The 144,179-nt window shown below is 40.0% G+C and overlaps 5 protein-coding genes across 5 annotated transcripts; 3 read left to right on the top strand and 2 right to left on the bottom strand.

Annotated features, from left to right (window-relative positions):
- Positions 1–42,605: 42,605 nt before the first annotated feature.
- On the bottom strand, positions 42,606–59,904 carry tes (testis derived transcript (3 LIM domains)). The gene is made up of 7 exons (XM_054619746.1): positions 59,726–59,904; positions 54,089–54,174; positions 50,290–50,839; positions 47,858–48,472; positions 45,730–45,945; positions 44,313–44,471; positions 42,606–43,279 (listed from the first exon to the last, which is right to left on the bottom strand). Exons 1-7 carry the CDS (start codon positions 59,750–59,752, stop codon positions 43,088–43,090), a joined length of 1,845 nt encoding a protein of 614 aa, XP_054475721.1. The 5' UTR covers positions 59,753–59,904; the 3' UTR covers positions 42,606–43,087.
- A 5,691-nt stretch (positions 59,905–65,595) lies between these two features.
- Positions 65,596–71,829, top strand: LOC129108870 (carboxypeptidase A1-like). The gene is made up of 11 exons (XM_054620793.1): positions 65,596–65,750; positions 66,089–66,170; positions 66,320–66,454; positions 66,601–66,705; positions 67,600–67,701; positions 67,894–67,995; positions 68,107–68,217; positions 68,578–68,668; positions 69,519–69,718; positions 69,925–70,009; positions 71,121–71,829. The coding sequence occupies exons 1-11, from the start codon at positions 65,686–65,688 to the stop codon at positions 71,306–71,308; spliced, it is 1,266 nt and encodes a 421-aa protein (XP_054476768.1). The 5' UTR covers positions 65,596–65,685; the 3' UTR covers positions 71,309–71,829.
- Positions 71,830–74,949: 3,120 nt separating this feature from the next.
- LOC129108871 (carboxypeptidase A1-like) lies at positions 74,950–80,004 on the top strand. The gene is made up of 11 exons (XM_054620794.1): positions 74,950–75,043; positions 75,372–75,453; positions 75,574–75,708; positions 75,855–75,959; positions 76,759–76,860; positions 77,043–77,144; positions 77,256–77,366; positions 77,675–77,765; positions 78,644–78,843; positions 79,031–79,115; positions 79,651–80,004. Exons 1-11 carry the CDS (start codon positions 74,979–74,981, stop codon positions 79,836–79,838), a joined length of 1,266 nt encoding a protein of 421 aa, XP_054476769.1. The 5' UTR covers positions 74,950–74,978; the 3' UTR covers positions 79,839–80,004.
- Positions 80,005–80,089: 85 nt separating this feature from the next.
- Positions 80,090–89,330, bottom strand: cep41 (centrosomal protein 41). Its single transcript, XM_054620795.1, has 11 exons — positions 89,226–89,330; positions 88,980–89,043; positions 88,164–88,211; positions 86,811–86,872; positions 86,401–86,470; positions 86,087–86,219; positions 83,920–84,086; positions 83,738–83,805; positions 83,389–83,503; positions 83,048–83,266; positions 80,090–81,734 (listed from the first exon to the last, which is right to left on the bottom strand). The coding sequence occupies exons 1-11, from the start codon at positions 89,256–89,258 to the stop codon at positions 81,607–81,609; spliced, it is 1,107 nt and encodes a 368-aa protein (XP_054476770.1). The 5' UTR covers positions 89,259–89,330; the 3' UTR covers positions 80,090–81,606.
- Positions 89,331–90,388: 1,058 nt separating this feature from the next.
- Positions 90,389–136,380, top strand: poc1b (POC1 centriolar protein B). Its single transcript, XM_054620440.1, has 12 exons — positions 90,389–90,573; positions 91,317–91,401; positions 91,972–92,143; positions 92,859–93,038; positions 93,284–93,391; positions 93,881–93,996; positions 94,129–94,262; positions 94,992–95,060; positions 95,172–95,324; positions 95,808–95,885; positions 134,152–134,463; positions 135,566–136,380. The coding sequence occupies exons 1-12, from the start codon at positions 90,550–90,552 to the stop codon at positions 135,722–135,724; spliced, it is 1,590 nt and encodes a 529-aa protein (XP_054476415.1). The 5' UTR covers positions 90,389–90,549; the 3' UTR covers positions 135,725–136,380.
- Positions 136,381–144,179: the final 7,799 nt, after the last annotated feature.

The following is a 144,179-nucleotide window of genomic DNA, read 5'->3' as shown; positions in this document are numbered from 1 at the left end:
GGATGTAAGTTCTTCTCACGGATGGCAGACTAAGAATCGCTCTCTCAAGTGAAGAGTGTTGGATCCAACCAGGTGTGAGACGCTGATGTTTTTTTCTCCCACGTTGGAAGGGATTTCGGATCACTTAAAGGATGACAGCACTGGAAGGTATGCAGAGCAGCTGTTGGGTCATGCACAGTACCACACTGGTACGATGTTTCTAGTGTTGCGTCAGCTCGGGCCTGACAGACCCGCCGAACAACTGGCAACCATTTTTATTTTGCCCTCTAAGAGGCAAGATGAAAGTAAAATAATAGTAGCTACGTAAAATGACTGTGAGGAACTTTTAACTGGTTATGAAACTGTCTCAATTTAGTACTGAGTACTATATGACCCAAATAAGTAAATGAGACCATCAGAGAGAAGATTGGCTATTTCTTTATAGTTTTTCTTAATGCTTGTTGTCGGTGCCACTGGGTCAAATTTCCACCGGATATCAGGCAAAATCATGCAGGTTCACCAGAAACTCTTCCAGCTCAGACATCTACGGAGCCTCCAGAAGAGACCAGTCCACCGTGGACAGACCCAGATCCAGCAGAGACCAGTCCACCGTGGACAGACCCAGATCCAGCAGAGACCAGTGGTCAGACCATGCTGCACTAAAATTTGAGGTTTTCTAAAGGGGCTCTGGTGCTCATAAACACTACCTCTTTCATCCACAGGGAGCGCCAAAATCAAGATGAAATTAGAGTTCCTCTTAGTAGCTTTAAATCAAACTACAATAATGTAAAAATACTCTCAGAAGTGCATTCAAAATTGTACTTAAGGTAAGTAAAGGTGATGAAGTATTGCCATCAACATGTAAAGGGTAACTATGTGTGAAAGACTAAATAACAAAATGTTCCTGTTGACAAATGAAAAGTTACTCAATTCTTTACAGACAGATGTTTTGCTGCTATAGTTCTGTCGAGGTTGCACATCTTTATCAGATCAAGTCTTATCAGATAATCTCATCATGCCTCCAACTCTGATCTAACTTGTTTTCTAATAGAAAAGCCATTGCATGCGGATGTCAAACTTCATGTCCAGCACAGTCAAACCTCTGTGAAAACAGAGCCAAAGGTGAAAGTGTTTCTGAAATCACTCCGAGGAGCAGCTGCTGATTTTCACCATACCAGACACTTAAATGATGCCAAGTGTCTTCACAGTTGTTCCATATCACTCATTTATTCCACTGTTGCTGAAAGACACAATGCACAAACTCTAGTGCCCTCAGTATGTCCTTGTGTTGGACAAAATGTCTGCTTAAACTCCACATTACAGAGTTGTGAATTTGTATGGGAATAATATCACATGACCTCTGTGTTGGGAGAAATATGGTAGGTAATGATGGTGGAGTCTTCACTTGAAATGATGGAAATGGCAGATTACTGGAGGTCACCAGGTAATAATAGTCCCATGTGATTATGGCTTTATGGTGCTAGATGATTACACGTTATGTCATTTGGTTGACATGTTCATTTAAGACACCGCAAAGCACGTTTTTATTTGAACCAAAACTAACAATTAAATTTAAGAGATCTAAGAGTTTGCACTCGTTAACATCACTGTTAAAAACAACAATCATAATGTATATCTTTCATTGCGTGACTTATTTATTGTTGGATCAGGTATTAGATAATGTCAAATAAAGATATTTCCACTGCCTTCCAAGTACAGTTGGTCTTGTTGGACGTGGTCCAGCAAAGTGGTTCCAAAATGCCACAGAATATTGGTACTGTAATAAAGCACAAGTGGCAAGGTAATCAGTTTTTAATCACCTGTTTAGCTACGTGAGCTGCTGTGTTTCCTTGAAATTACGTAGCTAAACGTTGTTCATCAGGGGTAATAAGCTAGGAATCATACTTTCATGACTTCCAAAGATACAGAGATCTGATAAAATGCCCAACTAATGTGTTGTTATATCCCAAAATAGTCTACCATTGGATTGTTTGATTGTGCATGACTTTAGGAAAGTCACAGCACTGTGTCCATCTCATGTAAGTACAGGGCTGAAATGATCCATGAACCATCTGGGCACAGACGAATAAAAAGGAAAAAGATCACATAGCTTTAAATCTATAATATTTATAATAGATAATAATAGAATAACGTTGATTTTTTCAGGAATAAGGATTACATGATCTCCGTCGCTCAGGAAGTTCCTGCTTCTTCTAACCATGAGACCTTACTCATAACCCTGACACAAATATGGGCTGGGTTTGACACACCCAGCTCCTCCATGAGAATCAGCACATCCTCTGCAAGACCACACACACACACACACACACACACACACACACACACACACACACACACACACACACACACACACACACACACACACACACACACACACACACACATCTGCACCAGCCCACACATATCCCAAACCACAGCAGCTCTGACTGGAAGCTCTGAATAACTGTTTAAAGATGTCTACTTTTTTTTAGCCCTGTGTGCTCCATCACCCTCCATCAGGCGGAGGAATGCGAGGGCTTGGCTTTTTACTTGGCAAAAACAAGATTTGTGAAACCATGCAACTTAACAGATAAGGCATGAGCCCATTTGTGGATGCTGACTGAGACAGGTGTATCACATACAACTGTGGGCAATTTGGAGTTTCCATTTCACTTGTCCTGCATGTTTTTTGACTGTAGGAGGAAATTTAACTACAAAAACAAACAAACAAACTAAACACTCACTAGTTTTCTTTATTTCAACTAGTGTTATCTAGTCATGCAAATGGTTTGTTTTATTTGCCTTGTTCCTGCTGGTAACTGTACTGTCTCAGCCACTAAAGGGTGTCATAAATCACAGCGCTTTCAGTCGTTGTTAAATTGTTTATGTTGACAAGTTGCACAGTTAAGTGCAGCTTGCTTAACCCTAACGCCGGCATCGATCTTGCACAATTCTTCCCAACCTCAGATTAAGTTTTTTATAAAAATTCTCCCTTGTAAGACGTTTATAACGTCTGTGAATGCAAACTACTACATGGTATCCACTGGCACAGGTAAGTGTTCATGGCAAATTAAATACAATCATATAATCACACTATGATTACAGAAACGCTAAATGCTACATGTTACAAACCCATCATCCAACCAGACATCCACAGGTCAACTTTCTACCTTGCTACATATAGGCACCCTACCTTCTCCGTTTGAATTTAAAGTCGGCATTGAATGTAAATAGTGCTGGGAACTATTGTCTATTATGGACATAATTTCAGGAGGTAGTGGACTGGCTTTCTTAAATGTTCCATTTTAAGTAAATATCAAATTATTGATCTACAATTTGGCAGCTGTGCTGGAAAATGTAAGCCGCAGTGTGCTGTGATTTTGCGGCCTCTAGTGGTAAGATTGCAGATTGCAACCAACTGAAACTTCTCGGTGTGCAAAGTATGGAGGAGAACTACGGTGACGGACACAAAAAGACCAAAATGAGAATTGCCATCTCTAGAGCGAATGCTTGGTTCCTTTGTTCTGGGCTACTGTAGAAACATGGCGGTGCAAAATGTCAGACTCAGTGGAGAGGAACTGCTCTGCATGTAGATAAAGTGACGTAACAAAGTGTCGAAAAACGATTCTTATTTTTTTCTTATTCTTACTTACAAAACATATTACATTACTGCCAATAGATCCCTATAAATGCTACACATTTAATGACCACTCTTAAATGAGGAGAAAACTGAAGATGTCTTGTTAGCTCTATGAACACCAGCAGTTTGACACCCCTCGGTTAAAAGCATAAAGCTGCAGGTAAACCTATAAAAAACGCAGACCTGCAGAGCCTTGTGAGCAAAATCCCCTTAAACACAACAAATGTATTGAGTTACTAAGTGTCTGTGTTGCTATTGTAACAAACAATGCTGCTATGGTGATAATAAAGGGAACAGAGTGCCTCACTGGGTGAATAAATCTGCAGATAAACCAATACAAACGCTGACTGTGCTGTCTTCTCTGCTGCCTCCGTAAGCAGCATCACTCATGTGCAGCTTGAAGAAGATATGAACTCAACAAATGTACTGTTTCTGTGACCGTAATGCTGATAACAAATGGAGTAACTGGGTCAATAACGCTGCAGATAAACCTTTAAAAACAATCATTATTGACTGTGTGAAAGGTTACCGACTCCCAGCGTGCTGAGGTCTTCTCATTCCTGAGCTACTTCCACACCTGACACACACATGGAGGGTGTGGCCAACTGAGAAGCCAGGAACCAATAGACACCATGGCTTACTGACACACACACACACACACACACACACATACAAACACACTCAGTGCCTCCCCGGTAGTTTTCCACAGAAATCTAAGCTTAAGGGACGTGAATGATGCTTTCACACAAAATGGCCACCGCTGGATGGCTTTCAAAAACGGCACAGAGGCTTCTTTTAACGCCGCGGGGGGAAATCTCTGGTTTTAACGATGCGACTTAGTGGTGGCAGGGTTTCCCCCGCAAGACAGAGCATGTGACCCAGTCCACCTTCACAAATACAACACTTCACTGTCCGCACACATACACACTCTGTATACTTCACTTTTTAAAGGTGGATTCATTCTGAGACTTTAGCTCAAAGTCAAAGGCCTTGAATCTGTTTGATTACTTTTCATTACTTCAGCACACGGTTTGATTTGATACGTCTCAGTTTCATCCAAATACCACACCTCATATCCTGAGATGAACACGCAGATGGAGGTCTGAGTTCATACAGCACCAATTTAAAAATGAATGAAAAAAATGTATTAGGATTTTATCAGTACAATATGGTGTTTGTCCCAAAATGGGCCATATTTAAATTGCCAAATCGCATAAAACAAGACAAGAAGTGAAATGTGCAAATATGTTCTCACTCCCAACAAGTCAAACACAGCAGCTTGGTCAGTGGCCTTATGCTTCAAACTATGACGCTCTACGTACTCCTCTAGTGTCAGTTTATGCTTTTTTACATGCAAACCCTGTCTTCACAAAACTCCCTGGTTAGGTTTAGGTAGAGATTGTAGCTTGGGTTAGAATAAGTATGCTTCTTATGTACCTCACGTAACGTGGAAATAGTTAAGTTTGTAAATTACATAACAAAAGAAAGTGAAATAAGTCAAAGTTGACTTTTGGTTTCACACAAGACAAGAATAACGTTGTCCTTCGTGAAAGTCCTGTGTTATGTAATTCACGTACATGGCCTTAGTTAGCATTATTCTAGATAATGTGGTTTGGGTTAAAATAAGTGTTTCTTACGCAGTGAAGTAACAATACTACTAAAAATTGTGTAACTATGTCAATTAAAATAAGTCAATAATAACGTTGACTTTTGGTTTCACAAGGGACACAAACAGCGGTCTCCTGGGTGAAAGTCCAATTTTACGTAATTTACGTACATAACATTAGTTAAGTTCGTAAATTACTTTACAAAAGAAATTGAAATAAGTCACCGTTTCCTTTTGGTTTCACAAAGGACACTGTTTGCATTAGTTAACGTTGTGTGGGTTAAGAAAAGAATGTTTCTTGTGTAGTGAAGTAACAGTACTACGTTGCTTACGTTGCTTACGTAACAAACGTTAACTTTTGGTTTCACACCCGACCTCTTCCCTAGGGACTTTATCGTTATACTACGTAATCTGATCTGTTACGTAGCTTTTGATGCGTCACTCCACGAACAAAGCTGCTGTTTTTTACGAGTTGGGAGTGAGAACAGCTGAATGTGCGTAAACATGAATGTAGTCTTATAGAGTTTTGCAGGAAACTGCTCGTAGCACTATAATCTAGTGTTCTACAAATCTTTCAGGTTTTGAACTTTTTGTGGATGTGAGGGACAAATATAATAAGGTCTTAAAACACACTATGAATGAGGAGCCCCCAAAGCACCAGGATTAATCCTCCTCTGACTTTTCATACTGGCATCAACACTTTGACACCAGTACTGCAATTTGACTGTACAGGTTATGCTTTGGTTAAACTCGTCTATCAGTACATCTACTGCGGTTTGTACATTTGAGCAACATGGGAGGCTCAATCTGGTTGCCATGGTTTCATGATACAGACAAGAATCTGGTTCCCATTTAATCAAATGAGACGTTGTGCTGAGGAATCTCCCTCTGTCGCACGAGTGAAAGGAGTGGTTGCTATGCTGCGAACAGGCGGTTGCCATGTTGGGAAGTCAAACAAACATCCCTTTTCTGAGTCACAGGCCACCTCCCCCCCTCCCCCTCCTCCCCCCCCTCCTCTCACCAGCCCAAAGGGGTTCCCTCGCTGAAAAATCGGCCTGACTTGCCGTTAGTCTGTAATTATGTCTGATTTCTCGCTCACTTTCAGTTCCCCTCTCTACTTTTCTCTCTCCCTCTCTCTCTCTTCCACCACACCATCCAAAGCCCAGACACTGCCCACTCTGTTACCCTCTCTCTGCCTTCTTCCCGTTCCCTCCACTCATGCACCTTCGGGCTTTGACAAAGCGGCTCCTGGATGATATTTTTAGGGGGGTATTTTCTTTCCACCTTGTTCCACAAACAAGCACTCCACTCCACTTCTGGAGGAGGAGAACTCAATTCGCTCACTCATTACGGCCTCATCAGGCATGCGTGGTTCAGCCCGCTGACCAAGGGCAGCTGTTTGCTTTTTGCCCCCTCCGTCCAGCGTTGACAAGATGAAATCCAGATCAGAGCAGTGTGGCGCCATGTTTTAAGAGAATCCGCCACCATTTGGACTGAATTTATATCTTATGGGCCTTTAAGCACCACTGCACTCTGAAACCCATTATTTCCAAAGTGTTGCCCAGCACCCCAACGTTTTTTTTGTTTTGTTGCTGTGACGACAAAGCTTCGCTGTTGAGTGCGGTGCCTAAAGTTTGGGCAAAAGTCTTGTGTAAAAGCGGTATTACTGTTAGGATGGACTTTTACTCTCTCTGAGAGCAATTTAGTAACTCATCGGCTAAGCCTTTGGGTAAAACAGACAATGTTTCTGGGTCATCAGTGTATCTATTATCCGAATATCCAGTGCCAAGACTTTCACTTCTGTGCACCGGTTATTGTGTACATTCTGCTTAGCAACTTCAGATGTGACAAATGTCTATCACCGGATGGTATTTCTGCATTAATATGCAAATATCTGTTTATAGAGATTAATAAAAAGCTAAATATTTGTCAGATGATGGCCAGTGAGTTCTGAGATTGCATTTGGCCAATGCGTTTCATCTATTTTGTTATCTATAGGGACTGTTTACCTGCATGATACCAAAGCCTGCTCAAAAGTAATTGGTCAATACTACCCGGTAGAATTATTTTTTGAAATCAGCAGAGGGAGAAATATTCAGATCCTTTGTTCAAGTTAAAGATTCAATCCCACAACGTAAAAAAAAAGCAGCCCTGCATTCAAAATCTAAATCAAGTAAATAATCATGATATTATCAGCAAAATTAAGAGTGTATACAAACTTCTTTTTGCAAGTTTTCTGCTATTGCATCTTGGCCAAAAAATGTACACTGATCATTCAGCAAAGTAGTGTGCTGGATGATCAGTGTGTAGTGTTTACATCCTGTGTTAACCCCAGTAAAAGGTCAAGGGTTAACCAGTTTGCACATTGCCGGTGTTCCACCTCGCTGCCATCTAACCTTCGTGTTGGAGGGCGTGGTTGGCCTTCTGGGTCTCATTGTTACGTAGACGAAGGAACATTCTTGGAAAAAGAGGAGTGTGATAGAAAGCAGCAGATATCACACCACACGTTTCCTCTGTTTAGGAACGCAACCTGTGGCGCTGGTGTGGGAGGATGGGTTCGGCTCAGAGGCCAAAGGACGGACCCCTGGTTTCTCCTCGCAGGAGGAAAATAAGGAGGAGAAGGAGGTGGAGGAGGAGAGGGAGCCGTTGCTGTGGAGGAACAAACAGTCAGGGGTGTGCAAGGTGTCTGGAGGCAGAAGCTGGAGATAAGAGACAAAAGACAAGGAATTGTTTGAAAGTATGGAAGTCAAGTCAAGCCAGGAAAAGAGCAAAAAAGTGAAATGTTAGGAAAAAGAAAAGACTCACAGTGAGACAGAGTTTTGAGCTATATGCCAACAGTTTGACTTATCTAATACAGCTGATATATATATATATATATATTAATATTTATTTAAGTTTAACTTTCCATATTTTTCTGTTCTTTTCCATGAGCCTTCATTATAAAGCACTGAGTAAAAATGATTGCCTCTGACTGGCCCTTTTAAGGTCGATCGGTGAGAAGTTCTGGTTTAGACACTGATTTTCTTTATATCAAAGATAAAATATCCTTATGGTTTTCAGACTCATCACACAGTTAAACCATCAATCTAGTCTGTTTTAGTAAGTTACCCATCTTTAACTTAACTATTATATAATTATTTGTGGATACTGCATTGGATATTTATTGCATTATCAGACAGTAGACCGACTTCTTATGAGTGTGAGAGTAGAATTAACTTCATCTCCTTAATCATCAACAAGAAAAAGTTAGTGGTCCAATGAGTCAGAGCTTTACAGGAAACGTTGGCACGCCGCTCTGTTGTGTCGGCACGTTCCGTAGGGATTGAATGAGAGAACGACACGACAAAGAATCATTGCCTGAGGATAAAGGTAATTTGCCGTAACTGTGCTGACAAGTTGATGTAGAAGGGCTGACAAACAGAAAGAAGAACTACAAAAGGGAGTGAACTGTAGTTGGGTGTGGTGGACAGGGTGGAGTCATTTACATAGAGCACAACCACAAGCTGATATATAGATGCCTGTGAACTGAATATGTAGAAAATTGCAGCTCTGTCAGTGAAATTCATAAGAATGTTTTATTTAAGCAGTACCTGAAATGCTATTTCTCAAGTCTAGGTCTGACTTTTTAATAACAGTTTGCTGTTGAAAAGACTTTATTGATTGTTTTGTCTTGCTGAGATTCAAGCATGTAGAGACATAGACTGTGTGTACTGTACGTAACCAATAATTGACATGTTCAAGAACAAATTAAGTTGTTTTTTTCATTGCTAAACATTATCGTTGTGTGAAATCATTCATTACAAAAGCCACAGTTATGAAAAAAACCAAAACCTGGTGTGTAAAGGCCTTAAATAAATACCAGACGGCCTTTCTTATGTAACTTTATATAACAAGCGTAAAGTCAACGTTGATTTTTGGTTTCACACAGGTAAAAGACTCCGGTCTCCTGGGTGAAAGTCCTGTGTTTGTTTGACTGACCTCACAAACACATAAAAAGAAGAAAATGGTTGTTGACGTCCTCTTCTGCACAGTGATCTGAAGAGAACCAGCTGACCTCTGCCAGGCTCTGTTTCGACGGACTGCTTTTCCTCATACAGGTCGTCCCTGTTATTTATCTTTGGACGGTGTTTCCGTTTCCTTTATGAGCGACGCAGAGCTTCCTCACTGTGTAACGTCGCTGACACCTGGAAACTGCCAAGCCGATTAGATGCAGCCATTTGTCCTGACACGAGTAGCACCTTACTGCAACTTGTGCATGCGAGCGTTGACATGGCGTGTTGACATTTTGTGTGTGTTTGTGTGCATCAAAAGACAGAATTCATCTCGGTCGGCTTTTATTAAGACATTAATCTCCTCAGATCTGCATGAAAACTTTTTAAAAACTTTAATTTGATTGTGAAATAAAAGTGCTTGAGCAAAATTTGGTTTGGCAACATAAACTCGTATTATAAACAAATGATCCCTCCACTTCTAAGATTACTGTCAGTGAGTCATTATTTAAAAAGTATGATTGCATTCTAATGAGCAGATGTAAAATGGCAGCAAACTAAAAACATTCAGCTCCTTTTATAGAAGGCATTCTTTATGCCTTCGTCACATGAAAAATTAACTCCAGCAGACGGGGTGCACATGGACTCTTGACATTCTACTTCAAATTGTGTGTGAGAGAGTTTTTTTTCGTTGAGTTTCAGTTATTTTTAGAGTAGATGTCTGCACTTGTCTCAAATTAAGTTTGACTTTTAACCCACTGGGTCACAACAGAAAGAAAGGGAGAAAATCTGGGCTCCTCCTGGGATCAGACGGAGCTGGGAGTAGAAACATAATCTGTCATTTTCTGGGCAGATGAGACAAAAGCACGCCGGCGCGCATCCAACGACTTCTAACACATTTGTCATGTGAATTGATGATTTTCCTTCATGTCTCAGGCATTTCGGACCAATGGATAATCACCTCTGGGAGTGTTTCACATTTTGAGCTTGTTGTTTTTGTGAATCAACAGACTAGACATGTAACAATGTTTATGGAGACTTTTTAGACGCAGTTACTGTTCGCCAGTTTTTTTCTTTTGCTTGAATGTGTTCTCCCACAATTACAGAACCTTTTGGGGTTTTCTTATGGCACTGCGTCAACCACCGGTTGTGTAGTGAAGCCAATGGGAAAGTTTCTTAAATTTCAGAGGAGTCATCAGCAGAGGGCTACTCCTCTGGTGTGTTGCCTTTCTTTTATATGCGTTGTTCTGTTATCTAAGTATTAGTTTGCCCTGGAGAAGGTTCGGTGTGCAGCAAAAGTTATCATGCCGATCTATCCCAGTAAGAAGGTTCATCTGGTTCTGCTGATGTGGAAGTTTCTTAAAACCTACATTCTCTGTACTGACCATCAGGGGGCGACTCCTAAAATCCAAAAATAAGTCAGATTGTATAGAAGTCTATGAGAAAATGACTCTACTTCTCTCTTGATTTATTCCCTCAGTAAACATTGTAAACATGAGTTTATGGTCTCAATCTCTAGTTTCTTCTTCAATACAGCATGATGTTAATTTAGTAAAATATGGTCCATTTAGAGTCAAACAGACCATAAAGCAGGGTATGCTTTAGGGCGGACTTACTGTGATTGACAGGTTGCTTTTGCTACCAGAGATGTATTAGGCCTCTCTGCCTCACTCCTCCGCATTCCAAATACAGTAACTTCTGTTCATTTCTTGCGAAAACAACAACATGAAGACGGCCGTAATCCAAGATGGCGACTGAAAAACCGCCCAATTTGAGGCTTCAAACTGGCAGTCCACAAACCAATGGGATATGTCACTATGACTAACACACCTCCAGAGGTGTGTTGTTGTGCAATTTTTTTGTTGTTGTTGTTTAGAGGGAGTTTAATTAATGGTTTGGTCCGTTTCAGTGAGAGTTCCTACCGCAGTTATTATCTTGCTGCTAAACTTAAAGCAGTTTGAGACTCAGTAACAGCTGCAAATCAGCCTCACCACTCTACGCAGTGAACAGCACAACGTTCATTTGCTACACTACACAAGTCAGGTAGTTTAGTTTAAAAACACGCTGAGCCTTCGATGAGGTCACTCTTAAGGAATCTCAACTCACACACACACACACACACACACACACACACACACACACACACACACACACACACACACACACACACAGACACACACACACACACAGCATATCGCTGTGCCAGGGCTGTCAACATCGTGCCAGAGCAAGACAACCCTTCCTCGACATTCCACTCAGGAAGTGGTGTTTGGAAGATAACGAGCAAATGGGAAGGTGGGGGGGGGAGCAGTGTGTAGTTGGGCGTGCATGTATTTGTATCTGTGTGCACTTCAGCCATACAACCTTGGATAAGCAACCCAAGTGGCCCAAGCTAAAGCTAATTAATGTCTACCAGGAAGCGTGAGATTTGTTTCCTTTGTGCAGCTGAACATGAAATTAGAGGCGTTATCTCGGCCCCTCAGGCCCCCGGTCGCCATGTTATGAATTGATCCTTGTAGGAAAACCCAGGCCCGAGGTCAGGCTGTGGAACAACTGAGGAGCTGGTGGAAGTTTTGACGAAGGATACTTCAGTTAGGTCGGGGAACAATAACTGTTGGGATGCCATCTACCTACTCAGCTAGCTAGCTACCTAGCCACACCCTTGAAGAATTCAGAAAAACAATGGCTGCAAAATGGTGATAGGCGTAAAAGACATTGACGCAGCTGTTGTTTTGAAGTCACACAACCTTGACATCAACTTACACCCAATTTTGGGCGCGCACTAAAATTTGAGACTAGCTGGCAGAGAAATTGGCAAAAACTTAGCATCTAAATAGCCAGATAATTCCCTCAAGAGTTGGTGGAGACCAAACCAGAGCTAAAACCAGAATATATTGGATTCAACAGGTGGGCCAAAAATATGACTCCAAATGAAGGCTAATTGTGCTCCATCATGGCCTATGGAAGATTAAGCGTCACTGTTTATGTCTGCTAACATGTTTCCTTAACTTTATAAGATATGAAAATGCCTTATAAAGGTTGTGCATCTTTCACCTCATTCTGACGTTCATCTGCCCTCTAGTGGCCAATAATGTATTAAATATTCCTGAAATTATACACATACATACTCATCCTTTTAGAAGGAAAAAATAAATGTTCATGACTTATTATGCAAGTTGTCTTATCTTATAAATGTCTTTCTAATGAACAGCAACAATGTGGGTTTAACATGATGCAGGTGGTCCTCACCGCTCTTCTCTTCGTGCTGTCACCTCTCTATTTCGATCCCTCCATCACCTCTTCACCACATTTCTCTCTTGCACACTTTTCTTTTCCCTTTTCTTCAATTTAAAAAAACCCCCCCTTAGCTCTTAAACATCAGCAAAGTGCGGTGTAGCTGCATAAAAGTGTATATATAAAGCCTCCCTCACCCCTCACCCATCCGCCCCTCCCCTCCACCTTCCTCCCCTTCTTCCCACAATCCTCTCTGCCTCTCAGCCCAACCGACCGACACAGAGTTTCCTGGCTTCGGTTCAGGAAATTACCGCTCCAAAAAAGGAGGAGGAAAAGGAGGAGGAGGAGGAGGAGGATGGAAACTTAGAGACAGCCGCTTTGCCTTGGATACAATAATAAAACACACACAAACACACACTCACGCACACATTTAGAGAGTGAAAGAGAAAAAGAGAGAGAGAGAGAGAATGCACACACTGCCTGCCTTTGCAATTAGGTAAACTGTCTGGATGTCTCTGTTATCAACACAAACTGTGGGAAATCTAGACACTCAAATAAATAACACACTCTATTGTTGCGCTTCTGTCACACGACTGGCTAAAGCTACCTGTTAAAGTAATGTTTTTTTTGGCATTACATAGTCTTCCTCTACGGACATAGATCTACAAAGCTTGTGCAATATTTGGCACCTGGTGCATGAGAAGGTGTCGTAGCAGTGCACAAGGGTGAGTTAGGATGTAAAAATATGAAAAAACAGGAGCGTTAGCAGTCCACTCACATTATCATCAGTGTATCTATGTATTAGGTATAATCATGGATGAATTGCTAAACTGTCCTACTGGGCACACGACTATGAAAAGAAGCACACAAAATGACTACAAAGGGACACAAAGAAAATACAGAGAGACTCACAACATCTATGAAAAGGGGCAAAAAATCGACAGAGACACAAAACAACTACAAAGAGACTCAAAATGACTACAATGAGACACAAAGCAACTACAAAGAGACTCAAAATGACTACAATGAGACACAAAAAACTACAAAGTGACTAAAAAATGACTAAAAAGAGACACAAAACCACAACAAAGAGACTAAAATGATTATAAAAAGGGGCTAAAACACACAGACAAAAAAAACTATAAAAAGACCAAATGAATAACAAGGAGACACAAAGCAACAAAAAAAAGAGCCTAGACAACTAAAAAGTCAATGTGTCTTGCTCCTACGTAGGATAGTTCGTGGGGCCTTTTGCAAGTCTGTGCCGTTGTCTCATAATGGTTGTAATATAGGATTCTGCTACCTGGTAATGATAACACATCATATTGGCATGACAAGTAGGTGACTAATAGGAGCTCTTTTTTTCTTTCTTGCTCCCATCCCTCTCTCCTTTCTCCCTCTTTTTGTCTACTAACTTTTTTTGTTGTGTCCTTCTCACGTCTTCTACTGTCATGTCACTTTACTCCACTTACTTACTTTGTCTTTTTTATCAGTCTCTCTATCTCTCTGTCTCTCCTCCCATCTCCTCCCCTCTCCTCCCATCTCCTCCCTCTCTTTCTTGTGATCCTGTGGTCCTCAGTGGTGAAAGAAGAATTGTGTTTTTCCTCTCTGGTGTTACTCAGTTCTGGTGACTCAGTCTTGCCTTTGAATAACAGAGTTCCCTTCTTCCTTTTGGCATAAGTATGTGTGGGTTTTTTTCTCAGTGTGGGGAATACAGAATACAGTGTTCTGCAGTATGTAAAGATTCAAGATTGGCTGTTTCTTACCATAATGATTGGTAAGAAGTTGTAAGAGTTGTACCATAGATATTTTGTCAAATTAACCTGATTCTCCCATCTTTGTACTAATGATTTGCAAAATAAATCTAGTCATCTAAATGAACATTTGCTTTCTGGATATCTGAAATAAGTCCTGCCTCTTTGCTGCTGTAACAGGTAGTAGTGTTACATTTTGTAGGCTTTTGCAACTACTAGTTCAAAACATGATAGCAAATTCCCATAGGCTCAATTTAAACTAATTCCACTTGCCTTAGTCTTATTTTCTGAATTTGAAGTTTTGATCCTGGTGGTAATTGGGAAAGGTAAAAGGGAAACACGGATAGTGCATATGCTATCAGGTAGTAAATGGATCAAGCATGCATGGGGCAAAAAGAAAAGTCTACTGACCGGAAGATTTAATTTAGTTCGTAAAGTTGCATAAAATTGCCTGTAGCTTCAAAGTTTTTTATGGGCAGGAAGTGCCTTGGTGACGCTGGTTACTGGAAGTGTCCTCCAACCAGGCGTCACGCAGCGGCCATCTTTAGTCCTTCGTCCTCATCGCTCTCCTCTCTGGTGCCAACTGGGCTTTTCTGACTCGCTATGCCAGGAAACCACGTGGCTTCTAAAAAATGTTAACACACACAAACATAACCCAAGGAAACAACCAATGTGAAGAATGTCCGTATGAGCGTGTATACACACGTTCCAATCGATATACACACAAAACTATAGCCAAAAGACAAAATTGTCTACTGACACAGAAACAAATGACGTCGCTAATCCACTCAGAAAAAAAGCATAATCACCCCCCCACACACACACACACACACACACACACACACACACACACACACACACACACACACACACACACACACACACACACACACACACACACACACACAGACACTCACGTACAACCACTGTGAAACCACAACGCAGTGAGCCGGAATATTCTGCAGATGACGTACGTCCTGCCCGGCCACAAATACCCCTCGGAGCTCCTTCTCTGTCAACACTGGTGTCTCCCCCTTTTTCCTCTAGTTGTAACTTTTGGCAGCGGGTTGCTATGACAACACCGAGCTGCCATGACAACAGCGGTGAGGAGGTTACATAACTGAGGGATGACTGCCCTGTGGTTACTGTACTGGGCTCTGGGACAACATGGCTGACTCAACGCCAGACTGGACGAGTTCTGATCCACAATAAGACATCAGAGGGAAAAGAAGGTTCCAACGGAGAAAATAAATGACAAGCTCCTTTACAAACAGAAAATGACTTTTAAGAGACACAAAACAACTATAAAGAGATTTTAAATAATAAAAAAAAGACACTTCAAAACTGATAAATATGCTTGTTGGAAAAATGGTGTTGACAGAAACAAAGAGAGACGATACTTATGAGACTTTGAAAGCGTGAGTTTGATGCCCAATAAAAAGGCACTGAATAAATATATTTAACTACAATTTGCAACCTAGGATCCAACAGACTCGACCTGCCCACCTGCATTGTAAATGTCAGTGTACAGTGTACTCTACTAGACAAGTCAAATACTAAACGTTGCTCCGATAACCAACACCTGTCCGCCCTCAACCACACCCTCAATAAGCAACACACACTAGGCAAACACACTGCACACTGCCCTATTGAGCCACAATCATATGCATCAGTGTTGAAGGGAAAATAGATCAGGAGGCGTGCAAATCTGAACAGGAACAGTGTGCAAGAGTCCAAACTGAAGCCGTTGTTGATCACTTAGGAATAGTGGGGAGTCATCAGTCAAGAATCATATAAAACAGTAAATAAAATAGGTTGTCAATTAAATATGTAAGATTCACCACAGCTGTGAGAGGTCCTTGAGCATACTGTCATAAGTGAGCCCTAAATATATAAGGCTGATAGGTGTAGCCTGCAGGATTAGCTTTGGACGGACAGACAGACACACACACACACACACACACACACACACACACACACACACACACACACACACACACACACACACACACACACACACACACACACACACACACACACACACAAGCACACAACCTGGAAGGAGATAATGAGGATCAATTATGTGTGTAAATGTAGTGGCCACTAGAATTTAACAATGGAACTAAACAAGTACTCTTTGTCATAATAACTACTTTCTGCTGCAAAAATCCCACAATGCAATGTTAAATGACATGGCAAGATCACATTATTTCCATAATTTAGTTTGCATTTCAACAAATATTTTTGTTCAACAATCAGTCCGATCCTCTGAGGGGCACTTGAGGAAAGATTTCAAGAAGCTTGTGTATCAGGAACTCAACAGGAAAAAGGCGTGTTAGACGACATGTGAGGGAATTCCGTAGGATGTAGGAGAGTTTGTCAAAAAGCCTGACAGGGAAACCCTATCATCCCATGAAATTCCTTCCAAAGCCTCTAACACACACACACACACACACACACACACACACACACACACACACACACACACACACACACACACACACACACACACACACACACACACACACACAGACCAGCTTACACACACATGCTGAAATGTACAAACATATGCATTCAGAGGGGCCTCACACACGTACGCACAATAGAAAGAGGGAAAACCCATGAAGAGGAAAAAAAAATACTGGATTAGCGAATGGAAACGTCATGATTCCTGCATGTCTGAGGACACCCCTATGGCCACGTGGTGCAGTCCAGATGGGCCGATGGAGAGTTTCATGTGTTGTTTGACACGTAGGGGTCGGGAGCAGGGATTTCCTCGGCCTGTTAGTGGAAAGCTGCACCGCTAACGGGGCTTCAGTCGATGAAAGAGTGTAAATCTTGTCCATGTCGGCACACGCCCTCATCCTCCGGCTCACATTGTCCCGTGTCGGATCATTGTGTGCCGCAATGGTAGCAGAGAGGATATGACGCCCTTGTTTTGGAGCTCTGGATGTGAAAACAATACCCCAGAGAGTGTTCTCCTGTTACCCAAATAGGCCTCAGCTGGCTGCTTCCGTGTATTGTCACCATTAACGGGGGAAAAGAGAGGGGGGGTACAGTAAGAGAGATTTGGCAGGGACTCCCACAATGGATTCTCTTCAACAACTTCATCAGGAGGGAAACATATCAAAACAAGGTGGGGGAAATGATCCCCGAGGGCGTAAACTACACTGCGTGCTTTTTTTCCTTTGAGCTGACAGGGGAAGCTGTGTCATGGATTCCTAAACGAAGCTTCGATGTGATTGGACAGGCCTTTCTTGGGTCTGAAAACAGTCATCGCAGAACAATCTGTGTCCTAATGGCTTGGCCTTGCAGGGTTTCCTCTGAACGGTTCTGCAGATAGTTACATGGAATTTTTGGTTTGGGCTTCTTACCTGCAGGTCCCCCTGGTTTATAGAGTTGTAAGTAAAGGCCTTTACACACCTAGGGTATGACGAATAAACACCACACAAATGTGAGATATTCGACTGTGAATATTATATTTCTAGGGCTTTTTTAGTGTGAAAGGTGAGAACAGAAGGAGGGTATGTGGAATGTGCTGCCTTTGTCAAGGTTAAAAGGAGTAATGATATTTGCTGTCTTTGTCGGGACCAGGGAACCTCCATTTAATATATAGACGCAACTCAACCCGTTACCCACAACTTGATTGGCTGATGCCTTTATTTACGGTGTGAAAGCTCTGAAAAATCAACCTAGTTCTGAAAAATGTGTCACGTAAAAGTTCAAATCCTGCTTGCTTTCTCACTTTCACACACATGGCCAATCGCTGCCTGAAGTGGTCGTGCTTGTTGAATTGTCAGATACGGAAACCCAGAAAGGTTTGGCAGGAAGTTGTTTAAGACGCTTTTTTTGACCATCCAACCTCTGTTGGAATATACTCACATCATAAGGTTCCTCCTACACTGAGGAGCAATCTCTAAACCTCTAAACCAATCTGGAACAGAAAGTTAGCGCACCTGAAATATTGGTTCCTCATTGCGGGGAAAAACTGTAGTATACAGTTTTTTTTTTTCTGTAGATACCCAAATACACCAAAAGGACCACAGCGATCTGCTCAATAGTCCACACTGTCAAACCACAGCTGCATCTAGTCACCACCACAGCTGTCCACCCACTGATAGAGATATGTTAGTACGTTCCCCAATCTGCCCAGATCATCACTCAACCAGGATGTTAACATACAGTACCACCTGGAGACAGGGGGAGGAGGGAGAAGGGCAACCCAATGGCAGGGTTGGGGCGTTAAAATTCCTGGTTCAACTTTTACAGCAGGTAAAAGTTGAACCAGGAGGTCACTCTGCTATAAGATGTTTAATGTTTGCCATTGTTTTCTCTTAATAATAAGTTTTCTCATGTTTTTTGCAGTGTCCCCACTTTCCAGATCTCAGCCATGAACTTATTAGCAAATGCGTTAATATTTAATGGTAATAAAGACCAAAAACTATAAGAGTAACAACATATCTACAGCTACAATCTACAGCTGTACACTAAGCAGTATCAAGGTCTAAAAGAGTGAATTAATGACTATCATGAAGGATGAAGCTTTAAGAGCCTTTGGTGCACAATGAACTTTCCCTGGAAAGACAAAGGTTAAAAACAAGAGTTGGGCTCTCCCGTGATATGGCCGCATCAGATGTGGGTTTACCAACATGTGTTCTAGGTCTCTTGTTAGTGGGGTACTGGCCTCAGACCCAGATCGGTTCTGGTTTCTAATTAATTCACTTACTGGGTTAATCTTGTTCTGCTTATGATCAAAAGTGTGGCCCGCAGTCCCCAGTCGACCTCCCCATTCCCCAAATGTTCCTCCAAAGTTTACGACCAAACCTCTGGATTTAATTTGGAAGTTTCCATTGCTGCAAAATGTCTGCTTTTTTTCTTTTGCATAAGTGCAGGGTATAGGAGATTAAAAGCATTGCCTTTCTGCTACCATAAATTAAACCATAAGCTAGGATGTGTAATTTCTGGTCCGGATCCGGATATGTGTAACTGTTACTCACAATTATGGCTAAACAGCCTCTGTAAATAATTTCATTGGGGCTTTTGAGTTGGAGCCAAGAAAACACATAAAGCATTTCGTAGTTGTTCCGCACATTGAGTGATAGTGTACATACAAGTTAGTAATACTTCTACTGCCACTGCTTGGACTTGAGTTGGAACTTGCTGGTCTTGACTGAAGATGTGACTTGAGACCTGAGACTTAGTCGAGACTTGACTGGATCTGAGTTGTTTATGAGGAGGCCAGATATGTTTTTACCAAAGACTACCGATCTGTTCAAGACTTATACATATCGTACAGACAATGAAAGAATCGCAAACAAGTGCTGTATTCAAGGAACATTAGAGACTATTAGAGAAAGAAGAGAGAGAGAACAAATCTGACTTCAGGATGGACCAACTTCAAACGTCTGCCGAATTGTCAAGTCTCTGCAAGACCCAACTCAAAGAGCCGTCTGGTCGATTTTCAAAATGAAAATAATTGTATTTCAAACTGTTTTCCCTGACTGTGTCTTTGAGTGCAGAGTAGTGCCTGGGGGTCAGTGATGCACTCAGCTGTGTTATCATTAGCAGCCCCTACCGGCCCAAGAGCAGTAAGAGCAGGCAATGCAATGTGTTTTAAAATATTATTATCTTGCAGTTTGCTGCAGCAGAATGCGAGACTAGCTGTGGACAGACACAGAGGTGCACAATCACTCACGGATGCACACACTCACGCAAACAACCACATGATCCTCCTGAGGAGTGAGGAAGGTTTCTATATTTGCAGATTATCTCTGGGAAACTTAAAAGAAACAGCTGAAAATAGTGGGAGTTTTACATCATTATATAATGGCGGAAAAATTCTAAAATCAACCCTATAAGAAGCGCTAACAGAGCAACGGAAACTTAATATAAATGAAAGCTTCAAAACAAAAAATGAACTAACTACATTAAGACTGCCATAGAAATTGAAGAAAAGTGAAATACGGTCAAATATAATACTGCGACTGATCTTTGTCATGCATTTATGATATATGGCACTTATTCATACACACACAATAGGTGTAAAGCTTTTACAGACACATGTATGCATGCATCCATACATAAACGTGAACAAAGACCAACACACCATTCTTTATCCTCAAACACAGAGTGAGTGTTTTCACAGAGAAGCATGCGTTGCCTCAGCGAAGAGCTACGAGCGCTAATTCCTTCCACGGCTCCATGGCGCTGGTCATTGTGAGCAGATAGGATTTATTAACTTGGGGGGGGCGGAGTGTATTCTCCAACAGCCCCTCAGAAACAGTGAGGCTCCTGTTCATGTGTCCTGTCAGAAGAGGAATGGTTGGGGCTTTACAGTGGAGCTAAATAACAATCCTGTCTCACACACAAGCATACATCGTGGGAAAAACTCAGGGTGAGGAGGATCGTCACACACGGAGAGGCAGCTGGTTGTGTGCAATCTTTATAAAAGATCCTCCAAAGTTGATGATGATGGTGAATTTGTCCAGTTATTTATCGAGGTTATCATTAGAAACATAATAAACACTATTAACCATTAAAATAATTTCATACAAAAAATGTGTCATAAAAAGTACATTTTGATATATGTTTATGTGTTTATTAATTGTTTTAATGTAATTTGGGGATTTTTCTTAGGCTTTTGCTTGTTTATTTTATGTGATATTTGTTTTTCACTTTCTTTTAAGTCTGTTGTTTGTTCCTTTTATGGAAAATTGGTAAAATGTTGACATTTGAGTGCATGTTTGCAGTCATTCTGCTGTTTTAAGGGCCTCCAAATAATGTTATGTGACGGTGGGTTTGCTTGATAATCCTAAAACATTTTTTATTGGATAAGACAGGTGATTTCAAACAGACTGTCTGTAGTCTTTGCAGCTTTTCTTGCTCTTTTCACCAACAATCTCTGATATGTTTGAACAAACGAGTGATAATAAACCTTTGTAGTGGAGAACAACATTGATATTCCTCTTGGGGAATTGATACTTTTAAAAGAGATGCAGGTATGACTGAATCAGGACCACGGGAAGAGTTGTCTTTGAAGATACATTTTCATAGTGGTCAAACGGTTAATGGTCCGTCAAAAACACTTTCTCCCATAGAATTGTATGGGAAAGAGATTGCTGTAAATCAAAGAATCCTTTTCTTTTTGAGGTCAATCAACTTTCCATTACAAACACTTAAATATTTAAATCATCAGGTCCTAACGTATTAAGGCTCACTGTGACAAACGCTGTTCTGGTTTTTCTACAGTGTATGGTTCAAACAAAGCGAAGCATACAACCTACAGCTACAACTAAAATGTTAAACAGGACACTATAATGTCTAATAAAATAAATGTGAATGTTACTTAAACAGTTTCATATTAAAGTTTCATGTGTTATTACCAATTTTATTGAAAATCCATCCTGTAGATACCCAAATACACCAAAAGGACCACAGCGATCTGCTCAATAGTCCACACTGTCAAACCACAGCTGCATCTAGTCACCACCACAGCTGTCCACCCACTGATAGAGATATGTTAGTACGTTCCCCAATCTGCCCAGATCATCACTCAACCAGGATGTTAACATACAGTACCACCTGGAGACAGGGGGAGGAGGGAAAAGGGCAACCCAATGGCAGGGTTGGGGCGTTAAAATTCCTGGGAACTGATGATATTCTGTGTGTGTATGGATTATGTTTGCTGTGGTTTTTAAGCCATGAGCACATCTGGGGAATACCTTTTAGAAAACAGAAAGTCAGAGGGATTGCAGAGGAATTTTCCAGTGAGCTATGTGTTGAATTAATTCAGCACGTTTGAGCCCAAAACACTATTATATCTGACTCACCAGCAGCCAGATCAGTGTAAGAAAACAACATATTTTTCCACACAATATCTCTTGGGGATGGAGCCAAAGCAAGGCTGTAATTCACCAAGAAACCTGCAAAGAGTGGAAGTTCTACAATGACTGCATTTGTCTGTGTTTGTGCTTGTGTCTCTGTGTGTAATGGCTCAACACATTATAGTACTAAAGGTGTTCCATTTCCATACTCCTGGGGCAGCGCTCCCACGCCTCAGTGGCTTTAATTGAGTCCAATCACAGAGGGAGAGCCCCACTTCGACGTGAATCAGTCCGTGACATTGTGGAAAGTGTGTTGGCCGGCTGAATAGACGCCTGTTTTTCTGGGACACCGACGGGGGTGTGGGGGGGCTGTAACGGGGCCTCAGAGCGCTGTCCGTCCGTCTAGACGGCTGGTTGGGAAACACATGACCCAGTCAGGCAGGATTCCGCCAAGGTCGCCTTAACACCGATCTGGGCTCCAGATCCGCACGTGGAGCAATCTGTCAAGTTGAGTTAGATGTATTTAGAAAGAGGAAGCATTTTTTTTTTCTTTTGCAAAGTGCTTAAGCAATCACAGACATCATTTCAAAAGGAGTGCAAACATGTTATTAAGGGAAATAAGTTTATTTGTGTAACTCTGGACTTTATTTGCATTTCATTTCCAATTATAATCCAAGCCCTTACCTTTCTAAACAAATGTCCAGTTGAACTGAATTATCTTAACCACTTATTTGGGAGGGGAAAAACACAGAGGTTGCACATGAAGCATCATTAAAACCATGTTTTGCACCGTGAAAACTGCATGAGAACACAAATGCAGCAGGGACGGTTATATATAAAGTTTTTCTTAAGTTAAGTTTTTGCTTTCAACAAATCTATCCATCTATCTATCTTACTGCTCTCGTTTTTGTCAGTAATATTTTGTCATTACCGATTGTAATAACTGGCAAAACTACAAAAACAAGCTCTTTTCTTTAAATTCCTTTCTTCAAAAATAAAATGAATAGATGTTGTTAATAATCAAGAGTAAAGTACTGGGAACCTAAGACCTATCTAACATCATTTAAAAAGCATTATATGCTCAGGGACAGTGTGTAGGATTTGGTGAAATGTAGCAGTGAAGTTGCAGATTGCAACGATATGAAACACGGCCGTGCAACATGGTGGATTCCGTGAAGAGGATCTTCTTCCTTATGTAGATAAATAGGGCTCATTCTAATTCAATTACAGCAAAATTCTCTGGAGCAAATTTGAGTTTCCTGTGGTTAACAGTAATGAAGTGTATATATCGAGGGCTTTTATTGTGAAAGGTAAGAATGGAAAGAGTGGATCTTGTCTATTTTCGGACCATGGAGCCTCCTTGTTGTTGTACACTAGTGTACTTACTGAATATCCCAGTTCCCCACAACATGATTGGTTGATGCCTTCATTCAGGGTGCAAAAGAGCAGAAAAAATCAACCTTGTTCTGAAAGCATTAAGTTGTTTTTTTCGCCACGTAATATGCATGTTCTGTGTGAAAGTGATGTTCTTATAAATCACAGGACAACAACGACCCCGGTGTGTAAAGGCATTTAGTTCAGGTGATTATACACTAATGAAAACATAGTTATGAATATTATATTGCATTTCTGCTAATAGATCCCAGAAATGCTGCACACTGGCCCTTTAAATTCTCTGCTAAAGGATTTCACAAGAGAAGATTACACTTCACCAAACTTCTGAGTAAGTATGATCAGCATGTTTACTAAATGAATAGTTAGAGCTGTTGTCTGTACAGTGCTCTCCTCAAGGCATTGAGGATGTTGTGCAGCAGAGAGAACTGAAAAGAAGAGACAAGCTCAGTTCTGCCCACCAAGCCTGAATGCGTCCTGACGATTACCTAATCTCTGCCAGGAGAAAGCTTTTTATACAGTGTGTCTCAATGTTATCAGAAAAATAACAACTCTCAAGATAATGTCAGGAAGATCATAGCTGGCCAAGTCTCAGCAGATCCTCGAGGATTAACCCTCTATTGTGTCTGAGATCTGGCCTGGGGCTTCCATACTTTGACATCAGTGTGTTTATGTTTCTGACATACTGAAACTAAAACATAATCCCCTAATGTGTCTGGCCTCCTTTTAGAAGGTCAGAGTTCAACCTAACAGGCTTCCTTCACCTCCAGAGCACGAAAGCTATGCAGGAGGAAGTCAGCGTTATGCACCTCAGCACTGACAGATGAGGAAGAGCCGGTTGGTCCAGAGTTCATCACATCACACATAAGACACCTTGTAAACATGAGAGGCATGCTGAGAATGGGAGCTGCACTTTCAGTTGTTGTTTTTTTGACTTCAGTAGTTTACTCTTCATATTTTATATTTTATGTCATTTTTGATACTTTTTTTTGTTCAAATGTTACCCTATCTGGAGGTGGTTCTTCAATAATCCTCCTTTTTCTCCTATTAAACATATGAGTTTGGTCAAACATGTTACGATTTTAGACTGTATATAAGATGTGGGCATACTCATCATGACGTCACCCATTACTTAACGGAGTGCCGTTTTAAAGCCAAGAGTTTGGCATTTTGCCGGTCACGATCTTGGCGTTTTTGCAACCAGTGAACAGAAGTGACCATATTTGGACTGTGGATGAGTGACGAAGAGATGCCAAATACGGCTCTACCTGTCAATCACAAGGTAGCCCCGCCCTAAAGCATACTACGCTTTATGGACCATAATTTACGACATGAACATCATGCTGTATTAAAGAAGACTTGAAACTAGAGATTGAGACCATAAACTCATGTTTACAATGTTTACTGAGGGAATAAATCAAGAGAGAAGTAGAGTCATTTTCTCATAGACTTCTATACAACCAGAGGAGTCGCCCCCTGATGGACAGTAGAGAGAATGCAGGTTTGAGGAACTTCAGCGTTGGCTTTACTTTCCAGAACGAAAGGTTACCGTCTTGTTGAGATAGACAAAGGAGACAAGAAATCTAATTAAAACAGCTTTGTTATAGTTTACATCTCAAAGGGTCAAGTTTTGCATTAGAAGGATATTGAAAGAGCGTTAGATTGTATTCCTAGGATCCATAAAAAAGAGAAGAGAAAAGATGAGCTACTACTTCCACGCTGCTTATTGAAGGTCAAAGTTCAAGGATCCTCGTACATTTTTTCCTGCTTCATGTCTTTGTTTTTGTGATATTCTCTATGAACGGGAAGGCCAGAGTGTGCAATAACAACATTCCCATGAATACATTCTTTCAACAAGTATCGACGGGCACACCAAAAAACACAGTCAGACCCAGACGCTGGTGTTTGAGGGACTTCCCGGAGATAACAGTGTTGAAACAAGTCGATCATCCTGATGGGATAATGTCTAAGGATTACATCCTCGAGATGTTCAGGGAGCATGTAATTATGAAAAATGAATCTCTTCCATAGACGTTAATTTAGATCCTGTACTCATGCCAAGAAACGAGCCGACCCACAGGGATCTGTGAAGTAATTACAGCTCCAAGAGTTTCCTTAGAGATAGAAAGTGAATCCATGTCTTGTTATCTGTGTCTATATTTCCAACAAATCATCGATAAGAGAGTGAAGTATTGTTTTCTTTGACTCAGTGTAATTGAATGTGAGTTTCCTGCAGCTATCCATCAAATGCAGCAACACAGGTGCTGCCGGTGGAAATGTTCCCTCAAACAGTAGAGGTGTGGATTTCGGCACCGACCAGCGGCTTGGAGGTGGGTGTGGTCAAAGGTCAGAGGTCACAAGGCTAGAACGGGGCCAGGGCTTACACCAAAATCTTGGCACTCACTCATGGAATTTGTGAGAGAGTGTGGAAGGATGAAAAAAAAGTGTTTCATCTTCCGTTTTCACTCAATCTATGCTGTCAGAAGACGATTCAGGAAGAAGGAGGGAAGGATTGATCTTTGAGTAATGACGGAAAGGAGGGTGATACGGATGCTTCCACATTTCAGTAGTTTACTTTACTCAACAGTTTCCACAACTAGCAATAAAACATTGTACATACACTCAACACTAATAAATAAACTCACCTATACATAATGAAACACAATAACATTCCTGTAACATATTTCCATTCCTTATACATACTGTACAGTAAGTGTTTCCTACTGCATTTAAACAACCTTTCATTATTGACGTCGAATTGTGTTTGGTTTAATGCCTTAAAAAAAATGTCATGCCTCCTCAGGCTCATGAAATCATAACTTGTTTGACAATACCAAAAATAGATAATATAGCTAAAATGTTAACGCTTGTCTTAGTTACGATAAAAAAACCATACATACTATGAGGCCTCCTAACACAAAAACCTGCTCATATTGTTTTAAAACAGTTGCTTAAACATGGGAGTTCTTTATTAGTGTCCTAATCAAATGTTTCCTATAAGAAGATGGAAGTCAATGGCTGACGAATGGGAGATTGAAAGGATTGAGATTGAATAAACTTAATCAATGGCATCAATGCACTTGTATAGACCCTTTTTACAGTGGTGGTCATCAAAAATATACGTGCATGTTGGCAACGAAGTGCCATTTTCCCACAACCATCCAGAGTATATAGAATAATTAAGCTTAAACCATTGAACTAAAATTGTCACCTGCATCAAAATGTCTGTTTGTTGCATGTACGGTGGTCAGAATCATATTGAAATATTGAAATCCGACAGAATTGTGACTGTTTCAGAGCAACAGGTGGTTCAGACTAACAAGTGACCGTTTTAACTGATGACTTTCAGCAGAATGTGTCCATGGTTGGTCTTTGTAACTTACGTAAAAGGTTGGCGTGGATAATAAACACAGATGAGTCAGTATATAAAACATTTTGGAAGGCTTTTACGAAGACAGCTGCGAGCAACCACAATGCATTGGGAGAGTCACCAATTAACACGGTCACTCATTAAATCAAAAACATGTTTACTACAACTGTATTGTTTGAAGTGCCCACTTTAAAACTCAATGGACTCAAACGTGTCTCTGTCCGGGTGTTTGACGCCATGTTTCGCCACTAAATGCTTGACCACCTGCTAATATCATTTGTAAAGTCCATTTTTTCAGGTTGCATTAAGCATCTTTGGTAGTTAATGTTCTCCCATAGCTTGACAAGCTATTGCACACTACTGTACTTCTGTTGCAAAACTGTGTGCACACACTAACATATGCCAGAAGTGTTTGCAAACTGTAAAAGGGTCCATACACGAAGCTACACAGAGCTATAAAAAAAAACATTCATTCATCCAGTCCGAAAGAACTCAACCAAACATGTTTACAAGATTCCCCGAAAGGCCGTAAGCTTTAGTGTGTAGCTTTTGATTCATGGTTAAAGTTAAGGTAAGGGGCAACTAAATGAGTAATAAGATGACGGTGTGTTAGCGTGTGTGGTGCAGGGAGGAGATACAGAAAGAGAGAAAGCAGAGAAGGAGGGGAGTTACAGAGCGATGATCTTGGACAGATCTGTAAACATCACACTCTCCTTACCACCCGGGCCTGCTGGACACACACACACACACACACACACACACACACACACACATACTACACATACTACACATACTCTGGGTTTAACAGCTTGGACTCAGACCAGATGCAGCAACTCACTGATCTGCGGCCGCGTTGATGAATCATGTTTTTTTACAGAGAAAAAGACTGAAAGAGCGTTTGTGTGTCTCTTGTGTTCGTTCCTACATTTGTCCAAAACCAGAGATTGACTGTCACCATTTCTCTGAAAAAACATCTGCTCGGCTTTCACGTGTGTTTACTACAGTTTCCATTCACGTTTGCTTCCTTATCAAAGTGCACGTGTTTACTACTGTTGCCAGGAAACAATTGTGGTGCCCATTCGTGGGTGGAGCCAGGTAGTGCTGCAACCCTTTTCCACTAACCTCACTGGAAAAATATATTTATCATGTTGGATCCAGTTTATGTTATTTTCTGCTCATACATCTGCGATGCGTTTTAGCTTTTGTTTTAACAAACCAGAATGCTACTAACGATGATGTCATCATATTCCTGTGGTAGTTTGGAATGCACACACTCCACGGTTCACTGCAAAAAAACGTACTAGTGAAGATTGAATCATTTTGTGTAGTTCAGTGGAAATATTCTTCAGCCTAGTCAACACTTACAAAGGTATTTTTGAAAAAAGGCTTTTTTCAAATAAAATACAAAATAACTAATGTTTAAAAAAATCTACATCTAAATGAAAAGGCAAAAATACAATTGAAGTGCTGTCAAGAGCATTCCAAACCAACGGGCAGCAATATAACCCAAAAAACTGTATGTTTTGTGTAAATACGGCAGTTTATTTTGAAAAGACACTATGCAAGTAACGAGCGGAAATGCATACAATGTCTTTTAAAAGACATTGTATGCATGTATTTACTGGCAACTGTATATTCCGTGTTAATAAAGAAGTAATATGCAGAAAAAAGAAATGTATGCGTGTAACAAGCACAAAGTGTACATTACAAGTAAACACAGAAGTGTATTTTAAAAAGACAATAGATGCATGTAACGAACAGAAAACTGCACATTATTGTAAAGTCAGAAGTTTATTTTGAAAAGACACGACGAGCAGAAACTGACCCACCGTCCCTGACAATAGAGTGGAACTCAGAGCTTCATAGGCTGAAGTGTTAGAGCCACTGAGCGGTTGGTATTTGAAGATCTGGGAGTGAGAACATGTTGGCCTCTACCCTTCTTCTGTTCTCCTCTCTGAAAGTGTATCAAAACCAGCCTGGATCCTCATAGGAAAAAAAATAAAAACGACACAAGTGCGTATAAAAAAAGAAGCAGCAGTCAAATCTTATGACCATACAAGGCAGCCTCACATTCCTTCCTCCGACATTTACAGGCTCTTAAACTCTGCCAAAGCTCTGGGGAGGAATTCTTATCTAGCTACAGTACAGGAGGCTTCTTATTTATCAGTTTTTAACTATATGGAGGGAGGTATAGGAGCAGAGGTGAGAGGTGGAAGGAGGGATTAGAGTGTGTAAAAGGCTAATGGGCACAAATAAAGTTGGAGAGAAAAGGAGGTCAAAGAGATGTATGGGGGTGGAAGTCTGGAATGAGAAGTCTCCTCCTGAATCATGACTGATTGGATTCAGTAGACACATGCTGCATGTGTAGATGAGAATATTCATCGATGGAAACAATAAGATCGTTGTGGGAATGTGGATCCAGGTCTGGATTTTGACACATAATACATTTATTTTAATGATATATTAAAGTACTATTTTGGCAATTCCCAATTCTTTCAAATCCCAAATCCCAAGAACTTTGATATCATCCACTTAATATTTATCAAAAATCAACTTCCACCTACCAGATCATAGCATCTTCATTTATCAATATTTAAAATCTGATTGCATCTTTCCACGCTTTCCCATTAAAATAACTTTTGCTTTTAATTTACAGGTTCCACACTGTTCTGGGCTTACACACTTTCTAGCTGTTGTTTTTTTTATAATGATGTCAAAAAGGTCCCCCATTTCATATGTGCGGGTCAGTAGGTTAATCCATGTTAGTTTAGAGAGAGACATCGGTATGTCAAACTCCCACACACACACACACACACACACACACACACACACACACACACACACACACACACACACACACACACACACACACACACACACACACACACACACACACCTCTTCAGTATCAGAGTGCTGTTCCATGTCAGGAGTTAAGAGTCTCTTCTGTGTGGATGGTTTTTCCATTGCTCTGTTCTGCTCTGCCTGGCACAGCAGTGGAATCCCCTCATTAAAACCAGATGTTATTAAAAAAAAAGGCATTCATACTGACACACACACACACACACACCCACACACACAGTGACACACACACACACACACACACACACACACACACATGAAAGCAAGTAAACACTTACAGTATGTTTGATAAAAGACACACTCACACCATGCAAGGGCATGCAGTCATCTTTCTTACTGCTGACCATAAATGTCTGATTGGACCTCTTTCTCAGCAGCGTGTGGCTGTGAATGACATCTCGTTTACTCTGCTGTTGCACCTGTTAAGGGACTGGCCGTACCTCACCCCCAACTCATCAAATCCCTTTGAATTGAATTATCTCTACTGACCAGCAGGGGGCGACTCCTCTGGTTGTATAGAAGTCTATGAGAAAATGACTCTACTTCTCTCTTGATTTATTCCCTCAGTAAACATTGTAAACATGAGTTTATGGTCTCAATCTCTAGTTTCAAGTCTTCTTCAATACAGCATGATGTTCATTTAGTAAATGATGCTCCATTTAGAGTCAAACAGACCATAAAGCAGGGGATGCTTTAGGGCGGGGCTACCTTGTAATTGACAGGTCGCTGTCTCTACAGGAGCCGTAAACCAAACGAAACACCAAAGTATGGTTTACATTTTGAGGTACCTTGTCATTAGCTAGAGCCTTCATCATTTCAAGTGTTGATTGTAAAAAGAAATGTTACATCACTCCTCCACATTCCAAATATGGCAACTTCTGTTTATCTGTTGGTGATGGCCATAATCCATCCAAACTCAAGGCTTCAAAACGGAAGTCCACAAACCAATGGGTGACGTCACGAAGACTACGTCCACATGTTATATACCTTGACCAGCTTGTTGACCACTGTCCAACTCTTACATCTCGAACATATGTGACTCCACTTTTATTTTGAGCCGTCTAAGCACTCGTGGAAAAAGGCGAGATTCTAAACTTAAGTTCTGCTTCTTAAATAACTCAAGTCAGAGCAAAAGTAAAAAAAATAACAATAAAAAAAGCTCAAAAAACCTTATTGTAATGTCTCATTTTGGTTCTTGGTTGTGAAAAGTAATTTTTACGTTTCCTTTTTTCCAATCCTATAGGTCACCTTAATGGTATGTAGGTGCCACAATAAATATACAGCTGTAAAGGTTAAATAGGTACTTATGAAACTAAAATAACACTTGAGAAATACCCTAAAAAGCTATGTTTTTTATCACGGTCACATATTTTAAAGTCAACTGAGTTCACTTTGAACTGAACTCAGTGTTAGAGGGTAAAGAAGGAAACTGAATTTGTAAATGGTTAGAATGAGTCATGCACATAAAGTAGTGATGCATTCAGGGCCGGATACTTCCCCCTTTGTTCTCAGAGTGCTGCTGGTGTCATCAAACAGAAAATGAAAGATTCCACATCGATATTTGATAGTGAAGAAAAAAGTAAAACCCACCTGGATGAATGTTTACTGTTGTTATGGAAAAAAATACATATATTGCTCTACAATTAAAGCTTTTAAACCATAATTGAGTTCCATGCCCTCTAATCAGGACATAGCAGAGTATCACCATCATCATGTCATCATTTCATACTTTAACCTTGAGTGGAAAACTAATTACCTCTGTGAGAATTCAGGCTGCAGCTTCTTTCCAGCTTACGGCATTGAGAAGAGGAAGAGTGTGGTTGACAATGGCAGGAAAGGGAAACCTGCACAGAAACGTTTGGCCGTAGCCATGGCGATAGCAGTGAGGACAGCACAGTGGGAGTAGGGAAATTATTTGCAAATATAGATCTTGACATCATAAAATATTTGGATGCCATCAAATCAAATCAAATCAAACTTTATTTATGTAGCGCCTTTCGTGCAAAATTGCAATACAAGGTGCTTAAGAATACAATGAAAATACAAGAATACTGTGAAAATAAACGGTAGAGAGAAATAATAATATAGAAACATGGTAAAAATAGAAAGAGCAGCAACAGAGTAACATTCTTATACATAAAATGTATAAAACCAGTATAAAACCAATAAATGTATAAAACCAGTAGTAGCACAGTAATACTGATATGACTGCTGTAAACATCTTCCTTTGATTTATGGTGTTGGACCTGCTGGTACTAGCAACACTTTTAGACGTATGTCTGATTATTCATTTATTTGAATTTAAGTTAGTTTAGATCACAATGCTATAAATTTCAAGTGAACGTCAAACTGTTGAGAAAGCAGAAAGAAGACATAACACACTGTTTTCTTAGATAAAATCGTTGAAATACTGTGTCTAATAAAATCATGACTTTTTCTTTTTAAGGGCATGCACTGTCAGCTGTGTCAACATCATCAACCTGTAAACACTGTTTCCACAGCAACCTGTTAAACTCACTCTCTCCACGATCACTTGCACCCTGCTTTACAACATGCTAAAGTCACATGACATGTACTTGACTCAATGGATGGCTGAGTGTATCTCAACATGAGATATAAGCTCAAGTTTATAGGCAACTCTGAACTCCTAGGGGTTTGATTCCGTGTGCAGTGATGAGTATAGCAAGGCAGTAGAAAAGTGTATCCATATATCAGATGACTCTAAACACAGCTGGTAGCACCGCCAGCATGTTTAACTGAAACAAATATTGCCACCCGGAAGACAGAGCCATTAACTGGTCAAAATATCATGCAATGCTAATAGTAACCAGGAGACCCAATGTCAATATGAAGGAGGTTGAGGTCAATCAAATACTGCTGAGCCCAGTGAGGATGTGTTATTGTCAACATAAGGCTCTATGTAAATATGCCTGGATGAGAATCTTTACTTCTGTCTCAAAGTCCTCTCGTGGCTGCCATGGAGCTCAGAGACAAACAACTGTGAAGCTGGAGAACTTGCAAATACTTTTTAACAATGCCCATTATGCAATAAACCAAATTGCTGATTGCATGAAAAATGGAGAGACAACTTTGCTATTTTTGAATCTTTGGGGCAAAACAAACACATTTAGAAAGGTGTACTCAGCCGAGTGCAGATCTTCATAAAAACTCAAAACTCAAAAAAAAAAGCAGCAATATATGACGGCAGTCAGCTTGAATTCAATGTATAAGACATGTCGTTCAATTTTACAAAAAACAAGTTACACTCAACAAGCTGTCTGCCTGCGTAACATCAGCTGAGTGGCAGCGATGTACTCAGCAGTGTGTGTACTAATAGTTCTATTAACTGTTAGCTGTTGACCAAACACACCGTCCAGAATACTAAAAGTGTGCAAACGTTTTTCCCTCACTGTGTCTCTGGCCGCAGAGTATCAGTGAGGGGTTGGCGATGCACTCAGCTGTGTTATTACTAGCGGCCTTCCTAGCCGGTTAAGATTAGTGCATGAGGAGAAAGCAAGCAGTAAAAGGAAGTATAAAACATGCAATAAAAGTTGTTTGAGAAAGTGTGGGTCACCACACGAGGTCCTTGATCATGCAGCCATAACTGTCCGCCCAAAATATTATGCAGTTCACTGTAGCAGAATAATAGATTAGCCGTGGATTGTAAGGCCCTATTTTGTCATATATCCGTGTGTTTCCTTGCCTTCTTAGAGAATTTGGGCCTTGCTCGGAGCCATTGTTGACATGATCCTTCCTGGCAACTGGTTTGGACTAATTGATGAATGCTAACAAACACTGACCAGTGACACATCACTATATAAAAGTTTGACACAGTGAAAACTGGAAGGAAAGATTAGCTTGCTAACATGCCTAATTTGTGAGTTTTTTAACTGTTTTTAACACATCCTCCATCTTTTAGACATGTTTTTTTTATTATTCTAAAAATGGACACAATGAAAGCCTGCAGTCAGTATGGGAAAGTACTTTGGCTCAACAGGAAGGATTACAGTCAGAGCTATAAAGATTGAAATATGTTAGACATTTGCTCAACGGCTGCTTCCACACTCTCATGCAGACGTTTTGAAACCCTCAAAAGCCCATTTAGTCCAACACCCAAGCTCTAATTTATAAAGCACATGTCCTTCTGGTTACATAAAAAAAGTCCACATTTTTTTAATATGATGGTATTTTCAGCAGATTTCACAAACTCTCTTTAACTAAGATGTTTTACTTAGAAGCACCATAGCTTTTTGCTTTCAGATGGAACATTATGTAGGTTGCTCTTAGCCATCATTCATAGCTATACCTATGAAAAAGGAATGCACAGTAATCGGTATATTTCCCAGGAGATCATTTTTATGTTATCCATGTAATCATGAACGAGGAAGTATAAAGACCATAAAAGGTAGGGGAGGTTGATTGGTCCCATAAATAGCAATTTTTCAGCCAAGAGACTGCTGTTTGTTCCTCGTGTGAAACGAGCAATCAACAATTATTTATTTGTCATACAACTTGCGTACTTCAGTAACAGCACTTCCATAGGTATTCTAACCCAAATGACGATCTTTTCCTAAACCTAACTAAGTTTTTTGGGTTCCTAAACCTGACTTAGCTGTTTCTTGTGAATGCAGAAGTTTATTTTGAAAAGACCGTATGCAGTAATGAGCGTAAATTGACACTTGTTGCTGGCTTTTGTAGGCAAACGCACAAAAATTGAGGGGTAACTTTTCATAAGATATCATACGAAAAGTTGTATATAAACTCGGCTGCAGCCACTAAAACGCATTAAAACAAAAAAGAGCTGCACAGTTTGTGCACACCCAAGGTTGACCCACTCCTCTTGAGTGTTAAAACATTCACAGTGACTGTGTTGTTGTTCTGAAATTCATTCTTTGAGTCTCCACCATCTGCTCCAGTTTCCATTTCTCTGCTGTTCAACTGCTCCGTCACATCTTGACCATTATTGGATAAACTGCCCACATATAGGAAATCTAAACTGTCGCTTCTCGCCTGATATTAAAACTCAACGATGTGACATATTAACAGCTTTTGTCCTGGCACAAAATCTTACAAGACTGAGGGCCGGTTTCCATTTTGAACAGCAGCCATAATCTCTGCTAGCACTGCCTTTATACATTACCGACGGTTTGTTAGCACAGTGAACAGGTACAGATCATAACGCCAAACCTGGGATCACTATGTTCTGTTGGCCTCTTCTCAGGATGATTTCAGCAAGAAGAAGAAGGTAAAAATCTGGATGCCATATGAGCCACACATCAACAGATATATCAATCTCTTATTTCTAAGTACCCGCCAAGCCTTTGAGCTCTGATAAAGAAAGAGAGAGAGAGATCAGGGAGGCAGAAAGTTACACATGGAAGATGAGAAAGCAACAAAGTAAAACGGGATGACGTACTGTAATTCACATCAAAGCTCTCCTGTGAGGATCACAGTGTTTTAAAAAAGAAAATGAAGATGAAGAGGACGGAGTAGAGGGAGGATCATTAATAGGTCTAGGTGGGAGGATGATGAAGGATCTAGAAGGGGAGAACGTGGAGAGTGAAGAGCAGATAAAGGATCTGGAAGAGCATCTCTGACACGGAGGAGTACGATAAGGAGTCGTCTCTTGGTATAAATGGGGGATAAAACACAGCAAAGAGGGAGTAAAATGGAGGGAGGGATGATGAAGAGGCTAACAGAGATCTAAAGGTTGGATGAAGATTACCAGAGAGATCAGAAGGGAACTTTACCAAGAACGATTTGGTGTCTCGGCTGGTGTGATCCCTTTGCAAGATGGTCTCTAGTTTAAGATATTTGTGTGTCTGAGATGTGTAGCTACCAACAATACATTGGTAATTTGACTGGAAGTTAATGGAATTTAAAAAATTTAGAGCAACATTTCTTTCCAGGATTTCTGAAGTTCAGTTGGATAGAAAGTATTTCCAATAAAGACTGTCCAAATTGAAGTCTGTCAATTACCCAGATTATCTACGATATTACCAATCTCTCAAAACCTGGAGAAAACCAAAGCTTTCTGCGTGGCATAAATTAAATCGACATTATTCAAATTTTCAATCAATAACTCACCCCAAACATCTTCGCCAAAACATTACTATTGAAAACACTTCCGCAAAAACATTTTCAAGCCTCGGTTATACCTTCCACAAGAATGGTCGCGCAAACGGGAGCTGACATGGAATCTTGAAAAGACAAGGCAAGGCAAGTTTATTAATATAGCATATTTCAGCAACGAGGAAATTCAGAGCGCTCTTTTATCCTCCCTGTGGGTTTCTCCACGAGGCAAACGGACATTCTCAAAGCTCCTGAAAATTCTCCCATTTTTCTCTGCGAGTCCAAAATTATTGAAATTTGTGAGATTGTAAGTTTTTACAAAGATGCATGTGTTTGGAAAGTAGTGAGTGTACGACTATATGAATTAGATTATTCTGCAGAAGCTGTGGGAGATTTTATTAACAGATGTTTCGATAAAGCTTTGCTGTTGTTAACAACAAGTCATCAAGAATTTCCTCTGTTTTCTGATGCTCTGTTTGCCGTGGAGGCATGCCAGAAGAACAAAGCTTTCATCAGGAATTCTAGGTAACACGCGGTGATTCATTGATAAACAATTGTACATTTTGTGGGTGGGCCAGACCCTCTCTGTGATCTGCAGTAGCACACAGCGTATCTGACTGTATCATTGAACATGATCGCTCCTGTCAGCTGGATCACTGCCTGTAACACCAGACCTCCTCTATCATGACATTCCATTAAAAAATGAATTGCTCCGGCTCACTCCCTCTCTGCAGGAATGTGTGTGGTGAGTTATCGGGTTTTTCAGAGAGCTGGCATTCATACCAGTTGTCTTAAGATGCCGTGGCTGATGCTCCTCCTCGACTTTAGTGAGGGAGAGTTTTTCAGATTCCATCGTCTGTGTTTAACCTGGGATGATGGAGCATAAACAACCAGTATGTGCCTCTTAGCTAGAAAGTACGAAACCCTTATCTTATCATGCCATTTTGCCATTTTGGAAACCATTTTGATTCAATCTAAGTAAAAACTTTTCCAAGAAGATAATGAATTTTTGCAGTTCCTCCCTAAAATAAACACTCAAAGTGCAATATAGTGTCCATGTTCTGAAAGCTGCTTTACTGTGTCATCAGGCTTTACTTCCTGATATCCTCCTCAACTTCTCTGATCTGGTCTGTTGTCATAGTGGTAATAAAAAAAAACATTCCTTTCCAATTTTCTCTTTGCATGCCTGAACTGCTCTGTTATGTTTCTAGTGTTACAGGTATGCAATCAGGGCGCTCCGACTCTTTGTACTGTTTGTTCCTTCAAGAAGCTGAGGCATATTCTTACATTAAGTTTAATGATTGTTTTTTTCAGGAACTGAAGAATGTGAGCTGAGATGATCTGCAGGTATTTGAAACTTGTTCCGAAAGGTTGCTACTGGAAACAGTGGAGTGTTGCTGCTCTATACAGAAAAAATATCCATGCTAACAACAACAGGATCCCATTGTAAGCAAATCAGATATAACTCCATGTGATCTTCGCCCTGCAGCCTCTACTCTAAAAACAAGCTCATAGAGGATTTAAAACTTCACACAAATGCCTTCGCAAAGGCTCATATTGTTTTGAAACAGACCAGATACATGAAATTAAACAACACATTGCTATTCATACTCCAATTTGCTACAGCTGCAACGGTTATTCAATAAAAGGTTCAAATAGATTTGCGCAGACAGAGGACCAACTACCGGTGACCTATTGACCCACAAACTGTGAAATAAGACAACCCTGTACATTTTATTGTGATCAGAAAACCTGTGATTCAACTAGCCAATCAGATTTGGCTCCCCTTCCTATGTCACATGCAGGCTCATTAGAATATACATTCCCCCCATCTGATTAGGTTCGTTGGAGTTGACTGCGCCTCGCCTCGAAAGTGGACGAGAGCAGGCGGCAGCAGCAGGGGGCGTTGAAAAAAAACTGCGATCAAGTCGGACAGTTTTCAGCCGCCTTCAATGAAATGTTTACATCCTGTTCGTTACATTTGTAGGCTACCTGTAGTTTCAGACTACGTTTGGGTTATATGATGTCTCCATCAGTGACAATTGTGTTCTCCTTTTAAAAGGTTTTCTGATGCTTCACATCGTTAATCTATGGATTTCACACATTCCAGTTCTCTGACTGAAAACATGGTGACATCAACATGGAATTAGGCTTTCTCAATAAATATATTTATTTACAGATACTAAATAAATAACTTTCTATATTATGATAATAATAATTATTATTATCATTATCAGCCAAATCATTGCACAACATGAGTCCACTAGCCAACAATCTAGCATCAAATCTTACATTTACATAGAAAATAAGAATTTTCTACAAAACGTGGTGTTTGTTGTCAAAACTAAGAGCCAATCAGGTCTTTGATCAGGAGACAGCCAGGCGTTTCCCATCATGCACTGGGCCATGCAGTCGGTGGAGAGCAACTGCGGCGCCTGGCTCTAGAACCTGCAGCTGCCTCACTCCCGTCAGGCTATCGTTGCCCACGTGTTCATGACGTCAGAGCAAGTCGGGATCAAGTCGGACACAAATCTAACCGGCATGCATTGCGCGGCGATCGCCGGTGATCGATTCTGCGCAGAACTGGCTTATCTCGAACGAACCCGGTATCTCCACGCACGGCTTGAGATCTACCTTTGCAAAGGTGCACCAAATTTTCCTCGCGAGCCATTCAGAGAAGACTTGGCTTTTTTTGGGAGCAGGTCTTAAAGAGACAGGCGCTAAAACGGATCATTTCAGACAGATGGTGAATGCAGGTACATTCAGACAGGAAGTATGAGAAAAATAAGGCGTTTTTTTAACATTAAAGCATTTAAACATGTTCTAGCAGAAACCCACAACACAAATAAGGACCTATAAAATAAGCATGATATGTCCCCTTTAACTTTGAATCCACATCTGGAATCTGTATCAAATACACATTATGCTAGACAAAACTCGATAGACATACTTTGGGGCTGTTGTAAAATGATTTCTGCACATTTTCAACAAAGTTCGACCTAGGCATTAGTGCAAATAAATGTTGCATGGCGAACGGATCAGTTCTACTTTGGTCTAGATTTCCAAATACCACTGAAATCTGTAACTAAGAAACAAAAAGACATAATGGAGGTCATTATTCTTGGCATTTTGTTTTTGACTATGTCAACATTTTCTAGGATTCTTTCCAAATACTTAACTAACAGAGTTACGAATGTCAAATAAAATTGACTTAGTAGCTCTAAAGGCTCCAAGGACGATACACTGAAGGCAGAGAACTCATCAGCCATCCTCTATCTCCCCAAGGAGAACCACAAACATTAATCATTATTCGGTGTTGGTGAGATAAGCCACAAGCCAATCAACACTTCGGCATCTCAGCTCAATATTTTTCCGTGAGCAAGCATGGAGCTGAAGAGCAAAACAAGTTCCACTCCATCGAGGGAGACGGTTTCAAGTACACATATTGATGAGAAATGAACCACGATGCAAATTCCTGCGTTGAACTGCAGCACAATGCAAATGCAAGCATGAAACAAATCACATGCAAATTCCAACAAGCACACAATGTTGCAGGAAGAAGACCTCAACCCTCCCTACAATGTGTTTGCACATACGTCTTCAGAAAACAAAAGCTCTAATTTTTCAATCAACACTGCAAGTCTAATGCCAAAAATGCTCCGACTTCCTGTGATGGAGAAACTGTAAAAGCAAGGAATTTCCGACACAAAAACATGAAGAGAAAGGACAGAGGAGGATGTTGGAGAGGGGTTAGGACTGGGTGATCCTGGAGCTGGCCAGGCGATTAGGTCACATCAGGTCTGGCAGAGTTGTGGTTGGCGGAGGGGAAATAGCAGCACAGCTTTGGGCCAACTGCCATTTCAGACAATGGGGCTTCTCAGAGATGGAGCTTCCTTGAATTGTGCACTGTTTCCACGCAGTGAATGCAAAATATGAGCCCCTCGGAGGTGGTTTTTCCATCATGGCCGGCCCGCTACATAGTTCCCATCAGAGTGTAAGAGCTGATACGTCAGAGAGGGCTCGCACTGAGCTGTACTGATATTTAAAAGGTGCTGTATAAAAGATTCAGAGCGTTAATAGCAGCAGACAACTTTTTGCAATGTGAAGATATAGTGGAGCAATTGCGTCCTGAGGAGAGAATTAAGTCCTACTCCCTCTTTTTGTGTTGTAATTATAGACTGTTTATAAGAAGTGGACGTAGTCGTGACGTGGACTGCCATTTTGAAGCCTCGAGTTAGCATTTTAGCCGTCGCCATCTTGGTTTTTTGCAACCATTGAACTGAATCGCCCATATTTGGACTTCAGAGGAGTGACGTAGAGTTGGCGTATACATCTCTGGTAGCAACCTTTCAATCACAAGGTAACCCCGCCCCTAAAGCATCCCCTGCTTTATGGTCTGTTTGACTCTAAATGGAGCATCATTTACTAAATGAACATCATGCTGTATTGAAGAAGACTAGAAACTAGAGATTGAGACCATAAACTCATGTTTACAATGTTTACTGAGGGAATAAATTAATTGAGAAGCAGGTTCCTTTTCTCATAGACTTCTATACAATCTGACTTGTTTTTGCAATCAGAGGAGTCGCCACCTGATGGTCAGCAGAGAGAATGCAAGTTTTAAGACACTTCCACATTGGCTTCACTTTTTTGAACCAGAGGTTGCAGCCTGGTTGTAATCCGAGCTTCTCTCTGCCACCCTTGTTTTTAACGCATTACGAGTGTTTCCCCACTCGCTAGCCGTAGTTTACGGTAGTTTGCACTGTTAGCAACGTCACCGGCTCAGTTATCGCCATTGTTAGAGCCTTTGCAAACCAATAGATACACAATTGTTAATTATAAACCTGCAAAGGTAAGCAATTGAGGTGAAACAAATGGTTTGCCTGCTTGATGCTGATTGTGTCTTTGTGTCAAGGGCTTGCAGTCATAACCAAGTGTCACTTTAAATCAGTGAAATTAGTTAAAACTTGTCAAGATTCAGTATGCATACTATATCCAATTAATTTTTGTTTTTCATGTTTGCTGTGAACCGCAATTTAATGTACAAAAAATAAAAAGAGGGGCAATTTAAAGGTGCAAAAAATAAAAACAAGCTTTGGATAACAGCTCAAACATCCTCGGGGAAAAAAACAACCTTTTTGGTTCCTTGTTATTATAAAGTCTAATTAGCATTTTAAAGTTTCAGTTTAAAGGGCACCCACTGACGCAAGCATCATTTCCTGTTATTTACTGGACTCTGGCCACAGCCAGTACACCATGACAATGACACAGCTTCTCAATGAGCAGAATCAAAGGCCGGTGTTTTCAGTTAGGCTGATTTGATCTCTGCTCAGGTTGACGCCATGATGGGAATAACATGAGGTCACCGCACTTATTATACCACGAGAGCCTTTTCACAGAGGACACGTCTTAGCAGGAAAAAGCACAGGTGTAATCACTGACATTAACAACGGCTGTGTCCAATCTTTGAAAGCCTCTTCCAGTGGCGTGCTGCGATGCACACTGTTATTGGTTTCACCTGTGCTTTCACTGCTGGGCCAAAATGTCTGTTGTGAAAAATGCCAATTAAAGGGGTCACGTTTTCCATGACTTTTTCTGCATTACTGGATGTTGTGGAGCACGTGTGATCGACCGTGCTGCTATGACACGTTAGCTGCCACATCTTCACTGGCTACAGATCAGTCCACTGCAACAGGTGCAAACAAACTTAACAGGATTGTGAGACGGATGTTTAAGACGAGCTGTCTGGAGAAGAGGGCTAATCAAGCAGAAGTGAAAACACCTGTGTGGGAGCACCACAGCTGTGAAAGTGGAAAAACTCCCTGCGTGATTTATCAGGTATCCGATATAAGTCAAATTATTTACATAAAAAAATGATTTCAAAGTGCATTTTATTGCATGAAAGGCACAAAAACATTAAGAAAAAAGTGACACATAACGGTTTTATGTGTAGCAGTTTCCAGTGTTCTTACTGAATTCATCGAGTCCTTTGGGTGCCATGCCTTTATTCCTATACAACAACCGTACAGTGTTTATATCCATCAGGAGCACAGGGGATGATCTGAGTAGATGTAAAGTGTGTTTGAGTTGTCTGCAGTGCACATCATTGGTTTGTTCAACATTTTCCCTTTTATTTATACAGAATTATACATACTTCTTATTTCTAGATGTATATCTAAATCTATGATCCAATGCTACACACCACTTTGTGGAAACTAATGAAGATCCAACCACCTGTACAGTCAAATGCGATCTAATACAGAAGCTGAATATTTTGCAGCATTTTCTTAGGATAAGCAGTATTATTGTACTGGATTAGAAAATGTATTGCACAGTGTTATCAGTTCATTAGATAAAAGCTAATGCAATCAAACATCATTGATATAATCAGCATCTTAATGCACTTGGTTTATTCACATTAACATACCCAAATATGAAATATCGATCATACACCTGCCCATTCAGTATAGCACCACTTCATTAAAGGGCTGTTGTTTGGGAAAACAACAGTTTGTACAGGTGTACCTCATGAACTGGTAACTGCTGGTGTATACTGGACAATTTTCACTTAGTTTTTCCCCTTAAAATACTATAAGAATACTACTATATACCTCTTTGGATTATGTGCAACCAAATAATTACAGCAGCCAAGTATACTTTTGTCATTATACTTGGCTGCTGTAGTTCTTTTGTCACATAATCCAAATAGTTTGTCACTGCAAGTTTGTCACTTTTATCATTATTATGATTTTCATTATGATTTTATTTCAGTCTGATCTGGAATACAGTGCACTGGAAGCAAAGCAACCCCAAACCTGGCTGATATTGCTCATCATATTGCTGCAGAGAGGAAAGTCTCAGTAGTTTTTTTTTTTTTTTTTTTTTTTTTTTTTTTTTTTTTTTTTTATAAAGTTGGCATATTAAATCAACAGTAGGTTCTAGAGGAGTAGAACAGAAGTAATACCATTAGACACAAAAAAAACTGGATTGCAACCTCTGACCAAAACAAAAATAATCTCATCAGTAAGAAAAACAGTGCAAGAAAGTGACACAAAATGTACTTGTTGAAAGAAGAGGAATGATTTGAAGGCTGATAAACTGGAAAGTAGATGTTTTTGACAGATTTATCAATACTGTGATCTGATTATGTTATGGACAGAAAGAAAAAAAGCACTCAAATTTGAATGGACTCACTATTTCTGTACATTTCTGTATCAGATGTGTCAGGCACTTTATGTCAACAACCAAAATCCATCCCTGCACCAGTGTTTGTTTTTTTCCCTGCTCTGGTTCTGCTTTCAGCTGAACCCCATCCTGGTTTCACAAGTGGTTTTGGAGAAGATGGCAGGTAGTTGTTCTGGCCCCTCTTTACGCCACGGTTTTCTTCTTGCACTCCACGGAGCAGAACAGGAAGCCCTGCACGGCCATGAAGCGCTGGCCCACCAGGCACTTGGAGCAGCCGGAGCACTTGAAGCACTCCGGCTCGGCGTGCCAGTGGTACTCGCCGTAGGAAACCCGCTGGGCCTCGGGCTCCACCGGATTCTTGCAGGCGGCGCATTTCTGGGAAGACGGAGGACATGATGATGTCAAGACAAATAGTTGGTTTTTTCAACGTTTTTCCAGTAGTTTCGTTTTTTCACGTTTCATTTTCAAGCTTTCCATTTAGGTTCTAGGCGGTTTGTCTTTCAACGTACACTGCAGAAAAACATCTTATTTAAACTCTTATTTAAACTTATTTAGCCAAACTAAAAGTCTACACATAAAAAAACCACCACAATGTGATAAAAAACATATCAAATATTGGTCCGGATTGTTCAGAAAGAAAAGTGTAATTCTTTAAAGCCAAATAAATTCTAATGGTGATTAGTTTTGGGGCAAGTTTTAATATTAAAAAACGTTTAAATATATATTTTTGCCCCCTAACGGCAACTACATAAAAAAAAAATGTTTTTAAAGTTTGCTGAATTATTCGCCATCAATTGCTTTGTGAGCCGGCTGATCTTTAAATACTTATAGGAATCACATGGTTCTTAACATTTACTTTGACATGATCGTAATGGAAAGTATAAAGTTACATAAAAAACTGAGGCTCTGTCGGGATTATGTCGGATCAATAATGTATACACATGCTGAGTGCTTCGCATTCTTGACTTTTGGGCAGCCGGTGATGATTTACAATCGTTCTATGATATCAGTTTTACAATGAGCTCTGTTGTTTGACGTGTGTCAGACCAAACAAAAAGACCCACACCCACCCTCCAGAAAATATCAGATGTACTGCATTGTTTCAAATATTGACAGTTCTTTAGTGGACAACTATATAAAAATCTGAATTACTGTAGCCTCAGTTTATTTTTTAGATATCGCCTCTAGAATATTAATGCTATTAGTTGATTGGCTGAAATGTAACATTTGATACATACAGTTTAACCTCCTATTTTCAAGAAAAATCTACATTTATTTAGGTTTTACAGGACTTTCCTAAGTACCACTAAGAGACCTAAATTGTGGTTTGGATAACAGCTTCCAACAAACAAATACTCAAATTCCAACTACTCGAAACAAAGAAAAGCACAGAGAGAGAAAGTCCTACCACAGCGTAGCTCTTCATGTAGCACGGCTGGCAGACCGGCTTGTCGTTCTCCATGACGTACGTCTCTCCGGCGAGGATGCAGTCGCACTCGAAACAGCAGAAGTGCTTCAGATGCCAGTTCTGGCCCTCAGCCTGAGTGTACTCGTTACTGAAGATCAGCTGTGGACGGACACGAACCCAAATGCAGATCGGTTAGTGCTACTGATCTGAAAACTACAGAAAAACTGATGCATCTGAAAATACACAATAATTGTATTGCATTTAAAACAACCCTACTATTATCTTACTCATACTTTTAAAGTAATTGAAATGATCATATCCTCTCTAGAGATGATCGATACCATTTTTTTCTTTCCCGATTTTGTTACGCAAGTTCAGGTATCGAATAGAGTACCGATCCGATACTAGGGCATTAAGAACAACGCACTTGATTTTTTAAAGCTGCAATGACCCACAGAAAACGCTCATTGAACGTGCAGTTCTGGAGCTAGATTTCACTCAGCAGTTGGTGGAGACCAAATCAGAGCCAAAAGAAAAGTTTATATTGGACTTAAATTCATCAGGTAGTCAGAAACATGAACCCAAATGAATGCTAATGTTGCTTTGTGTCTGCTGCCAACACATTGCCCACATCAACTAAGGATGCACCAATTGCGATTGTCTTGGCAGATTTCGATAATTGCGATTTTCTTTCTAAGAACTGTAAGACTCCAGACTAACGTTTTTTACTGACAGTGAGAACCGTCGAAAATTCGAAATATTTACCTTTCACTTTGTTATTGTCATCTAAAGTGGATATTTGCATAAGAAAATAAACACAATTCAAATAAAAATGAAATAAATGTAAATATATATTTGCTGGCATTAATAGTTTTAATTATGTATTATAAGCAGCTTGGTGTTAGGAAGTTAAACAGGTTATAATTCCCTCTCTAATATTTATAGCTAACATTTAAAAACATCATGATGGAGTTAAGAGTTTACTACTTATCATTTCCAATGACTAGACCTTGAACGTGTCATAATAAAACTGGTTGCAACCTCTGCTAATGTTAGCCGTTAGCGTCCTTATTCAGCCAGGCAGGACTGTTGTGCCCACTGGCTGCTAACGGCTAACGTTAACTAGATTTCATTACATTACAGTCATTAAATGACTGTAATGTAATGTAATGTAATGTAATTTCAACACAGATCTGTTGTTCATAATGTAGCATTATCAGGGAAGAAATAGGATGTAACAAAAGTGGTGTTGTTTTCCCAGTATAGCGTGAATAAGCCTACAAATGAAATGATAACAATATATTGGATCGGTGCATAAACTTGCATATGTGCCTACACCCAATTCAGCATTTTACTTTGTATCGGAGGCAGTTCCGATACTGTCATCATCATCAGGACACCTCTAACCCTCTCTCACCTCATCACAGCCTCCACAGCGCGGCTTCTCGCTGTCTCCGTAGTGGCGTCCACAGAAAAGCTTTCCTTTCTTCAAGAAGTAGATCATGTCCACCAGCAGCTCGTTGCAGGTGCAGCACACGAAGCACGCTGGATGCCACATCTTGTCGTAGCCGGCCCGCTCGGCGTAGACGGCTGGCTCGCCCAGACGCATCGGCTGCTGGCAGTGATGGCACGACTTGAAAAGGGGAGAAGAAAAAGAAGAGATGGTCGTCAGTATGGAGGTGGATTCGATTTGTGACTTTTTTAGGATCTATCTCAAGGACCAACATGGTGTTTCAATGGGTGGCTTAAAATTCCTAGATTCCTGTTAATAAGTGTCTTTTTGGCTTAAAATAGGGCACCAATTAAGGATTATTTTTAATTGCTTATAAATTAAACAATTTTATTTTGATTCATCAGTTAGTCTGTAAAATGTAAAAATAGAAAAAATGTAAACGGCCCATAACAAGTTCCTAAAGTATAAATTGATGACTTTAAAGTGCTTGTTTTTTTATGTCAAATTCTCACATTTGAGGAGATAATGACCTGTTGTTGATTGATGATTGATTGATAATCATTTAAATAGTAAATTGTGATTCAATTTTCCTGATTACGACACACAATGCATGTATTAGATGAGTACCAATGAATGGATATTTAAATAATACTGTGTCAGAACTGTTAGTTGCATCCTGTCCCCAAAATATTTATTTCATGTCCTTTTAATAATAACAAATAATTATTATGTACTTCCAGTCAGTCAACACAAAGGACAATATCCTTCTCTTAGAGTCCGTTTCTAAGTCAAGATTGTCTCCTTTGATCTGACAAAAACAAAAGTCTATTTTATAAGGGAATATTTTAACTTTTTGCCTGGTTACTGTATTCACTGAATGGTAAAGAATGACACATACATGGCTGAAAATGGGCAGAATTCCCCTTTATAAACTCTGGTGTAATTAATCAAGATGGTGGAGTTGTGGTGAAAAAACAAAGTTGTTTAGACGATTCCTGCCAGGAGAGAAGAGTGAACTGTGAGGAATCTAAACGGAGGATTAAGCTAAGAGAGCGTTAAGGAGAATGTTTGAACAACATGGTGGAGAAACATCTTCAATCACAAGACTCCACACAGAGAGAATTAACTGCACATGGTGAAGATGTGACTCATGACTCACTGTGAGTTACAGTGAAATCAAAGCCCATCATGCTGAAGCCTGAGTCAGAGTCGGTCTTATGGCTCCACCTAGTGGCCTGTTTACTCATTGCTGACTGTGATGCATTGTGGGAACATGAGGATAAAGCTACCTAACTAGTTATCAGGTTCTACATCAAATAAATATGAATTTGACTTAAACTATAGATTTACTCGTGCATAAAGGATAAAGCCTGGACGTATTAGTAACCTCCCGAAGGCGTCAGCAGAAAGATATTGTTCTGCTACGTACTTTTCCTTTCACTTTCTTTACTTTTTAAAGTCAGAAAATTTGAAACAATTTGGAGGGAAAGGTGGGAAAAATTCCTCTGATAGATATATACAATCGGGGAATCGAGGGTTGCAAATGGACACTGCTTCATTCTAAGGGTTCAACTTTCTTATACCTTATAAACATACTTACAATGTGTTGTAATCTGCTTATATCACTGTAGAATTACAGTTAAAAGTGATAAAGGAAGGAGATAAAATGTATTTCTTTGTTCGTCACATTTCTAAAATAATTTGCAAAACACCCTTCAGCTTATCAACTGCACTCAAACTAACTAATGATTCATTAAAACTACCGGGGACAAAGGCACACAGATATTACGACTATAAGAAGGGCGATCGTACAATATACATTTTCAACTTTCGGTGTATCAGTTAACAAATGAATGTCCAATTAATGATTTGGAACGAGCTGTGATAAAAAAAAAGCAATACGATAAATTTAAGTTTTTGTTTAACACATGTAAAAAAACACATTTGAGACTTTTGTTTTGGGTATAGCTTTGAAAATGAGTTAAATTCAGTTTCTGGAATTATCTTTGTTAATACTGAGAAAATAATTGAAACCATTTATTCTGGTCTGGATGCTGACACAGTGTGGATGTAAAGGAGAGAGAGTGCTTACGAAGGCCTGTTGTGGTAGTCCGGCTTGCTGAGCTCCAGGGACCCCCATGGCTCCAGCAGTGGCAGTGGTACCCAAGGCTCCTCCAGCTGGTCCGAAGCCAGCAGACGGTCCGGTCCCAGTCCCTGAAGCTGGTCCAGCACCACCAGCTCCAGCTCCAGCTCCTCTACCCGCTGCTCCGGGTCCGAAGCCACCAACACCTCCACCTCCAGCCCCAGCTCCAGCCATAGGCCCGACACCAGCGCCTGCAGCCCCTGGTCCAGAACCAGCACCAGCACCAGCTCCAGCCATGGCACCCCCAGCTCCCGGTCCATACCCAGCCCCTCCGGCACCAAACGCAGCTCCAGCCCCGACGCCGGCTCCTCCCGGTCCACCAGCATGAGCCAGAGCCATCTCCTCAGGCAGCATGACGTCTCCGACCCCCAGGGCCTCGTCCTTGTACTTGCGGACGAACTGCTGCATCTGCTTGACCTCGGCCGGGCTCAGCTCGTGGCACTTGGACGGGTCCTGGTCGTGCTCGGGCAGCTGGCGGGCCATCTGCTGCCGGCGGTAAGCGGCTCCCTCGGTACCGGCCACCGGTCGCTTCTCCGGTGGGAGCAGCTCGATGTAACGCACCGCCTGAAGGTCAGAGGGGGAAAACCAGAAGAAAGAGATCAGCTCAAGACGGGATAAAGAACGTTTGCATGAAGGACAGAGACGTTATGGACCAATCAGAGAGAGAGTTTAGGGGAAGAACTTTTTTGAAAGCTTGTGGTGAGAAAGACATGCAAAACAAGAGTCCTACAGATAAAGACTAGACTAAACAAACAAGACATTCTGGAAGCATCTCCAAACAGGAGATTGGTTAAATGGTGAGAGCTGGTTACTTAAAAAAAGAATTAATCATAATTGATAACTATAGTCAAATATCTCAAAATATGCCTTCTGAAAAATCTTGAATCCTGTTTCAGGATCTCTTCATGAGGAGCCCCAAAGTGCTAAAACTGTATCACGGTGCTGCTTAGATCCTGTACACTTCCGATCAGAAAAAGCCTTTGTTTCACAGACAGAAATTAAATGTATCTGTTATTAATTTCCCGTACTAAAGTAGATTTTAATCAACCATAAACTTTTTTTAACATTTAAAGTATTTTTCTGTGTTTTTCATGGTTATTTTGCAGACATTTATGGATCTCATGTAAATAGTTGTTGTCTCTCTTGTAAACATTTTATGAAAATAAGAAGACAATTGATTGTTTTAGAATAACTTAAAGCCATCGACAAGCTGGTTTTCATCAGGGTTGAGAGCTATTCTGTGTCACATGTAAAAAACCAAACAAGTGGCTTTGAATAATTGACGACAAAAGCCTTTAAATGGAACACAGAGCCACATTAGATCACTTGAAAAGTTGCAGCAGAGAGCCGTCTTGCGCTGTTTGGGACAAAGCGCTCACACAGGCTTTTAGCTAATGATGTCACTTTTTGGGTGATTAGAACGTCATCCTAGTAAAAGTCTTGGCTGTAGCTTCAACCCAAAGCTGGTGTATTTGTCTGAATACCAAATGTAGTTGTCATCTCGAGAAACTAGATTTAAAAAAAAAAATATATATATTATCCAACCAAAAGAACACAGCAAACTCTTTGAAAACTAAAGTAGCTAGCAGCGTTAGCTCCAAAAGTTCTAATTCTTGCAAGAAAGTCATCAAGTCGTCATCACTGACAGTCGTTCCTTTAGGCCTCCCTCCAAAGCCACTCCCCCAAAATTTTTTATTATGAATGTAAACAACTAACATGGCTGTCAGTAATCACAGCTGTTAAACTAGTAGCTTGTGGAAGTCTGCAGTGACGTGCAACGAGTGTACGGGAAAGATATGAGCAGGTAGAGAGGGAGGCTGATGTCCAAGCATTTCATTTATCCAGAATGAAATAATTGGACGGGCTTATTACAGTCCTGCAAAAGCCACAGATAATAGATTTTTTTTAAAGAGCATTTGATTTGTCGATTGTTGTCAGAATGTAATGAGAATTTCAACAAAACTATTAAAATATATATATAAAAGAAGATTTCCAACCCTAGCTTTAATACACAATGCTGTAAAGCAGTGGTTTCAACCTTTTTTCAGTGAACTCCCTGTGAAATATTTTTTAGTACCCCTAACCAGCGCAAAGCATTTTTGGTTGAAATAAAGATGTAATACACAGCGCTCTGCCATCAGTGTCTGATTTATTAAACTGTCAACAAGATTGCATTGTTGCATTGAATCAGTTTATGAACTTACACTTATATTTTATTGAATATTTATTAAATAACTATTTTAAAATTTTTGAATGGATGCTAATTTGAAATATATTTTTTAAAAATCTCTTACCCCCTGGAGTGGGGTACACGTACCCCATTTGAACCACTGCTGTAAAGAATGTGATTTTTAGAAACATTAATTAGTTTGATCTCTTACCAGATACTTATTGGCCACTGGTGGCGCCCACTCATAGGTGACGGACTTCATTGGCACATCTTTGGAGACTGGCACCAGATGGGCTGGTGTGGCGCCGACAGCAACCGGCCCTTTGTTAACCTTCGAAGGTGTGAGGCCGGCTGGTCCGGACTGACCCTGACCCTGAGGGTAACCCTGACCCTGACCCTGAGGGTAACCCTGACCCTGACCCTGAGGGTAACCCTGACCCTGACCCTGACGGTAACCCTGACCCTGAGGCTGAGCGCCGCTGGCTGCCGAGCCTGCAGGCTGCACAGAACCAGCGGTGGCGGCGGGAGGCACCATAGTGGAGGAAGCGGCGCTCGGCGGCACAACGTAGGCGGTGCCGGAGCTGGGCAGAGTGATGGTCACCATGTTGCCTTTGTAGCTGGGGATGCCGTCCGTCTTCAGCTTGGCGATGAGGCCGGTGTACTTGGTGTCCTCGAACAGCTTCCCCACCTTCTTGTTCTCCTCCGAGCACATCTGCACGTTGTGCTCCGTGAGGCCACATTTACAGTTTCGGCAGATTTTTCTGGCAGAGGAGAAGAAGAGGGAAATATTTATGATTTACAAAAATGTTCTTATTTTTTTCATTGTGAGCGTGAAAGATTGTTTTATGCAGTTAAGTTATCTTTAATATGTCAATTCCTAAATAATAATATATATTCCACTAATGCTTGGTTCAGTTTGGGACAATATCTATATTTTTCTAATTGTATACATTCTACGTTCTCCATGCTACATATAAACACACAAGGACTGCATCTGATATTTATTGTAACAGTCGATAAAGAATATTTTCTAGATTAATCGGTTGTTTGGTCTTTTAAATGTCAAATAAAATGTTGAAACATGTCCATCAGTATTTCATGAAGCCCAAGATGACGTCTTTAAATATATTGTTTTGTCCAAAACTCAAAACATATACAGTTTACTGTCATAGAACAGTAGATTAACCAGAAGATATTCACATTAAAGAAGATGGAATTAGGACATTTTGACTTTTTTTTTACTTAAAAAATGACTCAAACTGATAAATCGTTTATAGAAATAGTTGGCGATTAATTAATCAGTTGAGAACCAATCAATTTATCACTGCAGCTCTAATAGATACTGTTTATTATGTTGCTTTGGAGAAGTCTTGAATACGCCTTATGCTTTCTTCACGGCATTGTACATTATTTTTAAACAAACATCCTTTTCTTTCTTCTTTTTTGTCTTAAAACAACATATACATCTGCTTCAACTTAGCTGCACTGATACAAGCAGCCCTGTGTTCAACTCATATTCAAATATCTGCTCTTTTCACATGCCTCAACACAACTGGCTTCATAGTTTCAGAGGAACTATGTTATAATTTATGACTGCGAGCTGCAGGCTTCAGCATGACTAGGCCCACAGATTTCTCTCTGCAGTGTCAAGCTTTCTAAGCCCAGATTGTATCTATAATGGTGAAAACAAACAGCAATAATGGAAGCATTTATACTCAGGAGAAGAATCAAAAGATATATTTTTAAACTATGGATTACCTAGACTCTTACATTACAGTCCTTACCTTTCATTAAGGTGATGCTAAATGGGCCTGGGGAGTTTTCTTGTAAGCCAAGAAAAGTTATGTATGTGATATTATTATAATTATTTATAATTATAGTTAAGCATTGCTCACCAAAACTCAAAGTGTGTAACCTTGAGGTCTAAGAAAACTGTTGCATTTCCAACCTCAAAACATTTGCAACGTTTTTTTGAAAAATAAATTACATTTTGAAGGTATTTTATATCCAGAATTATTAGAATCCATATTTACTAGCTTGCAGTCTTCTTCTTCCCTGTCTTTGCTGACACATTGCAGCATATTTTGGCATGTTATTGCCACCTGATGATGAGTGGAATAATGTGACAGTGTGCGTTATGTCGCCCGTGTGCATCATCATGCATGTTTACGAGTTGTTCGAAGTGGGAACCCACTCAGAAAAACAGCTCAGTGGTGCTACTAGAGGTCTAAAACTCCACAGGGGAACTTTAACGGTAAAGAAATGTGATCAAATTATGAATATGCAGTATGGTTTTCATATGTTCTAAGTTTTGGAGTTAAGAAAAGCCTTAGACTTGGTGGCAAACACATGAAATGACGCTGTCTGACTGTCACAGTACAACATTCCTCAGACACACTGAAACAGCACAGACCCGCGGTGGGCCTTTGTGCTGGTTCTGCCGAGGGCATCGGAGCACCCGTTGCTGTCTTCAGGAAAACTAGCCAAGTGTGGATGATTGTCCAGACGGAGCAGTGTTTCATGAGCCACTGGTCCAAACAAATGCACATGTTGTGACAGACAGAGGAGGAAAAGCAGAGAACTCTGGGTAGTCAGACTGCCCGATCAGGGTCACATGTTGTTGTTTTTTTACACAACCCAGTTTCTACTTTTCAAGGTTTTGGGGCCCATTGTAGGTAAAAAAAAACAACAACAATTACACAGCCAGTGGGGGGTAAATTTAAGACATAAAAAAATGGAATATTCCATGAAACTAAAGTTGCTAATTTACGAGAAAAAAATCTAAAATTTGCAAGTTCAAAAACAAAAAAAAACAAATTCAAAAACTCAAATAGGGAAGAGTTCTTTCACGTTATCTCTCTCTCCTTTTTTTAACATAATAAATACAAAGGTTGGAGAAGTTACAGGAAAGCAGAGACGTACAGATTCTGTCTTTGATTACACGAAGGCGTGTCTTTTATTTCAGCACAGCTAGCTCTAAAAAACAACCGTTGAGAACCCTTTATTCCATCCACGTAACCGTAGTAACGGGGAAAGCAACACAGAAGAAGCACATAACGCGGCAGTTAAAGAACCTATTATAGTGAGTTATGTCCTTAGGGTTTGTTGTGTAGAAGGACGACTACATTACCGTGTTTAGCATACTGCCATGAGTTTGAGAGTCGCTGCAATATAATGTATTGTTTGCACTCCGTAAAGGCAATGTTTAACGGTACCATCTTTGGTGTGTTTAGGTTGATCCAACCTTGAAAAGTAAAGCGATGTGGTTACTTAATAAAAACTCCCCTCCCCCTTTTTTTCATGACCCCGGTTGTGCACTTTTATCGTAGATTATACAATAAAATATATATAAATTTATAAACTTGCAAATTTATGATTTTTTTCCTGTTAAATATAACACTTTCATGTCTGCGATTATCTGAGTTTTTCTTTAGTAAATTTAAAACTTTACCCTTCCCACGGCTCTGTAATTATATATAAATGTTTTACCTACGGTGGCCCTAATACGGCATCGTACTCTACATAATAACCGATGTGAGCATCTTTGTAGAAGCGTGGATTGAGGGCAGTTCTCAGCCTCCAATTACATTCATTTTGTTGAATCAGGACCACAAGCCCCCTTGAAGGCTCTAGCCCACATTATCTCATACTTCCACTTAGTCTATATTAACAATAAGCTGAAGGGACATGGGACGAAGACGTAATTGAAAAGCGTCTGTGCTCAAGAACAGCATGTTCGTCTTCGGCCTGACTCCTGCTGCTACTGTTCATTAAGCTAAGAGGAGAGTGATGTTATTGATCTTAAGAGGGAAAGCATTATTCTTTAATGCTCTGTTCCCACCATGCAGCTCCTCCTGAGGGCCCAGTGCTTTACTCAACAGGCTTCCTTTAACCATAGTTGATGCTCATGTACTTTAATTACACAAATGTAATTAGTAGTCTGGACGCAGGAAGTCAGGAGGACTGGTTTTAATCTTGTTTCTGTGCTTTCTGACAGAAGCTTTACAAACCTCCAGAAGTGAAGCTCGAAGCCTTCGCACTTGTCTTTGCATTTCAAACAGGCCGCTCCGGCGCCAAACTCGTGTCCGAGGGTCATCTGCAAAACAGAGAACATGAGGGAGATTATGAGTTACATCATAGTTTGGTTTTGACCACTTCCTCTCTAAAAAGGAAAAGCTGAACTTCTGTTAAGAGCAGAGAAAGTTGGGAAACAAGCTGCTCTGGTGCTGCACACTATAGACCAGAGGGGACAAACGTCTTTGGGCCATATACAGATATATATACAGATATATATATATATAGATATATATATATATACACACTGTACATACATCAAAATTATAAAAACGGCAGGCCGTAGTTTTGCCAACCCAAAAATACATTTTCAGAGGACACAGACTCTTTGAGAGGACATTTTTGATGCTCAATGTAGGGAATAATTACTCTGAAATGACGACAATTGACAACAAAAATCATGAAAAATAAACTAAATATAATTTCAGACAATATAATCTTATTTTTTGGAGGAAAATTCTGTATTAAAGTCCCTGTAAGAACTCTTATTGGAGTTCAGATGACTTGTGATCCGAGCAAAATAGATTATTTTGCATTTAGAAACGTTTATTTTTAGCCACATTTCTCTTCTATTTTCATAACTGCAATCATGAATTATGTCCTCTCCAGTTTTCCGGCTGCTGCTCTCCTCTCCTTTAACGTCTGCATCCTTTTCCCCGGCTTCAGTTTCAAACAATGCTCATGTCCACCTTAAGTCATTACCGCTGTTTACGCCCTTATACGGTCAACTATTCGGCGCTGTTGAAAGCCTGGTGGAATCTCAGCAGGCTACCGTCTTGTCAGAAACGTTTTTGACCCAAAAGACAGTCACTGCTGAGGAATGCAGACGGAGCAATGATGGCAATATTTAAACTTCCATTACGTTTAGACTTGGATTTGTTTTGTGAAGTGAAGTGTCGAACACATCGGTGGACCTCAGTGAAGTGGCTGATGCACTTTAAGATTAGTTACTTTATCTTTAGCAGGAAGCATAAACAGACTGAAGGAGTTTAGTTCAGTTTATTCTACTAAGACAGTGAAAGATGTCAAAGTAGACTTACTAGAACTTATTTATATAAGTAAATAAGCTTCTCCTCTGACTTTGACTGAACCTCGGTCGTCCATTTAGCCCCGAGACATCTATTTATTTCTCAGTTTTTACCTACTTTATGTCTTTAATATTGATTATATCCCTTTAATATAGGTTTACAACTCTTAGGATGGGTTGCAAGGATTCATTTTTAAACCCAATTAAGTCATTCTTTAACTCTACATCAAGTTGCAACAAACTTTAAATCTATCTTAAAATGAAGAGAAATTCAATTTAAATCTCTCTTGAATCTGGTATTAACTTTAAACTAACACTTGAGGAGGTTTAACTTTTAAAATTGGTCGCCTTTTTTCAATTTTCTCAAAGTTTTTCCTCAAAGGAGGAGAAATCTGAGCTTCTCATCAGCAACGTTAGGCTAACTAACTGATGTTTTAGCTAGCTAGCAAACAATGAAACAAAGAAGTTATTGGTCTGCCCCTGTTTTATAGCCAACTTACTACTTACTAACTAAATGTATTTATTTTAAACTTGGGTTTACTAAAAAGAGATTAATATTTAATATAACGAAAGAAATCAGCTAAATTCTAAATATGGATTTTCTCATTTTAAATCCAGTTTTGCTGAACTCTGATGAGAACTAATCATCTGGTTTGTGTTGGTGCAACCCAGCGATATTCTGTTTTTTGTATAATGTTTTAATGCATTATGTAAAGCACTACTGTATGGAATTTGCTATATAAATCAGCTGGACTTGCTTTATCTGCTAAAAATCAAAGCACATTGAAAAGCTGCTAAACAACATTCCTTTTTTAAATGGAATTTGTTTTGTTTGTAAAAGAAGTGAAGCATCTGATGAAACGTAAAGTCCAGGCTTTACTTTATACCTTTCCTCTTGTACTTTTCTTAACCGTTCTCCATCACGCATGGTCTACAAAGTTGTATTTCTTACATGGCAGAGGAAGCTGTAAACTACAAACTTGCACTGCATTCTTGTTTGCAAAGTTTGAGCACTTCTAGAGAATCGACTGTTCATTTTCTGGCTCTCTCAAATCACCTCAAACTCTAAAAGTAAGTGTTGAGATTTAAAAGCGAACCGAGCCGAGTGTTCAAAACTTGTGGACGTCTAAACATTGTGTGTGTGTGTGTGTGTGTGTGTGTGTGTATGTGTGTGTGTGTGTGTGTGTGTGTGTGTGTGTGTGTGTGTGTGTGTCACATGTTACTCAAACTGCATGAGCAGTTGATGTTGCTCCATGACTTTGTATCATGACTCAGCCCACAGGGTGAGTGAGTTCTGTGACAACGCTTGGCAAAGAGTATCTTCAGACATAAATATAAATGATACAGTTCAGGTCCAATGAGTCATGTTCATGAGTCATTTTCTTTGCAGCAGGTCTGAGGTGCAGACCAGAACTACGTCAGTCACTGGACAAGGAGCGGTTTTACATTTCAGCCGGCCACCTGCAAATCAGACTTCTTGTTTCTGCAACATCAATAAGAAGCCAAAAAACACTTTTTAAACTTCCGTAACTTTAACTGTAGTTATTTGAGTTGTCTTGTATGTCTTGCAGTTGAACAAAACAAGGAAGTAGCAGAGTTACAAACTGTTTTATATAAGTAAGACTTGTTAAACAGTTCATTCCACATTTCTTTTTTGTTGCTCTATTTTCTTGTGTTTCATCAGGTTCCCTCTATAAATCAGCATTAGCTAAATATCTTGCAAACAAGTTTTGTAAAAGTTTAAAAACTAAATTTATTTTTGGTTTAGAGGGTACGATTTCAATTTTCTTTGATATTTATTCTCATTATCTACCCAAGATCTTCCTCATTGCCAGTGTTTTGGATTATTTTGTAAAGAAATTAAATAAATAAGTTTAATGAGATCTTAAAAATGAGACACCAAAGTATGGTTTACATTCTGTACTACCTTGTCATTTGCAACTGCTTTCATCATTTCAAGTGACGATTGTAGAAAGAAATTATAGTTTTAACATAAGTAGCACTTTCCTACTTCACACGGTAGCAGCTGTCAGTTTGGTTTTGTTTTTACAATACTAAGTATTGTGAAATTTAACGACACAACTTCCTTTTTTCGAGTATCTAAGTATGACGAATATAGAGCCATTTTATGACTTGTTTTCTTTTTTATGTGGCACTTTTTTGTAGCTGCTTGCCAGAGAAAGTCCCACAATCCAACAGATAATTCTAATTCATCTGAATCAGTTGAATCTAACAGAACTGCAGTGATGATGATGATGATGATGATGATGATGATGATGATGATGATGATGATTTTCCAGACTACACCCAGCGCGCCCGTTGTCACAACTCATTACCTCTGCCTTCTTGTTTTGGTAGACGGCATGATCCTAATTGAACATAACATCACCCAAACACACAGGCCGCTTCTCTTTAAAAAGAGCAGCTACAGTTTGACGGTAATTACAGATGTTTTTCTCCCGCTGACTGAGGCGCCTCCAGCGACCTGCAGCCTCCAGCAGACAGAAACCCTGCAGCGGCCGAAGACTTATCTCCTCCGGGGATTAAAAGCAGATATCAGACCGGGTCTGTCTGGGTCACCCGGCTGCTCGGACCCACTTGCCAGCAGCAGCTTACTGTATATACACATATACAGCGGGTAAAATAAGCATTGAACACGTCACCATTTTTCTCAGTAAATATATTTCTAAAGGTGCTATTGACATGGAATTTTCACCAGATGTCGGTAACAACCCAAGTAATCCATACATGCAAAGAAAACCAAACAAATAAGTTCAGAAATTAAGTTATGTGTAATAAAATGGAATGACACAGGGAAAAAGTATTGGTGACGTGTTCAATACTTATTTTACCCGCTGTATATGGGTTTTAATGGAGTAGGTTACACACAGGTCACACTGAGCAACATCTGTTTGGTGATTCTACTCCAGTCAAAAAAAGAAAACAATAAATAAATCACAATAAGTCTGATTTTAATTGATAGTTTGTCTCACGTAAACTAAGACTCACTACTCTGTGAATTAGGATGAAAATGTACTTCTGTACTTTTAGCTGCCCTTCCATTGCTGCCAGCTGTCTGCAGGTCTACACAAAGGACCCCACTGCTCAGGCAAACACAGATGATTGATTACGTGTGTTAACGGCATTGATTGACAACAACATCTGGAAGGATTAACCGCCAGGATCCTCACCAGGCCAACAAAAGGAATGCTTTTAAACTTCTCAGCTACAGGTTATATGTTTTGGATTGGCTTTCAGCACAAAAAAAAAGCAGATTTCCAATTAGTTACACTGCGATTACCCATGGGTCTTCAGTAGACTAAGCAGAAGGGAATGTATGCAAAAAAAATCCAAAGAATGCAACATATGATAACCATCTAAAATGAACTATCTGGACTTAAATGAATGAACATACAGTACCAGTCAAAAGTTTGGACACACCTTCTCATTCAACTACTTTGAAGAATCTAAAATATAAAACATATTCTGGTTTGTTGAGCATTTGTTTGTTTACCACATAATTCCATATGTGTTCCTTCATAGTTTGGATGTCTTCAATATTAATGTACAATGTAGAAAAAAATAAAAATAAAGAAAAACCATTGAATGAGAAGGTGTGTCCAAACTTTTGACTGGTACTGTAAATGAATGAACACACACAGGACAAACACTGCAGCCAATTCTTAACACAATCCAAGTCCTCACACTTTCAGAGAACCTACATAACATTTGTAAATCACCTCAATTTTCATCACCAAATTCCATTAAAAAACTCCATTAAATGTATTTCCACTTTCACCTTTCCCAGTTTGATCAACCTGCACACCTTGTCTGTCCGGCACTGATACATAAACATCCCTGTAGTATGTGGTATGTGTGTGTGTTTTGCACAATATTCATGTGAACTTTGCAACAGAATGTATGTTGTGATAAATAATTGCAAAACATGCATAAGAGCTTGTGAGTTTTGTTGAAATGCATTTTTTTATCAATGAACATAAAATATATGCCGAAATCACCAAATTCCATTGTGCAAGTGTATGTCACTTTCCCATTCACCTGCACACCTTGTCAGGGCGTTCCCCAAGTGTGTGTGTGATGTGTGTGTGTGTGTGTGTGGTGTGTGTGTGTGTGTGTGTGTGTGTGTGTGTGTGTGTGTGTGTGTGTGTGTGTGTGTGTGTGTGTGTGTGTGTGTGTGTGTGTGTGTGTGTGTGTGTGTGTGTGTGTGTGTGTGTGTGTGTGTGTGTGTGTGTGTGTGTGTGTGTGTATGTGTGTGTGTGTGTGTGTGTGTGTGTGTGTGTGTGTGTGTGTGTGTGTATGTGTGTGTGTATGTGTGTGTGTGTGTATGTGTGTGTGTGTATGTGTGTGTGTGTGTGTGTGTGTGTGTGTGTGTATGTGTGTGTGTGTGTATGTGTGTGTGTGTGTGTGTGTGTGTGTGTGTGTGTGTGTGTGTGTGTGTGTGTGTGTGTGTGTGTGTGTGTGTGTGTGTGTGTGTGTGTGTGTGTGTGTGTGTGTGTGTGTGTGTGTGTGTGTGTGTGAAGCCTACCTTCTTTACTTCCTTCTCTATCTCCATGTTTGAGTCCCTCTGTGAAAAGTCTGTCTGAAGTGAAGAGATGAGAAGCTTTTAAGAGAACTGCCAAACCCGGAAAAAGTGTGAGAAAGGGGGCCGGAGAAACAACAGCACAGCCCGGATCACTCTCCGTCTGCTCCTCGGAGGTCCTGGTAAACCACGTGGTCAAGTTAAAGAAAACAACACAATGGTTTCTGGTCATCACCTTCAAAATAAAACAACTTATTATTATATTATTATATTCCTTTATTGATCCCCATGGGGAAATTCAAGTTGCAGCAGCTTACACAGCAGCTCAACTACACAGACACAGACAATAAATACACATACTATACAACTACACAGACAATAAATACACATACTATACAACTACACAGACAATAAATACACATACTATACAACTACACAGACAATAAATACACATACTATACAACTCACAGACAATAAATACACATACTATACAACTACACAGACAATAAATACACATACTATACAACTACACAGACAATAAATACACATACTATACAACTACACAGACAATAAATACACATACTATACAACCAAATAAAGATAGAACAGGAATAAAAAGGAATAAAAACTTGTTAGAAAGGTTTACTCTCTCTCTCTCTCTCTCTCTCTCTCTGAATCTATATATATATATATATATATATATATATATATATATATAGTCTGTACTGTAACTAATCATCTAACAAACTAATTTAATTGAGAATAAAAAATATTAAAATTCAACATTTTCACCATGGAATCTTGTGTCAAAAAGTCAAATGTATAAGAGATAGAAAGATAATTAAAATATATATATGTTGATATTTTAAATAATAATAAGTAAAATGTTTTAGAAGAGAAGGGAGCACTTATGTAAATTAACATCATGTAGTCTCATGAAAGGTGCAAAATATGCTCCGTAATAATAAAATAATAATTAGTCCCTCCAATGGGGAAATTATTTCTCTGCATTAGTATTTGCAAGAATTTTATACTTTTGTAAAATATATTCAATGTAGATAGGTGTGAATAAAGCAATATTGCATAATTTTCTTAAATGTACAGTACCAGTCAAAAGTTTGGACACACCTTCTCATTCAACTACTTTGAAGAATGTAAAATATAAAACATATTCTGGTTTGTTGAGCATTTGTTTGTTTACCACATAATTCCATATGTGTTCCTTCATAGTTTGGATGTCTTCAATATTAATCTACAATGTAGAAAAAAATAAAATAAAAATAAATAAAAACCATTGAATGAGAAGGTGTGTCCAAACTTTTGACTGCTACTGTATGTCCCTTAATTTGCAAAAATATATATATTTCCCTGCACTGCAGATGTTAAAAAAAAACTTCAGCTCGTATGTAAAATAAAAGCAAACGTGTTTTTATACATCCTGAATTGCTTTAATAAAGGACTATTAAATGACTAATAAAGGATTATCTTATCTTTATATTGTTCACGCTTCTTTATTAAAAATGTGACTATTATTTGAAGAACAGAATCACTAATGTTGTGCTAAATAATAATGTATTTAATGCCTTTATGTCTCTTAATTTGCAAAAATACATATATATATTATAATATATTATATATAACATAAATCTAAATACTTCTGAATATTAAGGCGTTTTTCTGTCTTTTATTTTGAAGATACAGTGTCCTTACTTCCGGAAATACGCCTACGTCATCTCTGGAGCTTGACGCTGCTCTCACTCTGAGGTCCCGTTCACTTTTCATTGATTTTAAAGGGTGGGGAACTTCCGCTATATCGACCAATAGGAATAGAGAAAGTGGGCAGTAGAGCGCAGGACGACCAATCAGAGAGCAGAAGGGGCGTGGTCTTGTCACACAAAGGATATGATATGTTTTGACCTTTCTGACAGATTCAACCTGTTTTAGGAGGCTTCTGATTCAAGATTTGCTGTTTTTTCTACCAACATTTTTACTTTTTAATGTACTTATCATAATGTTGTCAGTTTTTTAAGTGCATATTGTTAGAAAAAATAAAAAGAGAGAGTAAGAGAGAGAGAGAGAGAGAGAAATATGGAAATAAATGTGGTGAAATGTGTCTTTGTTCCAATTTTTTGTATGCAGTATACACGTTTGAATTGGAATTCGACCCACTTGTGATCTGATGTTTCGTGGTTCTTAATGAAACTCCTGTCAAACATCTGCGGTGTCGCCTCGGTGACAGGAAACAGTGTGGTGAGCAACTTCCTCTGTGAAGTGCTGCTGGCCTTCTCTAAAGGAAACAACGCTGTCACGCCCTGACAGATCAGATGGTGTTATCTGTCAAGGCCACCGGGTTTGATGAGTGTTGATGCTGGTTTTTTTCCCCAGCAACAAGCCTCACTTTGATGTCTGATCCATGCACTCTGGTATTAACATCTGTAATACAGATGCTTTTTTAAATGTTTCAGCATCTATAAACCCTCAGACAGCTGTTTCCACCCATCTCCAAGGATGTCGTCATTTCTTCTGCCGTATCCAAACCTCAATTGAACCTCTTTGCGATGCTGTGACCTGCGGCCTTTAATGTGTAGAAGAAGGTATTTGAAAATGGACACATGAATCAAAAGGCTTTTATAGTTACACTTAATAACAATGGATATGGTGTCTAAATATAAACCCATCATATCAGCCTTAGTGTGGCTGCAACAATATGCAGGACTGCAGACACATTTGACCTTCAGTCTGCATTAACAAAGTCCTTTCCACAAATTAGAAATGTAAAAGTGAAATACGTACTTTTAAAGTGAATGATCACATTGTATTTGTATGGCTGGTTTGGTGGCCTCTTGGTCTCCATGTGCTGATTTGGAAAAGTTGACTAGATTTTCTCACACCTTGAGTCTGGACTGTAGGTAGCACCGTAGACCAGATCAGAAAAATCCCCTTAACGTAAAACATTTTATTGTAGTTTTGCAGCAAAACTGTTGCAATGTAAGTTACTGCACTTACATGTTTAAAATACCTTTAATGTAAATATGTTTTACTGTAAAACAGCTTTACAATATAACTGCTCTACTGTTGCTCTGCTGATTGTAAAGTCTTCTGAGGCAAATTTGTAATTTGTGCTAAACAAATAAATTGAATTGAATTGAATGAAAGAAGTGGACGTAGTCACCGTGACGTCACCGATTGGTTTGTCAACTATGTCTTTGAAGCCACGAGTTTGTCTTTTTGGCCGTCGCCATATTGGTTTTTTGGAACCAGAAGTGACAAGAGAGGGTAGAGCTAAGTACAACCCAAAGCTGAGTAAGACATTTGTAGGGGACCAAAAATATGAAAACACAGACAACTCCTTGGTAGCGGCCTGTCAATCACAATCACATGTTAGCCCCGCCCTAAAGCATACCCTGCTTTATGGTCTGTTTGACTCTAAATGGAGCATCATTTACTAAATGAACATCATGCTGTATTGAAGAAGACTTGAAACTAGAGATTGAGACCATAAACTCATGTTTACAATGTTTACTGAGGGAATAAATCAAGAGAGAAGTAGAGTCATTTTCTCATAGACTTCTATACAACCAGAGGAGTCGCCCCCTGATGGACAGTAGAGAGAAAGCAGGTTAAAGACATGAAGCATGGGCTTCACTTTCAGAGCTGAAAGGTTGCCAACCGGTTGGGATGATGATGGGATTCATCTTGTGGTAGCTAAACTGTAAAGAAATAAAGAGACATTGTTAGAGGTAATGAGAAGGTCAGCGGAGGTCATCTACGTTTTAAAATCGAAAGCTAGGCTTACAAATTATAGTGAAGTGACAATTGTCCAGACATAAAAAATCAGTGGAGCTTCAAACATCCAGTTCCAGCTTTGTGTAGCACAGATACTAAACTGCCCCGCCCCTTCAATGCAACCTATATTTCTAGACCACATGTTTCAGCAGAAAAAAGGTTACATCTAATAAGGAAGTTAAATATTCTCAAAATGCTGTCTCACTGTGACGAAAACAGACTTCAGACACACTGAGCCGGTTCCCTCAGTGATGCCTAAACCCAGCAGGTAGCTGGGTAGGACGCTTTAAGGACTCTTCAGCGGACACATGGATGTGGACGAACACGCTGTCTACTTTACTGTAAGTCTGTGTGAATCAGAAACCCTACCGCAGGTGTTTTCCACACCTGATTCTTGTCTCGGCGTCTGTCTGTTTACTTTTCTTCTGCCATGTCCTAATCAGCTGGGTTGCATAACACAAACTTGCAGATTATTGGACGTGTAGTTACAGTGGAGGGACGTTGAATTAGTGAGAAATGACAAGAGTCTTTTACTTTGCCATCATGTGAACTGGGTTTAAATGACTGCATGCTAATGTGCGTGATAAATATTTTGTGATAAGGACATAAGAAGGAAGCCATATACAAGGAAATAATCATTTTTTTCAGTCATTTTAAAATGTTACCTTATGTCCATTGCCTAAGGTTTAAACATTCTCGATGACTTTATCTGCTTAAAAGTTACTCTTTGAGAAGTAGAAGGCAAAAGCATAGTTTTACTTTTCTGTTTTTTTCTGCTGGTTTCACATTTTTTTGGACTCAATGTCTCATTTTGAAACGAAACCATGTGAACGCACCAGATGTGAATTTTTTTTGCACTCTGACATCTCAAGTTGTCTCATATCTGTGTATGTTCTGTTGACATTTGAAGTTCACAGTACACATATCCCAACAGCTGGTTTCAATTTAGCTGCTTGCTGATTAAGGTCTCGCCCCCGACAGAGAACAAAAAGGAGGCTGAAACACCCGGTGGACGTCGGCGGCTTCCCCTTGAACAGTGAGACTCCATCTTGAGCTGTCAAAAGAATTAAGACCCATTTCATTGTGGGTTTTTTTTCTTTTCATTTTCTTAGAAACTGTAGATACTCTCACAACATTTACAGCGAAAAGTGACTAGTACACAGTGACAAAAATAGTGGTGAGATAAAGACGTATTGTGAAGGTCAGATGGCATGAAACACACAATAAGGAATCAATAAAACCATACCATATTGGGTAAAATGAAAGTAAGGCTCTACTATTCTTGCAACAACAAATAATAGTCACATTTATTTGGGATGGTTTTTCTTTAAAACATTGTTCAAAAGCAACTATTACAGCAAAAAGAAGGTGTTTTGTTGTCACATATAATGCCCAAAGTTTTATAAAGAAACTTTTTATCACAAAAATCCTACATGATGACGTGGTTTTTATTTGTGCTGAAATAGTTAGTAGATTAACTGATGGAAGAATCTCTATCAGACTTAAAGGAGATATTTCTAGATTTGGTGCTCTGTACTACCACAAGAGATAAACTCAACAAAGGTGAAACGCTTATGACGACTCTGTGGCTGCACGTTTGTTTCTGTCAGCTTATTTGTTTCTTCATAAACTCTAGATTTTATTGTGATGTATATTTGGCAAAACATGTGTAAGTTAAAGTATTGGTAATTGACTTCTGTAAATCCTCTGGTTGCCAATAAAGGGAAAAAAAGATTACTTTATATATTAAATACATGAATTATTCGCTGGTTCCAGCTTCTTAAATGTTAAGTTTTGCCGCTTTCTCTGTGTTGTGTAATCATAAACTGAACACATTTTGAGTTTAAGAAAAAGCAAGCAGTTTGATTTTGAATCTTTTGAACTTTTGAAGATTTAAACAGCTCATCACAAAAATAATTAAACTTAATGGATTCTAAACACAGACAGAGCCAAACACCTAAACTGAACACAACTCCAGATATGTCATAAACATGCACGGTGCAACAACCATGGTGCAGCTTTGGTTCTGATATCTCCAGGCTGCTGTGGGAAAGGGAGCAGCCGTTGAAACACACCTCCATCACCTTAAGCAAGATTTTGGTTTTGGACACGTGACCTGGAACGCTCAGCCATAAAAGCCTTGAGTTTCGGCCCTGCCAGGTTCACACTGTTAGGTCAGGATGAGGGGGCTGCTCGCATTCGCCGCGCTGTTTGTGGCCGTTCTCGGCAAGGACACATTTAACGGGTAAGTGGGCCTGCCAGAGACATTCACTGCTGTATAACGTGTAAGTGATCTGAATGTGTGCAGAAATATGAAATAATAATGACTCAATACGTAATACCAATGATATATATTTTTAAACTAAAGGCAATGGTTGATGTCTGCCAATAATAACTACTTCAGATACTTAAAAAACGTTGCATTTTACAATAAATGCAACATTTTTTCTTTTTTCTTTGGAAGTTAACAAGATCAGTAAAGAGTGTCAGTCTTACTTCACCCCATGTTTGCCAACTTCTCTCTTGGTCTGGGCGCTTGAATTGAGTCAAAGGATGTGAAACATTGTGGTTCTCTTTCTTCAGTCATCAGGTGCTTCGCATCGTTGCAAAGAATGAAGCCCAGCTGTCTCTTATCAAGGAGCTGGATGACATGGTCCAGTTCGAGGTCAGTCATCATCCATTAACAATAATTCTCAATAAGCTTTAAAATAAAAATGGAAAGTAAAAAATGAAGCGCAAACCATCAAAGAAGTAACTCTTAAACTTTTTTTCCAAGGACTTAATATGTTGTATGATATCTGTGTTTTCCTTCAGCTGGACTTCTGGAGGGGGGTGACTGATGTGGCGACTCCCGTGGATGTCAGAGTTCCCTTCCACAGCCTGCAGTCCATCAAAATTCACCTGGAGAGTCTGGACATCGAGTACTCCATCATGATCCAAGACCTCCAGGTACGAGACCTGCAAAACAAAACTAAATCCGCTGTGCTTGGGTTTGAGTGTTTCAGGAGTTTGAAGGGGCCAATGATTTTGGGCCAAAGCTTTAAATAAATGTCTTGACTGCTAACTCAAATGTGAACAATGTTATTGTCCTGCAGGCAATGCTGGATGAGGAGCAGGAGGAGATGGAGTCCGCTGCTCGTCTTGCTGAGCCCAGAAACACTGACAGCTTCGACTACTCTAGGTACCACACCATCAGCGAGGTCAGTAGGCATACTCACTCTGCTATCCAGTAAAAGTATTGATACGACAGACAACTTTTATCAAGTAGTTTTGACTCGAAAGCAAGAGAACCACTGCCTCAGACTTGGAGGTGCTGACTCTCATCCCAACTGCTTCACATTTGACTGCATACCGCCCCAGTGCGTGTTGAAGGTCCAGATCTGATGAAGCCAACAGAAACACATCATCTGCAAAGAGTTGTAATTCTTAGGTTCACAAACTGGACACTCTGCTCACCCAGGATGCTCCTTCCTGTTTACATGACAGACACAGGTCTTACTCTGGTTAAATAAGGACCTTATGGCTCGTAGATATGGGTGAAATATGTCACAATGGGCCCCTGGGCACAGACATTCAAAAGGCCCCACCACCTCTCCTTCACACTACACTACACTTATGGTTGTTTATCCTATTTTTGAGTCTCTTTGCAGTTATTTTGAGTCTCTTTGAGGTCATTTGATGTCTCTTTGTAGTTTTTCTTGGTAGTTTGAGTCTCTTTGTAGTTGTTTTGTGTCTCTTTGTATATGTTTTGCCCCTTGATATAGTTGTTGCGATTCTCTTTGCAGCTGTTTTGCATCTCTTCGTAGTTTTTTGGTGTCTTTGCAGCCTTTTTATTTCTGTTTCTATGTGGTAAGGAATCTCTTCCTGGTTGGTATCTCTTTGAGCGACATTTTGTCGGTGAAGCTAGGGGGGCCTGTTCTTTCATCTGTCCACGCTCATAGCAAAGGCCACTGAGTACAGCACTCCAACTAGATAATTATGTTGCACCCTAAAATGTTAGTGCTTCAACAACAGATATCAACTCACTAAGGACCAAACAGTGCAATACATAATTATGTCACAACCCAAAACCTACTATTTTGTCTTTGGTTTAGATCTACAGTTTCCAGGACATGCTGGTGGCTGAGAATCCCAAACTGGTCAGCAAGGTTGTGATCGGTCAGAGCTACGAGGGTCGTCCCCTGAATCTGCTCAAGGTATATAAAACAAACTGTAGTTACAAAATGGATTAAACAATTAGGAAACCTGCTCTTACAAAATAAATGAATTACCACTAATAAAACAAACCATTGTTCTTCATAACGTTTAGTAGCTAAGTCGAACACATATTTCTTCTTATGAGATGTTAAAAGTTACTCTTTGTTTGACTGCTACTTTACTTCCCGTAGTTCAGCACTGGTGGAACCAACCGTCCCGCCATCTGGATCGACACTGGAATCCATTCCAGAGAGTGGGTCACTCAGGCCAGCGGCACCTGGTTCGCCAAGAAGGTGTTTTGACAATTCTTCCATTGTTTTAGATTTGTCATCACTGTCTCTGCGTACTTTTGCCACTAACCGGCGTCACACTGAATACCGTGTTCTTGACATTTCTGTGTGTAGATTGTGACTGATTATGGAACTGACCCCGTTCTCACCGCCATCCTCAACAAGATGGACATCTTCATTGAGATTGTGACCAACCCTGATGGCTTCTACTACACTCACAACTCAGTGAGTCTTTCAGTGCTAGATCTTTTTTAACTGACTGATTTTTCCTGCCACATTGAGATTTTGGATTGACAATAATCATTCATGGTACTTTTTTTAAAGATATCCAAAGGGTGGATGGATGGATGGATGGATGGATGGATGGATGGATGGATGGATGGATGGATGGATGGATGGATGGATGGATGGATGATAAGTTCATGAGTTATACAGGTGATACTAGAACCCTTCAGGTTTATATGTTATATCTACTCAGTAAAGACGAGAACTGGTGATGCTAATTAGCATAAGCACGCAGGATGATATAACACATGTATTAATTTAAAAGTAACAAATTGTGATGAGTTGCTCTGATGTTTCCAGAACCGTATGTGGCGTAAGACCAGGAAGCCCAACTCCGGCTCCAGCTGTGTGGGAGTCGATCCCAACAGGAACTGGGATGCTGGTTTTGGAGGTAAAATATTTGCCTTGAAGCTGAAATGTACCAAGGAGCCACATGTCTTTTTCAAAACGTATCATTGAAACTCCAAACTTACCATCCAAAGTAATTATCAAGGCGGTTTTTGTGTTGTAATGTTTTGGTTTTTTTAACTTTCAATGATGAGGGTGACTTTAAAATCAACATTTCAAATGTGAGTCTTTGCTTGGTTAACAAAAAAATCACACCATTTTTCATTACCAAATTTGCACTGCACAAATTTTTCAAGATTTCTATAATAAATTGATGGGTTTTTTTGTATAATGGCAACTCTTATGTCATAAAATATCACGTTTTTCTTTCTCTTATAACTTTACAAGTTTTTTCTCTCAATATTACCCCCTTCCACTGGCTCCATAATCACTATTATTTTATTTTTTTGTGTACAATGGTCTTAATATGTCATAATGATCAAAATGTTTGTTACAAATATTTTATTACTCGTTTCATTTAAAATTACTTTTTTAGTGTCACGCATTGCCGTCTGCCAATGCCATGCTAAATACTCCCACTAGATGATCCCAAAGTAACAAATGTTTAATTCCTTCACACAGCTTTAAACATAATAGTCATTTTTTTAAGAGAGCCCTGGCCAAAATGGCGGCAAACTTGTCAAAAATTGCTCATCAACATGCAGATGACACAATTCAAAATACATCAAACATATAACAAATATATTTTGATGATCACTACATGCCATGTTTTTCCCCTTTGCACTTTATGAAGACATTTTTATCATGAGTGTTAGTATCTAAGGAACAATGTGTTCAGAGGGTATTAATAGATAGATGGTGGTTTCTCTGACTCTGTTGTCATCTCTGTGTAGGAGCTGGTGCCAGCGGCAACCCCTGCTCAGAGACCTTCCGTGGACCCAGGGCTAACTCTGAGTCTGAGGTCAAGTCCATTGTGGACTTTGTGAAGTCCCATGGTAACTTCAAGGCCTTCGTCTCCATCCATGCCTACTCCCAGATGCTCCTGTACCCCTACGGCTACACCAGGACTCCAGCCAGGGACCAGACCGAGCTGGTAACAATCACTCTCTTTGCCTTTTATGACTTCTTTACCCAGAACATTTTATTATTTTTCTTGATCAAACTAGGAAAACAGATTTATCTGGGTTCATTAGTTTGTTGTGGATTTTTCCTGTTATGTCAGAAATGTAAGAATATGAAACAGCAATATGAAAAACTATAAATACATGTTCATGTGATTGTTGTAATCTCTTCCCACAGCACAATCTGGCTAAGAAGGCCATCACAGACCTGGCCTCTCTGTACGGTACTAGCTACAGATTCGGCAGCATCATCCGCACCATCTGTAAGTCGGAAGTACTTCAATTACATGACTTGTTTAAAACGTTTCTTCATACAACTGTTCGTATGATATCTTAGGAAAAGTTACTCCTCATTTTTTGGTTGTTTTCCTATGAAAGCCAGCAACACGCTCTTACATGCATACAGTCTTTTCAAAACAAACTTCCTTCTTCACAGGAAACAACTTAGTTAGGTGTAGGCCACATCTAGGCCACAAACCTACTTAGTTATGTTTTGGAAGATCTTCATTTTGGTAATAATGGCCACAGGAGTGCTGTACCTACATTACGCAAGTTACGTGACCAAGAAATCAACATTGGCTTCTCGTTTCACATGATGACCAAAATTCGGTCTTCTGGCTAAAAGATTGATGGTTCTTGGACCCAACCACCTCATCTCTCTATACTTTCTTGTTCATGATAACGTGGATAACATACAAAATATAGATATTTAAGAATTACAGCACACAAAAAATTTTCACAGGTTTTGCTACGAGCCTGAATTGTGACATAAAACATATCTATTTTAAACCAATGATGTTCAGTAGAGAATGACAAGTTGTACATTAAGAAATCAAATGTTCACAGCTAATACTGCCCAACAGCTGACAACCACCATATAGTGCTAAAGCAATGAGTCCTAAAACCCTTAATTGAGTCAGCATTTTTGCACTTCCCGTTCCCTCGTCTTAAAGTAAATGTTTTTAAATGTTGTTTTGGTTAGATGCATCAAATAAGGCCTGTGGTTAACACAAGCTTCACGCCGAACACCAATCTGTCTTTAGCTTTGTTGTGGTGATGTGAAGTCAAGTGACCGTGGTGTAGTTTGTTCATAGCCTAACGTTAACTTTTTACATTTGGCAATTGTATTTATGCTTAAAAAATCATAAAGGTGGTATTCGTTAGTGAAGATTATCTTGTTGAGTATTATATACATTGTTTGCCAAAGACTTAATTTTCTGCAATAATCTAAAACCCAATGGAAATATCCCCTTGGCTTTTTGTCAAGGGAACCAATGCAAGGCTAACTTCCTGGTTGGCCTGCAAAAAATACATAATATTATGGCTGCCATTTCTATATAGAAATACCCTAAAAAGTACCCGTTTCAATTGTAGACCAAGCTAGCGGTGGCACCATCGACTGGACCTACAACCAGGGCATCAAGTACTCCTACACCTTCGAGCTGAGGGACACCGGCCGTTACGGCTTCATCCTGCCAGCCAATCAGATCATCCCAACCGCCAAGGAGACCTGGCTGGCTCTGATGGCTATCATGGACCACACCTTCAAGAACCCCTACTAATCTGTGTGTGTGTACTTTAACCTGTGGAGAGGTTAAACCATGATCAGTAAAATGTCATCTACAAGATTAACATCACATCATCAGCATACATCATGACTCTTGAGACAAATAAATAAGCATTCTTGAAAACTTTGTTCATGTTTATGCACATAACAAATGTCACATTTAAGACCTGTCTGCATTATTACCACATCCTTTAAACCTCTTTTTACTCATACTTGGTGAAACTTAAAAAGCATAATTAACCTTAAATAACAAAAAAATGTTTGATCTAAATTGATTTCCCTCACTCTTATCATGATCATGTCACTTTTTGTGCCAATCTTATCTTATGCTTACGGATAACAATTTGAGTTTTTGTTGTCTTATTTACATTGTTCTGTTTTAACCCAAATGTGACTGGATTAAGAGGTTGTTACATTTTTCATCCAGTAAACTACTGAATTAGATGAGCCTCTCTCTTAAAGGTAGATATAATTAAAAGCCATTGAACAAAATAAACCACTTAGTCGCATTTGTGATTTGCTCTGTCAACATTTCTGACTCATTAAGACAAGGAACCGTACAGCAAACAATTACACACTTTATTTGGCATTCATTTACAAACAAAATCATGTTAAGACTGACTGTAGTTCATATTTTCAATTAATGCACTTATGTACGACTGTGTGAGTGTATCCAGAGAAAACTGACCAATGCAATAAGTCACTAACATGTCAACAAAACAAAAAGGCCACACATTAGCAATACTGGTTATCAAATGCACCCGTGGGAACTGAAGTGCTGCTGGTGCTTATTTACAGCCATCACAAAATGCCTGTTTCCTTCTTTCAGTGATGCTGCGATAATTATAGTCCATCTGTGCAAAGGCCTCAGCTCTAATCAGTTATTGTGTTCGCAAATTACTTTAATCTACACACACACACACACACACACACACACACACACACACACACACACACACACACACACACACACACACACACACACACACACACACACACACACACACACACACACACACACAGACTACCACCGTCAAGTAACTACATAAGCGGAAGAAAAGGTTGTACATGAAGGCCGTCAGTTTAGGAATCACAACAATGACAATCTTGGGTAGTGTTCATTTATTTCCCAAGGTGTGTGTAGTTTTTCAAAATCCATATTCAATATCTTTGTGCTAGAGGGGCATCAGAACAACAAGAACGTATTTATACATACAAGTTGCTGTAAGAGATATGAAGGATTATTTCGTAGACTGGGACCAGAAGTTTGTTTCTTTACAGTTATGGAGCGTGGAAAACAATCTATCCTATCTGTAAATGTCCCGAAATGAGTCTCAATGAGCGTTGAAATAAAGATCAAATGACAATTGAGTGTCTTTGTTGTATTTTATTCTTGCAAGAAGAGGCACAGGTTTACAGAGTCACACAGAGTCTGCAAAGAATGCACTAAAAAGGAAGATGCACTCTGCTATATAAGGGGTAACCATGTTTTGTTACATCTGCTGGCGCCTAAGATAAGAAGTTGATGATCAGGGAGCCGTGAAGGTCAAAGAGAGAAAAACAAGACCTTATATAGAGTTGTTTTTCCTCAGTACATGTCCACTGTTGCACATGAAAGCTTACACACAATACATTTCCATTACATTTACCCCCTTTTGATCACTTAATTGATCAAAAATGTATATACAAGTGCTGTAGCTGAACAAGCTCAGGTCAAACATAACTATTCAAGAGGATTCAAGTTACATCATCATAATGCTACAGTCAGGAAGTGCAGGTTTAGCTGTTTTTGTGTATTGTTAGCGATACTGTACTTAGAGCAAGCTAGGGGAAAACAAATTATTTATGCACAGGTTTCTTCATCCGAGTCACTAGCATCAGTGTCACTTGGATGGTCGGGTGGAGAAAGAGGATCTGGGTCTTTGTTCAGGGCCGTATACTGTGTCATAGTTCGCGAGACCATACTAAAGACCATAGATCTGATACAGGGAATGACACAAGTCAACAATATGGAAAATAACACCATTTCCATTACAGAGATGCAACCTGAAATAAACAGACTTTGTGTTGGAGGTACGTTTGTTGGTGTATATTTGTGTGGTTAGTGTGTGTGTGTGTGTGTGTGGGTGGTGGTGTTATTTCCAGGGTCTGCTGCTCTGAACCCTGGCGCTGTCCCTCACAGATGTAGAGGAACTCTGTCGACTCAGAGCGCTGGACGCTTGAGACTGGGAGCTGCTGGTTGACAGCCGGCTGGACATGCGACCTGAGGTGAACACACATGCAAACACTTAAGGGCAGTGAAGTGAAGAGAAATGACAAACATGACAAACATAGAAGATTTTGATTCATGACTTCATGGATCAAAGTTATCAGGAGAGATGGTCCATTCTGAACTAACACTGCAACATTTTGTGATCTTGAGTGATAAGACTGGTCTGTAATGTTTATTTTACAGATTCCTTAATTTCCAAGACAGGACTTCAAATTTGTCCAAGAGATCCTCAAAGCGCTACCAAGTCATCTGGTATTAAATAAAGGAAAAAGAAAATAGAGAAAGGGTTCAATTGATACACTTCCATAACTTCTTTGTGCACAGCAGGTCAAGCATACAATTAATCACATAGAGAATAATGGTTCCAATAAAATGAGAATAATAAATTCACTTTGGTTTCAAAGGAGCACTTTTTTTAAAGAAAATTCTTCTGGAAATCAATAACCGCTTATAAACTCAACACAACTAACTTAACCCAGATACGTAGAGAACAACTGTTGCAGAACTTTGGCTCTATTTTCCAAACTTCAGGAAAACGCCTAAACGATGCTCTAATTACAGTTTATTGAAACTAGGGCCTTCTTTGTTGTAAAAAACGAAACAAATACAACTAATATCTTACATCTCTGTGTAAAAGCAAACACTTTTCACTTTTCACATTCAAAACTATATAAACTCTTCTAAAGTAAAACATTTTAATCCCGACTTTGCACACAAACGCCAAATAAGATTAAGATGAATAAGATTTTAGAAAGAAAGGGGAGTTTTGATATTGGCATTTAGTTCAAGGGCAAAGCTGGATCTAGGTTTGTTTTCTTTAAAACAGGCTGGATAGTTGCATGCTTAAAAGAGCAGGGGACGCTTCTGGTAGACAATGATAAATTAACAATTGATGTTACAGCAGGGTCAATAATTGGCAGAACTTTCAAAAACAGAGAGGATGGTAAAACATCTAGAGGGCAAGATGATTGCTTGGTTTTCTTACTTAAGGCCACCAGGTCTTGTAGGCTGATAGGCTGGAAAGACTCCAGAACAGTAGGAGAATAAGAGGAGCTAGAGTTTCTTGAGCAAGTCCCAGGCTGAATACTGGATACTAAAACAGCTCAAATCACATCACATCACAAAAATAATTAAACTTAATGGATTCTAAACACAGACAGAACCAAACACCTAAACTGAACACAACTCCAGATATGTCATGAACATGCACGGTGCAACAACCATGGTGCAGCTTTGGTTCTGCTATCTCCAGGCTGCTGTGGGAAAGGGACCACCCGTTGAAACACACCTCCGTGACCTTAAGCAACCTTAAGGTTTTGGACACGTGACCCGGAACGCTCGGCCATAAAAGCCTTGAGTTTCGGCCCTGCCAGGTTCACACTGTTAGGTCAGGATGAGGGGGCTGCTCGCATTCGCCGCGCTGTTTGTGGCCGTTCTCGGCAAGGACACATTTAACGGGTAAGTGGGCCTGCCAGAGACATTCACTGCTCAGTAGCGCGTAAGTGATCTGAATTTGTGCAGAAATGTGATATAATAATGACACAATATGGAGTGCCTATAAAATATATTTTCAAACAAGGAAAAAGTTGATTCCTGCCAATATAAACTTGCTTCAGATACCTAAAGTGATAACTCCAATTTTACAATAAATGCAATGTTTTTTTCTTTTTTCTTTGGAAGTTAAGGTTGTCAGTCTTACTTCACCCCATGTTTGCCAACTTCTCTCTTGGTCTGGGCGCTTGAATTGAGTCAAAGGATGTGAAACATTGTGGTTCTCTTTCTTCAGTCATCAGGTGCTTCGCATCGTTGCAAAGGATGAAGCCCAGCTGTCTCTTATCAAGGAGCTGGAGGACATGGTCCAGTTCGAGGTCAGTCATCCACTGACAATAATTCTCAATAAGTTTTAAGCGCAAACCGTCAAAGAAGTAACTCTTAAACTTTTTTTCCAAGGACTTAATATGTTGTATGATATCTGTGTTTTCCTTCAGCTGGACTTCTGGAGGGGGGTGACTGATGTGGCGACTCCCGTGGATGTCAGAGTTCCCTTCCACAGCCTGCAGTCCATCAAAATTCACCTGGAGAGTCTGGACATCGAGTACTCCATCATGATCCAAGACCTCCAGGTACGAGACCTGCAAAACAAAACTAAATCCGCTGTGCTTGGGTTTGAGTGTTTCAGGAGTTTGAAGGGGCCAATGATTTTGGGCCAAAGCTTTAAATAAATGTCTTGACTGCTAACTCAAATGTGAACAATGTTATTGTCCTGCAGGCGATGCTGGATGAGGAGCAGGAGGAGATGGAGTCCACTGCTCGTCTTGCTGAGCCCAGAAACACTGACAGCTTCGACTACTCTAGGTACCACACCATCAGCGAGGTCAGTAGGCATACTCACTCTGCTATCCAGTAAAAGTATTTATCAAACAGGCAACTTTTATTTAGTAGTTTTTGAGTCCAAAGCAAGTCTCTACTTTACCCTCACTTGCAAACAAGACCCCGTGTAGCGGCATTCTTCTCTCTGTCTGGTGATCCACATTACCACTACTGTAACAGTCTGCGTATTTGCAATGAGCTTGACGCGAAATGATTCTTCAGAGGCAGTAACTCCATATTAAAAGTTTACTCAACAAAAAACAAAGTTACAAGATTCATTCTGTGCTCAACTTGGCACTACGGTCAAAAAACTGTCTTGCTCCGCAGACTGATTAACCTCAACTGAGGGCTATTGGCTATGACGTCGTCAGTAGCGTAACTAAAGGAGCATTTCAACATTTTTCGTTACTATATAACTGAACACATCTTATGAAGTCTAATATGGCTCTTACACCCCGCAATACCCCTTACATAGGGGAAAGTAAATCACTGCTTCACGTTTGACTGCAAACCGCCCAAGTGCGTGATAAAGGCCCGGGTCTGATTAAACAGAAACACATCATCTGCAAAGAACAGAGTTGTAATTGTTAGGTTCCCAAACTGGACACCCTGCTAGGGGGGCCTGTTCTTTCATCTGTCCACACTCATAGCAAAGGCCACTGAGTACAGCACTCCAACTAGATAATTATGGTGCACCCTAAAATGTGAGTGCTTCAACAACAGATATCAACTCACTAAGGACCAAACAGTGCAATACATAATTATGTCAAAACCCTAAACCTACTATTTTGTCTTTGGTTTAGATCTACAGTTTCCAGGACATGCTGGTGGCTGAGAATCCCAAACTGGTCAGCAAGATTGTGATCGGTCAGAGCTACGAGGGTCGTCCCCTGAATCTGCTCAAGGTAAATAAAACAAACTGTAGTTACAAAATGGATTAAACAATTAGGAAACCTGCTCTTAATAAAACCACTAATAAAACAAACCATTGTTCTTCATAACATTCAGTAGCTAAGTCGAGCACATATTTCTTCTTATGAGATGTTAAAAGTTACTCTTTGTTTGACTGCTACTTTACTTCCCGTAGTTCAGCACTGGTGGAACCAACCGTCCCGCCATCTGGATCGACACTGGAATCCATTCCAGAGAGTGGGTCACTCAGGCCAGCGGCACCTGGTTCGCCAAGAAGGTGTTTTGACAATTCTTCCATTGTTTTAGATTTGTCATCACTGTCTCTGCGTACTTTTGCCACTAACCGGCGTCACACTGAATACCGTGTTCTTGACATTTCTGTGTGTAGATTGTGACTGATTATGGAACTGACCCCGTTCTCACCGCCATCCTCAACAAGATGGACATCTTCATTGAGATTGTGACCAACCCTGATGGCTTCTACTACACTCACAACTCAGTGAGTCTTTCAGTGCTAGATCTTTTTTTACTGACTGATTTTTCCTGCCACATTGAGATTTTGGATTGACAATAATCATTCATGGTACTTTTTTGAAAGATATCCAAAGGGTGGATGGATGGATGGATGGATGGATGATAAGTTCATGAGTTATACAGGTGATACTAGAACCCTTCAGGTTTATATGTTATATCTACTCAGTAAAGACGAGAACTGGTGATGCTAATTAGCATAAGCACGCAGGATGATATAAGACATGTATTATTTTAAAAGTAACAAATTGTGATGAGTTGCTCTGATGTTTCCAGAACCGTATGTGGCGTAAGACCAGGAAGCCCAACTCCGGCTCCAGCTGTGTGGGAGTCGATCCCAACAGGAACTGGGATGCTGGTTTTGGAGGTAAAATATTTGCCTTGAAGCTGAAATGTACCAAGGAGCCACATGTCTTTTTCAAAACGTATCATTGAAACTCCAAACTTACCATCCAAAGTAATTATCAAGGCGGTTTTTGTGTTGTAATGTTTTGGTTTTTTTAACTTTCAATGATGAGGGTGAGTTTAAAATCAACATTTCAAATGTGAGTCTTTGCTTGGTTAACAAAAAAATCACACCATTTTTTATTACCAAATTTGCACTGCACAAATTTTTCAAGATTTCTATAATAAATTGATGTTTTTTTTTTTGTATAATGGCAACTCTTATGTCATAAAATATCACGTTTTTCTTTCTCTTATAACTTTACAATTTTTTTCTCTCAATATTACCCCCTTCCACTGGCTCCATAATCACTATTATTTTATTTTTTTGTGTACAATGGTCTTAATATGTGTGATAAAAATGTGTGATAAAAATGTTTGTTACAAATATTTTATTACTCGTTAAAAAAAAAATTGGAGCTGTATTTAAAATTACTTTTTCAGTGTCACGCATTGCCGTCTGCCAATGCCATGCTAAATACTCCCACTAGATGATCCCAAAGTAACAAATGTTTAATTTCTTCACACAGCTTTAAACATAATAGTCATTTTTTTAAGAGAGCCCTGGCCAAAATGGCGGCAAACTTGTCAAAAATTGCTCATCAACATGCAGATGACACAATTCAAAATACATCAAACATATAACAAATATATTTTGATGATCACTACATGCCATGTTTTTCCCCTTTGCACATTATGAAGACATTGCATCATGAGTGTTAGTATCTAAGGAACAACGTGTTCAGAGGGTATTAATAGATAGATGGTGGTTTCTCTGACTCTGTTGTCATCTCTGTGTAGGAGCTGGTGCCAGCGGCAACCCCTGCTCAGAGACCTTCCGTGGACCCAGGGCTAACTCTGAGTCTGAGGTCAAGTCCATTGTGGACTTTGTGAAGTCCCACGGTAACTTAAAGGCCTTCGTCTCCATCCATTCCTACTCCCAGATGCTCCTGTACCCCTACGGCTACACCAATACTCCAGCCAAGGACCAGGTCGAGCTGGTAACAATCACTCTCTTTGCCTTTTATGACTTTATTACCCAGAACATTTTATTATTTTTCTTGATCAAACTAGGAAAACAGATTTATCTGGGTTCATTAGTTTGTTGTGGATTTTTCCTGTTATGTCAGAAATGTAAGAATATGAAACAGCAATATGAAAAACTATAAATACATGTTCATCCCACAGCACAATCTGGCTAAGAAGGCCATCACTGACCTGGCCTCTCTGTACGGTACTAGCTACAGATTCGGCAGCATCATCCACACCATCTGTAAGTCGGAAGTACTTCAATTACATGACTTGTTTAAAACGTTTCTTCATACAACTGTTCGTATGATATCTTAGGAAAAGTTACTCCTCATTTTTTGGTTGTTTTCCTATGAAAGCCAGCAACACGCTCTTACATGCATACAGTCTTTTCAAAACAAACTTCCTTCTTCACAGGAAACAACTTAGTTAGGTTTCGGCAACAAATCAACTTAGTTAAGTTTAGGCAACAAACCTACTTAGTTATGTATGGAAAAGATCTTCATTTGGGTTACAGTGCCGTACCTACATTAAGCAAGTTACGTGACCAAGAAATCAACATTGGCTTCTTGTTTCACATGGTGAACAAAATTCGCTCTCCTGTCTTATTTTCTGCAATAATCTGAAATCCAATGGAAAAATCCCCTTGGCTTTTTGTCAAGAGAAGCAATGGGAGGCTAACTTCCTGGTTGGCAAAAAATAGGTCATCCCTGCTGCACTGTGTTATTGCTGCCATCTCTATATAGAAATACCCTAAACCGAACCTGTTTCAATTGTAGACAAAGCGAGCGGTTGCACCAGTGACTGGACCTACAACCAGGGCATCAAGTACTCCTACACCTTCGAGCTGAGGGACACCGGCCGTTACGGCTTCATCCTGCCAGCCGATCAGATCATCCCAACCGCCAAGGAGACCTGGCTGGCTCTGATGGCTATCATGGACCACACCTTCAAGAACCCCTACTAATCTGTGTGTGTGTGTGTGCAAATGGAAATCCCTGTGGAGAGGACATTGTTGGCAAATATCCCCTGTAAAATGTGATCTTTAAGTCTAACATCACATCATCAGCATACATCATGACTCTTTAGACAGTGAAAATCAGACAAATAAATAAGCATACTTGAAAACTTAATGATTTTAAAGTTTTTTAATTGGGTACACTTTGGTCATGTTTATGCATATAAAATATCTCCACATTTAAGACCTGTCTGCATTATTTCCACATCCTTTAAACCTCTCTTTACTCAGACTTGGTGAAACTTAAAAAGCATAATTAACCTTAAATAACTAAACAACGTTTGAACTAAATTTATTTCCCCCTAACTTATCATGATCATGTCACTTTTTGTGCCAATCTCATGCTTACGGGTAACAATTTACATTTTTCAGTTTTTACCCAAAAGTTGACTGGAATAAGAGGTTGTTACATTTTTCATTCAGTAAACTAATCAATTAAATCAGCCTCTCTCTAATCAGCAGATTCAATTAAAAGTCATTGAACAAAACAAATCCATTAGTAATATTTTTTAATTGCTCTGTCAAAATTTCTGACTCATTAAGACAAGGAACCGTACAGCAAACAATTATACACTTTATTTGACATTAAATTACAAACAAAATCATGTGATCTGATCGTTATTGTGAGTTAAGACTGACTGGAGTACTCTGTATTTTCAATTAATGCACTTAAAGGGGACTGTGAGAGTGTATCCAGAGAAAACTGACCAAATCAATAAGTCACTTACATGCCAACAAAACAAAAAGGCCACACATTAGCAATACTGGTTATCAAATGCACCCGTGGGAACTGAAGTGCTGCTGGTGCTTATTTACAGCCATCACAAAATGCCTGTTTTCTTTCTTAATTATAGTCCGTCTGTGCAAAGGCCTCAGCTAATCAGTTATTGTGTTCGCAAATTACTTTAATCCACACACACACACACACACGCACACGGTTGTACATGAAGGCCGTCAGTTTAGGAATCACAACAATGACAATGTGGAGGAAAAATTACAAAAATACAGCACAGCTTTTCCTAATTTTACAAAATGGATCAAGGTCTGTGACATAATATAAATGACATCTCACAGTAAAACATACTGTAGTTTCCCAGCATATCCTCCATATCATGAATGCCATTTATTTGTTGGCTGGTGAGTTAAGCTGACTTTTTGGACCTTTTTGGACATAATAATGATACCATAGAATTAATTGATTATCTGTACACGTTCATCAGCTGGTGAAAGAAAAAGAGAATAGTGCTAAAAGAAAAATTAATTTGAGTGCAAAAAACAATCCATCAGTTCTTAGGTTCACAGATGAGGCACTGTGCAAACATTACACCATTTATTAAATATATAAGTAAAAAGAAGAAAGGGGGAAATACTTCAGTCTGACATTTTATCTCCGGAGGCGATAAAGAGAACAATATGACACTGGTTAATGTAACAAAATGTCTTTGATGTCTGTTCCTATAGATTTTGAATTATTATTTTGTACTGTTTTCCAGTCTTAATAAGAATTCTAACTATTTTGGTCTTTGATGTTGTGTAGTGTTCATTTATTTCCCAAGGTGTGTGTCATTTCCAAAATCCATATTAAGCATCTGTGTGGTAGAGGGGCGTCAGAACAACATGAATGTGTTACTGTAATAGTTGTGGAGGTGTGTGTGTGTGTGTGTGTGTGTGTGTGTGTGTGTGTGTGTGTGTGTGTGTGTGTGTGTGTGGGGGGGTGTTATTTCCAGGGTCTGCTGCTCTGAACCCTGGCGCTGTCCCTCACAGATGTAGAGGAACTCTGTCGACTCAGAGCGCTGGACGCTTGAGACTGGGAGCTGCTGGTTGACAGGCGGCTGGACATGCGGCCTGCGGTGAACACACATGCAGTGAGACATGACAAATATAACAATTGTGACACCAACTTTCTCAAGCTCATGTTCTCAAATTTTGATTCATGACTTCATGGATCAAAGATATCAGGAGAGATGGTCCATTCTGAACTAACACTGCAACATTTTGTGATCTTGAGTGATAAGACTGGTCTGTAACGTTTATTTTACAGATTCCTTAATTTCCAAGACAGGACTTCAAATTTGTCCGAAAGTTCCTGGAAGCACCACCAAGTCATTTGGTATTAAATAAAAGAAGAAAAAAATTGAGAAAGTTGATACACTTCCATAACTTCTTTGTGCACAGCAGGTGTATGGTAACAGCATACAATCCATCACATAGAGAATAAAGGTTCCAATAAAACGAGAATAATAAATTCACTTTGGTTTCAATGGAGCACTTTTTTCAAGCAAATTCTTCTGGAAATCAATACCTGCTTATAAACTCAACTAACTAAACCCAGATCCGTAGAGAACAACTGTTACAGGACGTTTGCTCTATTTGCCTCACACTAAGTACAAAGTTCAGGGAAACGCCCAAACGACGCTCTAGTTACAGTTTTTTATTTATTTATTGCTAAAACACAATTTCTGTAACTAGGGCCTTCTTTGTTGGAAAAAACAAAACAAATACAAATATCTTACATCTCTCTGCGAAAGCAAACATTTCATTCAACACTATATATACACACACTCTTCTAAAAGTGGTGTTTTAAATCCCAACTTTACACACACAAACGCAAAATAAACAAATGTCGCCATGCCAACTGCACACCAAAATGAACATTGTGCAATGTGTTTATTCCCCCTACTCATATACTCATAAGAGTATCAGACACAATTACTTTAACTGAAGGTGACATGAACATAAGTACTGTACTGTGCTGTAAACTGAATACAGTATATCGCAATCACTTCCTCTAACTGTCTCTACAGAACTGTCCTCCATCTTTCTTCCATATTTAGTGTTCATGCTCTGAATTCTAAGTGATCTAATTGTTCACAGGTGTTGTCAAATGTGCGCTGTAGCTGCAGGGTGAGCAATAATTGATTGTGGTATTTCAATAGCAGTATTTAGCAAACAACAAACACATGCTTTTAGTTTTGAATGATGTGTCTAACGTGTGTGGTCATTTACAAAAAAATGTAATTTAGTTTAAAGCAGAAAATGTTCTTATGGTTCTTCATACATGATCAATAGATACTTGAGTTGGTGGTTTCAATGATTGTGCAACAAATACCAGTTTCTGTGTCTTGGCAGTTGTAAAAAACAACAAACATTGGTCTTACTGTTGGAGTTACTGGGGATGAGAGTCTCCTCCAGCTGCTCCTGGATCTTGTTGAGCTCGTCTGACGTGAACCTCCACCTCTTCTCTGCCACTTTCGACGGCTGTCGCGGCGGCACAGAGCTCTTCTTCGCCCTCAGCGATGTGGGGGAGGACAGGCACGAGGTCGGGATGGAGCCCGTCGTCAAACCTTCTGGAAATCTCTGAGCGATAACCTTTAAACCTGGGAGACGACAGAAGAGTGGGACGATCAGAATTTTTCATACATTTGACCTCCAAATGAGATGAAATCTGTACTACGAATTCGATTACTTTTAAAAAGGAAGCAAAAACTTGATGCTTTACCTCCAGACAGCAGGAAGAGATTCTCAAACCCTCGCTCACACATGACGGTGGCTGCCTGGACGGCTATTCTCTCATCCTCATCGTACACGATGATGATCTTCCCGGCTGTATTTTTCTACACAGTTTCTGAGTCAAGTTCAGACACGTTTCAAAAAAGGCTCAACACTGTTATTGCTACATAAAATAATGAAGAGAAAAAAAAAGCAGGACGGGTAAATGTTTAGTGTTAAAGGATACATATTCCATCACGTCTTTGGTGTACTTTTGGGGTTCATTGTTCGAGACAGCATGATAAAAGCGTCTGCTAAATGACTGTAATGTAATGTAAATGTTTAGTGTTGAAGGATACATATTCCATCACGTCTTTGGTGTAGGGGTTCATTGTTCGAGACAGCATGGCGATAGGGAAATGTTGTGCTGCAGGAAATGAAGTAAGTAAAGTTTAGTGTTGAAGGATTCAAAACTCGAGACAAGAGATATTTCTTGATGATTTAGCTTTATGATTTTTTTTTTTTTTTTTAAATCTCCTACCGCTGATAATGTGGCAACAGTCGTATAGTTCGCGGTCCCGCACGTCCAGCAGCAGGTAGGGGCAGTCTGGGTAGGGCCGGTCTGTGAGCTCGGGGACGGGAACCAACACGTTCTCCGTCTTCTGATTGTTCCTGTCCAAGTTCAGCTCTCCCACGCCACTGATGACACTGTAAGCGGCATAAAAGATAGATACTGTGATACCTCGTCAGGAATATAGAAGTGTGTTGTTCAAAGCTACGAGGAGGAACTTTCATTTTGTGTTTGTTTTGGCAGTTTCTTGTTAACAAAAAGGAGTAGCTTTCCGAGCACCAGAGTCGCTTTAGAAAACCTCTTATTTTACTGCTAAATCCTGGTTCTGGTTCTCTTTGTATCTCCCTTCCCTCCAACGGGCCCAGTAATACGGCCTGGGTCTCCAGTAGCCTTTAAATTTGAGCTTTTATAGACATTTCTTTTGCTCCGGCAATAATGCACAAATAGGTATCCAATATGAGAAAATAACAAACAAGGTGAAGTCAGCCATTGTTTATGACCTTAGAGTGCCCCTTAACCAAAAACAGTGGCAACTTGGCAAAGAAAACAAAAAGTAAAAAGAAAAGACATTTGTTTATTTACAATTATTTTACGTTCCTTACATTTCAGTTAGTTAACAGTTTGTGTTTAACCATTAATATAGCGTTAAATATGAGTAAAAATGAAATACAAGTATACTAATTGTAGTTTTACTCAAATGCAAGTCAGACAACCATTAATAATGATTTATTGTGTTGATTGAGCTCTCGACCGATCCCAATCTGTTGGCTAGTTAGACACATATTTTCCACGGCACCAATAGAGGACCCACCGCTTCTACATCCTCAGGTTTCATTCTAATGTCTGTAACAGGCGACGATAATTCAGGACAGTACTGATTTCGTTTCTTAAAGTCGGGAGGAGTTGATCCCCAAAGTGATGAAACCAGTGAACGTGAAACCAGAACCTTCAGTAGAAAGACTCACTGCAGCAAATGTGAGCTTGGAGCCGAGCCAAAACACTGTAGAACCACTTTCCCCTCATGCAGGTTAACCCCAGCGCTGCCCTACTTTCTCTCTCCATCTGTCCTCCCCACAAGGTGAATGTGACCTAAACGCTCTGCCATTACAGAGAGCACAGATTGAGTTACACTCCGAGGGGGGGGAAGAGGACGCAGGTGAGAGGAGGGGACGCCGAGAACATATTGAGCATGTTATTGTGGTGCAATAAACAGATGGGTGGAGATGAGGGGCAGGCAGATGGTGCGGGCAAAAAGTGGATGAGAGTAGACACAGATATGGGGGGTGTAGGGTTACAGGTGTGCTTGTGGTTTGAGGTTGTGATTGTCGGATGCTGGGTGTGAATGAGTGCGATGGTTTAAATGTATGCAACACATTCTGCTTTTGCTTTTGAAGGATTGGAACAGTGAATAAAGAGCTACTCTGTGGGCTTTAGCTTCCATCTATATTCATCTGTTTAACATGTTTTTAACCATATTCTAGACCCTTCTGTCTGCTTCTCTCTGAAATCACTTTCTTTTATTCAGGGAGTGAAGTTAGTGACAGTGTGGGCTCCAGGGTAGCTCTGACAGCTTGACGGAGTAGTGGCTAATTGTGCAGTTTAGCAAAAGGTAAATTACTACAAACAACAATATACATTTATTGTAATATTTGTGAATTACTGCATGATATTTATAAGTAACAATATTTCAGTGGGCTGACCATTTAAAACCGATCCAGTGCTGAGAGATGTATATAGATCACACCAACGAGCTACTGACACAACAGAAACCACTATCAGGAGTTTGTATATTGTTGCCAATATAAAGCTGGCCTGTGTTATTGGAGAAATGACAAGTGAATCTCATATCCCCCTACTAGTTTGTGGCACTTATTGTATTAGTTTGTTGCACTTATTGTCTTCGTATTAGTTTGTTTCTGTACTTTTGCTCTGGTTTATGCTTTTAGATGCTTGTTTAAGAAAGGAGATGCACTTATGACTTCTGGTGACTAGTAGTTCTCTTGAATACCTATGTTGAATACACTTATTGTAAGTCGCTTTGGATAAAAGCGTCTGCTAAATGACTGTAATGTAATGTAATGTAATGTACTATGAGGACCTCAGTAAGGCTTTAAAGGGTGCAGATGCTGTTCAGTACCTCAGCAGTGTCGACCTTGCGGAGTAGCAGACTTCCCCGCTGTCTCCTGCGTCCTGGCGATCTGAACGTGGCGAGCCGTCGGCGTGTTCAGACAGAGACTCTAGGTCGGCTTCAGACACCACGGACAGACCGTCTGTCAAACCAACAGGGAGCGGGAAATATGACAGAGCTTATAGACAACTATCATACCGTACATTTACAGGATATCCAGTACAAATGACGTTAGTGGCCCAAGTTAAAAATGAGTTTTATTATGTTAATGACCCATTTGTTATGAAGCAGGAGAAGAATAAAGTTGTAGTTTTTCTAGTTACCTTCTGGGCATTGTGATATGCTGTCAATCTCACTTTCATTCAGGTCCGATACAGAAGCTACCTGAAGTACCTGGTGTGGAAAACAAGTTCAGAAATGTAAGATGCATGTATTGGGAAGAAAAAAAATGTAAAAAAGCAAAGAGAATGTGGTATCCTGGAGTCTGTAAATGAAGGTCATAAACTCAGCTAACTGAAGAGACGTCTGTCCAAAACTGTTCACACAAGGTAGTAAATCAATTATTAAGCACCGTAAACCGATCAGGGTTTTCTCTCTGCATTCTTTCTGTCATCTCCAAAGTACAGGTTACAGAAAAATAACTATCTGCTGGATTTTCTGCTGAGTACGACACATACATTTCACAGGACGCTATAATACTGCAAAAAAACAAAAAAAAAACAGCAATACTTACCAACTGTGCAAACGTTGTCACCTTTAACCGCTTGAAGATTTCATCTTTTCGATACCTGTAATCTGGAAAAAAAAACGGGAAAAGTATTTTTTAGAATGGCCGATGTAGCTGAAGATCCCAACTTTGCACCTTCAGTCTCAAAGTCTGACCCCTGGAGTAATCACTATATTTAATAATTGCATGATCTAGTGAAACTACTGTAATAATTACTTTATCTATCCCTTTCAGCCGTACTGCACACAACTCACCCGGGTCTTGCAGATCTTCCTTTTTTCCTCACCCCCCATCTAAAGCTTCACTAAAGCTCGGCTCCGTTTGTTCTCATGCTACCTTCCAGCCAAAGCTCCCACTACTACATCCCAAATCAATCTGCTCAGACAGTTTTATCTGCAGCGTGACCTCACTGGCTGAAATACCCCTGCTGGCACCCGACCAGAATGCCCCCCATAATCACACAGAGGAATACTTATGGTAGCAGGGCAATCCATCATTGGATGGTGAAGGAATTAGTGTCACTTATCCCTGAGAATTCAGGGGGTGGGTCAAGCCAAACTGACCAACAAAGAAGTTCTTTAACTGGGAAATGTCAGTGGTTTAGGGCTCCTCCAGTTCACCTCTTGAAGTACACGATCAGACAGGGAGGAGAAACCCACACATCCTTTGGAAAATGAAGCTCCAAGTTGGCGAATCTTAGAGTAAATAGTTCTCATTAACACTGCCTTAAGAAAGAGACTCTAAGGGGAGCTTATTTAGCTGTAAATGCATCATGTGTGAGTTTTACACAATTCTGCCAAACAGGAGAATTTGATCCACCTGTTCCGCATTTTGGCAGAATAGAAAGTGTTTTAAAGGCGCGAACGGACTCCACTAATGTCACGAGGTCAACAGTCTACGACAGCAAAGTCGTGTCCTGTTGGACAGGAGGAGAATTCTGTTCCTACTGGGTTCATGTCTCTGTGTGAAGTGTCCTTTGGGAGGACATTGAAGCTGTTCATATCTATAGGGGGCCTCTCAAATTGAAAAACGTGAGGTGGTTTTGTATTGTAAAAAAAAGAAAAATCAAGCTATCTTTATGCACCTCTCAAAGATATCCAATAATCAACCTCAGACTTCAAGTTTTCAGTCTTACTCTGACTATGAAAAAACACACACAGGGTGTAAGGACAGAGGATGTGAGGGTCTAAGGACAGAGGATGTGAGGACAGAGGATGTAAGGACAGAGGATGTAAGGACAGAGGATGTGAGTGACTAAGGACAGAGGACAGAGGATGTGAGTGTCTAAGGACAGAGTGTCTAAGGACAGAGGATGTAAGGACACAGGGTGTGAGTGTCCTTGTCAGATGAGTTACTCACTTCTCTTAATGTCCTCCAGTCTGTCCAGGTACTTGGTGAGGCTGCATCCTGTTGATTAAACCACATTAACTCATTGATAACTGATGATAAATGATGATAAATGATGATAAATGATGATAAATGATGATAACTGATGATAAATGATATAAATGATGATAACTGATGATAAATGATGATATAAATGATGATACATGATGATAAATGATGATATAAATGATATAAATGATGATACATGATATAAATGATAATAAATGATGATATAAATGATGATAACTGATGATATAAATGATGATAAATGATGATGAATGATGATGATATAAATGATATAAATGATGATAACTGATGATATAAATGATGATAAATGATGATAAATGATGATATAAATGATGATAACTGATGATATAAATGATGATAATGATGATAAATGATGATAACTGATGATAAATGATGATAACTGATGATAAATGATGATATAAATGATGATAAATGATGATAATGATGATAAATGATGATAAATGATGATAACTGATGATATAAATGATAACTGATGATAACTGATGATAAATGATGATATAAATGATGATAAATGATGATAATGATGATAAATGATGATAAATGATGATAACTGATGATAAATGATGATATAAATGATGATAAATGATGATAAATTATGATGATAAATGATGATAAATGATGATAAATGATGATAAATGATGATATAAATGATGATAAATGATGATAACTGATGATGAAATGATGATAATTATGATTATGATAAATGATAAATGATGATGATGATATATGAGGACAGAGTACCTGTGTCCAGCCTGGTCTTCACGTGCTGGTACCTGTCGTTCTTTGGAACCCTCTTCTTCATGTACTAGAACAGAAAACAAACATGTGTTCATGTTGTGATGCTAGCAGCGTTAGCATTGAGCTAACCGGCTAGCTGCGTTGGGCCCACGCTGCATGCTAACACCGCTAGCACAATGCTAGCAGCTAGTTTAAACAAAACAATCAATGCTGTCATTTAATTAAAATAAAATAAAATAAAAACATCACCTGCACACTGCCGATGCACTTATTCAGCGACATCTCTTCAAACTACAGTAAACCAAACATCAGTTTCCACGGGTTAGCGATCTGGCTGCTGATTGGTCCGCTCTGTTTCACGGGCCAATCAGAGAAGCCGATACTCCGCTACCGGAGCGTCATGTGATATGGCTGGCTTGTTGCTAAGCAGCGATAGACGCTCCGCCTTTCATGACGTGCTGCGTTCACGTCCAAAGGAAAATAAACTGTTTTTTTGGGTGATTTTAGTTTTTAAGCTCACAAAACAGAGTTCCTGGCTCGTTTCCAGCAACCTGGATGTGTTCACAGTCACATAATCTACATTAAATAGCTATCAGTCACTAAATACTAACATAAAATCCATGTTTTGTTTTGTTTATTTTTTGTTTTGATTTGAATTCCACTTTATTTGACTGCTGGCCTGTCTGTTGGAGTCCGTATGCAGATTCCTAATTAATTACATGTTTTTACACATTAAATTACACATTACACATTACCCAAAATTCCCAGTATCGTTAAGTTACTTTTCTTACAACTTGAATGCTGCATTAACAAGTTGTGAATGAAACGCACACATTGGATTCTCGCATATACACGTTTTTTCATGAGCTCCCTGAACGCAGCACCACTCTCTTCGGTGGCTCCGCCTTTAATGACATGCTGCGTTCACGTCCAAAGAAAAAAAACTGTTTTTTTGGGTGATTTTAGTTTTTAAGCTCACAAAACAGAGTTCCTGGCTCGTTTCCAGCAACCTGGATGCGTCCACAGTCACATAATCTACATTAAATAGCTTCCAGTCACTAAATACTAACATAAAATCCATGTTTTCTTTTGTTTATTTTTTGTTTTGATTTGAATTCCGATTTATTTGACTGCCAGCCTGTCTCTTGCAGATTCCTAATTAATCACATGTGCTGCCAAACTCCCAACATTCCCAGTACAGTTAGATGACTTTTCATACAACTTGAATGCAGTCTCGAATTGTATTTACAAGTTGTGAATGAAACGCCCACATTGGATTCTCGCATATACACGTTTTTTCACGAGCTCCCTGAACGCAGCACCACTCTCTCAGCTTTTCTGCAGGAATCAAGCAGGTATCCAGGTATTCAATGCAAGCTGTGGATATACAGCAGGTGTTATTTAGCTGCTCATGCAAACACAGTTTAGTTTGCATTCTAAGTTAATACAAAACAAAGTCAACCAGGGTTGTTAAAGCATTGCAGAGCAGAAACACTGTGTTATCTGGGCTCCACAGGTCAGGTCTGCAGAAGACTGTCATGGAAGTGTCGCTTCCTCTCTGACTAACTCTCACATGCACACTATGGCGTCTGTTATGGTAAGTGCATTTGACAATACTTGCATAAAGTATTGTTGTTTTACTCCTATGACGTGCACTTGTGCTCATTGTAGCTGAGTAAGCGACTTTGCAAGCTTTGCTGCAGCCTCTCTGCTAAGAGGATTTACTGAGTGGAGCTGTTGCATTGTTACAACATAGGATACTTTTACAACTTTTTGTTTCATTGCAATGTCTCTTTAATGCCTTTTCATAAACGCCACAATGCATTGCATGTTATTCCATAGGGAGTTATTGCCCCACCCTCCTCTACTAACAACAAGTCTTTGCAGCTTATTCCCAGACACAATGCATATTATTTTAGATAAAGTGAAGTGAGTAGAACATAAAACAAATACACGCACACACAGACCTAGTCCTTTCATCACTTTCCTCCCTCTCACCACTCATTTTTTCCAAACTTCCCTGTTAAATAACCTTTTTTTGCAAACCTTTCCTCATCTAAAACTGCAGAATAAATGTGGATTTTCCCCTGACGTACTTTGCACTTATTGTATTCGTATTAGTTTGTTGCACTTATTGTATTCGTATTAGTTTGTTTCTGTACTTTTGCTCTGGTTTATGCTCTTAGATGCTTGTTTAAGAAAGGAGATGCACTTATGACTTCTGGTGACTAGTAGTTCTCTTGAATACCTATGTTGAATACACTTATTGTAAGTCGCTTTGGATGAAAGCGTCTGCTAAATGACTGTAATGTAATGTAATGTAATGCATTGTCGTTGCAGGAGGACCCAGCCCTAGAGAGACACTTCAAGGGCCACAAAGATGCTGTCACCTGTGCAGACTTCAATCCAAACTGCAAACAGCTGGGTAATTTATGCTTCCAACACCACACTCACAGATGCTACTAAGATACTATTTGGAAGTAGATAGTTATAGTCATATATATCACACTTTGGGGCAACAAAAATCAACTTATTTGTTTAACATCCCTGTGAACATCATCTGAAACAGCTAAATGCATGTACACTTGTGTAATAGACGGATGTATTTAGTAAAATAAACACTACCAGATCTTCAGTGATAACATGGCAATTTGACTTCTTACCCCAAACTGAGCTCTTAGTCAAAAACGTGCTTTTTTACGACGATGTGCATCTTGGTTTCTGTCACAGTGATGTATTTTGATGGTGCATATTGTGCTCACATTGAGAAAACATTATCCTTTTGTTGAAATTGAACCAGTGACTATTTTAGAATAGCCTCTCCAGACAAAGCACACCTACCAGAATGTTTGTGGTCAGTTTTGGGCTCTTCTTTTTATATGAGACACAATTAAAATACTAACAGTACGAACTGAACCTTTATTCCCTGTTACAGCTTCTTTACATACTAGTTATTAAAGTTTATTGTGTAAGTCTATCCTTTGTTTCCCTCTAGCTTCGGGTTCAGCTGATAAGAGCCTGATGATCTGGAATCTGGCTCCAAAGGCGAGGGTATACCGCTACGTTGGCCACCAAGACGTCATCACCGGGGTGCAGTTCTCCCCCTCCGGTAACCTGGTGGCCACTTCCTCCAAGGACAGAACGGTGCGACTGTGGACCCCTTCCATGTAGGCTCAAGTCACCTTTTTTCTGCTTTAAATCAGGAACTCTCTGTTGACTAAGATAACTGGGCCGCACAAGCTGAGGCTGCACGGTTTGTTTGACTGGTTGAAGCAATGTTTTAAATCAGTTGTATTTAAAATGTTGTAATATAAGACAGAACTTTATAAAGTTCAAGTAGTCAATCAAAAAAAGGGAAATTCTTGTGCAAGAGTTGTAAATAAAAATAAGATTACAAGAGAAGAAGAAAAAACAATAGAATACAAATAAAAACATATATGAACAAAAGAGTAATCATTATTAGGTGTAAAGCTGTAATACTGACACCAGAGCAAAATACAATAGCAATAACAGTGAGGTAAATATAAAAAAAATTCAACTAAAATTGAAAAAGTAAATCACAACAGCTTAAGATTAAAAAAACAAGAGTAAAAATATAGAATATAAAATAAGTAATACCAATACTATATGGCTTATAGAAACTCAAATAGAAAAGTTATATTGTGCATGATTTTGAGAGTAATTATATTGAAAATAAGTTACATTGCACATAATATATTAAAAGTAATTTTGCACGATGTAAAAAAATATATATTTTTCCCAGTGTCCAATGTTTCAGCTGTCCTTCCAGTATAAGTTGGAGGAGTTATAAAGTGTGTTCACCACTGGTAGAAAAGACTCCCCGTGTCGCTCTATGTGTTATCATGTGTCTGTGTTTTATAGGAAAGGAGAGTCAACAGTGTTCAAGTGCCACACGGCCGCCGTGCGCAGCGTCGCCTTCTCCCACGACGGGCAGAGGCTGGTGACGGCGTCCGACGACAAGTCCGTCAAAGTGTGGAGCGTTCACCGCCAGTGCTTCATCTACTCCCTCAACCAGCACACCAACTGGGTGCGCTGTGCCAGGTACACCAAGACGCCGAGGATTGTCAAAGGATAATCAACCGTACACATCATAGTTATGTTTTACAAACCATGATAATTGTGATAAACTCTTAAAATGTGGCACTTGACCTGGGTCAAGACCTTTTATTTCTCCCACTCCAACCAGTTTGAGTCGACTGATGGAAACAGAGTGTAATGAGCTGACAATTCTGCCTGATATCTATATCTATATAAGTGAAACATCTGTTGTGTTTTCGTTCCTGCAGGTTTTCTCCAGACGGGCGGCTGATAGCGTCCTGTGGAGACGACCGCACCGTCCGGCTGTGGGACACGTCCACCAAACACTGCATCAACTGTTTCACCGACTATGGAGGGTAAGTCCTCAACGTGTCCCGTTATTCCTCTTAGTTTTGATTTTTTTCTTCAGGTCATTGTCGTTTTATTTATTTATTGGATTTGGTCCCTTCAAATTGTATTTTTCTGTGTAAGTAATTGTACTTGGCACAGCCATTTGACATTATATTTTTTCCTTTTTTGTATTTAAACAACCAAAACATTTCAAAAGAGGAGGTGGATAATGTAGCTTCTGGTTTCAGAAGGCCAAAACATCACTGAATATGATTAAAAGTAAGAAAATTGATATAAAACTTTAACAATTTAGTGGAGTCATTTATTTATTTGTTGTTGTATTAGTTTTTTCTATTTCGTATGGACCTGAAATATAATATAATATATATCTGAAATAATAAAATAAAATAAAAGTTGTCATTACTTTGTCTCTCCCCTAGATGTCACTGTTGTCTGTTGTTAACACACCAGCCTGTCAAACTGCTGCAGGTCACTGACTGGTTTTGTTTTTCCAGATCAGCAACGTTTGTCGATTTCAACTCAAGCGGTACCTGCATCGCGTCCTCCGGAGCCGACAGCACCCTGAAAATCTGGGATCTACGGACCAACAAGCTGATTCAGCATTACCAAGGTCTGTCATAACGTTAGAGCTGTAATAATGCTACATATACAAATTGGAAAATAAAGTAACCACCTGAAACATCCTTGCCAATATCTGTGTACCAAGACTGTAACTTCTGTTAATGTGTCCGTCTGGGATCAGTCCACTGTGCAGGAATCAACAGCTTTTCCTTCCACCCGTCCAACAACTACCTGATCAGTGGCTCCAGTGACGGCACTGTTAAGATCCTGGACCTGCTGGAGGGCCGCCTCATCTACACCCTGCATGGACACAAGGTGAAGCTACAGCTCAGCTCAGTTCACACACAGACGCCATCAGACGCTCTATGCAGTCTGATGGTGTTATACTAATAACCCTTTTACAGTCTGTAAAGAATGATGTCGTACATAAATGAGCGCTTGCAGTATTGCAGTGGAAGTACACAGAGTACAATAGCACTTTCGACTGGTAGTCAATGTGTATAATAGCTTGCAGCCATACATGCCGACAGTGTTTTGTTTTAACAAGTGGCCGTGTTAACTGATGACTCTCAGAAGAAAGGGATGGCAGCTGTTGAAAACACCAACATAACAAGAACATGCCCTTGAAAAAGCCTTTAATCAATTTGTAGATACATTCTCATCAGTGTATATTATCTACGCCAAACATTTACATAAGTTACTGCGAGAAACCACGGACGCATTTGGCCGAGAGTCACCAGTTAACACGGTCACACGTTAATCTGAAACCCCTGCTGCTCTTAAACGGTTGTGATCCTGTCTCAATTCTGTAGAACTTCATCAGTCCGCTGTTGGAATAACGATTCTGACAATTGAACACAAAAAAAGACTGTTTTTATTCAGTGTTGCTAACTTGAGCAAAACGACACTTCCGTTGCCAACACGCTCACACATATTTATGATGATGTTGGCTGTGAAAGGGTTTATATTTCCCTGGATTACTCACGGATGGTGTTTGTTTGGTACGTTGTTTTTGTCACTAACATTGATTACTTTGTATTTCAGGGCGCTGTTATCACAGTAGCCTTTTCCAGGGCAGGAGAGCTCTTTGCCTCGGGGGGAGCGGATGGTCAGGTTGGTGTTTCACAACGTTTACCAATACTTTTACTAACTCCAAGATTACATTTTCCACTTTCTGTATTAAAGCATCTGCACGGAAGTTGATACTTTCCCTTGATTCCCTAGGTGCTGATGTGGAGGACAAACTTTGACACCAAATCCTACCAGGACGTCCTGCAACAACACGGCCGGAGGTCCACCCCGGACCCCCCACCCCACCTCACTGACATCCACCCCAGAGGACCCCACCTCCACCTCCCAAAGCCCACAGCCATTCGGGTCAGTTCAGTTTGACACTAAACTTCATATATCTAGTCATCCAAGTCTGAGTTCTACTTTAGAGGATTAGATGATGGCTCAACATCTCTGAAAACATAGTAATATAGAAGCTTAACTGGTGTGTTCCTACTATCATCTACCATACAAACCAACATGAAGAAGTTAGGACTCGACAAAACCAGGAATAAAATCCCCCAAATCATAGCAAAAAAGTCACCACATTATGCTACCAAACATCATCTGTTCAGACAGCAGTTCCCCTGCCTATAAACCGTCAGAAACCAGTGTTCAGCCATAAAATATTCACTTCTTTTACTGCACAGACAAGAAGCATATAGTGAAAACGACCTAGTCCACAGTCCAAAAAACATTCCACACATAACATCTGTGTGTTCAGTAAATCGTACAGGTGAGAAATCAAGAGATATGTTGTAAAGTTCAAAAAGAAAAGCGGCTTTAAGTGACTTTTCTTTCTTCACACAGATCAGTCAGACGGTGGCAGACACTCAGTCCTCTGATCCTCACGTCGTAGAGTTGGGCCATTCCGTTCACAGAACCACGGTAAGCCATCGTAGTAAAGCCACAGTCGCCATCATGTCGCGTTACTGGAAAACTCGATCGCTCAAAAGTTCTTGAGTAATGGTAAAATGATGACTCTCTCCTCTCGAGGAGGAAATCCAGAGGGGTCTGGACGGTCACAAAATACTGGAAACAGCATTTATTTGAATTTATTGATTTGTTGATTTTATTGTCCCGCCTTCCACGGCTCTGTATGCCGACAGTGAAACCGGAAATCTCAAAGGGAAACTGACGGCCTTGATCCACCATCATAGATGTGTTTAATAGGTTCACATAGTTTGAACAGTGGCAGATTTGTGTGATACATTTAAAAAAAATATATATATATATATATATATATATATATATATACATATAACATAAAATGGAAGTGGATAATTTCTGTGAGATCAGGGATTTATGTGACACACATATAACATAAAATGGAAGTGGATATTTCCGTGTATATTTCCCTCCAAGACAAAATATTTTAAAAAATGTACTTATTTATTAAAATAGCGAAGCTGTAATATCCAGCTGCTACTCGTCATATCAAAAGTATGACGTATTTGCTCTTTACAGGCTGTAATTAAAAGTTTTGTGCTTAAAAATGTAACTTGTAATCGATAATGGGACTGAACGACAGATTTAAGGTTGTGTGTATTTGAAAGGGGCTGGTTTTTCCCGTGACCACCAGGTGGCAGTGCAGACCAGTCTTTAGTTTGGCCGTCCTGCTGCAGCACTGACACCTGTTCATTCAGTTCAAACAGTTCATTCACTGGATCATTTCAGCAGAAAGTGACACAAAGTGAGTCTTTGCTCTTTAATTAATAATAAAAAAACAAAAAAACTCTCAAATAATACAATTCTGCACCTTTGCACAACTACAATTCAGTTTATCCATTGATAACATGTTGGATTTATTTATAAAAATGTGAGTGAAGCTTAAATCTTTAAAGCTGCAATAAAACGAGTTTAAATGTCCCTGTTCAACGATTGTCCTGGAATAAGCCTTGTATATCTTTTTTAATTTTCCGGATCATTCCTCTCTGTAGTTTGTTTTTGTTGCAGAGGGCCCATCTTGGCCCTGATCTTGAGTAGTTGACATTATGTTATAGGGCCTCAAATCCTGGATTGTGAATTAGTGTTATCCGCTTACTCCACAAAACGCTGATCCTGGATCAACGGGCAGAAACATGAGATTGATGGAGGTGGGACTCAATGTACAGGTTTAATGAGTATTAGGAACAACAATATGTTTTCACAGAAGTGAGGATGACTGACTGAATGTAAGGTTTGTGGGAATATAACTTATCCACTGCAATGATAAAGACCATTCATTTAGAGTTGTATGTGTGTTTCTACTAGAATAGTTAATTCTGACGTTTTGTTTCTTGCCTGGCATGTAAGAAAATGTCTTATCCAGAATCAACTGAACTAAAAGAGTAGCGGAGGTTAGATCCTTTACACAGCATCCCAGAGAAACTACAGGTAACTACTGCCCCCTACTGTTGTAAAAAAGATTTACAGGGAATTAAATAAAAAAAGTCTGGTAGTCACCAAATTTCTGGTGCTTTATGTAGATATTTAGACATAAATATTATAGTGGTAATGTAGCTCTAACTGTGCTTCACTAAGGAAGCCATCAGTCAGTGTGCTTTCTAATCAGTGTATCATTACAAATTATTATTGCAAACTGAATATGAACATGGCATTTTGATGATTCATAGCAATATTTTTATTGTTTTTCCCCTGAAAATGAGCGCATGTTTTTCATGTATAGTCATAACTGATGAGTGAGTTTTGCAGATGTTTTCTTTGTGGATATGGCAGCTCTGTCTCCTAAAAATGACGTACTGAAACTGCATTGTGCACAAAAATAAGGACGCTTCTGCTCGTGTCCTGTGTGGTTTTGTTGCCTCAACCTAACAAAGTACTTTTGTTGATTTTGATCATTATGTTTTTTACTAAACATAACCAAGTAGTTTTGTAGCGTGCTTTGTTTAAGTTGACAACGTTCCCACGTGTTACAAACTGTTTCAATCTGCAACTGTATCCGGGAGAAAATACGCTTACCTGAAAATGTTATTGAGAGTGCACTTAGTTGGAGTGAACATAACTTTGTAGGACACAGGGTTGGATATGGATATAGTTTTGAAAGTGCAGTGGTGCACATAGTTTTCCTTTAGGGCTGTGAACTTAAAGTGAAGCAGTGTGAGTGTCTTTTGAGTTCTCTGCACACTCATTAAGGGAAGATATTGCTTCTATTGCATGCATTGTTATGCTATTAGAAAAAAAGCCACTTATTCTACGACCGAATAGCAAAAAAGATTATTTCAGTAATCTAGCTCCTTCTTGCTCAGTTCCTAAAAAGAAACCCTATATGAATAATGCCCCCTATTGCAGCGATAGTTCATTTTTCTTATCGTGCTTGCATTATTCATTAATTTAGAACCTCAAGATTGTTGTTTTTGTCGCAACTCTTTCACCAAAGACTGCTGTGTAGCAAACATCAGATTTGCTTCCTTGCCTCCTCCTCCTCCTCCTCCTCCTCCTCCTCTTTTCTCTCTGCGTAGCTGGAAGAAGCTTCACTCCCTGTATGAACCGCCCAAACGTGCCTGAATGAAAACACCCGCGAGAGATCACACACAGAGAGAGAGAGAGGAGAGAGAGAGGAGAGAGTGATGTAGAGATCAGAGACATGAGGAGAGAGAGAGAGAGAGAGAGAGAGAGAGAGAGAGAGAGAGAGAGAGAGAGAGAGAGAGAGAGAGAGAGAGAGAGAGAGAGAGAGAGAGAGAGAGAGAGAGAGAGAGAGAGAGAGAGAGAGAGAGCAGGAATCCACGTGCCGATGCAGAGGGAATCCACGCACTCGGGAACCTCAACAGCAGCTCTAATAATAGACCAGATGGAGTTCCGGCTGCCTGTTTAACTCACTGACTAACTCACATGTCACACACACACACACACACACACACACACACACACACACACACACACACACACACACACACACACACACACACACACACACAGAGAGTCATCCCTGGTTAAAGCGGGTCGAGGAGGGAGCCCCCAGTGCTACTCCTCCTGTCAGCTCAGATGTCCATCTCCTCCTCCTCCTCCTCCTCCTCCTCCTTCCACTGTTTTTCGGTGTCTTCAGAGTGCTTTCCCTTCCTTCCGCCCTCCGTGCCCCCCCCACCGCCTTAACGCTCTAATGGGTCCGAGCGTGGGCGGAAGAGAGGAAAATGGGCCGATGGAGAGAGAGAGAGGGCGAGAAGGGACGGGAGATGTAAATGTCCTGAGGTGGGTGCGTGGGTGGATGAGGAGGTTTCCTCCACTCGCAGTTCCCCGCTGCTGTTGGTGACCTTCGTGTCCTTAAGTTAGAGCCATCTCCTCCTTCTTTTACTTTTTCCTTTGACTTCAGTGACTCTAAACTCTTGTTTATTAAGTTGCGAATGTGTTTTAATTTGGTCTGCATGGATTATAGTCAAAATGATTAACTACGATTACTTTAATCATTATTAACGATTATTATTTACTTTTCGGGACAAATTTTCACTGCAATTTTCACTTCTTTTTTCCTGCTGATGTGGAAGTCTTTGCATCAAAGTTAGACTGGTCCGTATTCACAGAGCATCCTTTAGAAACAAAATAAAATTGTGCCAAAACCTTTGACCCGAAAATAAAACACAGCACCCCTTTCCCTTTCAATTTCCTGCTAATTAACAAGTCTTTGCATCAAAATAAGACTTAAAATAAGGTTGTTCTTCACCTGAATTTGGTGCATTATCATTTCTACCCTCAGCTCTCCAAAAAGAGTAATATACAGTATATCTGCTTTCTCCCCTGGATGCAGTCGCAACATTCAGGAACGTTTTTTTCACTGAACATTGCTGTAGGTGTGACAGCTTTCCCAAAAAGTGAATCCAAAACATCTGGATCGCCCCCTTGTGGCCAGATGTTAGCTTGGGAAGCGCTTGATTTGACATGAACGCTGTTAAGCCCTTACTTTACATGAAGCCTCTAGGCTGTCCTCATGTTTGAATTGTCTGCATCCAGTAAGGCTTGTATGGACAGTGATGTGATGTCAGTGATGACACTGATCTGGCATCAGCCGTGTTTTTGTCCCCCCTTCCTCCCCCCCTTCTCTCTCACTCTGCATTAGCCATTAAGCTCTGCAGTGAGCCGTCGGCACTAGCAGGGCTCGGTGCTTCTGAATGGAGCGCTAACAGCAAACGCTACGTCATCACGGAGCAGCTACTAGCCCAGGGTGGTGCCCCTCACTCTGTGTTGACATTACAGCGCTTTGACATACTCGCCAGTAGCCAACACGTGGCGGATCTCAGCCACGCCGGCGGCCATAGTGTCCATCAGCTGCTCTCTGTGTGTCCTTGAGCACTGAACACTTTCATACTTTCTCCTTGGAAACTATGTAGGATAACAGATCAATGCACGAACATATTATATATATATATATACATACATATCTTATATTTTTTAATGGTAGCAATTTGACATTCAGTCTTTATATGTGGTTTCAGAGAGCCCCAGATGATCTGATCTTCAATGTAGACCTTCTGTGCTTCTTCATTGACATTGACAATAAAATGGAAAGGCCCCTAAATCTACCATATTGAAATAAGTTTATCTGGGTTAAAATGTATCCTTAGCAAAAGTAGTTTATGGTGCATACTTAAAAACAAAAAAAAACATGAAATATACATTATTTTGGGAGATAGTTTTAGCACGTATGCCGAGGTGGGGCGTCTCTCAACATGTAGCAGAGTCCAGCGGCTGCTGGAGTCTCCAGTTGCGTGGCGGCGGAGAGTGTCAAACCACACCGAACAGATATCAAGTCAGCTGTGAAACACATGAAGAATGGCAAGCGTGAAATGAGGCCAAGGCTAACAACAGTGTTATAGTGTGTGTGTGTGTGTGTGTGTGTGTGTGTGTGTGTGTGTGTGTGTGTGTGTGTGTGTGTGTGTGTGTGTGTGTGTGTGTGTGTGTGTGTGTACCTGTCTCATAAGGACTTAAATGTCCACATGGGCAAGTTCTCCAAAAAGGAGAGCAGGTTGCCACAGTTTGCGATAGTTAGGTTTTGTATGCTCGAGTTTAGAGTCAGAAGTTCAGATCAGGTTGAGGTTAAGCATCTGTTTATTTAAAGTTAGCTTCACAGCGATGACGCTAAATGTTTTCAATGATGCAGCTGATAAGCGTTCAAAGCTCGAGCGGACTGAATGTGTGTTTTAAGAGGCGATTAGATAGCAGGAGGTTAGATTCGGTTACTTGCGTCGTCTCCCGTGTCCCTGCGGACGTGACGCCAGTGACGCCAGTCTGACCAGACAAGGTGTCCTCTACGGCGACGGGCCTCCTGTGTGTGTGTGCGTGTGTGTGTGTGTGTGTGTGTGTGTGTGTGTGTGTTTTTGTGATTCTATGTCCCTCTAACCTACCACGTGTGAAGTACTTTTCCCGTGCTCTACTTTCAGTTGTGGTGAATCTTTTCAGGTGCATCCTCCAATCATAAATATGTCAACCCGAGCATGTTTGTGTAATTGCAGTGTGTACTGTATGTGTCTACATTTACACCCACCACCTCACCCTCAACCCCCACCCTCTAGCTTCCTGTGCAGTGGAAGTACAGGATATTGGATGGCCCGGAGGTTTAGATACCAGATTTAAGTGCTGTAGAGGAGAACACGAGTGACAAGACACGACGGAAACGAGCTAAAGATAGCAACACTGCTCCGAGGTGGTAGGGGGGGGGGGGGGGAGGACAAGGTCTCCCACAGGCTGCATAACACACTCACACACACACACACACACACACACACACACACACACACACACACACACACACACACACACACGACCACACACACAAACACAGACTGGTTTTACTCAGTCAAAGCACAATCAAACACGTTCATTCATACTATATCTCCTCACACTGACTCACTCACTCTCTTATGCAAACCGAACATGTATAAGCCTGATACTGCAATGTGCTTAAACTTGCTTGAAGTGAATTGTTTGATAAGGCTGAAACCTTGTGGTATGCGAGGGGCATCAGCTTTTAAGAAACGTGAACACTGCTCGGTGCTTTATAAATCTTTAAGACGGGATTTCACACTTTTAGGAAGTTCATGGCGTCAATCTTTTCATCTTTAGTCTTGACAAATGGCATCATAGTTGACATGATGCAAAATAATCTACCAGCAATGTGCATCAGGCAGCAACCTCCGGTTCTGACGAGTGAAGCCAACGCGGAAGTGTCCTGAACCTGCATTCTCTCTAGTGTCCATCAGGGGGCGACTCCTCTGGTTGTATAGAAGTCTATGAGAAAATGACTCTACTTCTCTCTTGATTTATTCCCTCAGTAAACATTGTAAACATGAGTTTATGGTCTCAATCTCTAGTTTCAAGTCTTCTTCAATACAGCATGATGTTCATTTAGTAAATGATGCTCCATTTAGAGTCAAACAGACCATAAAGCAGGGGATGCTTTAGGGCGGGGCTACCTTTTAATGACAGGTCGCTACCAGAGCTGTATACAGCGTCTCTACGTCACTCCTCCACAGTCCAAATATGGCAACTTCCGTTCACTGGTTGCAAAAAGCCAAGATGGCGACGGCCAAAACGCTGAACTCAAGGCTTCAAAACAGCATCTCACAAACCAATGGGTGACGTCAGAATGACTACGTCCAGTTCTTATACACAGTCAGTGGTTGCCACATGATGTTGCATTGCATTGTTGCAAAAGATGAGGCAGCAAAACTGTTTTTGGTTCAACTCATTGCCAGATCTTAGATATGATTTTTCCAGTTAACCTGTTTATTTTTTCATGATCCCCACTGTAATTTGCATTTTGCTTAAACTTTAATATTTTCACTTTACCCACTTTGTATTGCAATTAACCTCTGGATAAATAAAGTTTATAATCTTATCATCCTTCCAGTGGCCAGAAAGCCCCGTTACTGCAGCAGTAAGTATTTGGTGAGACCTTGTGTAACTTGAATATCACATGACACGTCCAGACCAGTAAATCGCCCCAGCGACAGCGGAGTCAAAACGTAAACCCGTCTCCGGACACCGCCCACTTGCTCTAATGCTGCGTTTTGCTGCGAGACTCCCTGTGACGTCTCCGGTCTCCTTGCCGCTGGCGTGCAAGTGTCCAAAATACCTGATCTACCTCATCAAAAATACAAGAGGAGGGCAAGCCTTATGACTAATTCAAGAGGGTTCTCTCTTCGGATTCCCATCCGTCCTTTTCCTCCACCTCACCTCTCTCACCCCTCTTTTCTAAACCTTATGCAACTCTCACTTACAGGAAGCGGGTGGTTACTTTCAGGCTATGTCGTCCCACTTTTGGGTCTTTTGAGTTTTTCCTCACTCTTGGATTGTTAGGTAAAAAAAAAATCATATTTTTTTCGGTTTTGCAGGTCAAATTTAATGCAAAAACCACCACTTTGGACAGTATTTAGATTACAGTTTATTCATCTCTAGGAAAGAACAAATGCATGTATTTTCTAGTGCTGAAATTACAAATGAAATCCATTCCATTATTGTTGTAACCATGGAAGGACAGAATTAATAATTTGAAAATATCATCTTGACCTCTGGAGAATTCTGAAAGGAAAACATTTAAAAAATATATATATATTGGTTGAATGGGAAAAGTAATTTACAAAATGATTAACTGATGAAAATAGAATAATTTGTTGCAGATCTGCTCCAAAACAAACCCTTAAGACTAAAATACAGTACTTTCAAGGACATTGAGTCCCTGAAGACCTTTTCTGAAGAGATTTTGCACATTACTTAGTTCTGAATTTGTAGAATATGTAGTTTGAGGGTGAGACACGTGGAAGCATGTGACAGGATAACGATGTGGCCCTGGTTTGATCTTGATCGGATTTAGCTTTTCAAAGTTAAATACCAACAAGGACAGATGTCATTATTGGTCCTATTCAAACACTTTAAGGTGATTTGGTATACAATTTGGTGTTAAATTGGCACCTTTTGACTATTTCCAATCTGTTTCCCTCCATTGTCGCTACTCTAAAGGCTTCCTATCATCCACGACACCTCCACCATCCTTCCACATCCGACCGATCCCCAGCCCTTTGAATGCTCTCTCTCTCTCTCTCTCTCTCGCTCTCTCAAGGGTACAGCTCGTATCCTCAGGGGCCTCCACTTTGGGAACGTGCTGACAGTCGTTCCGTGCTTGAGGCTAAAAATAGCGCGGCAGGTCTATTACAGGTACCAGGGACACCTGAAAGGCAAATGATGATGTGTTGTGTTTCCTTCGCTGCTTGGTGTTATCCCCGCCTGGAGAAATGGCAGGAGGCTGGGATGAGAGATGAAAATAGAACTGGATGGAAAAACAAAACCAAAAAAAAAGCAGACACGAGATTTGATTTTGTATAATCTTGCCTGACAGACCCTGGTAAGAAGAGAAGGCAAAAACAAAAGCAAACCAAGACAATTTTTTTGTCTTCCTTCCTCTTGTTCCTCCTGAATCTGTTTTTTTTTCTGGGAATTTGAGTTTGCAGATTTGCTTTTTATTTTCTCTCGTGTGTACAATAAATCCCAGTGAACATTGTTTAAACTGACGTAGTTATTGTTAATATTCATTTAATAAAAATAAGAAACTTGAATTATATTTTCATAGATTATTATTTTATTATTATTTTGTTATTTTTATTATTATATTACTTGTACGATACAGAGAGGGATTCATCCTCTGCTCAGGTAGACTTTACTCCACTACATCTTTAAATAGCAAATAGTTATGCATACTTCTGCTATATTAATGCTCTATTTATCGTATAGAGAACCTTTAACAAAAAAAAACACACCATGCTGAATTGTCTTCGCTATCTACCACAACTTCAAGTGTGCCGAAAGAGAAAAAACATCTCATTCTGGGATCTCTATATCTGCCATTAGGGCAACATTATATTAAAAGATGTTTGGCATTTTTTAATACTGCTCTGTCCTTTTGGCAATAGTCATGATTTGCTTATTGATTGCAATTCCCAACATGTGCATCAAAAGCGAGTTACGGCTGTTTTGTTTTTGAGAATACATTTTGAGTCGCAGCTCCAGCAGGTGCTCTGTTTACTGATTATGTTTATTTGGATATATATAGCTGTAGCTTGACTGAAAATGTATAAAAAAACGCGGCTCTGCCAACATTTCAAGGCCAGCTAATTGTATCCACTGTATAATGTTTGTGTAACCGTGCTGGACGACTGCAGCCGGGCCGGCATAAAACACTCGTGTTCATGTGTGTGGGAATAACAGGCTACCTTTTTATCTGGCAGTGTTTTGCTCGCTGATGCTATTTTCTCCCTGAGTGGAGGCAGAGAGGATGTGGCCCGGTGAACCGCGTAGGCAGATCAGACGCTTCATGGCTCCGTTGCCGGCCAGGTTTATTTCTCTACAGCTCATCCCAGTTGTTGATATTCCTGAAAACATATATATATATATATATATATATATATATTTTTTTTTTTTTGTGTGATTTCTCTTTTTCTCTCTTTTGGGAGGCATCTACCTGCACATCTTTAGAGATTAAATGCGAAGAATAGCTAAAACAGATCTATACTTTTGGTTGACTTTCAGTACATTTAGGAAAGGATTTTGTTTTAAGGCTATTTTTAGTTGAGTGGCGGGTTGAAAATATTCATAACTCTCATGTTTTTGCTGGATGTAGAAGCATTTTCTCATTTCTTTTTGAGCTGTTTGTTGACCAGTCCTTCTATAGATTAAACTGCCAGGGCTAGTAATATGAATGTTTGAGCATTTTAGTCTTTGTTCCTCCAATATTGTCTGTTCTTTGCACACGTGTGTGTGTATATATATATATATATATATGTATATGTATATGTATGTGTATATATCACTCTTGCATGTGTGTCAGTGAATGGAGGATTACTGGGAAAAGGGCTGGGAAAACAAATCCATTTCCTGTGCGCTGAGAAAGCCGCGGGGTCACGGTCGCTCTCCGGAGGTGCAGCCGTAACTCAACACTGGCGGCTCTGTCCCAGGTTAAACCCACCCCCCCCTCTCCTGTTAAGCTCATAGTCCACCTGTTAGGAAGTCATTCATCTCTCCGATCCCCGGAGAGGGATAACTGGATCCCCCACTTCGACCACAGCTGCACTGATGGATGGCTTTAATGGGCTTTTATTGTTTGATGCATCCTCTCTCTTTCCCAAATCTAATCGGCTCCTCTTTGTATCTCTTTACTGCTCATAACCTACCCTTTTATTTAATTTTCCTCTTTCGTGTTTCTTCCATTTCCTCTTCACATATGCAGCGTTTCAATGAGACGCGGTTCTGTTGCAGCAATAAACAGGTTCGAGGATGGTCTGTGACCTGCAGGCCATTGAGTTTTCCATCCCCTCCATGCATATATTTCCATTTTTCTGACTGCTATCCAATCCCTAAAAGTCAAAGAGCAAAAAAGCATTGATAACCTCACAATACAAAGAGGTGCCCTGAATATAACCCAGAGACCACAGAATGAACCAGTAATGGGAAGCGAATAACAATGACTTAACTAGTGAGTGATTCTCCGAGGAGCATTAGAGTTTGGAGAGGACAAAGGATGGTATTTTTGTGAAATCGAGGGAGGCTTATTTAGGTTTTCAGCTGTGTGCAAGTACGAAGTTAGCAGTAATATTATAGCAGTACAATGTGTGTACAGTTTAGGCTATTTGTATCGCTGAACAAATTCTGCAACTCCTCAAGACCTGAGCAAAGATCCCGTCAGATTTATGCAAGCACACATTCTCGATTGCCCTCCATGTTTCTACAGTAGCCCAGAAAGGACAACTGAACACTGGCTCTCGATCGGGCCATTCTTGTTTTCGTATCAGTTGGTTGCAATCTGCAACTTCACCGCTGACCCTTCTACACACAAACCCCACAACACACATCTATTTCCATCTAATTGAAACCTCTAAAACATGAATTTACAACAAGTAGTTCAGCTTATGCATAATTTATTTTCATACAATTCCAGAGGATTTTATACTTAGCCAATGAACACAAAAGCTTGCCTCTTTGTTTTCTGGGCTACGCGGATACATTTTGGATCTTTTGAGGAAGTCCGGTCTTCAAGGACTGGTCAACAAATCAAATAGACTTATAGACCGAAGAAATGCATTTTTTTTTATCTGGGGGATTGTGGTCTCCACACAAAAGGATGTTGTTAGATTCAGAGTACTAATAGCATTTTGTTGCATTAATATTGTTTTTTTTTGTTTGATTGTTCGGACGTAATCTTCTTGTTTAAAGACGCTTAGGTGTTTTGCGTTGGCCGTGAGCCCGGTATGTGTGGGAACATTGGAAAACGTTAGCTCGCTAGCGTAGTCTGAGAGGGGGATTAGGGGCTAGCCCTGAGCTGGCATTGTTTTACAGTGGGACAATTAGAAATTAGCAGCGGGGTTATTCTGAATGGCAAATGAGTTTCCCACAGGTGCTTTGCAGTCCTTCTGGTATTAGCTTAAGTGCTGAAGCAGATTAGCAGGCATTTGTGTGGCAATGCAGCTCAATCCAATCTCCCCTCTGGGCAACCGCCTTTTCAAATGAAAGGTGGAATATGTGTGTGAAAAACCTTTTTGGCTATATTGCATTCAGAGCTTCTTTATTGACATATGAGGAGCCACTTATGTTTTTGTGCAATTCGCAGCAGATGAGTTTCAAAGTACTTTGCAGGATTGTTTTGCTGTTCATCCATCCTCTCTGTCTCTTTTTATTCTCTCCGAGTTGTTTACCTGTCCGCTAATCTCCAGGTTGGCTTTCTCGGGGATAGAAAGATGTGAGTCATGCTTATGGTTGGTTATGTGCCTAGATTACCCAGGGAGATAAACCTCCTGCTGTCCTACATACACCTAAGCCCTCCATATGGCACCACATTTATTTATCTAATACAAGATAAGTGAGTGTCTTTTAGTTCCGTTTTAGTATGAATGGAAAAAAGTTATTAATTGCAAAGTGTAGAGGAAACAAGTAAGTTTGAGAGCACCAAAATTCCCCTTTTTTTCAGGTATTTCTCTGTATTCTGGTACACAGTCTTCCAGCCATGTTTATTGTTCTTGGTGGCACAGCAGCTTAAGTATTAACTGCCATTCAGAAGAACTGAACAACCTGTGAATGGTCCTTGTCACAGTTGGCTGATTGTTACTACAGAATTGCTCGAAAGTTCACACATTAATGATTTTTTCTGGGAATAGATTGTTACACATTAATGAAAGATGCTTAAGGTGTCAGTTAGCAGACTTTGTAGAATGAATGAACGAATGACTTTTGTTGTTTTGTCCCATTTGAGTGGCATTTAATTCACCAGAAATAGAAGGGCATCAGTGCTGGGGTTGGCCATTCAACTCAATGTATTGATTAATGAAAGTTAAAGTTTGGTCTTACTGCAGGAGGAAATGGGTCTTACATGACAAAGCATTTCGTGCAGCATGGGATGATACAGCAGTTTTGATGTTGTGGTGGAAAAAAACACCCACCATTCTTGTGCAAGGCAACATGGGGAATACTCATGTTCGCTTAACCAAAAATCTCTAAATCAATTTTTATTTATGACAAATTACCGTTTGTGGTAGCTTAGTGGTGGAACAGATTTCACAGATTTCAGCTGATTGGGAACAAGCCTGAAACCAGTTTCCAACCACATAGTGACTTCACAATGACAAAAATGCCTCCTTTATAATGATAATGAAAAATGAAAACGTATAAACAGGGTTTAAGTTGGAATAAAATAAAAAATAAATAAAGCCTAAGGGCATTAGGTTACCATAATTGCTATTTGTGCAAGATTTTTCACCAATGCAGGCTCTTTAATATTCACTCCAGCTAGATTTTAAAATGTTCAAAACACCCTCAAGCAAAAGATTTGGGACAGCAAAGAAATCTCCAAAGGGCCTAAATTCCAGTGTTTCTGGATGAACATATCTGTTGAAATGATGTTTGCTTTAAGTCGAGGAAGTATCAGAATGCCCTGGGTTTGAATTCTTGGTCACTAAAGACAGTGGTTGTCACTCCCTGATTGGCCAAGCAAGGAAGTGCACCAAGCTGTTCTCAATTCTTAATTAGAAGCCGGTCCTTACACCCTGCACAACAGGTGATCTGAATAACCCTCCAATCAGCACAGAGGGAATTGTGTCATTCAGCTAAAAGAGTTGGGAAAAGGGAACTGACAGCAAGTACCAAAGAATAAGGGGCCGCTGCAGTTTAAATCAATAAATGTGTTTTACATTTAAACTCATTTTGGTTTCTCTTCTTGCAAAATGTTACTTTGTGTTCAAGAATCTGTGTCAGGATTCCATAAAAGAATAGACCGAGTTGACCAAGTTAAAATCAGATTCTATAAAAGAGTCATTTCTGACATTTCATAAAGACAATTAACAATGAACATTTGTATCATCTTTATAGCAAAGATATCAAATGAAAGGATTAATATTTGATCTCAACGTGCATATATGACATCCTCAAATGTATTCATCTAGTTTCTCATCAATAACATTAAACCATGAATAAACTGACAGAATGTTGTTTTAAAGAGCCAACTGCATGGAGATTAACGTATAAATGAAGCACAAGAGTCCTCCAGCTGACCCGCTCTGACAGTTCTTTTCCTTTATATGTCCACATGGCACCTTTGTGCAGCAACTGCCCTTGTGACTGGCTATATTTAAGCACTTAAGTGAGCCTAATGAAAGGAAGTCACCCATTTCATTCCCCGCTCTACAGTTAGTTATTCTTAGAAAGTCCCTTTGTTGCTCTGATGAATCGGTCTGAACTGACGCCCGTGGTCATCCTTGTCAAGAAACATCCGGTAATCTTATGTCACACACCAGAGTCTATGTTTGGAATGGCTCATGTGAGGGCATTCGACAAGAAGTCTGGTCAACAAGTGACACATTGATGTCCCTGAATTTGACATGGATTGATTGGATTAGGTCTCAGGAATCCAATTACTCTAAATGTTCCCCTTGAATTTAAATGGTGTCTTACTGGATGTTCTCATTAGCAGTCAAAATTGCATGAAGAAAGCGAGCGATACGAGAGATACCTGCATGCTTTCCACAAACATTTTTGAGCATTTTAATTGTTGGCCTGTATCCAAAATCTACAACTAGAATGAAATAAGCAGGTAGGGATTCTGATGTCTTTCTGAAGAATTATTTGCCGCAACCACCTAAATGCTAAAGCCAGTGACCTCCCTGTTACAATATGGTTTCCCAATCCAGTTATCTTCCTGCTGCCGCTCCTACTCCATTTATTCATCTTTGTTCTTCTATCCACACCTCCCAAACTCTCTCCCAATGTAAATGTTCTGAGGCAGTAAGACTTGATGATGGACCACAATTTCTGTTTTCCCACCACTCAATGTAGAACACAAAAGCCTTGGTGTTTAGAGGTGCCCAGGAGGAAACACTTGTCAGTCTGTTGACCCACCTGTTTCAGGACAGAGTGGGCTTGTAGGGTTTGGCCTGTTTGGCCCCTGGACCTTGTGGAGGTGGTACCATCAAAATGACAAGAAGGGCTCCACTGTTTGAGATGTTTTCCTCTGGTTCTCAGAGGTTTCCCCAGTAGGACCTCTCCTACCTCTGGAGTATTTTCCCTCCTCTGCAAAGTCTTCTATAAAGCTGCGGTATGCATTTCTCCCTCCCTAAAATAACACATGAATACAATATACCATAGAATACTGGTCTGTAACACCAACACAAAACTCCAACGCACCTGAACGCAGCAGGAATTGTTTTTTCAACTTGAAACCGTCTTAGTCCCGCAGTTTCTGTTGAAAGGGAAATGTGTATGATATGGCCAGGATTTTATTTTGAAACACCAGAAATTAACTCACATTATCAACAGATTTTTGAAGAGGTTACAGAGTTAACATCATGTCAAAGAACTCTATGTATGTTAACCAGCTATCCCATGTCTTGTAATTCCACTTGTAACTCGAGAGGCGATGGTAAGTCACTGTAGCGTCCAGTTTGGCCCTCAGTCCAACATGAGAGGACGAAGAAGTAGAGCTGCCTAGAGGGCTTGTCAATCGCGTTGACTGTACAGGGTTCGTGTACGATTTGATAGTTTGTTTATTGGATTGGTTAAGACCTTCAGTTTGCAATTCGTGTTAGTTTGCAATCAGCCATCACAAACCCCAGTGCTAGGAGTCATGGCGAGCTAGTGCTGGTGTCAGGGAGGACAAAACAAAAAATAATGCGAGTCGTCTTCTTGCTCCTGCCTCTTTGGTTTTGGTCCGAAAAACAAACTATTAAATCGTACACGGACATTGTGGTAGCACAGTAAACTCAAAGGTGACTAACGTAAACTATAGTACAACGCCACACGTGAAGATTATAAGATAGAAGTGTTATTTTGACAGGCTCAAAATTTCGCGTATTCTTGCCCTGCTGTTGGCTAATGTTTTTTAAATAACTGATAATTGTAAATTAAGACTGTGTGGACTCATTGGTGGAGGTGAAATGCTGCATCATATTTGTTTGGAGGAATGTGGCCACACAAATCACATTTCCTAAATTACTACTCCTCTAAAAGCATTTCTGGACCTGCTGAGAACTATAAGCATTCTTAAGACTCTTCAAAGGAGCAATTTAGCCTACAAACAATGTCAGTCTGAGAGTGCTGAGGCTGAGATATGCACAAAAAACATCCTCTTGTTCAACAAGATATTTCAGCAAAACACTCAGAATCTGATATAACCATCCCTTGTGGTATTTAGACTGAACGCCTACATAAAAACCTGGTTTTGACGTTAGAGGAGGTGGGTGAGCGCAGGAATGTCATAGGGGTTACCAAAAAAAAAGCATCTCCTCTGCCAGCTTATCTCATCACAAAAAACATGAAGCACCCACCTACACCACCCACTTCCAGCTCTGTTCCACTCTGAGCTCACCTTTATAATCGTCTACACAACCCTGACACTGCATCTACTGACTGAGTCGTACATAACTCACTTCATGGTACGTTTAAAGTGATCTTTACAATGTATTGTAATCAACTCCTGAGTCCCAGTCTGGGTGGTGACAACGTTCTGAACAAATGTGGGCTGAACATGGCTTTTGCCATTTGGATTAATCAGTTTTGCACACTCAAAGGCTCAAAGGCTAATCTTTTGTTTGGACACATAGTATGCAGACTTCCCCGCTTGCAGCTTTTGTTAAACCTGCAGACAAATTCATCAGGACCAAATCCTTAAATGTTGTTAAAAGTAATAGGAGTTTTGTTGAAACTAAGATCTGCAGCTTTAAGGTTTGCATAAATGTGTTGTGTGTCACATTGTGTCTGATTTATCACAAATGTAGTACACATATTAGCATAACTCCTTTAAAAACAGACCCCAATATGTTTTTTAACATTTTCTAACCCTATCACCAGAATAATGCATTTAAGGTTTTTTCATGGACAGAGGAATTGCTATTCTCTACATAACAATATATTTTAATGTATTTTATGCATTTATAGCTGGAACGCAGCAGTGCCTGAAGTACAAGTGCCGTTTCATTGATTCTTTAACAGTAGTTTAGACTATTATCAGAAGTTAATCCCATGCACCTGCAGATTTTCAGCAAAAGTTGCCCTCATTATGTGTGTGGAGCCGCTGCCAAGTTCGGCGGTTGACGATAGTTAGCAAAACATCCTATTGACCTCTAGTGCTGCACTTCTGTTTGTATTTTCAGTGTGTCCATTGTCGACTGCAGTTTCCTTTAAAACTAGCTCGCACACAAACACACTCTCTCTACATGGAACCTCTTGTTCTCAGGAAATCTATCATGGTCCTCATGCATCCCATCGTTTGATGCGTAAGGTCGTAGCAGCGGATGTCAGCCTAATTTAGCTCTTTCAGCCCAGGTCTAATGTGACCCCTCAGTGCCACCAAATCAGAATGTTAAAGAGGATGAGACTCAAAATGAGGAGAACAAACAAACTATCAAGACTTTATTTATATTAAAACTAAAAGAAACCTTTCTGAAGACCTGACAATGAGCAAACGAACTCTGAAAACTAAACTTAAATTAAAAATGAAGCTAACGTGCTAGTTTTTCAGAAGTTATAATCATCATTATCATAAAGTCATAATTCTCTCTTTAATATATTTTATATTGCTGTGAAAACATCTACTTTAAACAACTGTATTTATCCAAGTTTCTCGCATTTGAACACATCATGATAACGTTATAATTAACCTTCGCCATATAGTCATCTGTACTGAACAGAGCTTGAACGTATCATAGTTTAACCTCTGTTAACGTTAGCCGTTAGCTCCATGCAGGACTGGGCTGCCGCTAGTTCTCCTCCCCAATTTCAACAACAGATTTCCTGTTCAATTCAATCAGAGCACTGTTGATTAGTCGCACTGCAAGCATGAAGATTGTGCGGAAATGGGGAGGTTTAACGAACTTTTCATCGGTGATCAGTAATTGAGTTCCTCAACTTTCTTGAGCAATCGTTTCAGACCTATAAAAAACAAAAACTTTTGGTAATATTGACAGGAGAAAAGCTGTGAAGATGCACACATATATGGAAATATGTGGACACCCACATGGACAGATAAGCCTGCTTGTTGTTTGTCCCTCTGGTAGAAGAATGAGAGGCAGCTTGGTGCTACAGGACCCATGATGACAGCCCACAAAGCCCACCTGTGGCTGTCGGGGCCCTGGTTAGCTCTGTCAGCTCCCTCCTGCCTGTACTGTGAAGGGCAGAGACGCAGCATGACCTCTAACCCCCCCCGCCGCTTCAGCTGCCAATCAGGCAGTCCCCAAAGCCCTGAAGCCCCCCCCAACCATTCCAGGGCTCCTGTGATGCTATTCAATGGTGGCAGAGCTAGCTGCTTCCTCTCTGAAGGTCTCCCTAGCCCAATCAGCTGGCGTCCCTTTTCATTCATTTAGCCACCTGCCACAGTGTGAGGTCTCCCACAGGTTGGCATTATGGAGTGGGGCTGTAGAGCGTTTGAGTTGTCTGTGGATCGTTGTTGACCTTTCCGTTTGCCAGTCCGATGTCAGGCCGTCATTTACAGCCATGATGGACACAGATAGCGTTCAGTTAATTGCCACTTGTTGTTATTTTTCTCTCATCTAGTGCTGCTTCTGCTTTAGTGAAGTGGAACTGACTGTTAATTAGATCAAGGATACTTCCTCAACATAGCGTTTACACAAATGCTTGTGTGGGCAGGGTGGCTAATTTTATTTGTCTAAATGATTGCAGAGCAGTGCGTCCACTAGGTCGGCTGCTTTGCCCGGGCAGACACAGTTACAACACACCAAATATCTGGTGTCCAAATATCTATCAATTTTCTGCACCGGACTCTGTTTAAAGAAAATAGCCTTTTAAGTGCTTTTAACGTGTGTGCTCTAATTTGGCATTCGGTTAATGCACAAGTCATAGTTTTGTTCTTATGAAAGCTCAACTCCTGGCATTTGCTCTTCACCACTGTTTTGGAAGAAGGAAATAATGGGAGTTACAAGGGAACCGGATTAAAGGTGACATATTTTATTTTAAATATTTATATAAGTGTACATATAAGTGCTGTGGATTTAATTTATGGCGATGTGAAGAGTGGTTACCGACAATGTCATCCCCACCTCACGCAGTTTGGGTAAAAGACACTCTCCTGCTTTTATCTCACAAATGTAAACCAACATTTGTCTCATTCATGGATTCACGGCATTGCTACACTGAAGAGTGAATATAGGGGAAAGACCTGGCATTATTGGCTTAGAAATATATATTTTTTGTCCGTCCACCATGTTTCTACAGAATCCCAGAATGTAGATAGTTCCATTTGTGATATTTCATTTGCAACCGTGGTTCTCTTACACACTAGGCACATGGAAAAAGTTTCAACACTAAATGCCGCCAGATCCAACTCACCAGACCTTTAATAGTTTTAATACAGCACAGAAAAAGCCTGTCAAGGTTGCATATGGGCCTAGAACACATAGAACATATTTCTTCTTAATTTTGTTCGTGCCCACACTTTGTTCTTATTTTGTTGGTACACATTATTTCTGGGATTCACCAATGTTTAGTTATTATTTCTCCTTTCTTTGGTAAGAGATAATTCTACAAGTGTCCGAGATCACTCTTACCAAGACAATCTTTTTTTTACAGTCCACAGATTTTTTTGGCCAATGCAAGAAAATATATGTTTTTAATTTGAGTAACATAAACAACGCAATAAATAAAATAATCAAATTTGGATTATTATATGTTTTAGAATAATTATAATGATGGAGTATGGGGCAACTAAAATCTATTGCTCCACTGATCCCAGTTAAGACTGTAGAAACCCCTGGATGATGTTTCTAAATGGCTTTCATACTGTTCTTTTTGATGAACCAGATTTGCATGGTTACCAACATGTGGTGCATCTGGAGTTGACTTCTCGTTTTCTTTTGTTTAACAGAAACGGAAAAAAACAGAAATTTTAAGCGAATGTTGCTACATTGGTTCAATAACATTACACTGACTGAAATATGTCTATTATTGTTGAAAGCTATCAGTATGACCATGCAGCGCCGTGCTATTGCACCTCCATGTTTTGGCTGTTCGCTTCTATGAACCCTCTTCCCCTGAATGAATCGTGTTAGCCTTTAAGAGTCACACTTGCTTGTCATATACTTTTTGTTTGTCCATGCTCACTCATCCAAACGGGTACAAATCCATATGTGTTTTTCCCCATTTCAATAATGTCAATACTCCTCATTGTATTCGCACAATGCTCACACTTGAGTGAGGTCAATGAACCTTGAAATTTCTTCCGAGGCATTAAGCCTGCTGCCGCATTATTTCATTGCCACGGATTTTGATTTTAGCCAGCATCTGTGGGTGGGAATGTCCATTAAAATGTGAATAATGTGGGTAAATCTTACTAAGGGGCTTTAAAATGGGCTAATCCCGTGCAAAGCCACAATGACGCTCATTCACTTCCTCGCTGTGAAAGGACTCGCCTCCACTTGAGACTTTGGTGGGAAAGAAACCGAAGGAAAAAAAACCCTAGTTGGGATATGAGTTACTGAATTTCTCAGCGAAAGCCTAATTTCCTCGCTAACACGAGACTTTTCTCAGAAGCCTCTGCTGTGGGATGCCAATCCATTCAAAGCTCATTTAAAAGAATGTTATCCTAAAGCTGTAGGCGTAAATCATCAACACTAACACTGTTCAGATCTGTTAAATACATAGTGATTTTACTGTGTTTGACCTTTACTTTTGGCTAATTCCTCACGTAGAATTTGAGTAATCCTGCCTTGCTAACCCAACATGAGGAAGAGACGAGACTCAAAACATAACTTTAACATCATGAATCATAGCACCCAAGGATTTTGCAACTTTCTAAAGATGTTTGTCTTTGTTACCAAGACGATGACCAAACAAGGGGCATTAATCACAAACACTGTCTTCCCTATTTGTGTCTGGGTTTAGTCAGACGTCCTATGTGGATGATTAGCATCAGTGACTGTGGGGCGTACCCATAGATACAGGGAATCCGATAACATAAGGAGCCACTGCCACTTGGCACGTAACAGAGCGAAAAGTGGAAGTAAAAAGAGGAAGGGTAGTAGAATAGAGAGAGAAAACAAGAGGGAGTGATGAAACAAGAGGAACTGTAGTTGCTGACTGACTCATAGGATGGACAGAGAAAAAAAAAGCGCCAAAGAAAGAAAGAACTGAAAGTTCCAGCGAAGAGAAACAAAATAACCCCGTTCTCCGGTGTCTGGGTTGATGCCCTAAATTGTCGGTCTGCATTTACTTTTGTTTTAATGTGTGCGCCTGAAGCCAATCCCTTGCTCTGTGTAAGGTTGTTAGTTAAATCTTATCCACATGTGCAACGTTGATTAAACCTATCCTCCAACAAGTGAGCTTGAACAGCCATGTTTCATGTTCTAGTCCCCATGACAGTAAACATCCTGCAGATGTGCCCTTGAAAAAAAACACTGATTATTTCTGGGGTACGGTTCTGCTGCTGACCCTAGCCTCTGACCTCCCTGGGGAGCAGTTACAAGAAAAAAAAAAAGGGGATTTTCTCTTTCAAAATCGTAACGTAACTACCGAATATTACAACAGTAGGGAGCTTTATTATTTACTGAGCTTTTGTAAAAGACTGGTGGACATAAAGGCCCTGACACACCAGGACAGTTCATGGATGCTGGGCTGTCATTGACAATCTGTGGCTTTGTATTCAACTGAGCATGTTAAATCCATAGACTGTATTTAAGAAGTCGCTGTAGTCACCCTGACGTCACCCTGATGTCACCCATTGGTTTATGGACTGCGTTTTGGAAGCCTTTTTTTTTTTTTTAAAATTTCTTCCCCTCTTTTTTTGTTTATGCAACTAGAAACGACACGAGAGGGTGGATCGAAGTGCAACTGAAAGCTTTTAAGGCAACCAAAAGGTTACAATTAACTTACATGAACTGAAAACACACTGTGAAAGGGTGGAAGTTGTAAGACAAAAATCGACAACGCCGTGGGAGAGACTTGTCAATCACAGTAGCCCCGCCCAAAATCATACGCTGCTTCATGGTCTATTTGACTCTCAATGGGAACATCATTTACTAAATGAACATCATGCTGTATTGAAGAAGACTTGAAACTAGAGATTGAGACCATAAACTCATGTTTACAATGTTTACTGAGGGAATAAATCAAGAGAGAAGTAGAGTCATTTTCTCATAGACTTCTATACAACCAGAGTCGCCACACCCTGCTAGTCAGTAGAGAGAATGCAGGTTCAGGACACTTCCGCGTTGGCTTCACTCGTCAGAACCGGAGGTTGCTGCCTGATGCACATTGCTGGTAGATTATTTTGCATCATGTCAACTATGATGCCATTTGTCAAGACTAAAGATGAAAAGATTGACGCCATGAATTTCATAAAAGTGTGAAATCCCGTCTTAAAGATTTATAAAGCACCGAGCAGTGTTCACGTTTCTTAAAAGCTGATGCCCCTCGCATACCACAAGGTCTATGATTCAGCCTTATCAAAAAAATTCACTTTCAATTCACACAACAAGGGTTAGTACTTTCCGATTGCCCAGGTTTATTGTTCATTGTTCAGAACATCGCTGACTGGTCAAACACAGGCTTCAGGCAGTTAATACTTGGGTGGTGCTCCATTCACACCTTAAGCAAGCACTGGGTGCGAATTATATCACGAAATGTTTATTGAGATTATAAAGATTGTGTGGGAAAATTGCTTGTCAAACAATGCCAGTGCATTTGTTATTTGTCTAATATATTCAATTTCCACGGTGCTTCAGATACAGTGAAAACGCAAACAGGAAAGTATACACAAGACTTACTTCTTGATTAAGGTCCTGAGTTTAGCTCCTGTGGCCCCTAAATTGGAACCTGGAACATTTTTTTTACTTATTTCACTTGATGCCAGTGCAAATTTCAATGCTTACGTATCCAAGAATGTAATAAGGCTGGTTCATCAGATACACTTTGGATAAAAAAAAAGTTAGTCTTTGTTTGCGGCAGTGGCCCTTTTAGTTTTTATGTGTAGCTTACAAACACAGACTATGAACTTGTTATTTCGTGTCATTCAGGGACACAACATTCAGTGTGTGCCTGTCAGCTGAATGATGGTCGTAGTCTTTGCAGCGTGGTTCGTGTACAAATTTTAGATGAAGATGGAACGTGATGTTATTGGTCAACCTATGCAGTGATACTTCCTTGAGGGTAGTTTTGGATGTCAGTGTCCTAATATAAGAGGATATGGGTTATAATCAAGGTTGCCTGGTACTAAATTTACAGCCGAGATTAAATTAGCTGGTTTCACGGAGCATCCAGACTACCAGAGGCTAAACAGGACTCCAGACTCCCAAATAAAGACCTACTGAGCTCAGACGCAATTCCTCTTGGCCATGGCAACAGCTCAAAGGTTACAGGTGAGGAGGGGGGGGCGACGACACCTGGCTTAGGTTCAACACATTAAACAGTGGCTCTATTCTTCATGGTAAACACAATTAAAAGCAATCGGGACAAAGGGGAGAATTGTGTGTGGGTGTATTTGCTTTTGGTGTGATAATGTACGAGTCTGTACAGCTATTGTCCCAGGTGTGAATGTGTGTGTGTGAGGGTGTATGGGTTAAGGCCTCCAAAGCACACGTTCACGTTAGGACGAGTATATTTGCTCTGTGGGTGTTTGAAGAGGGAAATACTGCCTAGTCAGGACAAACATGTTCCTGCCACCTCAGCCATACTCCTGTTAAATGTCAGGCTTCCTTTTCCTCCGTCTCTCCCCTTCGCCTTTTGCTTTTTGTCTCACTCTCTTCCATCCATCTGTCTCTGATGGTAAAGGGGAACCTACTAACTCGTGGTGAAGTAACAGTTGTCATCTGGATGCCAGATCAAAAAAGAGTTTTCCTTGCATCCCGAACTGACCTGCTGTATTTGTTCCGCTACGACCTCGACTCGGTACATTTAATCTTACGTAAACTCAACACCTTGTTTGGTGTAGAAATTGGAGTGCCCTTTCGCTTAGTCCTAATCCCGGTGAATGAAGGTTATGTTTGCTTTGTGCTCTTATCTTTGAAAGTCCTGGCAGGACCCGAGTGGTGTTTAACGTCAATGATCTACAAGATTTGTGTCAGGAAGGGTTTAATGTCAGTAAGGGGGAACTTCTGTGACACCTTGTTTGGTGTACAAATTCTGTATGTCTCACCTTTGCTGGAGCTACGTGGCTTGACAAATGTTTAGAGTGATCATTATCATGTATTTTAGTCCTAATGATTTCAGGAGCAAAGTTACTTTACTGCTACTCAGATGTGTATTATATATTCAGCATGTTCCATTTTTGCACAATATGCAAAGTGCTACACACGTTTACAATATTGCGACTATCAAATTTGAATTATACGCAGATATAAATCTAAATGTATTCATATAGCCTAATGATATCACCATTGATTTAAATTGGATATAGGATAACGCTAAAATACCACAAGAACATCCTAAATGATTTCTGCCCCTTCTGTTGCAGTCATCGATCGCATTAATGTAATGTATTTCATATAGAACCATCTCTCCCCTATTTTAGGTGAAACAGCATTATCATCACTTGTTATTTCCCCCATTGGTGTAATTTTTTTTTTGCCCCAATAGACAAATCCCTAGACTTTATTGATCTCCGTAAGCAGGGCTTCAATATAGGACATATTGGGCAGGATGCGTGGCCTTATATGGTATTGTTGGGGCGTTGATTATGCTAATTTACAATCAAAAGACAATCGAAAGCATGCATATGAATTTCTTGTCATCGGTCTTCCATCTGTACTTTTGCTGGCACATTGAAGCGTTTCTCTGCATTTTACCACCGCCGTCATTTCGACTTGTAAAAACTCCACCAACAAGTGTTAAGCCTTAAATTACAATTTGTGGCTTTCAATAGAAGCCGGAAACGTGACGATCTGATAAAAAATACAAAGGTGAAGCTGGAATTTTTATCCTTTTTAAGCTCTTAAAACCATTTAAGAAGGAAGGCTTTCCATTTTAAAGGTTAAAAAGACCCTCTTTGCTGAATCTGATGTGGCCCACCGTACAAAAAATAAAAATAAGAGAATGTTTAGATAAGAATACCAAAATGTTCTTGCATGAGGTCAAATGTCTTTTTTTTTTTTGTCACCATTCAGAAGAAAAACATGGTGAAAGCCACACTTGTCCAACGCTCTAACTTAGATTACATTTGACACCAATTGTCACCATGTTTCTAACTGTTCTTGGGGGTAAACAACCAAAAACACTCGTCTCACTGAATGGCCCATTCACAGAGTGCATATCCTGGTCAGCCAAGCATGCTAAGACTTAGAAACAATTTCATATCCATATAGAGAAAAAAAAAATCAACCAGCCCTCAAAGCTGATGATGAAAATGTAGAAAAACATGGAAAATATATTAAGGAGCACAGGAGCTGTGGAAAGCCACAATAATCAATTACCCACTACGAGCGAGGGCTGGGACATAAACTCCTCAAAGGCAGCCAAATTTAATTTCCTGCCCCTTGTTGTTCTGGTAATGCCATGTTAATAGCTTCCTGCTCTCATGCATTACAGCCACACTGCCACACGTGCTTGTTTATTTCCACCACAGCCCGCCTGCCTAACCTCACTGTAACACGCATGACCTGGTCTCAGCGCAGAAATGTACACAAACACACACGCACACAATTAATATGATTCCGTTGTAATCAGTGACGAGATCACGCTAAACTGCTAAATCAGTTGTGGAGTTCACACTTATCCAGCCTTAAGGTGAATTTAGTGTTAGAAATAAGGCTGAACACCAAAAATGCATTTTGAAAATCTACTTTGTAGTTCTGGTTTGACCCTCTGTGACTTTCTCTGCTTGCAGTTTTGCAGTGCAAAGAATGATTACAGTAAAAATATTCTTGGTTCTTCATTTTTTGTTGTCACTGTCAAAAAAGTGGTGTAGGAAATATGGTTTAACTGTGTTTCTGCACTTTTCAGTGTTTATTGTATTGTGCATAGTTGAGACCTAGTAAATGTGAGGAATGCATTTTCTTTCTCATAAAACATTTCCAAAGCCAAAAAAAAAAGAAAAGTACATATAAATACATATTCATACACATTGCAGCGTTTCTCTGCATGTTACCACTAACGTCATTTTGACCAATCACACGTTTCAACTTATGGCTTCCAATATGAGCCCATTTCATTTTTACATTCAAGTAGATATAGAAATGCCAAGTCTAGTAATTTGATCCCAAGTCATGTCATATGTCTTCCCTTCCTGATAAACATGCTCATTCTTTGAGGTAAGTACTAGTTTCGTTTACCTTTCCAGAAGAGGATTAGACTACTTGGACAACTAATTCAATCTGTTGAAATCTACTATAGAAATAATTGGCAACAAATGCTATCACTAATTAGTCTTTGTTATGATGAACGGCACACACTGTGGCAAAGTCTCCTAAGACAGCTAGTGCCAACGTCTTGTGTGGCTCACGTCATGAATTACAGGAAATCATGTCTTTTGTTTCTGGAATAGGCTTTAGAAAAATACAGAAGGTGCGGAGGAAAACACACAATTATAGGATCAAATATAAAAACAAACTTAACACACAGAAATACCGTCTCTCTGTTTTTGTAATAGACCCCTGGTTAACTTATTTTGATGCTTCTTATCTGACATCTTCATTAGCATTTCCTACGTTTGTGTGTTTATCTGTTCTGTTGTGTCTCCGTCGGTGGTTCTGTGTTCTTGTACCTGCCTATGTTCTCTGTTACGTCCCTAACATGAAAGCATCGCTGCATTCAAAGGAGCTGCAGGAAGCTTAACCTCTGGATCCCATGACAATGACTCATCTTTGGCATGATGCTATTAGATAAGCGGGTCTAGTGTCCTCTTAAAAGCGGGCGCAGGGACACCAGATCATAGGCAGATAACTGGTCTGAGTGGTTAAAAACCTGGTTGGCTGCAACTGAGATGTGTAGATTAACTAAATCCCCTGCACATATATCGGTGTGTCAGTTCAGTTACAACCTGCACTACATATAATACGATACCAGTTGTTTTTTACATCATGCCTTTGCCTCCCATTAGTGTATGATTTACACACATTTGCAGCCATTGTAAAACTCTCAGCCCAACCTTTACCTGTAGATCGTGTCTTGAATTGAACTAATTAGGGTTTGTAGTCCAATCATCATGGCCATTAGTCTTTTGTCAACGAACTGGTGATAATGGGGCGGCTGTGGCATAGTGGAGAGCAAGGTAGTTCTCCAATCAGAGGGTCGGTGGTTCGATACCCGGCTTCGGCAGTCGATGTGTCCTTGGGCAAGACACTTAACCCCAAGTTGCTCCTGAAGGCTTGCCATCGGTGTGGACTGGATGTTGCATGAATGTTAGTTAGAGTCTGATGGTGGCACCTTGCATGGTAGCCTGTCATCAGTGTGTGAATGGGTGAATGATATGTAATATACTACTGACTGTAAGTCGCTTTGGATAAAAGCGTCTGCTAAATGACTGTAATAATAATAATGAGGGTTTTTCTTTCACCAGGCAGCAGTCCAGATCACAACTTATGCTCCGGTGTGACTCAGTCATCTTAAAGCGGAGTGGGTAAATTGAAGGCGTCCTCAGACCCGGGGACGGGGTAATGAAGAGAGGGTGGGATAGCTGTCGCTGTCTCTTGGTCCCCAAACAAACCACTTCACGGCCAACAAAGCTTGTTTCCACACCAACGCAGTGTGTTTGTCCGCATCTAATGAACACCGAGCAACCTTTTTGGAGGATGCTTTCAACCAGAGCCCTCCACTGGGTCCATTTTTAGCATGAGTGGGAACATGTAACCCCATCAATGTAAGTGCTGTGATCTAGAGCCACTGGGGACAAAGGATTAAAAACATTCAAAACCTTTACACCTATTATATAAAAACTGTGGATTCATTATCTACATCTTCTAAACGGCAACAGGTTTGCAGTATTTATTATTTGTGTGCTTCTTTCAAGGCTTTGGCTGAAAGCAGCTTTATTGGCCAACATCAGATCCACTCGGAATCAGAAACGGTTTGTCGCCAAATATGATTGGTGAAATGAACACAGCGCAATAGCACAGTGTTGTGCTGGGATGTGTAAATGATCGTCCTGGCGATGTAAGAGACAGATTCCCACTGCAGTCAGGAAGATGTGAGGTTTTGTTCCCGATAGACCTCATCCTGTGACTAAAGTAGTGATAAGAAATCCAACATGAAAGTATTTCATACAATATGGACCTTCTGGTGTCTACTTGTCATCACAAACCTTTACAAATACTTTCTCCTCCTGTAGTTTGGCTTCATAGAGAGCAGCTGTTTGTACAACACATCTCCTGTTTTTGTTTAGCAGATTGGCTTCAACTGCGTTTGGATGTGCAACCCTGTGTTAAATTATTGCAAAACATTTTCCTACAACCTTGAAATCTGTCTCCAAAGCTGCGAGTTCGATGACAGTTCTCTGTGTGTCAGTGATTCACGCTGTTCTAACAAAAACAATGTGTCTGGTCAGAGCAGTTTTGGCTCATACTGGTTCTGGTAGGTGTTTAGTCATGAGTGAGATGACTGCTGTTTGAATAGAAGTATAGTCAATGCACTTCTTCTTCTTTATGGAGAGCATTCTTTGCTGATTAGTGTTTTCAGATCCTTCAGAGGGTCCCACCTATCCACATCCTGCTCTTAGTTACGATCGGTAAGATTGATTAGAGGGGAAATGTTGCACTCTCTCTCTCTCTCTCTCCGTCTCTTCATTACCTCTCTCCACCCCGTTCTCTCAGCGAGCTAAGCAGCGCCTGCCGATGAGTCATCTTTGTTCTTGGTGGGATTCGGCAACAGTTTCTCGTGGGTCAGAGTGCCGAGTTCGTCTTCACACCAATATACAGCTTCACATTTCTGCTTCTCTGTCATTTTCTGTATATCTCACTTTCTGGACCCAGTATCTTACATCCCCATAGTTTACCAATAATGAACGGGAGATGGATTACAGGTCAATTCTGCATCTCTGTAAGTGTTGAAAATTTAAGAAACTTTGGGGAAAGCTCTTTCGCACAGAAGTCAATGGGAAGTGTGTTTGCTTAATTTGCATCAGAATCAGTTGCGGTGATAAAAGAGTGAAATGTTAGAATATCAGTCCCACACTTTGTACACTGGCACACAAGGTGTTCTGGTCTAGAAACACAGATTTTCTTGCAACTGGTTGAAAACTACGGATTTACTCTTTGGCCTCTAACTCCTCATATTTTGCTGTATATGGCCAACAATCAAAATATTTGGTTTTTAAATACGCGTTTTTCATAATTTTCCATCCATTACATAATAAAACTCTGTCCCCTCTTCAGCAACTCTCACTTTTTCTGTCTCCATCTGCCGTTCTTCGCACATTTTCAGAGATGCGTCTTCTCTGCCATCAGGGATCAAATCCACATTTTACGCTCAGAAGTGGCATTTATGCATAAGGTATTATATAAACGCTGAGCTCGCGTTACAATTGCAGTGGTCAAGAGTTTGTTGTGAATGAATCGCTGCATTCATTCAATAGAATTATGGAGGGTTTATTGTTTGCCTGTGTGTTTTGGCTCGGACACGGATGTTTCTCATGATGTGAAAATTGCGTGTGTCCTTGTAATGTGTGTGTTCATGTGCGAAACGTACTGAATTCTTGTGTTGATGCGTGTGTGTGTTTCTATAAAGGTGCGGTTTAAGGCTCCTATGTAATCATAATTGTGTTGTTGCAGTTCTACAGTATGTGTTATTGTAACGGAGAAGAAACAGTAAGTGTGTGCATCTGTATGTTTGTGCTTTCATGTGCATTGTGAGCCTCACCGGGGGATTTCTATCTTTTTGTGTTAAATGTTTAGTTATAGTTATTTTGTGCTTTTTTTTTTATCTTGTAGCGAAGGTGTTTAGTGTCCCAATTCATGTGCTTGATGCGGTCAGAAAATGCAATCCGCCGCCAAGCAGGTTATTTTTGACTGAGTGTGTGGGTGGATGCTGAGCGGATGTCGGAGACAGTCAGATAGGGGAGAGAGGAGGGAGGGAGGGTGAGAAATAAAGAGGATGTATCTACTTCCCCAAAGCCACATGAACCATCTCCAGCTCGTCTCTCAGCACTTTAAAAAAACCTCTGACAAAGATCCTGTTAGATCAGATTAGAGGTCGAGATAAATCATATACATGTGACTCTTTTACCTCGTCTGAACATGTTTTGGTGTGTCCGTTTGCGAGTGAGAACATCCTTACCTGTGTGTGTGTGTGTGTGTGTGTTTTGTCTGAAGAGGTACAATGCGAGTGTTGATTGAGCAACAGCGTACATGACAATTAGGTGCGATAGAGATGAATGGGGGAAAAAATGAGTCCTCTGATGTGGCGTTTTGGCAATACAGACAGGAAACGGAGACTTCAGACGCTTCAGATCTCTTGCCAGTTCTACCTGCCAGCTGACTCCCTCTTAAAGGGTAAAGGTCAGTCTGTACATATTGCACTAATGCTGCTGATACTGTTATAAGTACTAGTAGTACTAGGGCCACAGTTCTCTCTTCTTCTAGTAGAAAAGTAAAATACCATTGTTTCTGTAACTTCTGCTACTAAAGGCCCAAACACACTGAAAGCTTCAGACGCAAACGTTTATGAAGTACACCTGTTGTCTTAAATGGCCGAACACAAGAAGGCAACCTCCAGTTTTGAAAAGTGAAGCCAATGTAGAAGTGCCTTAAACTTGCATTCTCTCTGCTGTCCATCAGGGGGCGACTCTTCTGGTTGCAAAAATAAGTCAGATTGTATAGAAGTCTGTGAGAAAATGACTCTACTTCTCTCCTGATTTATACCATTAAACATTGTGAGCATGAGTTTATGTTCTTGATTGCTAGCTTCAAGTCTTCTTCAATACAGCATGATGTTCATTTGTAAATGATGGTCCATTTAGAGTCAAATAGACCATAAAGCATGATTTAGGGACAAGGTTACCTGCCAAAAAGTCTGCACAGCAGTTTATGTAACTATAGGCCAAGAAGCTCTGGAAGGTAATCAGTTACAATCATTATCGAGATGTGAGCAGTAGAAAACAGAATTTGTGTTACAAAGTAAAACCCCCAAGAATACGTGCTTGTGCGTATTTTCCTTGCTGGATGACGTTTTATTTCCTTGTAGCAAAAGTTGCACCAGGTTCAACTTTTTTTACCAGACAACCCTGCGTTTCTTTAAGCAAGTACTCCGTCTTGGCATCAATGAAGTGGCCCCATTGACTGATGCTGCTGCCACCTCTGCAACCACAACTCGACCGCAATCGACCAATTTCTTGTTTCCTGTAATTTCATGCGGCAGAGTCGCCTGAAGGGGTCATTTTAGTTTTCGTTCCACATCTGTAGTGTATAAAACGTTACATAAACACATTATGAACAATAAAAGGCATGAACTGCTGTAATAGAGAGACGTGACGCAACATCGTATCGTTGATATTTTTTTTATTTCTTGCGTTTTTACAGTCTAGGCAAACTGAACACGGCTTTGAAAGGCTGCCTTTTGGGAGTCCCACCGAGCTCAAGAGCTTATCCTCCATGTGACCGTGTGTCGAGAAGAGTAGGGCCCAGACTGATGTTCGTAATCAAGAGAAGAATTCTGGAGAGTGACTCCAGCTGTGTGCGCTTGTGTTTGGGTGTGCGGTGCCAGTTGTTGAGTGAGTAATTGTTTGTGTGTGTGTGTGTGTCCATCTTTTGGTACGGATGGCAGCAAATAGTGCTTGTTTGTGTGTGCGACACCATTGATGTTTGCTGGGAATGCATTAGTGTCCAGAGGGCAACCGTTTGCCTCGCATGTGCGCGTGTGTGCGTTGGTCTGCAAAAATAGAAAAGTTGAACCAGGACGGAGGGTCAGGGCCGGCTAATGCCTCCTTTGATTTTTTTTTTTAACAAGGACTTCCTGCCTCCAGGGAGCCGGCTTTATTAACGGCATTACATGGTGTCCTGTGACCAGGAAACCCTCCCTCACCATCACAGGACCAATTTCAGCTCCACACCAACCGTCTAATACAGGAAAGGAGTGGCGAGGTTACTTGATGGGTACCAGTAGGCTTTGGCTACATCCACATTTCTACGCTTTTGTTTTAAAACAGCATCTGTCCAGATGAGCGTTTTAGTGCCGTTTCAGAAATAATCTCTGTCCACATTACCACGCCCATGACCAGGGCTGATAATGCACTAGAATAATAGCTAGTTTTTTGAGCATGTAGCCAGTAGTAGCATTATAAAATGCAGAACTAAATCAGCAAAACTTGTAACTTGTTATCACTGTTGAAATGTACCACTGGTAGTCGAGGCTGATGGCCTTAGTTTTCTTTCGAGAAAGAATCAAGCTATACGGGACGAAGAATAGTGGGAAGGACACGTCATGACTGATGAGAGCCAATCAGGAAGCAAACACCTTGTCTTCAAAGGTCCAGACTACAACGCAACCCGCAGAGTTTTCAAACTAAAACGTCTTCAACAGCGTTTTCAAACGTCTTCGTTTTAGGGGTTCTAAAATGCTGGGTAGTGCTGACGCTAAGCATCAATGTAGCAAAAATGTATGTGTTTTTTAAAACGAAAACGTATAAGTGTGGATGTAGCCTTCCACAAATAAAAGTTTCAATGAAAATGCCAATATTCTTCCACCATCATGTTCTAATTTGATGTCATTTACCTAAAATGATGTCAGCTTTTTGTGCGTAGGGTGGAAAGGCTTCTCTTGTACAATTTTTCTTAAGAAGTATTTATTTTCATAATACTGTTCCATTTTGATCAGTTCAAGACATTACGTAAAACGATGCGTGTGCAATCAATCAAACTGAATCAACGCCATCATATCAAACGTCAGCGACACAAAGCAGCCAATTTCAGAGTTTTTGATCAAAATAGTGCTCAGTCACAGAGCTGACTCACCAACACGCTGCCTGACTACATACTGCTTTTGACATCTTTTTAAAATTTAATTAAGATTCATTCTCATTCTTTTCTCACCACTCATCGCCTCCCAGATAAAGCCGAGCTGTTATATATTCATTATTGGACTGTGTTTGTGTGTATACTGAACACACTGTTCAGAAAGATGTGAAAAGAGACGTGTTTGTGTTTGGCGTTAAATATTCACGTTTTTGATGAGTGAAATATGAGAATGGGACGGTATTACAAGTACAAGTAAGGCAGTAAACATATAAACATCATGCAGCATAGATACATTTCTGTAAAGACCAGAAAACTATGTGTGGGTTTTCATCCAAAATCATGCCAGGAAGGAGATTTAAAAGCCAGAAATGTCTGCAGTCATGACCGTTTTTTCTCATTTGAACTCGGGACAATGTCCAGAGAATCAGAACTGTTGTTAGGTCTGTGGAAATGCTCTGTTTGGAGTAAAGCATGCAGGAGGCAGGTCATGGCGCAGATTTTGAGGCAGTCCCATTGCCGGATATTTAAGTGTCACTGTATAGAATGTGTGCAGTCACGCTCTCAGCTTAAGCAGTGCTTGGGATTTTTGTTTGTGGTCAGCACGTAAACACAGCCAGCGCTTGGCATCACGAGGGGCTGGCAGCTCAGTGTGAACTCTGAACATCACGAGGCTCGAGGGCCCACCTGGGTCCTCTCCAGTGGACCACTTTATGAGGCGCAGCCACCCTGCTGATTTAGGTTTACTATTTAGATTTTAGCCATTAAGTGTCACACACAAAGCAAAGCTGACCTGCAGCAAGACATGGGGAGCATAAGAGTCACATCTACTCATAAAATGTTGAATATATACGCAGGACGGATTTTATGAAGTAAAGCTTCGTACCAAAAAAGATGTCAATGTCATCTGACAGAATGATTATTGACAAAAAAAGCGTGTGTCAAGTTATTAGAAATGAAAGATTTTGGCTCGCTTATCGATGAGGATTTTCAATGTTTTGTAATACACTTTTTTTTTGAAGACGAGTATGTGGCTTCAGGTAGAGCGGGGGAGGCGCCAAAACATCAGAGAGACCCTTCAATTAAGATCAAACAGCTGTTTTTTTAATTTTATGTAAGGGGTCACAGTGTCACAGAGAGAGCACAGCTCATTCTGGAGCTCATGGTAATCATGTTTTTGATCAGACATCAGTAAATTTGATTGAGGAAATGAAGGGGAGGCTATTTTTTGATCCGTTTTTTTCTCTTGAGGATCCTTTTGATCGTAAAAATCCTTTTGATCGTTAAACGCCGGCTGCTCTTCTGATAGCGCTGATGGCGTTAGGTAAATCTGCTGCAGTCAGGTGTTTGCAATGACTCATAATTGATTAGCATCTCCCACTTTACATCCGACACAAGCATCGCCATTATACAGGCCTCTAGTGACCTAGTAACCTTCTCTTTATCCCACAAGAGTCCAATGTTGCGCAACAGTCCTTCGTTCAGGACGCCACGTAGAGACAGCGTGGACATTGTTGCTTCCAACCCGGACCAAACACCCACTCATCTCCCATTGCATAAAAATAAATAAAAAAACCCAGGCTGGCGTCACGCCTTCTAATTCCCGCCACTGCTGGCTGCGGTCACGGCGAGCCATGACCCCTGACCCCTGACATACCACAGAGCTTAGTAGAGATGAAGAGAGTAAAGATGACCGTTATAATTATGAAGTTCTTGTTTTTTATTTCTTTTTTTTTTTAGCTCTTTGTGCCGTAAAAGTATTGAAATGAATCTTATCTATGCATATCTAGCACAGTGTCATTATGGAGCTTCTGTCTAATATTCTGGGAGTAACGGGGCTTTAATCAGTACATATGATTCAGTGAACTAGTATGAATGTAGATCTGCATATGTTCAAAAGATTTTTGCATGCTCTTCTTTGTACCTGATTGTGTAAATAGCTACCAAATAACATAATTAACTTAAATATGTTGCAAGATGTTTGATTTTTCTGCTGTTGCTGCTGTGTGTGTGTGTGTGTGTGTGTGTGTGTGTGTGTGTGTGTGTGTGTGTGTGTGTGTGTGTGTGTGTGTGTGTGTGTGTGTGTGTGTGTGTGTGTGTGTGTGTGTGTGTGTGTGTGTGTGCACTGATTTGACACTCAGGCCGGCCAGGGTACCCTGCCTGTTAAATGTTTGATTGCCCCCAAACTTCCTGGCGGAGGGGAGGGGGATTGCGGAGGGATGGAGGGCTACATCTGCCGAGTGTAAATGAGCTGAGCAGATGTTGGCCAGATGTGGAAAGAGAGGAGGGAGGAGGAGGGAGGAGGGGGATGTCTGGAGGGATAAAGAGAGAAGAAAATAAATAGAGAAATGAGCGGAGATAGAACGAGAGACTCGCCATCCGCACCCTGACAGCTTTGTTCACCTCCACACAGGAGTTAAGAGTAACTCTCCCTCCTCCTTTCCTCACACACACACACTCCTCCCCTCCTCTCCTCGCCTCCCTCCATCCCTCCTTCCTCTCCTGCCTCCCTCCACGCTCTCTTTGAAGTGAGGACAGTGCGCAGGAAGCGAGCGGGAATCGATTGCTCCATGCATTAGGCCAGGAATGTGTGACACCCTCCTCCTCTTCCTTCCTCCTCCATCCTCCTGACACATCCCTCAATTATTCCCCTTCTGCTCCTCTCCATGCACTGCATACACCACCTGCCCCCTCCTCCTACTATTATTTTAGGGGCAAATGCCCGACTTTCCTGCACTTGGTGATGTTTATGAATCTAGACACTGATCTGAGTACAGCTGTTTACAGTGTCACAGTTTTGGTTGTTTATGAGAGTGTGTGATTGCTGATCTGAAGCCAATGCAGAGAGCCGTAAAGTGTTGAAATGATTACTTGATAAATCATTCGTTCGTTATTATCATATCCGCCAAGAAATGATGTATTCTTTCTTGTGAGTGCATGATTATGTTTGTGCTTCCATGTCTGTTTGTCTGTCCATGGCTCATCTCGAATACTACTGGACCCTTCAGCCTAATATTGTTTGTGCTCATTTATGACTTTATGCTCAAGAACCTCTCACACTTTTTGAAAACATATTTAATTGACTGTTTTATTCTGTCAATGTCTGCTGACTCACTATCCCCCACTTAAGGCTGTTTAAGAGTAAACAACTGCTTCAGTTGTGTCTCTTGTTTCCGCTACAGATTACAGATTACATAATTACATACCTAGTAAGATAATATATATATATATATATATATATATAACTATTGCTTAGCAAATGACGGACTGAATGTTGGAGCCAGTATCACCAGCCAAGTAGCTAGTTAGCTGTTAGCAAACTGGTGTATTTAGCTTACAGAGCTCACAGCTAATAATCATTTTGTAATTGATCAATTCAGTCAATTATCAACCATAAATGCCAGATATTACCAAATGTGAGCATTCGTTGCTTTTCTCTGCTTTAAATCATTTTAAATTGAATATTTTTGAGTTTTGGACTGTTCGTAGGACAAAAACAAGACATTTGAAGGCGTCCCCCATGGCCCTGGGTAATAATGATGCCCTAATTCAAACCAAACAATTAAGTGATTTATCAAAAACAGATTAATGGATTCATAGTAATATTGGTCATCACTTGCCGTCTGTATTCAAAGTGGAACAAAAGAATAATGTAAGTGAGTTAGCTAAAGAGCTTAGATGGCTCTGGTAACCTGGTAATCAAAATGTCCAAAATGAAGTAAAATTGCAATATATGTAGTTACAATACATTCAGTAGTTTGATTTGTTCTAAAAAGTTCAACAAATCATTTTGACATTTTGTCTTTATTCTAGAAATTGTATTTCACCTCTTTTCTTAACATTTCTACTTTACTCTCAACAATTTGCCTTCATTCTTAAAATGCAAAAAAAGAAACCCTCCTCCTTTGATTTCTGTCTTCTCTCTTGCCTGGCCGGAATACTCTTCCATAGAAGTCTCGTAATTAGAAAGATGCTAGGTTGAATTGCAAACTCCCATATGTTGTTGGATATCCTGGAGTTACACTTCCCAGCAGCCACCAGTAGAATATTGTTTCTGTACTATACAGCTTCTGTTGTGCATGTGTGAAACTATTTAAATGTGAAGTCATGCTCAGTTGTCTCTGCCCGGATAAATGATGAACGAGGAAAATGTGTTCCCCGCTTAAACTGAACAAAATGTTCTCTCTCTTTGTTCGTTCTCCCACCATGTGTTTTTCTTTACTCGTGAAAAGAAATATAATTCTGTCCTTCTCTCAATAAAAGTGAAGGTCAAATAAAATAAATTGATTTTCTCTGTTTGGCTCTGTGGCTATGTCTCTCCCCTGCCTTAGAGTCTAAATAACCTTGTGAACTTGTCTTTTGCCAGCAAGTTAGTCAGTCAGTCACAGAGTCTGTCATTCAGTCAGTAATCCAGCAGTGTGAGTCATCCAGCTCCTTCAGTCTGCCAAGTTACAACAAGCTCAAGGCCTTCTCCACTGAGAGAACAAAGAGACAGGAAGGATGTTGGCTAAACCTGCATAGCATTATGTATCGCCAGTACACATTAGCCAAGTGAATTAAAGGTCTGATTTCCAGGACATTTCAGGAAGGGGAAAAAATCAGGTGGGATGTTAAGGGATCCATTTATCTATTTGCTGTGTGTCTTATTAAATTTGAAGTCCATATTGTGCTCCCACTTCAACTGAGATTTCAATTTTGCCGAGTGATTTAACTTCTTTGAACGTTCACATTTAGTCCGGTCACAAAAACTGCTTTTTTTTGGACGTTATATTGTCCAGGAAATAATTGCTATCAATGATATTAATTGGTTTTAATTCTCAAAGATATAAAATCACACAATGGGAAAAAAAAAAAAAGAATAATAAAATTGATTTTCTAAGATCTGTTAACAAAAATGTTGAATGTCTGCGCAATGCCCAAGTCTAATAATGGCTGACGTTGCTGTTTAATTTGGCATTATGTTGGCTTAAATGTTGGTGACATTGTTATGTAAACAAACACGCTTGTACACACAACGGGCAATACATCGAGTTCAGCAAAAATTATGGAGGTCATGTCCATAAATTGTACGATAAGACGATCACGTAAAAAGGATCAAGGTCATGTACATACAGTACCAGTCAAAAGTTTGGACACACCTTCTCATTCAATGGTTTTTCTTTATTTTTCTTTTTTTTTTTTTCTACATTGTAGATTAATATTGAAGACATCCAAACTATGAAGGAACACATATGGAATTATGTGGTAAACAAACAAATGCTCAACAAACAATGTTTTATATTTTAGATTCTTCAAAGTAGTTGAATGAAACTTTTGACTGGTACTGTATATCGTACGATAAGTTGATTAAAGTAATAATTATTGAGGTCATGTCTTTATATTGTCCATTTGCCGATAACGTAAACATGATTGAGGTCATGTCAATTTATTATACGATAAGTCAGTAATTTAAAATGATCAAAGTCATGTCCATATATCGAGTGATTAGTCTATAACGTAAAAATGATCAAGGTTATGTCTATTTATTATACGATAAGCTGATATAGTAAGTATTACCTTGACAGGCCTGCTCACACTTAATATTTAAGGGGTTTCAAATGTTTATAAGTGGAAGGAAGTACACTGACATTTTCTTTAGCAAAATGTTAAGTGTTGAATCCGGCTGGATATCTAATTGGGGTAGTGTCTAGAGATCTCATTGTTTTTAGTGGCATGTCCTCAATTTAATTTAAAGTTGTTGCGATGGGGATTTGATTTAGTGCGTCAGTTGGCTGAGGACTGATCTTTTCTTTCTCTCTTGTTTTCATGTCTAGCTCTTAAAAAGTCGAGCACACTTGACGCCCACGCAGGCCGCCGCCAACGGTCACCACTCCAACGGCTTGCCGGCGCGTCACACGGCCAGTTCAAGAGTGGGAGGATGGATGGGAGAGGAACGTACCAGTAGGGCAGGTGCGCCTGTTTGGAGCCAGACTCGGGACAGTGGGGGAGGAAGAGGAAGGAGAGAGGAAGAGGAGGAGGAAGAGGAGAGAGGGCAGACGCACCCATTGGAAGTTCTCTCCGGTCATCCATCGAGTCTGGACTCTACCCTGAGACACATCGTTCAGCAGTTGGATATTCTCACGCAGGTCAGTCGTTAGTGAAGGTCCAAACTGTCAACTCAAGATACTGTTTGGTTATGAAATCCCCCCCAAAAAACTTCAGAAAAATGAAGAAATTAATATAAAAGTGTGGGAGGCGGGCCAACGGGTGAATGTTGAAATGCAATAAACCTCTGTCTGAAGGGTTTAATCTCAGTGTCAGGTCTCATTTAAAAAATGTCTTTGATGCACGATCTAAATTGCCGTCTGATATATTTTTCTTAATAAATATATCAAAGCATGTTTCTAATCCCCTCCGTCAAACTCACAGCATTTTTCCATCTGAGGCCAAGTCAAATAAAAAAATGCATAACATCAACACAGAAGCCACTAGAAGAAGTTTTTTTGTTTTTTTAAAGGGGCTCTGGTGTGATTAAACAGTACCGCTTTTGTCCACAGGGACCGCCAAAATCAACACTAAATGAAAATTCCTCATAGTAGCTTTGATTATCCATACACAAGGAAATCATGAATTTTGGGGAAAATCAATGAATATACAACATGAAGTATTTTGTTTACACATTGAAAAGCAGCTAGTTTGACGTATACCAAAAAAGTCCTGATGCATCTCAATCTTTTCCCATTTCCCAGCAGCAAACATAATATGTTTGCACGGATATGAAAACCCGTCAGATGTTAACATTTTGCATGAATGAACAAAAAATCACCTCCAGGAAACGCACAATTACTAGAATTGTTTTGTGTTAAAGACAAAGTGGCCAACCAAAAAAAATATCTAGTCCATCTTCTGCTTCCTGTCTTTAAAAAAAGTGCTAATTCTTGAAAAATGAAATGTAGAACTGTAGAACAATCTAGTCTTTATACAGGATTTATTGAAAAAGAGGCTTTTAAAGCTTTGGTAGAGTTATAGAGTAATCAGAACCGTGCTGATGAACAACTCTCAGCATCAATTCAGAAAAATGCTGCTGTCCTCAAAAAACACTGTGAGCCGTGACAAGAAACAAAAAGCCTCTTCTTCTGATTTCAAGGCTCTGTTATCTGATTTTCTTCTGCTATAATAATTCTATGAATGCTTTATAATTATTGTACCTCCCTCCTCCTCCTTCTCCCAACTCCTCAAAACATAAAGACTGTTTCAGTGCTGGAGGAGCGTCTCACCCTGACTGAGGACAAGCTGAAAGAGTGTCTCCTCAACCAATCCCAGATTCTCCAGGACGTGAGGTCGTCGGGCGAGAGGCGGAGGACGGAGAGCGAGGACACGGATGGATCACCTGTCCATTTCACCTGACGACCAACACGCCGACTGTAGCACAAACACACAGACTGTTGGACATGGGTGTGTGTGTGTGTGTGTGTCTATGTACATATGTGTGTCTGCGTGTAATTCCAAATGTCCACTTAGGTGGTCTCTCTCAGGGGTCAGTGGGTTTATCAGGATTTGTCTGTGTCTGTGTGTGTGTGTGCGTGTGTGTGTCTGTGTGTGTGTGTGCGTGTGTGTGAGAGAGTGATGTTTTCTCCATGTCTTTCCTCACCTCTTAAGGATATCCAGCTGTACAGCCAAGCACAGTCTGGCTGGGGCATTCCATGTGTGTGTGTGTGTACTTGTACAGCTATCTTTGTGAGGACCAATGTGCGTTTTAGAACTCCAGAGTGAGGACATGTTTTGAAAGTGAGGACATTTAGGACGGTCCTCACTTTGGGACGGACCTGCATAGATCAGACTTAAGTTAAGTTAAGTTAAGTCAAAGTTAGGGTTAGGGTAATGTTTGGGGTCAGGCATTTAGTTGTGATGGATAAGGTAAGGGTCTAGGGAATGCGTTATGTCAATGAGCGTCCTCACAAAGATAGAAGTACAAGGTTGTGTGTGTGTGTTGTTATGGATGTTACGTCCAACCGGGACAGCTGAAGCTATGAAAACAGATGGCACTTGTCTGCTGTATGACTTCTCTTGTGTGTGTGTGTGTGTGTGTGTGTGTGTGTGTGTGTGTGTGTGTGTGTGTGTGTGTGTGTGTGTGTGTGTGTGTGTGTGTGTGTGTGTGTGTGTGTGTGTGTGTGTGTGTGTGTGTGTTTACACGTGTTTATTTATGTATTGGCACGTTTTAGCTGTTGGTAGCTTCTGAAATTACATCTTTCATGGTAATCTTTTTTGCATATTTTTTGTAATTTAAATTTTTTGTCATTTTAAAACGTATTTCTTATTGCCTCATGTATAATTTATATGAATAAATGATAAACTATATTGCACTTATGTTATTAGTATTGTCTGTATATTTGTCAAGACAAAAGCTGATGAAACCCCATTAAGGACACAGGGTTACACAATTTTATACTATTATAGAAAGTATATATATTTTGAGAGTCTTTATCAGAATTAAGATATATTATGTTATTGTTTGCATCGTTTGGACTTAATTTCTCATAAAATATTCTCAAGTCAACATTATGACTTTCTATCAAGGGATATTTACTTATTATCTCATAAATCTTTTTACTTATAATTCATATATAAGTTCATAATAATTGACACAGAAAGTCCAGGGAATTGTCACTCTTTCGTTTGTTATCTTGTAAAGCTTGTCCACGTGATTCGTGTCACACTGCCTCTTTTCGACACCAGCGACTGTGAAATGTTTTGGCTTGCTCTCGCCCCGGCGTGGAGGATTTAGCTGTTTGTGTTATTCCGGCGGCGGAGATGTGGCGAGCGATGCAGCCGAGTCGAGAGGAAGCAGTAAAAAAGAAAAAAGCCACACAAAGGGGAGAGCTCTCCGTTGGCTGCTGTTTGCTCTCCACACCACATCCTTCGCTTCCTCTCGGGCTTTACGGGTTGTCCTCCTCCTCCTCCTCCTGCTGAGATGGGGGACCAGATCCAGTTCAACCCACTTCAGAGAGGAGACTGTTGGAATGATGGAAGATCTGGGGTTTCATGCGCCACTAAAGAGACAAGATGCATAAAAGTGTCAATTTCAGAAGAATTATCCAAATAGATTAAGAGCAAGATCCGCCTGTTTCCACATCCGTCTTCACCATAGTTCTTGTTTTAAAGAGCACACTCACATTTTTCTCCCTGTTCTTACTCACATTGACTGTTCATTCAGTACAAACACTACCGATACTTAATCCAAGTTTCCACTAGTTTCTTAAAATGAAATATGATTCATTTCTTAAAATCTCAGTTGAATTATTTCCCTGAATTCATAAGATAAATTTAGATAATCCTTAATTAGTCCCGCAGCGGGGAAATTTTCAGGATTACAGTAACAGAGAGGATAGTGCAAACAAGAGACAGGAGTAAAAACAAGATCAAAACAAGTATTATAAATAAGAAAATAAGTTATCACACAGTAAAGAATATTAAATAAGTAAAAAAGCAAAAAATCCACAATAACTTAAAATATTATATATACAGACATATATCATATTTATGTTGTGGATTAGACTTGTAAAGCAAGCAAAAAGGCAGCTATTAAAATAACAAAATACATTTTGGAATTGACCTTGACTCAAGGTCCACTTACTTATTTATTCTGGAGCTTTTGAAAGAGCTACTAAGTGAACCTTGAGTTAAGATTGTTGGACAAGCACGGACTCACAAGCTCAACTTTTGAACCAGAGGGAGGGTGCTACACTTCTGCTGCTGTGCCGTCTGTTGGGGCCATGCTCGTAGCTGTAGCAACTTTTTGAGCGCAGTGCAGAGCGGCGGCCATGAGCTAATCAATGTAGCACGCTCACATGCATTCACATGCACTAAAAAAGGTACATTCGAAAGAGAGGGGGAGTGTCTTCAGTCTCCGTTAAGGTAGACATTACTCCACTTTATTTTTACATGACTAATAGCTGTTTGCTGCTATATTTATGCTCTGGATATCGTATAAAAAACCTTTAACATGCTCTGAAGAATGAAAAGTATTTCAAGTTTTTAAATACACTGAACACCATAAAAAGACGATTTCTAAAACTGTACGTGGACTGTTCTCCAACCTTCAAAGCGGCTCCTTGAAAAAATGGGATTCAGCCGATATGACCTCACTCTGCAGAAATGACCCCTGAAGGCCTCAAAACTCGTAGTTGCGAAACCTTTTGTGTACAAAAGCAGGAGAGCGAGTCACAAGCAAACATTTAAAGACCACTTTCCACCTCCACTTCCACTTCGATCTCATTAAGTGCACACACACCGACGTAGTGTAAACCCCTCTGTGTGTATGTGTGTGTGTCTTTAGTGCTTTGTGAACATGATCCCATAACCTGTTAATAGCTTCCTGGAGGAGGGGCTTCCTGTTGATATTGAAGAAGGAGCTCCGGGGCTTTTGACTTGCCACCAGGCGAGCGCATGCTCACAGTTTACTGATGAACTGTGTGTGTTTTTGTTTATACGTTGGTGAAAGTATTTGTGTAAGAAACCCAGAAATATATTGATTAGTCAGGCTGTGATATTGACTTTTAATCACATATCAGTTATCTGTTGGTCTTTATCTTCTGCTGATGTGATGGATGTTTAAAACATGAAACAAACTCATAATGAGCTTGGAATTTTTTTATCTTCTTTAGATTCAGATTCGTTTGTTCCTTAAAGGGTTTGTTCACTCTCTTAAGTTAACGGTATCTCTTTTCAGTTGTATTTGTTCAGGATTTGAGCTATCAGACTTCTCCCAACACAATGGAGGTGATTGGAAATGTGTTTGTGTTGTTCACAGCATTAAAAATGACATTTACATTTAATAAACAGCAAAGATTTATCCAGAAATAACGCCTCAGGTACTCTGGATAATCTTAATATTGCATGGTCAGCAGTTTTCATTGGAGCTTCTTTCTACCAAAGAGAATTAGATAATAATAAAAACTGTTGGACTGTGATTTGAGTAAACCAGCCCTTTAACTGCTTAACTATATTCAAGTTGGGTTTAAAAGTCCAGATGCAGTTTAATTGGTCAAATAAGTCATCCTCCTTTTACTGAGCAGAATAATTTCAGTAGTCTGGGTTTCACAGGAATAGGTCAATGTCCTCAGGGGTCCAAGATGCTTTTTCAGATGTTTCTCCATCCTGACAAGAAGACAATTCTTTTTCCATATTTCTCTTTAAAAAAGCATAACACAACCTTTCTGTGTATACCGTCGTTTTACCCCACATGGTGAAGCTGTTGTCTCATAGCCGGCACGAGGTGGAAGCCAAACATTATCTTTAGCTCCCGACTGAATCAACAGAGCTTTTTTTTTTTTTTTTTTTTTTTCTGCTTCCTGCCTGTTTTTGAAAAAACAGGAGGATCATCTTTTTCAGAAATTCCCCCTCAGCCTCCTTCAGGGTTGACGAGGCGATAAACGGAGTCCAGGGACAAAAGGAGGAGAGGAAGACCCACGCTTATTGAGTTACAGTGAGTCTCACTCTGTACTCAGGATATGGCCCTAACAATAATTGATTGTAGTTTATGTAATGTACACACCTATTCACACACACATACAGAGTGACACCTGTTCAAATAGGTCGCAGAAGGGGAAAGGTAAACAGGGAAACCTGCACATGGCCCAACTAATGGCTGCTCTGTTTGTTTTTTATGTTTGACTTTTTTCCGAGGCCGGAAAAATGCCGCCTGTTTGCCAGAAGGGTTTAACGACCTGGTTCCATTGCCTCCCTAATAAAAAAACAAAAAACAAACAGTTTTTTGAATACATGATTGGCAGTTAAAGTTCTTGCTGCTGATCTGGTAAAATAAAATGTTATGCTGACAGAAGACAAACGAGACACAAGAAGGGCACTGGAGAAGCAGGACGGCAGTAAAATGAGAGGTTTTCTAAAGAGACTCTGGTCTCAGAAACACTACCACGTTCATCCACAGGGAGCGCCATAATCAACACTTAAATAGAAGATCCTCTTGGAAGCTTTAAAGCCCAATTTCATGGACTGTTGCTTGGTTTAGAAATAGTATTATGAAAAATATAGGAATAACTTGAAAAATGAAAATTAGTGTTAGTTTTAGACAGTCAGCTCAGCCGAAGGGAAATAATGTTGGCATTGTACGTTTCAACAAACCGCAGATATTGAAATGTATTGTTATGTTATGTTATTGTAACCTTGTCATGTAAGGTTCTGATAGAAAGTCTTCTAGGGGCAGTTGCTATTTATTTACACTAGTTACAGTGTCAAGGTATTATTTGATCAAAAAACCTTTACCAAGTAGTTTTGTTGCCGACCCACTTGTTTCACAACATTAACCACCTGTCATTGTGCTTTTCTGAGTCTGATATGAAACATATTTCAAATTTTTGTTCAGAAACGTCGACATTCAGCATACTCTGTGGTTTGCAGAAACGTGAAATGCCAATATTTCCTATGGCAACTGTGTTCGGCCAGTTCAACCACATAGTAATTTCTGATTCTATGCTTGATTTAAATATTTCTAGAGGCCTCTAAAGTGGTTAAAATTCAGAATAATTCAGATATTCCAGTTATTTGCAACAACAAATGATTGTAAAAACATGCATTAATACATAAAATGTGAAGCATAAATGTCTATAAGAGCATAATAATCAGAATATGTTCCCCTAAGAGAAGTGTTATTGCTGGAATTGTGTCATTTTAGTATTTTAAGCTAAGGGAGTAAATAATATCATGTTATTTGAATGTTTTTGGTTATTGTTTGACTACAAAAATGTATTATTCTCTTGGTAGAACATTTAAAAAACTGATTGTGACCAGCTGAAAGTGATCTACCTCAACCAGAAACACCTGGTGGAGAGCTTCCCATCATCTCAGGCTCGTCATCAGTCTACTTTATGTGGATACATTTCCCCCTTGATAATCGCTGCAACAATGAAGACAAATCGAGGACGCACAACTAGAGGAAACAGGTTTTTTTTTTCCCAGGGACATGCGGCCGTGAACAGCAGCAGCCTGTTGCAGCTGAGCATGCTGGGACATCTTTGCAGACCGCTCTCGGTTTGAACACTCGTGGCCTGTTTTTACAAGGCTTAGCGTGTTGAAAGCTTATCTCCGGTGAAAAAAAGAAAAGTGAGGGGAAAGAGAGAGCGAGGACAGGACGGGGGAAAAAGCTGACTTCCGCACACGGTGAAGGTTCAAAGAGACCTCCGCTCCTGTGTGATCTGTTTGTTGTCATTTGATCCCTGAGTTGCTCTCTCTCTCTTTCTGGCTTCCTGTTGCTCTCTTTCACTCACAGGAAACGGGGATTCATGAACACAAGGCCTCTGACAACAGGTTCACCCTTCTCCCTTCCTTCAGGGACCAATAAAATGTTATTTGTTTCTGCTCAAACTTCCTGCATCCTGGACACACGGTGTACTGAACCTTAAATAGTTTTTACTTCCATGACATTAAAAAAACAGCTTGTGTTCATAACGATCTTAATCGTCCGATAAGCCACAAAAAGGCCATAGAGGGCTCTTTCACTTATAGCAATCCCTTTCTAGGAAAAACTCATTAACTGTGTTAAGCACCGGGCATCTACTTGCATACCTTTGTTTAAGATATTTACATAACGTGTGCCGTGACAGTGAAATGTTTTCTGTGTGCTGTTTGCGGTCTGCTTAGTCAGCAAACCACAGGGAGCAAACAGCTATTTTAATTTACTCAGAACGCTTCATTTGCATCTGTCAAAAAGATGTATATATTTCGGCTAATTTGGTTTAATCTAGATATGTCACTTGTAAAAATTGGCCTGGATTAAACACACACATTTAAAATCACTCTATTTAAAGCTCACAAGACTGTTGTATTTACAGTTTTACTTGTTTTTTTGTGAAGAACAGGAGAGATTTGGATATAGATGCATGCTCACTCTGTTTGAAGCTTTGACTCTGCACCATAAAAACTTCAAAATAAAGTTCCAAATACTAGTTTCAGATCAACCACAGCCACTTGAAGGAGGAGGCGCAGTACAGACATTAACATCACGATAGTTAGTGGAGACAAACGACCAGAATCAGAATTTGAGACTCAAGACTGGGACATGAGTCAGACTGAAGTTACAGAAAAGAGCACGACACAGACTAAAAACTTGACTTGATACTAGCAAAAAAAAAAATCAGGCCTCAAATTTGGACCTACTAAAATTCTACAACAATGAAAATAAAAAATCTTGCAAAGCTGCACACTTACAATAATTTTTTTTATTAGCATATGCATTTTAAGAACTGGTCGTTGTTATGAAAAAAAAGCCCTTTGAAAGGAAAATGATCTAATGATCGGCATTAAGACATGAAAAGCAGTTTTGTTTTTCATTTCACCTACAACGGACAGAGCTCGGTTTCAGCACGTTTTGTCTTGTTCCAAGGAGGGAAAAAACAGAAATACAACTCTGTCCCACTCCCTTTCCCATAAACGCTGCCGGGCTTCCGACATGGCTCGGTCCTCAGTTGTTTTATCTGGTTCCTTTTTCTCTGGAATAAGGGCCAAAACGTGGGAACAGCCCGTCTCCGTTCCTCAGATAAGGAAGTGCTGGACTTCCTGGTAACTTGGCATGGCATTGATGCAGAGCCATATGGGTCAAAGGTCACTTTAGTGTATCACACATCCTTCCTTCCCTGCTGTCCACGACCTGTTTGGTGAGTGAGACTCTTATCATGGCCTCCAATGTGTTTCTTTTTTTTTTAATCAGACTTTTTATAGCCATTATCCTTTTTTTTGGTTTTTACCACACAGATGTTAAATATGTTTACTTTTGTATGTTGTATGTTAACTTTGTATTTGGAGAGGAGAGAAGTTTCTTTTTGCATCTAGTGGCCATTAGAAGAACTGCAGCTCAAGAAACTTGACAAGAACCTACTACACTTAAAGTGTGTGTGTGTGTGTGTGTGTGTGTGTGTGTGTGTGTGTGTGTGTGTGTGTGTGTGTGTGTGTGTGTGTGTGTGTGTGTGTGTGTTTTTTGGCCCCAGTGGATTCTGAGGAAAATGGATTTACAGGAAGTGCCCTCTGGGACGGGCATATCCGATTTACCCTTCACACATAAACACAAACACACACACTCACCATCCTTAATTCACACACGGTCAACATCACTTCCATCTCTTTTCTGACCACGTTATTCACTTTGTTAGGTCTCTTTTATTTTGGAGTCTGTGTTACTTTACTTACAAGACTTACGTACGTAGGCCGGAAATATCAGTTGATAAGTTCATATGCCAAATCCTGTTGCAAATACTCCACATATATTTGGCCAAAATGTGATGTAAAAGTACCAGGAGCCAAGTCTTTACTCACGGTTTTACTCTAAATGGACACCGTTAAACTTCTGCATTAGTCATTGAAAGAGCATGTTTATAATATCTGCCAATGTTTTCTTGTAGCCAACTGTACCAGCCAGTTTAATTCATCCATGACGTATTCTCCATGACGTACGATCTTAATCTTTCATACAACAAATATCATCCACACCCATCACATTACTCACTGTGTGTATAAATATATCACACTGAAATAGGTTTCTGTTGTCTGCAGAATCATAAAGTAGATCTCAAACATTTAATAGACAGATTAGTTAGTCAGTTGAAGACTATTTTGAAGGGATTAATATTTTAACATAATGTATCCATCAGAAAGCCTAAGTACTGTTCCATTAGGCCAAAAAAAATGAAAAATTGACTTAACTTTGTAATAAATCACAACCCCAAAAAATACCAAGGCACACTGTTTTGGAAGAAAAAAGTCTTTAATAAATGAGCTCAGTTCTGATCCTCTTCAGAACATGTAAATACAAGACCCAGCTCACAGATCAACCACGGCTGGTGTCAGCTGACAG

Source organism: Anoplopoma fimbria, chromosome 19 (genome assembly GCF_027596085.1).
Source record: "Anoplopoma fimbria isolate UVic2021 breed Golden Eagle Sablefish chromosome 19, Afim_UVic_2022, whole genome shotgun sequence".
NCBI classification, from domain to species: domain Eukaryota; kingdom Metazoa; phylum Chordata; class Actinopteri; order Perciformes; family Anoplopomatidae; genus Anoplopoma; species Anoplopoma fimbria.
The sequence above is the reverse complement of the archived record's forward strand: the minus strand, read 5'-3'. Positions and strand labels throughout refer to the sequence as shown.

Bases quoted from the DNA above. Each gene is read 5' to 3' on its own strand.
- LOC129108870 (XM_054620793.1), top strand. From the start codon at position 65,686: ATGAGGGGGCTGCTCGCATTCGCCGCGCTGTTTGTGGCCGTTCTCGGC. The intron at 66,455-66,600 runs GTACGAGACCTG...ATTGTCCTGCAG, and splicing joins TCATGATCCAAGACCTCCAG to GCAATGCTGGATGAGGAGCA. The intron at 69,719-69,924 runs GTAACAATCACT...CTCTTCCCACAG, and splicing joins CCAGGGACCAGACCGAGCTG to CACAATCTGGCTAAGAAGGC.
- LOC129108871 (XM_054620794.1), top strand. From the start codon at position 74,979: ATGAGGGGGCTGCTCGCATTCGCCGCGCTGTTTGTGGCCGTTCTCGGC. The intron at 75,960-76,758 runs GTCAGTAGGCAT...TCTTTGGTTTAG, and splicing joins GGTACCACACCATCAGCGAG to ATCTACAGTTTCCAGGACAT. The intron at 77,367-77,674 runs GTGAGTCTTTCA...TGATGTTTCCAG, and splicing joins TCTACTACACTCACAACTCA to AACCGTATGTGGCGTAAGAC.
- poc1b (XM_054620440.1), top strand. From the start codon at position 90,550: ATGCACACTATGGCGTCTGTTATG. The intron at 93,392-93,880 runs GTAAGTCCTCAA...TTGTTTTTCCAG, and splicing joins TGTTTCACCGACTATGGAGG to ATCAGCAACGTTTGTCGATT. The intron at 134,464-135,565 runs GTCAGTCGTTAG...CAAAACATAAAG, and splicing joins AGTTGGATATTCTCACGCAG to ACTGTTTCAGTGCTGGAGGA.
- cep41 (XM_054620795.1), bottom strand. From the start codon at position 89,258: ATGTCGCTGAATAAGTGCATCGGCAGTGTGCAG. The intron at 89,044-89,225 runs GTGATGTTTTTA...TTTCTGTTCTAG, and splicing joins AGTGCATCGGCAGTGTGCAG to TACATGAAGAAGAGGGTTCC. The intron at 86,471-86,810 runs GTAAGTATTGCT...TTTCCACACCAG, and splicing joins TGACAACGTTTGCACAGTTG to GTACTTCAGGTAGCTTCTGT.
- tes (XM_054619746.1), bottom strand. From the start codon at position 59,752: ATGGAGATAGAGAAGGAAGTAAAGAAG. The intron at 54,175-59,725 runs GTAGGCTTCACA...TCTGTTTTGCAG, and splicing joins TAGAGAAGGAAGTAAAGAAG to ATGACCCTCGGACACGAGTT. The intron at 44,472-45,729 runs GTGAGAGAGGGT...GTCCGTCCACAG, and splicing joins GCTGTGGAGGCTGTGATGAG to CTGATCTTCAGTAACGAGTA.